Source organism: Trachemys scripta, chromosome 9 (genome assembly GCF_013100865.1).
Source record: "Trachemys scripta elegans isolate TJP31775 chromosome 9, CAS_Tse_1.0, whole genome shotgun sequence".
Lineage (NCBI taxonomy): Eukaryota > Metazoa > Chordata > Testudines > Emydidae > Trachemys > Trachemys scripta.
This window is the reverse complement of record NC_048306.1, coordinates 100,922,012-101,065,581: the sequence shown is the minus strand read 5'-3', so window position 1 is coordinate 101,065,581 and position 143,570 is coordinate 100,922,012. Positions and strand designations below refer to the sequence as shown.

The 143,570-nt window shown below is 47.6% G+C and overlaps 3 protein-coding genes across 7 annotated transcripts in view; 1 reads left to right on the top strand and 2 right to left on the bottom strand.

Annotated features, from left to right (window-relative positions):
- Positions 1–37,600: 37,600 nt before the first annotated feature.
- IL1RAP (interleukin 1 receptor accessory protein) lies at positions 37,601–101,808 on the bottom strand. 5 transcript variants are annotated; one of them, XM_034781815.1, is made up of 11 exons: positions 101,691–101,808; positions 79,847–79,914; positions 68,420–68,705; positions 67,465–67,657; positions 63,951–64,116; positions 62,570–62,641; positions 60,193–60,322; positions 58,141–58,289; positions 54,080–54,229; positions 53,296–53,439; positions 37,601–38,647 (listed from the first exon to the last, which is right to left on the bottom strand). In XM_034781815.1, the coding sequence occupies exons 2-11, from the start codon at positions 79,911–79,913 to the stop codon at positions 37,965–37,967; spliced, it is 2,040 nt and encodes a 679-aa protein (XP_034637706.1). In that variant the 5' UTR covers position 79,914; positions 101,691–101,808; the 3' UTR covers positions 37,601–37,964. The 5 variants fall into 5 exon arrangements, with proteins under 5 accessions (XP_034637706.1, XP_034637702.1, XP_034637703.1 ...); XM_034781811.1 differs by lacking the exon at positions 37,601–38,647 and adding an exon at positions 45,090–46,928; XM_034781812.1 differs by lacking the exons at positions 37,601–38,647; positions 101,691–101,808 and adding exons at positions 45,090–46,928; positions 82,686–82,834.
- Positions 101,809–126,705: 24,897 nt separating this feature from the next.
- On the top strand, positions 126,706–132,610 carry TMEM207 (transmembrane protein 207). The gene is made up of 5 exons (XM_034782121.1): positions 126,706–126,824; positions 128,695–128,732; positions 129,207–129,251; positions 130,212–130,354; positions 131,162–132,610. Exons 1-5 carry the CDS (start codon positions 126,750–126,752, stop codon positions 131,308–131,310), a joined length of 450 nt encoding a protein of 149 aa, XP_034638012.1. The 5' UTR covers positions 126,706–126,749; the 3' UTR covers positions 131,311–132,610.
- Positions 132,611–137,226: 4,616 nt separating this feature from the next.
- Positions 137,227–143,570, bottom strand: part of CLDN16 (claudin 16) — an 11,208-nt gene continuing 4,864 nt past the window's right edge. Inside the window, exons 2-5 of the mRNA XM_034782016.1 lie at positions 142,251–142,353; positions 140,809–140,973; positions 139,622–139,813; positions 137,227–138,859 (exon numbers count right to left, since the gene is read on the bottom strand). Coding sequence (XP_034637907.1) covers positions 138,720–138,859; positions 139,622–139,813; positions 140,809–140,973; positions 142,251–142,353 — 600 coding nt within the window. The 3' untranslated portion in view covers positions 137,227–138,719. The remainder of the gene's footprint in view (positions 138,860–139,621; positions 139,814–140,808; positions 140,974–142,250; positions 142,354–143,570) is intronic.

The following is a 143,570-nucleotide window of genomic DNA, read 5'->3' as shown; positions in this document are numbered from 1 at the left end:
ATTAAAGATGCAATAGCAAGTTCCATAAAAGTAAGAGTTTGTCCCAGTGTCCTTGACCAAACATTTCCACTTGCTCATGTGCATACCGTGTTGCCTTCTTGCTGCGTTTCAGTGTCGCTGCATGCATACCGTTTGTGAAGAACTGTGATTCTTTGGAAGGAAAGGCACTATTACTTTATTAAATATTAATTATTATTATTATTATTACTAATAATAATAGCATGGAGCTCTCTGATCCCTCTGTTGACAAGAAGAGGAAAAGAGAGCTGTGCTCAGGTTTGTTTCCATGGTATTTACCCATAATTCCAGCTGTCATGTTAGTTGGTTTGGGTTGGATTTTGTTTATGTTTTAAGTGTAAAATGTAATAATAAATAATTATCCAGATGGTGCTCAAGAAAGGGCATCGTATTTGTGTCAAATATAGTCTGGGCAAGAGGTCACCCTAAGTGAGCAAGAACTGGAGTTTGGTTGGGTGGGGAAGCTGGGGCTCTGAGAAAGAAGAGAAGTGGTTTCCTCGGCGGGAGGGAGGATGTTGATTCCAAACAAGGACTGTGTTCAATGCTTCTTTGTGGTGTTTAGCGCCCGAGCTGAAGCTTCTGCAGCTTGAGGAAGGAATCTACATGAATGGACCAGTGGCACGCAGGAGACTTCACTGAGAGCCGCCCAGTAGAGGTGAGTGATCCCATAATGCCCTTGGCTATCACTGACTAACTGGACAGGTGAGTGGGGTTTATGTTGAGACAGATTCCGGATCTCCAGCAGCTGGACACTTGCCGAGACTTGTGTGCATGTGTGTGGATGTGGATGTCCAAACTCCCGGTATGTTGAAAAATCATCTGGGCAGGTGACCCAGGGAAGTTTTAGTTTATTTCCCAGAGCCTGACTTAGGAGTATGGGTCCAGGAGGGGGCGTGAGCCAGTGTTTGGTTTATTTTTTCAAGGACTCCTAGACATTTTGAACCTGCCCTCGGTGCTGCCGCTGACACCTGGCAGAAGAGTTATTCTTGTATGTTTATGGGACGAGGATGATTCATCGGCTTTTTGAAAGCCACAAGGGACCATTATGATCAGCTAGCCTGACCTCCTTTAATCATGTCAGGACCCCGTTGTGCTAGGGTGTACAGACGTATAGTAAACGACAGCCCCTGCTCCGGGGCACTTAGTTTAAAAGACATCATAAGTGAATAAGACAAAGAAATGACCCAGGGGAGGAGAGGCAAGAGGACAGGAGTGACAAAGGAGATGTCTTTGTGTCTTTCATTTATGTATAGTAGTGTCCAGACCCAGAAGCCCCAATCAGGACCAAAGCCCCTTTGTGCCAGGTACTGTACATGCACAAAGCAAAGGACCCTCCCGCCCCAGAGTTTATAATCTAGTTTGAGACAAGGTGCAGCTCATGATGGTGGTGGGGCTGCGGTGGAGAGGGGAAGTGATGCTGTCAGTAAGAGGGGCCCATGAGGCATAGAATAACCTTTCAGAAACGACTCTTGTTTTATTCATTGCCTTACATTTAGGCCAGGCTATTTTTATCTCCAGCTTTGTGGGTGTCTGTCTCAGTGCATGGCAGCCCACTTGGTAATTTTTAACTTCTGGCTCTAATTGAGCTCTTATTGAAGCTGATAAATTAGGACTGGAATCAGCCCAAGACAATGCAATTGTCATGTACTCTCTGCCCTCTCCAATGAGTCACAGCTCTCCAACTGCTAACAAACTCTGCAGCTGGATGGGCTCTCCCACTGCTGGCCAGTTCCCAGTTACTTGATTCCATTGGAATGTGCCGCCCCTCGGATTTATACACATATCCCATCCCCTAGTATAGGAACTGCCAGATTGGATCAGAGGTCCATCTAGCCAAATGTCCTGCCTCTGACAGTGGCCAGCACTAGATACTTCAGAGAAAGGTGAAAAAAGCCCACAATAGCAGTTGTGGGGCAATCTGACCCCCACATTAGGTCTGCCCTCTGCTCTCTAATATTTAGAGATCAGCTTAAGCTATAAAGCATGAGGTTTAGTATCCCTGATTTTTTTGTTATCATTAGTTATGGGCTCAAGGGCTTCCTGTGGCAGTGAGTTCCACAGTCTAATCACACATGGTGTGGAAAAGTGTTTCCTTGTATTGCTTTTGAATTTGCAACCTTTTAATGTCATTGAATGCCCTTTGTTCTTGTGGTGTTATCCTCTGCTTCCTTCCCCTGAGGAAGCGGACAATGTGCAGAAAGGATAGCAAATATGGCAGCCGACCAGCTTGGCTTAACAGTGAAGTCTTCGGTGAGCTTAAACTCAAAAAGGAAACTTACAAGAAGTAGAAATTTGGACAGATGACTAGGGAGGAGTATAAAAATATTGCTCAAGCATGCAGGGATGTAATCAGGAAGGCCAAGGCACAATTGGAGTTGCAGCTAGCAAGGGATGTGAAGGATAACAAGAAGGGTTTCTACAGGTATGTTAGCAACAAGGTGGTCAGGGAAAGTATGGGACCCTTACTGAATGGGGGAGGCAACCTAGTGACAGGGGATGTGGAAAAAGCTGAAGTACTCAATGCTTTTTTTGCCTCAGTCTTCATGCACAAGGTCAGCTCCCAGACTGCTCAGGGCCAGCTCCAGGCACCAGCTTACCAAGCAGGTGCTTGGGGCAGTCATTTCGGAGAGGGGCGGCACGTCCAGCTGTTCAGCGGCAATTCGGCGGACGGTCCCTCACTCCTGCTCGGAGCGAAGGACCTTCCGCCAAATTGCCGCCACAGATTGTGATCGCAGCTTTTTCATTTTGTTTTGTTTTGTTTTGTTTTTTATTTTTTGTTTGGCTGCTTGGGGCGGCACTGGGCAGCACAGTATGGGCAGGAGGTGAGCAGCCCTCAGTGGGGAAAGAACAGGTTAAGGACTATTGAGAAAAGCTGGACATGCACAAGTCCACGGGGCTGGATCTAATGCATCCAAGGGTGCTGAGGGAGTTGGCTGATGTGATTGCAGAGCCATTGGCCATTATCTTTGAAAATTCGTGGCGATCGGGGGAAGTCCCGGGCGATTGGAAAAAGGCAAATATAGTGCCCATCTTTAAAAAAGGGAAGAAAGAGAACCCAGGGAACTACAGACCAGTCAGCCTCACTTCAATCCCCTGCAAAATCATGGAGCAGGCCCTCAAGGAAACCATTTTGAAGCACTTGGAGGAGAGGAAGGTGATCAGGAACAGTCAACATGGAGTCACCAAGGGCAAGTCATGCCTGACCAACATGATTGCCTTCGATGATGAGATAACTGGCTCTGTGGATATGGGGAAAGTGGTGGATGTGATATATCTTGACTTTAGTAAAGCTTTTGATATGGTCTCCCACAGTATTCTTGACAGCAACTTAAAGAAGTATGGATTGGATGAATGGACTGTAAGGTGGATAGAAAGCTGGCTAGATTGTTGGGCTCAACGGGTAGTGATCAATGGCTCCATGTCTAGTTGGCAGCCGGTATCAAGCAGAGTGCCCCAGGGGTCAGTCCTGGGGCTAGTTTTGTTCAACATCTTTATTAATGATCGGGATGATGGGATGAATTGCTCCCTCAGCAAGTTTGCAGATGACACTAAGCTGGGGAGAGAGGTAGATACGCTGGAGGGTAGGGATAGGGTCCAAAGTGACCTAGACAAATTAGAGGATAGGGCCAAAAGAAATCTGATGAGGTTCAACAAGGACAAGTGCAGAGTCCTGCACGTAGGACGGAAGAATCCCATGCACCGCTAAGGCCCAGATCAGTCAGAAATGTAAGGCTGTGACACTGTTCTGGGTTAAAAGACACTCGAGTAGCTCGGATGTAGCTACAGAAATGCTCTCTGCAACTTTCAAGAAAGCCACATCTCCTCCATGCTCAAAGCAGGGCTTCAGTGGGACTTGAGGGGTGCTTAGCCCTTGTGTAGGCTCTCCACACGGGGTGAATTTCCCCCAGTCTGAAAAAGGCTGGCAGAATTGGGCCCTCTTCAATCCTCACCCAAGCCAAACTCCATTTGTTCAGGTTATCACGATTTGGCCGGGGGGGGGGGGGGGGGGGGGGGGAGGGAAGGGGTCCGCCTAAGCTTTACTCACTGCGCTCCGCAGAGGTGGGGGCATTCTCCAATTCCTGAAGCTTTAGAAGTGGGCCAGCAAAAACCATCAAAAATGAACTTAGCTTAGCACAAGGTTGAAGACCCTGGGTCTGTCTACACAGCATTTTGGAGTGAGTCTCCCAGCGTGGGTTGCAGACTTGGGTTAGAGGAGCTCATGCTAGGGCGCTAATGTCTGCTGCGTGGGTGGTGTGGCTTGGGCTGTGAAGCCTAGGGAGGGGATGGACTTCGGCATCCAAACCTGCGACTTTAAAGCTCTGTCTACACAGTTGGTGCAAGCCCCACTCACCCAAGTCTGTCAAGCCAAGCTGGGGGCTCACTCCAAAATGCTGCGTAGACAGACCCCAAGCGTCCAAACCTTCTGATCAATTCCTTTATTTCAGGTACCTCTGAGAAGCGGAATGAGCAGAGCACAGACCCAAAGAGCATCTCTGTGGCCCGACTGAAGTCGTTCGCTTAGCGATCGAGAGCTGGTGATTAGCAACTGCAAAGCTTTGGACAAATACATGACTGAAGTTACTTCAGCCTTTAACTGTGCAAATGCTGCTTAATTGTCTCCAATGAGTGGGGCCCCAGGCTGGCATTTGCTCAGCTTGTGCATTATTTTCAAAAGTAGGCCTAAAGCACTTAACGAATCGGAGCGAAACACAAACAGGAGTGGGTCGATAGCTATTGACAATAGACTTAGTGTTCTCTTGTATATGATAGCTCTGTTTATCCAAAAGAATACATGTATTACAATGGCAACTCACCTATCCGTAGGCAGATTCATCAGCACGGTAACGAGTTTGGCAGGCATAGGCACCTGCGACTAAACAAAGAGAAACGAGAAAAACAAAATTACCAAGGAAGTTCAGTCCTGCCCATTTATTTGAGCTGCTCCACTCCTCGCTGCACTGCAGACTTCCTCAGCAAACAAGAGACACAAAAGCCACGCTGGGTCAGCCATCCTCCCTTGAGGCAGTAAGACTAGTTTCGGTTGCACAGGTCAGAACTGAGACTTGGGCTACACTACCCACTGCTGTCGGTGTAACTACATCACTCAGGTGTGGAGAATCCACATGCCTGAGCCCCGCAGTTATCCCGGCCTAGCTCCTGATGGAGACAGCGCTATGGGATGGAAGGGCTTCTCCCGTTGCTGCCTCTCAGGGAAGCGGAGTATCTATGCCAATAGGAGAAGCTCTCCCGTCAGCGTAGGTAGCAGCTTCGCTAAGCACCACCACAGCACTTGAAGTGTACACAAGCCCTCAGCTTGCTGGCCTGCCTTTGCCAGGGCCGCGAGGGGTTATTCCTGCTTTGGCAACCGGGCTGGAATCCAGAGCTGTAAAACTCAGCGGACTGATCGCTGAACTGCAAGGCTGAGGGACATTTTTTAAGTGACCCTGATTCTTCTCTGACTGACACCAGTGTAACGGCCGTGGAGGGATTCCGGCTGGCACTGGAGCAAGAGAGAGGAAACTCAGGCCACAAACTGGCAACAGCATCTCTCTCGCTCCCTCTCACCTGGCCCCCCTCAGTAGTATGGGAGAGTCTCACAGGCAGTGATGTATTTATCCTCCCACGCCCCAGGCCTTAGTGGGAATCCTGGGAGGTGGGCGGGCGCAAGCCCACCCATGTCTAAAGACCCCTCCTCCAGCCTTGCGGGAGGGACCGCTGGACCCAGGAACCAACCGAATATGGGGGACAACTAATGAATAACAGGGTCAGGAGTGAAGGCCACAGGTTCAAAACTAGGGATCCAGCGGGGGACACCGAGCAGAGAACCCCGGACAGCACCCACTGCTCCTCAAAGCTGCCTAGGGAGCCAGCGCACGCCGCCCAGAGGAACTCTGCCTGGCACCGTGAGCCCAGGGTGCCAGAGGAACNAGCGCACGCCGCCCAGAGGAACTCTGCCTGGCACCGTGAGCCCAGGGTGCCAGAGGAACTCTGCCTGGCACCGTGAGCCCAGGGTGCCAGAGGAACTCTGCCTGGCGCCGTGAGCCCAGGGTGGAGTGGAGATAGGCCCCAGAGTCACAGAGCACCCCCTCGTCCAGCATCCTCCTCCTGGGGTTGAAGATGGCCACTTGCCAGGGCCAGGAGGAGGTTGACGAGGAGGTGTCGTGACTTCATGGGGCCCCAGGGCAGAAAGGCAGCGCTGTTATCCCCAGCTCACAGACACCGCTCTGAGGAATGGAGAGACTAAGGGTGCGACTCCCGCCTTGCTCTCTGATGGAGCACCCCACACACAGCCAGAAAGGGCCATTAGCCCCGTGGCCGGCTGCACCTGGAAGAATCAGGGTTGATGACTTCTAATGAATGAGGAAGCTCAGTTGGGCAGGGGCAGGCTGAGCTGAGACAAAACCAGGAAGGGGTGAGCAAGAAGGGGCTGCCGGAAGGAAGACCGCAGTCACTCCCGAGAGAGGAGGGGAGCCGGTGAGAGGCGAGGAGGCAGGAGTATACCCTGGGATCCTGCCTGGGAATAGGGACTCTGGCAAGAATCCAAGAGGGTGAAGTAGCCACAGGGAACAGAGGAGGTTCCGGTGGTCACTCGCCCAGGGATGGACCAGAAGGGAGAGAAAGGGAAGTAGGAAAGAGCCCAGGGAAACAGCGACTGGGCATTGCTTAGATTGTAGTGGCTGGACGTAGGGTCCCTGGGCTGGAACCTGGAGTGGATGGCAGGCCCAGGTTGCGCTACTAGCCACTGGGGAAGTGGCGGAATCTGGGCAGAGCCTGAGAGACGTCATCCCGTGGGACTTTAATACCCCAGATGGGGAAAACTACAGTGGCCTGGCCAGAGGGCCAAGCCATGAAGAGGGAGCACCTGAGTTATGAAGAAGGGACAACCTGACTCCAACGCGAGAGAAAGACCAACCAACTGAAGGAGCAGGCATCAGGCTGGTCAGGAACTGGCCCAGGCACGGCCACAAGGAAGTGCCCCAACGGTGAGTAGAATACCCTGTGACAGGGCACTACAGAAAACTTGAAAATAGCTGGAGCCTGGAGCAGATTTCAAATGGTAACATGGTAGGGTCATGAAGGGCTGGATCCTGGCTGCATTGAAGTCAGTAGATGCTTTGCCTTTGGCATTTTTAGGACCAATGTGTGAGCCACATTCAAGTCAGTGACCTGGAGATCACTCACTGAGGATCCACATTGCAACTATACTGGGGATGCTGCTTTCATGCTAAACTCTCTTTGGTTCATTGCACCTTCCAAAGCCTTACCTCCTTTGGTCAGTTTTGTCCACCTTCTGCAACCTGGCTGATGTGTAGATGTGAGCGCGCTGGGGCAGGGACGGTCTTCATAACTAGTTTGTACAGCGCCTAGCACATGGGGGCACTGATCTTTGATTGGGATTACTGGGTGCTATCATTCATCAGCAGTGTCGGGCAAGTTGAACATGACTGACCAGTCTTTATTTTTCCTATGCTTAGCCACGTGGTGGTGATTAACATTCTTTTGGAAGAAGGTAACTCAGACTGTGGCATATGTCCTTTTGACCCAGCCATGTGTGTTATACCCGCGGTGTGACATTGCACTCCATAATGTTTTATGGAAATATGCTTATAAGTGTAAATATGATATAACTGGAATATGCTTTATGCAAAAGGTCTCTTGTAAGATATCATTACAAAGCTTATGATCTACTGAGTGTGTTCATCCCATTTGTTTGCATGTATTATTTCTATGTCTGGAGTTAGGAGAATAAGATATAAACTTGTATTACTGATGTCAACATATTAAATGGAAGCCATTAAGGGTGCTTCAGAATCAATTAACTGCGAATGGGTTTGTTTACTTGCAAGCCCTCCTGTGTGCATGTAGACCAGCCCATGGGAAATGAAGAATGGAGACAGGACATGTGACCATGTCACCTGATACTGGAATCCATCTTAAATCTGGTACTTTTCCATTTAGAAGGGGGGGGGACCCAGAGAGACAAAGGATTCCCGCCTTGTACCAAAGCTATAAAAGGGGGTGGAGCAGGACAAAGAGGGTTCCAGTCATGAGAAAGCCCCTGCTTTTCACCTAAGATGCTTGCTGGAACTAACAAAGACTGTACCAGGGGAAAGGATTGGGCCCAGACTAGGAAGGAGTCTAGTCTGTGAAAGAAGCTTATTGGAACATCTCTGAGGGTGAGATTTACCTGTATTCAGTTTCTTAATTAATTAGGCTTAGACTTGTGTGTTGTTTTTTATTTTGCTTGGATGACAGTTCCAAGGGGGTCTCTGTGACCAAACCCATCACATGGGGTTCTCAACCTTTTTCTCTCCAAGGCCCCCCCAACATGCTATAAAAACACCACGGCCCACCTGTGCCACAACAACTGTTTATCTGCATATCAAACCCAGGGCCAGCATTAGGAAGTAGCAAGTAGGGCAATTGCTCTGGACCCCACCCCACAGAGGCCCCCGTGAAGCTAAATTGCTCAGGCTTTGGCTTCAGCCCCATATGATGGGGCTTCTGCTTTCTGCCCAGGGCCCCAGTGAGTCTAATGCCAGCCCTGCATGGTGGGCCCTTTGAAATCTGCTTGCGGTCCCCTAGGGGGCCTCAGACCCCTGGTTAAGAACCGCCGTTTTATACCATATAAAGCTGGTTTCTACACAACGCTGCTCCGGGGACGAGGGGATGACAACTTACTTTAAAAATATTTTGGAACTGGAAAAAAATAATTGCCACGGTTGGGTAACGGAGCATGAATTTTCCGATGTTTGCTTTTTCTGTGCTAGAAATCATTCCAACAGAGTGAAGGGTTTGTTTGCAAGTTCATCCCACCTGTTGTGATAATGCTGTTTCGCTCTCATGCTGCTTTATGAACTGGCTTGTTTGCCAAGTATAGAATTTATCAGGTCCCATTTTTTCCTCTTAGATGTAGCAGGATATGGATGGACAGGGGCAGGAGCGCTGGAACAGTGGGGGCCATGGCCCCACCACTTTTAAAAGTGAGAGAGCTCTGCCCTCCCACTTTTTACTAGCCGTAAGGGCAAGCAATGGGGGAGGAGGCCAGTGGGGGCAGGGCCTTGGGGGAAGAGGCAGCATGGGGGAGGGGCCTTGGGGGAAGAGGTGGTGCGAGGGCGGAGCCTCGGGGGGATGGGCGGGGCAGGGCCTCGGAGAGAGGGGCATCGCGGGGAGGGCAGGGCCACAGTTCGGGCACCAGTGCCCCCTCAATTTTTAGGAAGCTTCTGCCACTCCTGCCCATGCGGCTCTTAGACCAACCCAGCTCCGGCTCCTGGCCTGGCCGGGGGGCAGGGCCTTGGAGCCGCAGGCTGGCCATGGTCAGAGCCACCCAGGCAGCTGTTGGGAGCCATGGACCCTCCACCTGGCCTGAGTGGGGGACCTGGGGACACAGGCTGGGGGTTGCTCTCAGGACCCCGTACCCCAGGCAGGTGGAGGGTCCATGGCTTCCCACAGCTGCCCGGGCTCCCTGGCTGGGCTCCAGCTGTCGACCTGGCTGGGAGGTAGGGCCTTGGGTTGAAGAGGAGGGGCAGGGGGCTGGACCTGTGGTGAAAATTGGACAGACCAGACTTGGCTACTTTCAAAAAGTGGGAGGGCCATGCCCCGTGGCTCCCCTGTTCTGGGCACCCCTGCACACAGGCAGCTATAGGGAGCTGCAGAACCTCTACCTGACCTGGGCAGGGGGTCCCGGGGGCAGGGACATGGGCTGAGAGCAGATCCTGGCCCCCTCCCACCCCGGGCAGGTGGAGGGGCCTGGGTTCCCCAACCTGGTTCCAGCTTCTGGCTTGGCTGGGGGGGTGGGGGGGTTTCGGAGGGGAAGAGGAGGGGCAGAGCCATCGGGCGGGGCAGGGCCCCCTGGTCCCCCACTTTTGGGAAGGCTTCATTGCCCCAGCAATGCATCTAACCCTGCTCAGAGCATGATGCCGCAGTTGAAATGCCCAAGGCCTGTCTACGCGCGCAGCTTCCCCACCGAGTCTGCTGGTGGGCACTGGCGTATGTGAGTCCCAAATTTAACTCTGCATTTGCAGCCAAGATGGGGACTCCGTACAGATTGCACAGACACAAGTAAGCTCCCTGCTGGGAGCCAACAGAACGCTATCATCTAAGTCTTCTGTGTGCTTTTCTGTGTCTTAAAATAACACACTGAAGGGTTTAGGACTTACTCATGATTTGGATAAGAAAAGAACCCATTAAAAGGTGTCAGTGCGCCTTTGTCTGCCTGATCTGGGCTGTCATCAGAACAGCTGATGGTTATCTGCTCTCAAATGCATCCACACCTTTGAAGCGATAATAAAGCTTTGTTTCCTGCCAGACACTCTGGAATGCCTCTACCAGCTGGGGCAGAGAGGGGAATTTATGCCTGGGGTGTCCCAGTTCTTCCCTTTGCAGTGAGCTGTGGTAGCTCTACTGCCCCGAGGCTGAGCTTTGGAGGCCTAGGACTTGTCTACACTTACATTTTATAGCACTCAACCTTGCTGTGCTCAGGGGGGTGAAGCTCGGAGCCTGTCCACACTAGCGCTTTAAAGCGCTCAAACTTGCTGCGCTCGGGGAGGTGGGTGTGATTTTTCACCCCCCCTGAGCCAGCAAGGTAGAGCGCTATAAAATGTAAGTGTAGACCAGGGGTAGGCAACCTATGGCACGCGTGCCGAATGCGGCACACGAGTGGATTTTCAGTGACACTTACAGTGCCCGGGTCCTGGCCACTGGTCCGGGGGGCTCTGCATTTTAATTTAATTTTAAATGAAGCTTCTTAAACATTTTAAAAACCTTATTTATTTTACATACAACAGTAATTCAGTTATAGATTATAGACTTATAGAAAGTGACCTTCTAAAAACGTTAAAATGTATGACTGGCACACGAAACCTTAAATCAGAGTGAATAAATGAAGACTCGGCACACCACTTCTGAAAGGTTGCCGACCCCTGGTGTAGACAAACCCCTACTCTTGCATCTCTACTATTATTATTTATAATTAGGGGGCCCAGCTGAGACTGGGGTTCTGTCTACATAATATCAAACAGTCCCTGCCCCCAAAGAGCTTGAAATCGAAATTGGCATGAAAGACAGGGTGGAAGGATGGAAGGATTAGTAATAGCCACTGTGCCACAGATGGCAATTTCCTGCAATAACTTTGGAAAGTCGTATTGAATTAAGTTTAAGTAACTCTGGATCCCATTGTCTTAAATACATAAGAACATAAGAACGGCCATACTGGGTCAGACCAAAGGTCCATCAAGCCCATTATCCTGTCCTCCAACAGTGGCCAATGCCGGGTGCCCAGAGGGAATGAACAGACAGGTTATCATCAAGTGATCCAGCCCCTGTCACCCAGTCCCAGCTTCTCGCAAACAGAGGCTAGGGACACCATTCCTGCCCATCCCAGCTAATAGCCATTGATGGACCCATCCTCCGTGAATTTATCTAGCTCCCTTTTGAACCCCGTTATAGTATTGGCCTTCACAACACCCTCTGGCAAGGAGTTCCACAGGTTGACAGTGCATTGTGTGAAAAAATACTTTCTTGTGTTTGTTTTTAACCTGCCACCTATTAATTTCATTTGGTGGCCCCTTGTTCTTGTATTATGAGAAGGAGGAAACGACACTTCCTTATTTACTTTCTCTATACCACTCATGATTTTATAGATCTCTATCATATCCCCCCTTAGTTGCCTCTTTTCCAAGCTGAAAAGTCCCAGCCTTATTAACCTCTCCTCACATTGAAGCCATTCTGCACGCAGTATTCAAGATGTGGGCGTACCATGGATTTATATAAAAGCAATATGATATTTTCTGTCTTCTTATCTATCCCTTTCTTAATGATTCACAACATTCTGTTCACTTTTTTGACTGCCGCTGCACATTGAATGGATGTTTTCAGAGAACTTTCCACAATGACTCCAAGATCTCTTTCTTGAGTGGTAACAGCTAATTTAGACCCCATCATTTTATATGTATAGTTGGGATTATGTTTTCCAATGTGCATTACTTGACATTTATCAACATTGAATTTCATCTGCCATTTTGTTGCCCAGTCACTCAGTTTTGAGAGATCCCTTGTAGCTCTTCGCAGTCTGCCTGGGACTTAACTATCTTGAGTAGTTTTGTGTCATCTGCAAATTTTGCCACCTCACTGTTTACCCCTTTTTCCAGATCATTTATGAATATGTTAAATAGGACTGGGACCAGTACAGACCCCTGGGGGACACCACTATTTACCTCTCTCCATTCTGGGAAAACTGACCATTTATTCCTACTCTTTGTTTCCTATCTTTTAACCAATTACTGATCCATGAGAGAACCTTCCCTCTTATCCCATGACAGCTTACTTTGCTTAAGAGCCTTTGGTGAGGGACCTTGTCAATGACTTTCTGAAAATCTAAGTACACTATATCCACTGGATCCACCTTGTTCACATGCTTGTTGACCCCCTCAAAGAATTCTAGTAAATTGGTGAGGCATGATTTCCTTTTACAAAAACCATGTTGACACTTCCCCAACAAATTATGTTCATCTATGTGTCTGACAATTTTGTTCTTTACTATAGTTTCAATCAGTTTGCCCTGCACTGAAATCAAGCTTACCGGCCTGTAATTGCTGGGATCACCTGTGGAGACGTTTTTAAAAATTGGCATTACATTAGCTATCCTCCAGTCATTTGGTACAGAAGCTGATTTAAATGATCGGTTACAGACTACAGTTAGTATTTCTGCAATTTCACATTTGAGTTCCTTCAGAACTCGTGGGTGAATACCATCTGGTCCTGGTGACTGTTTAGTTTATCAATTTGTTCCAAAGCCTCCTCTAATGACACCTCAATCTGGGACAGTTCCTCAGATTTGTCACCTAAAAAGAATGGCTCAGGTTTGGGAATCTCCCTCACATCCTTAACCATGAAGACTGATGCAAAGAATTAATTTAGTTTCTCTGCAATGGCCTTATCGTCCTTGAGTGCTCCTTTAGCATCTCGATTGTCCAGTGGCCCCACTGGTTGTTTAGCAGGCTTCCTGCTTCCAATGTACTTAAAACAATTTTTTGCTATTACTTTTTTGAGTCTTTGGCTAGCTGTTCTTCAAATTCTTTTTTGGCCTTCTTAATTATATTTTTACACTTCATTTGCTAGCGTTTATGCACCTTTCTTTTTTCCTCACTAGTATTTAACTTCCACTTTTTGAAGGATGCCTTTTTGTCTCTCACTGGTTCTTGTGGAACTATGTCAAAAGCCTTGCTGAAGTCCAGGTATATTATGTCCATCACATTCCCCTGTTCACCAAATCAGTTACCCTGTCAAAGAAGGAGATCAAGCTGGTTTGGCATGATTTGTTCTTAGTAAATCTATGCTGGCTGCTAGTGATCACCCCTTCATCCTCCCGGTATTTGCAAACTGAATGTTTCATACATTGCTCTTGCAGCTTCCCAGGTACTGAGCTCAGGCTGACTGGTCTATAGGTCCCTGATTCCTCCTTTTTTCCCGTTTTACAGATGGGCACTAAGTTAGCCCTTCTCCAGTCTTCCCAAGCAAGAATAAATGTGTTTACTTGGAAAGGGCTGTGCACAGAGGCGGATTATGGTTTTGTGGGGCCCTGGGCCAGAGCAAACGGGGCCTCCTCCCCAGCCCTAACACCTGCAGCCCCCCCCACACACACACATACTCCTACCAGGGAAATGGGATTGAGGCGCGGGGGCTTGCCCTGCTCTGCCCCCCATGGCGCTCCTACTGGAGAGCAGGGTTGGGATACAGGGGCTTGCCCTGCTCCACTGCTGGGCAGATGGAGCAGGGCAAAGCCCCGAACCCCTACCCCACTCCCCAGCAGGAGCTCCTGGTGGGCAGAGCGGGATGGGGCATGGGGCGCCCATTTTTATGAGACCCTCCAATTGGCAAGGGCCCCTGGGCATGGGCCCAGGGGCTAATCCGCCACTGGCTGTGCAGTAATTTATAACTGCTGGCAATGACACTGTTCCTAACTTTTGAAGAGAAAGCAAAGCACAGACCTGTTTAGGTAGTCTGCCTTGCTGGAAAAACGCTGGTGGTGAAGGCCACTCTTGCTGAGTGATTATATGAACATAACAGCCATACTGGGAAAGATCAATGGACCATCTAGCCCAGTATTCTGTCTTTCAACAGCGGCCGGTGCCAGATGTTTCAGAGAATATGAACAGAACATGGCATTTTTGAGTGATCCATCCCCTGTAAGCCAGTCCCAGCCTTTGGCAGTAAGAGGTTTAGGGACACCCAGAACATGAAGTTGCTCCCCTGACCATCTTGGCTAATAGCCATTGATGGACCTAGCCTCCATGAACTTATCTCATTCTTTTTTGAACCCTGTTATAGTCTTGGCCTTCACAACATCCCCTGGCAAGGAGTTCCACAGATTGACTGTGCATTATGTGAAGTAGTACTTCCTTATGTTTGTTTTAAACTGGCTGCCTATTAATTTCATTGGGTGACCCCCAAGTTTTTGTGTTATGTGAAGGGATAAATAACACTTCCTCGTTCACTTTCTCAACCCCATTCCGGATTTTCTAGACCTCGGTCATATCCCCCATCTCAGCCATCTCTTTTCTAAGCTGGAAGTCTTTCCATTAGCTGCAGTATGTATCAGACCCTAAATGCCACAGTCTGGTCCAACAACCCTATGTAGGTTGTGGGGAAATAATACCCCCATGTAACCACAACAATGAAAAAGATCATAACGGGACATGGCATGAATCAAAAATCCTGCAGAGAAGATCACTGTGGAACCTTGCAGCCAGATTGACACAATTCTTCCCACTGACTATTTTTCTTTTACTCAAACGAAATGGCCCATTGCAGTTACCACCCCAAGGGGGCCTTGTTCCTCCCACATGTGGACACTGTTCCTCCTACATCACCTGCGCCCCATGTCTCCTCTCCCGGTCTTCTTTTCTTTCCCACCCTAAGGAAACAGTCTCAGTTGATTTTACTTGATTAATTTGTCACCAGCGCTAGTAACTTAAAGCAAAGCGATGTAGATTTAGGCTAAGGTTTGGGGTCACTGCACACAGATTTGGCATCCCTGGTGTAATGGTAAAGAACACTTAATCCTCCTTTTGACATTTCAGGCTCAGTCATCTTGCACCTTGTGTGTCGCCGTAAAGCGATAATTACTGTACCTGAGGCAGATCTGACAAGTGAAGGAGAGGATTTAATTACAGTAACCTGGCATGGCTGTGGGAGGCGAGGGGCGTAGGCGGCGTTGAACAGATATGCGGGTCTGCATTCGCGTGTTGTTCAGCTGGTTGCCAGGCCACGGGTTAAATGAAGACGAAAGCTCCCCTGTCATGGGAAGTGATGGAATGCCTTGTGCTGAATTACACCTCTGAGGGGACGCTGGGTCACCAACTCCATGTGCTGTCACGGCGAGGGGCTCAGAGGGTATACTGTCCACTGAAAAAGGTGACATTGGAAAGAAGAGAACTACAGCGTGGCTGGAACACAGCGACAATGGCCTGGTTTGGTAACTCAGCAGTTTACTGACAGCAGAGAAGAGAAAACAGGCCTTGCGCTTTTAGAAGCCTTTGTGGCGCTCTGCAATCAAATGCGGGGACAAAAATCTCCAATGACCAAGAGCTGGAACAGATCCTTGTATTTAGCACAAAAGGCTTCATGTGACTGTGCTATAGTGTGGCCTAGTGGCTAGTATGATGGATTAGGACTCAGAAAACCTCAATTTAATTCCTGACTCTGCTGCTGGGTGACCTTAGGCAGGTCATGTCACTGCTCTGTGCCTCAATTTTCCCCATCTGTAAAATGGGGCTGATGATACTGACCTCCTTTGTAAAGTATTTTGAGATTAACTCATGAAAAGAGCTAGGCATTATTCTAATGTCATCTAGGGCAATTAGAGCCTGATCCTACTGTTAGTGAGATGACTCGTTTGATTGCAATGTGAGCTTCAAAGGAAGGTCTGAAAGCTAGAAGCCTCTGGTAATTGGCTGAGCCTTAATCAGTGGGCGGGGCATTCACACAGGCCAGGGCTTTATAAAGCAGCGCACAAGCGACCAGGGAGCTTTTGCGACCAGGGGCTGCTAACTGAGAGTTTCGCAAGGGAGTTGGGAAGGGAGCGGGGGTCCCTTTATTCCCCTTAAAACCTATAAACCAAACTACATTCAAAACCTCTTGCTTAAACAACCCTTTCATTAACGAGGAGACAATGCAGGCAGAAGCCCAGCTGCAGAGTGGGGGCTATCCAGTTTATTGCACTGAGTGCAGCATGTATGATTACCTGCCCTGTGGGCGGGTGGCGTATGTGTGCATTCGGTGCAAGGAGCTCCTGACCCTCAGAGACCACGTACGGACTTTGGAGGCCAGGGTGGCGGAACTGGAGGAGCTAAGGGAGGCAGAGAGGTATGTTGATGAGGCTTTCTGGGACACAGTAGAATTGTCCCACCTCCGGTCAGACAGCTCCTGCGCTGTTGAGGAGGATGAAAGGCCCAGGGAAGCAGAGCAGTCAACGGGAGCAGAGGGAAACCTTCCCATAGTTGGGACCCTCCTTCCAGACGGTGCTGGGGTTGCCTCTCGCACTGAGGTTACCTCTCCGGGGGAGGGAACTCCAGTTGCTAGGAAAAGGCAGGTGTTAGTAATGGGAGATTCGATCATTAGAAACGTAGATAGCTGGGTTTGTGATGACCGGGAGAAACTCATGGTGACTTGCCTGCCTGATGTGAAGGTTGCGGATCTCTGGAGGCATCTAGACAGACTTATGTGTAGTGCTGGGGAGGAGCCGGTGGTTGTGGTACATGTAGGTACCAATGACATAGGGAAGGGTAGGAGAGATGTCCTGGAGGCCAAATTTAGGCTGCTAGGGAAGAGACTGAAATCCAGGACCTCTATGGCGGCATTCTAGGAAATGCTCCCAGTTCCACGCGCAGGGCCAGGTAGGCAGGCAGAGCTTCAGAGTCTCAATGCGTGGATGAGACGATGGTGTAGAGAGGAGGGGTTTAGATTCATTAGGAACTGGGGAAACTTTTGGGATGGGGGGAGCCTATACAGGAGAGATGGGCTCCACCTAAACCAGAGTGGAACCAGACTGCTGGCACTAAACATTAAAAAGGTTGTAGAGCAGTTTTTAAACTAGGAGATGGGAGAAAGCCGACTGCTGCAGAGGAGCATGTGGCTCGGACAGAGACGTCTCTTAGGGGAGAGTCTAATGATAGAGAATCTCCAGGTTCTAGTCAGGAGCAGAGGATGGAGGAGGATAATGTAAGGGCCAGATCAGATGAGAAACATTCACATAAAAAAGAATCTGACACATAGAAAAGGGCAGACAAATAAACAGTGACAAGTTTTTAAAGTGCTTGTACACAAATGCTAGAAGTCTAAATAATAAGATGGGTGAACTAGAGTGCCTTGTGATAAAGGAGGATATTGATATAATAGGCATCACAGAAACCTGGTGGACTGAGAGCAAACAATGGGACACAATCATTCCGGGGTACACAATATATCGGAAGGACAGAACAGGTCGTGCGAGGGGGGAGGGAGTGGCACTATATGTGAAAGAAAATGTACAATCAAATGAAGTAAAAATCTTAAGTGAATCCACATGTTCCATAGAATCTCTATGGATAGAAATTTCATGCTCTAATAAGGATATAACATTAGGAATCTATTATAGACCACCTGACCAGGACAGTGATAGTGATGATGAAATGCTAAGGGAAATATGAGAGGCTATCCAAATTAAGAATCCAATAATAGTGGAGGATTTCAATTATCCCCATATTGACTGGGAACATTTCACTTCAGGACGAAATGCAGAGATAAAATTTCTCGATACTTTAAATGACTGCTTCATGGAGCAGCTGGTAGGGGAACCCACAAGGGGAGAGGCAACTCTAGATTTAGTCCTGAGTGGAGCGCAGGAGCTGGTCCAAGAGGTAACTATAACAGGACCGCTTGGAAATAGTGACCATAATACAATAGCATTCAACATCCCTGTGGTGGGAAGAACATCTCAACAGCCCAACACTGTGGCATTTAATTTCAAAAGGAGGAACTATGCAAAACTGAGGGGGTTAGTTAAACAGAAGTTAAAAAGTACAGTGACTAAAGTGAAATCCCTGCAAGCTGCATGGGCGCTTTTTAAAGACACCATAATAGAGGCCCAACTTCAATGTATACCCCAAATTAAGAAACACAGTAAAAAAACTAAAAAAGAGCCACCGTGGCTTAACAACCATGTAAAAGAAGCAATGAGAGATAAAAAGACTTCCTTTAAAAAGTGGAAGTCAAATCCTAGTGAGACAAACAGAAAGGAGCATAAACGCTGCCAAATTAAGTGCAAGAATGTAATAAGAAAAGCCAAAGAGGAGTTTGAAGAACGGCTAGCCAAAAACTCCAAAGGTAATAACAAAATGTTTTTTAAGTACATCAGAAGCAGGAAGCCTGCTAAACAACCAGTGGGGCCCCTTGATGATCGAGATACAAAAGGAGCGCTTAAAGATGATAAAGTCATTGCCGAGAAACTAAATGGATTCTTTGCTTCAGTCTTCACGACTGAGGATGTTAGGGAGATTCTCAAACCTGAGCTGGCTTTTGTAGGTGACAAATCTGAGGAACTGTCACGGATTGAAGTGTCACGAGAGGAGGTTTTGGAATTAATTGATAAACTTAACATTAACAAGTCACCGGGACCAGATGGCATTCACCCAAGAGTTCTGAAAGAACTCAAATGTGAAGTTGCAGAACTATTAGCTAAGGTTTGTAACCTGTCCTTTAAATCGGCTTCTGTACCCAATGACTGGAAGTTAGCTAATGTAACACCAATATTTAAAAAGGGCTCTAGAGGTGATCCCGGCAATTACAGACCGGTAAGTCTAACGTCGGTATCAGGCAAATTAGTCGAAACAATAGTTAAGAATAAAATTGTCAGACACATAGAAAAACATAAACTGTTAAGCAATAGTCAACATGGTTTCTGTAAAGGGAAATCATGTCTTACTAATCTATTAGAGTTCTTTGAAAGGGTCAACAAACATGTGAACAAGGGGGATCCAGTGGACATAGTCTACTTAGATTTCCAGAAAGCCTTTGACAAGGTCCCTCACCAAAGGCTCTTATGTAAATTAAGCTGTCATAGGATAAAAGGGAAGGTCCTTTCATGGATTGAGAACTGGTTAAAAGACCGGGAACAAAGGGTAGGAATTAATGGTAAATTCTCAGAATGGAGAAGGGTAACTAGTGGTGTTCCACAAGGGTCAGTCCTCGGACCGATCCTATTCAACTTATTTATAAATGATCTGGAGAAAGGGGTAAACAGTGAGGTGGCAAAGTTTGCAGATGATACTAAACTGCTCAAGATAGTTAAGACCAAAGCAGACTGTGACAAACTTCAAAAAGATCTCACAAAACTAAGTGATTGGGCAACAAAATGGCAAATGAAATTTAATGTGGATAAATGTAAAGTAATGCACATTGGAAAAAATAACCCCAACTATACATACAATATGAAAGGGGTTAATATAGCTACAACAAGTCAGGAAAAAGATCTTGGAGTCATCATGGATAGTTCTCTGAAGATGTCCATGAAGTGTGCAGAGGCGGTCAAAAGGCAAACAGGATGTTAGGGATCATTAAAAAGGGGATAGAGAATATCTCATAGAGCTAGAAGGGACCCTGAAAGGTCATTCAGTCCAGCCCCCTGCCTTCACTAGCAGGACCAGGTACTGATTTTGCCCCAGATCCCTAAGTGGCCCCCTCAAGGATTAAGCCACAACCCTGGGTTTAGCATGCGAATGCTCAAACCATTGAGCTATCCCTCCCTACCTAAATCAGTCTTGCTCAGATCTGCAAGCTCTCAGGAACCTGGGTCCAAGGACCCTGCGAATGGGGTGGGTCAGAGCCCAAGTCGCACCGAGACTGAGGTCCAAGCCCTGTCATTTTGCAGTGCGGACGCAGGTTAAGCAGCAGAGCTGAATCAGAAGGTCTGTGTAGCAGTATGGATGCGTTAGCACAGCTGTGAGACATGCAATGGTAAACCTAGGTTTACAAAGCAGTGTGGACCAACCCACTGGCTGTTGGGACCTCAACTTTCATCAGCCTTAACTCCACTTAAGAAGTTTATTTAAGAAACTTCCCCCGCTATTTAATCAGGGGAAGGAACTCTGGCTCCTTTTGCTAATCTCACTTGACCTTAGAAAAGACGTTTTTTTAAACCAGTAATTAAGTGGATGGTAAGATCAGTTCCTGCACGCATTTATCCTAAATGTACAAGACACCGTGAAGAATAGAGATCTGTGTCTTGGCAAAGCATGCCATCCAGCACCTTCCTTCTCCCTCAGCTGAAGTAGGAAATACTTAGCTCGTGCCCAACGAGAACAATCTCCCTCGGCAATAAATCACGGAAGCTGGTTTGTCCACATTTCTTTCTTTTCTTTTGACTGCTTGGCTAAATCTCCCACGGAGAAAGTTACGCCATGCAGGGGATTCAGCAAAATGAATGAAAATGTACACAGGTCACCCACAAACTCCTCACCTCTGGCCCCGTTCCAGTTGTGGCTCTAATGCAAGACAATGCCTTTTCACTTTCCCTCCCTGAACCTTATAATTGCAGCTGTTTAAACATTTATCATTGAATGTTTCAAAAAGAGGGAGTTCATTGTACGATGCTATCTGATCCTTCAGACCTGCCGAGGGTTTGTTCCTGGGACCAATGGAACCTGTGTAGGGTCAGGTGGCGTCCGTTCATGCTGCCCACCATGGGCTTAATTTCCAGACATTAAAAAGCTCTCTAAGATTCTCCTGATTTGCTACAAATGGGTTCAATGAACTCAGTGTTGGAGAAAGGATTCAGCATGATGGGGAAAGAACTCTGCAGCGTATGCACAGAACAGGTGGCGCATGAACAGGGATGGTACAAGCTGGTTCTCCCATGCCACACAGCTAACGTGCTTCAACTCTGTTCTGGAAGTTGAGCTGTTATGTCCATTTGGTCCTTAGTGTATCTCATGAGACTGGTAGCAAAGGGAACAGTTAGTGTCCTCTGTGATGTGCATAGCTGGCCACTAGGAAGGGGCTCTTGAGATCATAGCAGGCCACTGAACACATGATCGCAACTGTCCGTCAACTAACGTCTCACGCTAGATCTAGAAGTGAGAGTCTCTGCATACAATTTACCAATAGCCAAAGGTGTCCAGGCCTCTAGGGCTGCTTCATTACCTTGTAAACTAATCCGTGTTTGGAAAGCAAGGCTTAAAAAAAAGGTTACTTGTCATCTCCTGACATTCCCATTGGGCTTAATGGCTGCTCAGTGCTTCTGAAAATCAGCATATGGATTGTGGTGCTTAATTTTAAACAAACAAACCTAAACATTGCAGCCAGAGTTCTTTATCCTGCTCCCAATTAAATCCAAGGCAAATGCGGTAAGTTCTCCCACTGCCATTAATGGGGGCAGGTTAATTCCCGTTGAAATGCACAAGAAGAGGATCAGTCCCCAAGTTCTCCACAACTTTGCTTATTGACCGCTTGTTTCCCTCAGCTCCGGCTGTCCGTGCATTTCCAAGGCGATTTAACGAGGTGGAGGCAGGAGGGAGACTGAGACATTGCGAGTTCCCAGTGCCGAGCAGCAGCCGTTCGTAAAGACCTGCCAGTCACAAACCATTCACCTCGTTCTCCCGAAGCCTTGCAAAGCCACCCTCCCTTTCACTCTCAGTCACCAGGCGATTTGCTGGCCTGTTTCTGCAGGTCAGTGAGGGGGAAGCTCACGTTAAGTTGTATCATTTTTCAGTTCCTTGCTCCCCAGACGTCCTGTGGGACGAGTCACGTAGGCCCCGATCCTTCAAGGCCTTTCAGTGCCTGACGTCCATTGATTTCCTGCCCGGATCAGGGCCTTAGCCTCTTTGAGGTACTGGGCCTCAGTCACCCCTTGGTCTAATGCCCCGCCTCACAGGGGGGCTGTGCGGATAAATTAGGGTGACCAGATGTCCCGATTTTATAGGGACAGTCCCAATTTTTGGGTCTTTTTCTTATATAGGCTCCTATTACCCCCTACCCCCGTCCCGATTTTTCACACTTGCTGTCTGGTCACCCTAGGATAAATACACTAACGGGTGTGAGGGGCTCAGGGTGTGGGGCAGGGGGCCAGATAAATACCGAAGGTGGAGAGAAACTGGCTGAAGTCTTAACTATGAGGCGCCCCCTGCCTCTCCGTAATACAGTAATTGGGGGGGAGCCTCAGCTGGTGTCAGTCAGCGTAGTGTAATCCAGGCCTGCGTGGTGTGGCGCTGGGCCCCCCTCTAGTGGCACCTAGCCCTGCTAGAGATCGATGAGACTACTACAGCCGTGGCTAAGCGCCAGGTGGCTTTTAGCTCATGCAGTAGAAGCTCCTGCACTAAACTTCAGAGGTCCCAGGTTCAATCCTGGCCACTGACAATTGGGGGTCTGTGGGTGTTGTTACAGCTCCACTGATTTCAGTGTCCTGGCCCTTCTGCTACGCCAATGAACACCAGCTGAGGATCTGACCCTGCCTGTTGTCTGCACCACATTCGTTACGCGGTCCGGTGTGGCCGTAAGCAGGATAACGAATGTCTCCACTAGATGGATTTGTACAGAGCAGTTACACAACCTCAGGAACCATAACAGTTCCTTGGGAGCAGGGCCATGCACGGGCAGTATTGACTTTGGCTCCGGCTCACCTGTGCAAGGGACTGACCTTCGGAGGGTGCCATTTCTGGGCTGACTGTCCGTTTCAGGGATAGAGCCCTTGTGTCTGCAGGGTCCTTGCTGGGCAGAAGAATACCAGCTGACGCTCCTGAAAGGCAGATGCTGCAAGCCCCCCTCTCCTCCTTGGCTCGGCTGCTCTTGGCACCCAAGTGTTCCAGCCAACTCTCTGTTTGCACTTCTCCTGCCACGGGCTGATACCAGGTGATTTCCACTCCAAGTGTTTGCAAGCTGAAGGGAGCTGAGTGTGGAGTGCTGGGAACTGTGTCAACCCCTGGTACTTAATACGCAGTAGGAGAGCTGGCTGCGAGACAGATCTCCAAGTCCACGGAAGAATGTTGAATTTGGGGAAATTAAGCATTGGTGCTGGTGCTGGGGGTGTTGCCGTACTCCCTGGTTTAATAACCCACATACATGGTTTCTTCCTTGTATATAAGGCAGAAACCTTATACCCCCGCTATAAAAATTGTTCCCACACCACTGAAATTAAATCCCCAAATTCAGCATTTTTCGTGGACCTGGAAATCGGCCATATTTTGTTTTGAAAACCCCCGCGGCAAGAATGTTTCCAAACCAAAATAAGCTTCCTGGGCTGTCAAGTTCCCCTGGGAGCCTGAACTCCCGGGGAGCCCTGGCTGTATGGCAGCCCACCTAGCAAGCTGCCCGGGAGCTTGGGATCTGGGGCTCCCAGGGTTGAGGAGTCAGGAGCCAGAAAGCTCTGGGAGCCGGGGCTTGCACACCAGGCCATATTGTAGTGCTCATTGAAGTGAGGAGCAGCTTAATTCTTACTAAAGAAGTGTCTTGTGGTGCAGATTCACAAGGGGGCAGAGTTAAGGTTGCACGGGCACCCTTTACTTGGCCATTTTCTGGCTTCTCAGTGCTTAGCTGTGGTTTCTTGTACGGCACTGATATTTTGTAGGAACAGCATGTACAGAAAGGAGTTTCTTTTCACTCCCAGGGACACCGTGCGTCTGCGATTCACTCCTCCAGGGCAGGTAAAGTTTAACACCGCCTTGGCCTCGTTGGCTTCAGTGGAGCTACTCCTGACTTATGCTGTAAGAGGAGAAACAGGACCCAAGACGGCATGGTGACACTGTGCCCCAGAAACAGGAAACATTGGACAATGGCTGCCTCTGGGTGAAATTCAAACTCCTCCAGAAAAAGTAAACCTAGGTAATCCTCTGGGTGCTATTGTGCATCTGCCAACCGCGCTGCTATTATCCAGCAAGCCCCACTCAGCAGCCAGACCTGCTTCATCCTGCAGGATACTGCAGAAAAGGCTCCAGCTAAGAGCCTTGTGACCCAAGGACAGCAGGCCTCTTGGGTGAGCTACCTCCTGGCTATACAATCATCATACAGCGACCTGCTTTGCCCTCTTGTGGTCATTAAACAGAAGACAGGGAAATTCTGAGCAATCTGCTCTGGTCAATAATAAAAAAAAAAATTAGCTATTTGCTATATCAGGCTGAAAGTCCTGAAGCAGCCAGTCTGTTCTGATCTTTTTTTGGCCCATCTCTGGATAAGTGTCTCCCTATGCACATAGGTCATTAGTTCTGCGCAGGAGGGATGTGGTAGTTAGTGGGGGAGAGCGATGCTATTCTGAAAAGTTTAGAACAGACACCCTTAATGGGGAAAGGAATCTCTGGGTGCACTGGAAAGGAAAATTCCCTCTATTTCTAGCCTGCACGTGTGCCGGAACTGTGATGGGACTATTTTGAGGGCAAGGAATGGATGAAAAATGGAAGCAAAAATAGCCTCACCACATTCCTTTCCAAAAACATGTTGCCCTGGAACCTTCTTGAATCAATTGTCAATTCATCAGAATATGAGCTCAATGGATGGTCTGTCGGAAACCATTGGAGGAGCCTTGGGCAGGAAAAAATAACAGTGCTGAGCAAAGAGCCGTGGCAGAGAAGGAGGGGGGATTAGCGGCAATTCGATAGTGGTAAAAACCAGGACGTGTTTTCCATGAAACATTTCTAAAGAACAGGATATTTTGTTTTTATTTTTAAAAAAATTGTGCACACATTTATTTCAGCTTTTGTTACACTTGCAGGAAAACTTTCTGGGTTTTGATAGATGTTGGTTTTAATTGAAAAAAAAAACAGAAAATGTCAATAGAAACACACGTTTTCTCAGACTCTCCCAACTCACCGGGTTTCAGAGCAGCCTAAGTGGGAATATCTACACTGCTATTTGGAGCCTCGGAGCTCGAGCCCGAGTCAGTTGACCCAGGATCTGAGACTCACTGGCACTGGAGTTTTGTTTGGGGTTTTTGGGGGGTAGATGTACCCTTAGCCTCCTCTAATTTGCTTCCTGCAAATATTCCCTTCAAATCATAAAAATGTTCCTTTTTTGCCAGAAGTTAGGAATGGGCGACAGGGGATGGATCACTTGATGATTCCCTGTTCTGTTCATTCCCTCTGGGGCACCTGGCACTGGTCACTGTCAGCAGACAGGATACTGGGCTAGATGGACCTTTGGTCTGACCCAATATGGCCATTCTTATGTAAAGACAGTGTCTTGAATAGGAGCTGGTCAGAAAACAGGGGCTTTCTCCATGGAAAAAATCAACAAAAATGGGGAGAAATTTTTTTTTTTTTTTGTAGAAAAGTTCAATGGAAAATTTCTGGGTTTTTTTCCCCCCCCTCAGAAAACCAAAAACCTCAAAACCAAAATATTTTAGACAAAAATTATCTAAGACCTGGATCTCAACAGCTATGAACTTGGAGGGAGGTTGGTGCTTGAAATCCAAACCTAGATACAGAGAAGGAATTTGGAAATAGTTGTAGTATGAGCTGAATCCCCTTGGACTGAACTCCTGAATCTACACCTCCTGGCATCAGGGTGTTTGTGACCCCATCTCAGTTCTGGGGCTAGCGAGGAGAGTGGGTGCTCACACTGTGAGGTTACCACCATACTGTAGGACAGCCCTGAGTTTTCAGAGGTTCTCACACATGACTTGGAAGTTAAATCTGAGGAACATTAGACAAATGAATCCTGAACTGAATTTGTGTTGGGGAGACCTGCTTTGCCTATATCCTGACTCCATGATAGGACAATGTCATGCCATGGAGTTATGGGTCAGTATTTTCTACACCTGTCTGACAACACTTTGAGGAGACAGAACCCAACCCTTAACTCTGTCACTCCTGTTTGATGGCCTGTAATGGTCAAAGGGTCCAGGCTACGGATTGCTGGCCATTTCGGTCCACGGTCACCAGGGTCACTGAGGAAATGAATGGTCATGCCGAAGCCCATTGCTTAGTTCTTCGGACAAGGACGTCTTTGTGCAGTGTGGAGTGGTGGCTTCCCTACAGCTGATTAGGAACAAGCTATAAATACTTTCTGGGCAAATATATTTAACAAATAGTTTCCACTCTCTTGAGATGCACTGGTCAGGTTTGAAGTGTGTGTGTGGGGGATGAGCAGGGGGGCTTGGACAGCATGCCTGCCCTGCGTGTAGAGGGAATATCATGAGACTCCCAGCATGAATGTTAACGTAACGGAAAGGGGCCACGGCCCAGAAAACGTGTCCAAAACAAATGAACCCTTTAAGAAGTGTGGCTTTAGCAGGATAACAAGGTGTGTTGTTTTCTTTTAGAAACTGAGCGTGAGGCTGGTGCTGCTGAATGGGTGGGGCAAGGAGAAATGGTCGGCAAGGAGATATTGCATGGCGGGACCTGTGAAAGCCTCTGCCCTTACGACTGAGCTCCGCCAATGCCCCCATGGTGTCCCCTGCTGGCCAGGCATGGACACCTCTCCGGGGGAAACTGCTACATGTTTGATGAGAAACAAGACTTTCACCGCTACTGGCATTTTCACTGAGGGTGACCTCTTCTTGCCGGTTAATACAGGGACACTGTCTAATCTCAGGCCATGTGTACGCTACAGAGCCTATCCCAGCATAACCCCCTCGTATAGATACAGCATACGCAGACAGAAGGAGTTCTTCAGCCGAGATGGTACCACCACCAACCTGAACGTTCGCTACGCCAACGAAAGCCCTCTTCTCTGAACACAGCTGTGTCTATGCTGGGAGTTCTGCTGGCTATGTCGCCGGGGGGGGGGGGGGTGGATTTTTTCACACCCGTACCAGACACAACTGTGCTGGCTGAACTTTGTAGTGTCGAACTGGTCTCATATTAGTAGATATCTGCAGCATTCAACACTGTAGATCACAGTCAATCATTGTCCCACCTGGAAGACTCAGCGATTCCCAGGCCAGAAGGGATCCCTGTGATCATCTAGTCTGATCTCCTGCATAGACCTTCCGCAAAATAATTCCTAGAGCAGGTCTTTTCGAAAAATATCCCATCCTGATTTTAAAACTGTCGGCGATGGAGTATCCACCACAACCCTGGGTAAGTTGTTCTAATGGTTAATTACCTTCACGGTTAAAAATGTACGGCTTGTTTCCAGTCTGAATTTGTCTAGTTTCTAAATGTAGCAAAGGTTAATGGGAAAGCAGAGGTTTGGCTGAAATCCTTCCTTCTGGGCTGCATTGAGAGTGAGCAGGGACATGCAACTTCGCCTCTGCCACTAGCCTTCTCACCTGTGGAGTCCCAAGGCTCTAATCCAGGGGTCGGCAACGTTTCAGAAGTGGTGTGCCGAGTCTTCATTTAGTCACTCTGATTTAAAGTTTCGCGTGCCAGTCATACATTTTAACCTTTTTAGAAGGTCTCTTTCTATAAGTCTATAATATAGAACTAAACTATTGTTGTATGTAAAGTAAATAAGGCTTTTAAAATGGTTAAGAAGCTTCATTTAAAATTAAATTAAAATACAGAGCCCCCCCAGACCGGTGGCCAGGACCCAGGCAGTGTGAGTGTCACTGAAAATCAGCTCGCGTGCTGCCTTTGGCACGCGTGCCATAGGTTGCCTCCCCCTGCTCTAGTCTATCCCCCATCTGGATGAAGCTAGTGGAGGACACCATGAGACGTCACTAACTGTAACGCTAACAATACATGGATGACACTCCGCTTTATACCACATGCAGCTCCATCACCCACTGATCTCAGAGCTTGGCCACGGTCAGCAACTGGATGAAAGGCTGGAAACCAAACTTGAGCAAGCCGGAGGGGTGGTTGTTGGGAAGAGGACACCATTCTGGAGAGCTAGCCACCACCTTAGCATCACCCAGCACTGAGGGGCGTCTGACTCCAAACAGTAAGTCTGGGAGTTTTAGAGTCTGGTCTTAAGACACCTGAGTAGCTACAGCTGCCAGAAACGCTGTCTGCCATCTGCATCTGGCAAGAAGGATGCAGCCCTTACTGCCAGACCACGAGCTCACAACGATCCTGGCCTTTGTGCTTCTGGGCATGACTTCGGCAGGTCCCTGGACTAGGGGATGGGTGTGCCAACTGGTCCCACAACATCCTGCCTTCTAATCACCACCACCAAGAGCAGCCTCAGAAAGCCCCTGAGTTGTAGATGTCACAGATCTCAGGGACACAACTGGGCTGCTGTGTCCAGTGGGCCTGAAATCGAGACTTGTATCCTGGCTCCCTTGCCCACCACTGAAGTTCAGCTCTGGCTGTGAACTCCCCAGCTCCGGCCTCTCTCTGTAATGGGCTAACCTAGAAAAAGCCAGCGTGAGCCACTCTGTGCTTTGCCGAAGTGTTGCTGCAGAGCTAATTGTGGAGATGAACTCTGTGAATCAGCCCCATCTGCAGATAAATCTAGGACTGTACATACCAGAAACATCCGGCTCTTTGTACAGATGGGAAGAATGGTCCATCAGTTGAAAGGAATGGAAAGCATGAACATCCGTGCTGGCACATAATGGGTACAGCTGATGGAATAGCAGGAAAAACGTATTAATGGACAATCTTATATGGCAAATTTCACGGGTATTCAAACAATATAGATTCTCTGAATAATATTGTGCCAGCTCTGATAAGACACTTGATGCCAGATAATGAGTCATTTCCCTGCTTTGCTACAGACTTCCTGGGTAACCCAGGGCATGTCACTTAGGGCCAATTTTTTAAAGTGACTTAGGCATCTATCTGCCAATGGGAATTAAGTGCCTAAATACCTTTACAAATGTGGCCCTTAGTATCTCCCCAGGCCTCAGTTTGCCATCTGTAAAATGGAGAGAGCAGCACTGCCTTACCTCACAGGGGTATTGGGAGGGTACATACACTTAAGATCATGAGGCCCTCAGATACTACAGTGATGTGGAATAAAGAGTCCACCAGCAGCGTAACTGCTGCATATCCTTGTAAAAGCACATATTACTCTGCATGTGCCATGACGTTATCTCTGGACCTGTTCTGTGGTTACAATCTGATCCACTTCCCAGGGGAAAACCATCTTCAATTACCTTCATTTTCTCCTTCCACTTCCCAAGGGAAGAATGCACTTTGTAGTGTAACCGGCTCATTAGGACTGGGTTGTGGTAGATGGGAACCTAATCCCCTAAAGCATTGGTGAGCCCAGTTGGCTTGAGGGTGTTTGGTTACTTTTCAGATGGGCTGCACTGGGGGGTTGCAGCTGATTTGATTAGTGTAAATTGATTGACGAGCTAACTAATTGGGTAGAGTATAAAGAGACTCACCTGAGGCTGTGAGGTCAGAAGGGGGAGGGGGTTATGCTGGGTTCTCAAGCAGTTGCTTTTCACTTTAGTAGTAAGATCACTTCATGGGCGTGTCTCACTTACTCATAGTTCACTGGGAAGTCAGTAGGGCTCTCTGGGTGTGGGTCTAATTACAGGGCTGGGGTCTAAAGCGGGGTAACTGAGAAAGGACAATATAGGGAGGAATATGATAGACCAGGGGAAAGGAGAAGTGCCTGGGGGAGGCCTGATTTACTAATAGCTCATAATGGAGCATAAGCCTTTCTCTTGGACACTGTTTATCTCTGGAAAGGAAGAAAAATGTTCATTTAACTCCATTTGGAAATACTAATTCCTGCCAATGCTATTTTTAAAGCTAGTTATTAAAAGCTTCAAAATGCTGATTCACTCCTTGAAATGCTAGTCCTGCAACATTCAGAGGTATCTGATCTGGGAGTTATCTAGACCCGTTATAAGTGGGGCCATTCCCAAATGCAGATCCTGTTTTGGATTCCAACACTGTTTGAGTTTAGGGGTATTACCATCTGCGGTATTGGTGTGGATTGCTCTTTATTGGTTTTACTTCACAAAATTGCTTCTACTCAAAGGTGCGTCCTTACTGTTTCCCCACAGCAGTGGTTCTCAGCCTTTCCAGAGAACTGTACCCCTTTCAGGAGTCCGATTTGTCTTGCGTGCCCCCAAGTTTCACCTCTCTTAAAAACTGCTTGCTTACAAAACCAGACATAAAAATACAAAAGGGTCCCGGCACACTGTTACTGACAAATTGCTGACCTTCTCATTTTTACCATATAATTATAAAATAAATTAATTGGAATATCCATATTGTACTTACATTTCAGTGTCTATAGAGCCATACAAACAAGTCATTGTATGGAACTTTAGTTTTTACTGACTTTGCTAGTGCTTTTTCTGTAGCCTGTTGTAGAACTAGGCAAATGTCTAGATGAGTTGATGCACCCCCTAGAAGAGCTCTGTGAGAAATGAGAACCACTGCTCTATGGCTCCCAGGTTTCCATCTACAGCAGGAGTGATCTGCACATAGCTGCTGCAATATGAAATCTACCACCAAGCTGGGGCAGACAATGGGATTGGATTGAAGGCAGTATCCCACTGTCACATGCTTGTGCTGCAGGACTTGGCAATGCATTGCCACAAGGCCTTTAAAACCTCGATCCTCACATCTATTGAATTGCTCTCATAGAAGTGATGACTGCTCACCAGCCCTGTGGCAGGTAGCTCACACATCCGGGGTTTAGTGGTTTCAGGACGGGGCAGCCCCCACGTCGTTGTCATTTGAGTACACTCCCTGCACAAAGCTCTCCTCCTTGCCCAGTGCGTTAAAGTCAGCACGCCAGGCTTTTTCCTCTCCAAATGTCCCTAGGATATCGGTCAAATACTGGAACGTTTGATGAGCTGAAACCCCAGATGCTGCTTTACCAGTGCATTGTCAGAGTCTATTTAAAGAGGAAGCCCAAACACCAGACTCAGAGGAGGAGAATTGAAAGGGATCAATGAGGTTATTACCAGCAAGGTTAGATACAGAGACAGTTGTATCCCTGGGACACCAAGGCAGGCTGCATTAGCAGTATATTCGAGCAGCTACAGCAACTACTCTAGGAAACAGAAATTCCAGGTGCTAGTCCCAGCTCTGCCCTTGACCTGCCATGTGTCCTTGGGTGAGTCACTTCTACTCTTTGTGCCTCAGTTTCCCCATCCATGAAATGGGGATAATGATATTTGCCTTCCTTTGTAAAGTGTGGGGATCTGTAGATGACAAAGCATATAGAGGTGCCAAGGGTGATTTATTGTCCATGCCAGTCATAAGCTGACAGGAAGGATGGCCTTGTGGTTCAAGCTCAGGAATGGAAGTCAGGAGGCGTGGGGTCTAGTCCTGGCTCTGCTGTGACCTTGGACAATTCACTGCCATTCTCTGTGCCTCGTAAAATGGAGATATCGGTGTTTCCTACACCACAAGGGTGTTGTGGGGCTGAAGGCATTAACCCCTATAAAATGTTCGGAGATCCTTGCATAAAAACTGCTACAGAAGGGGCTATGCTGTTTAGAAAACACCGTAAACGTCCAAGCACTATACAAAGGGTTGGCCCCAAAGAGTTTACAGCCAAAGAGACCTGGATCAGTAATTGAGGAAAGGGGCAGTACAGGGAGACTGCTGGGGAGGATCAGGAGGGAGGCAGTGTTCCTGGAAGGTGTGGGTTTGAAGGAAGAGGGAGCCAAACTGGACCCTGTAACGCATTAGTATTCAAGCCTGGCACAGAGAGTCACGTCTCCAGCCCAGAATGGACCAGGGCTGTCTGCCTGCCAGCTGCTGTACTCCAGAAACGTGGCGACTCAGAGACATGAAAATAACAGGGACTTTCCAAAGCGAGTCCATTTATTAACTGATGAAAGGTGAAATGAGCTGTCAGCAGAGCAACGCTCCCATGCAGGCTTCTGCTAAATGATGAAGCTGCTGCTGAAGGGTGTTGACCCCTCCAGTGACTGCAAAAGAAAGGCAGGGAGAGAACAGAGCGATGTTAGCCCAGCACACCGTCAGCATGACATCCACAGCCAACCACTGACTATCCCGGTGGCTGGGATCTCACTGACTAATCATGGAGATTCTTACAGCAGGGACTGTCTCTCACCACATGTTTGTACATTGCCTGGCACATGCTTCCCTACCTCCTCGGGGTGTTGAGAGGACAAAGACATTAAAGGCTGTGAGATGCTCAGATACTATGTGAGTGGGAGCCAAAGAAGTACCATAGGTAAGAGCCGGCATTTCACTGACGGGTAAATGTGAGAGATAAGAAGTGATGGGGCCAAAGCAAATCTCCAGATTTTTTGTGTATGTCTCGGTCACATCCCAAATCTGTCTCCAGTCTATACGTACAGCGTTTTGCCACCAGTGTGTAGAGTGCTTGGGGATATCTGCACACAGGAGATGGTCATGATAGCCCCCTCTGGCCTGACAGTGTACGAATGGGTGGCAGGGATGCTCAAGACTTCTGAAGGTCAGTCCCTGGAGTCCCTTCTCAATTTGCCCCCAAGTTCATTAAGAGAAATCCCATGTCTTTGTGACGACAGCATCTTAGTTGATACTGGGATTGAACAGGTGACCTCCAGAGCTAAAAGTGTGAGTCCCTAGAGCTTGAATTTAGGGGACAGGCTCTACAGGTGGAACGGTAACAGACACTCGCTCCACAGACACAAAAGCGGAGGATGCCTCACACACGTGTCCCAGGGGGTTTTATAGATTTTAAGGCTAGATCATCTAGTCTGACCTCTGGTATAATACAGGCCAGAGGGACTTCCCTGAATTCATTCCTGCTTCAAGTCCAGGATCTTTTCAAAAATCCTCCACAATCCTTGGTAAACTGATCCAATAGCTAATTATCCTCACTGTTTAAAATGTGCATCTTATTTATAGAATCATAGAACTGGAAGGGACCTCGAGAGGTCATCTAGCCCAGTCCCCTGCACTCAGGCAGGACTAAGTATTATCTAGCCCATCCCTGACAGGTGTTTGTCCAACCTGCTCTTAAAAGTCTCCAATGATGGAGATTCCACAACCTCCCCAGGCAATTTATTCCAGTGCTCAACCATCCTGGCAGTTAGGAAGTTTTTCCTGATGTCCAACCTAACCCTCCTTTGCTGCAATTTAAGCCCATTGCTTCTTGTCCTATCCTCAGAGGTTAAGAAGAACAATTCTTCTCCTTCCTCCTTGTAACAACCTTTTAGGTACTTGAAAACTGTTATCATGTCCCCTCTCAGTCTTCTCTTTTCCAGACTAAACAAACCCAATTTTTTAAATCTTCCCTCATAGGTCATGTTTTCTAGACCGTTTTTGTTGCTCTTTTCTGGACTTTCTCCAATTTGTCCACATCTTTCCTGAAATGTGGCGCCCAGAACTGGACACAATACTCCAGTTGAGGCGTATCAGTGTGGAGTAGAGCAGAAGAATTATTTCTTGTCTTGCTTACAACACTTCTAGCGTGTATTTGTCTCACTTCAGCTTCCAGCCATTAACTCTTTGTCTGCTAGATTGAAGAACCCTCTGTTAACAAATGTCTGTTCCCCATGCAGATATTTATAGCCTGTAATCCAGCCTCAATCTCCTCTTTGATAACCTAACTGGAGTGTCCTCCTTGAAGCTTTCCCTATAAAACACAATTGTGAGATTTGGGAACTTGAGGATTAAAATGGCTGAAGTGTAGTTCAGGCACTGACAACACCCAGCTTGTGTTCCAGACAGGAACAAGGGCCCCAAAGTCTTTGCCTTGGCCCGCCGATGGTCTCTGTATCCTGCTGCACATGAGAAGTCTCTTCCCCCTCTGCAGTTGGAGGAGCAGAGTGAAACTGAAAGGAGACTGCAGAGCTTCAATTAGTTCAGCAGATCTCTAGGGAGGAAGAGAATAAAAAGCAGGGGTGGGCCAACCCAACCTCCACCTTCACTGACCCGCCTAGAAACATGCTCTGTTTGGAATCCTCATGCTTCAATACATCATCTGACCAGCAGCTGGGGCCGGAGCGCTCTGTATAAATATTGTACTAAAGGCTCTGTGCATTATGACTTTAAGGTTTCCTCTGAAGCATGAGCAGCTGCTCCTTGCCAGAGGCAGGAGATATTGGTCTAGATCAGTGGTTCCCAAACTGGGGTTCACAAAATGTTACAGGGGGTTCTTGGGAAAAAATTCCCTAATGGCGGACAGAGCTGTCCCTAGGGACCCTGGACAGCACGGGGCCAGCAGCCCGGAGCCCCTGGACTTCCAAGAGCTAAGCAGATCAAAGCAAGCACATCTATCACACTGAGGAGATTTAAACTTCAAGACTCCTTATAAGAAATGGAAAGGGAGGTGGATATTTTTTGCTGTTTTTAAAATGAAATAGGCAGCTAGTATTGTTTTTAAAATTATGATGAAGAACAAGTTTAAGCTTTGTTGTAATGTCCGTTGTTTGCCTGCTTGTGTAGGAGGAACTCTGAGTTGGCTTCTTAAATCCCTTCCTGCTGTTTCACATCTGATACTCCTTGATGAAACATAGGAGCCTTGTCTTATAACAGGCTTATTCAAAGAGATACGAGCTACAAAAGTGAGATCTTGGAAGAGTGTTGCCGTTTTCATAATGTAATAATACTGTAATGATAAATAAATAATAAATGTGTAATAAGCATGTCATAAAAACAAATCGTGTATTTCCAAGATCACTGCTTTTATCATTTATACTCAGGTAAAGGAGAAAATCCCTGGATATATTCATTTTTAGGAGGGGGTTCGCGAGACTTGACATTTTTGTGAAAGGGGTTCACAGGTTGTTAAAGTTTGGGAACCACTGGTCTAGATGAAACTAACAAACAATCTATTCCAGTATAGTAAACACTTATTAGCTTTTCAATCCAGCAATCTCAGTACAGGGGAAAACTCCATGGAGTCTGAATGTTTTACTGTACCAGGAGATTCTGTACACAGATCCCAAGTTGAGGAGGGAGATCTACTCACTGTGGCTGATCGTGGTAACTGGACAGCTCTGTGTGTGTGTGTGTGTGTGTGTGTGTGTGTGTGTGTGTGTGTGTGTGTGTTACCACATACTACAGTAGGCCCAACGTGACAACAACATTGTGCCGAGACTGAAGCGTTTCTATAAAATGTCAGTTTTAATGTTAATACCAGAAATGTGTCAAAAAAGGATGGCTCTGAAAGTGCCTTTTCTACCCCCATCACCGCGCTAAAGGTCTATGTATATCTCTGCATTTTTACCAAGAGGAGCGCAATGACTGGATTGTTAGGTCTGCACCTGCCAATAGCAGATGGAGTGTGAAATGGTTTAACTGTTATTCTCATGGGGTAGAATCCACCCCTGTGCAAAGGGCCCATCCAAGTCCTTATGCAATTCATAGCCCTGGTGCAGACCCTTAAAATTCATGTGATTTTTAAAAAGAAACGTGGGGCTCATTTAGTTGCCTTCTGCTTTTGGAGCTGTTAAGCATTATGTTTTTACATTTTTCTACACAAGCATGAGGGCTAGAGACCTAATTTTCTTTAAAATGAAAGCCGAGATTCCCACAGAAATCACAGGACTCCGGGAGCTGGGATCCTTCTGTGCTGAAGTGATTTCCCCCCAAAAGGATTAAGATGAGGGACACACAATCGGGAATGAACCTAATGGTATTCTAAGGTTCAGTCACTGGAGCTCTGCAGCTACACTGGATAGAGGCAACTATCCCAGTCATATTAGCACGAGCTGCCACAGAGCGTTGCCAATTTTCAACAAATGAACGTCCACATTCTTGTGACATATCAAAACTCGGCTTCTCCTCCCAGTCGTTATAATAGCAAATAATCAATGATTAGGCCAGCTCTTTGGCTGGAATAAACTGGCACACTTTTGCTGAAATCAGTGGAGCTACACTCCCATTTCACCCATCTGAGGTTTTGGCCCTTAGCATTTTACCTTCTCCCTGCCTGGCGGGATGGGAGTTTGTCCCAGCAAGGGCTGAATTTGCCATTTTTACAGCCCTTCACAATTTTACCACCCTCTCCAACACATTTGACCGGCAGCTCTGTCCTTAACATAACTCACCACTTTACAACATGGTCACCCAAGGACAGAGCTCTCTGGTAAAACCTGATCTGTGCCTCCAATTAATAACCCAACCGGGCGATGATTGATCGTCAACTGGCTCCTGGCGATGATTGATTACAAAATATTTGGATTTCTTCGCTTGTATTTTCAGGTCTGTGAGACTCCCCCACAGTGAGGTGACTCATCCAGCTGCTCATGACGGGGGAGGCTAGTGTGTTTTCTTCCCTTTTAACGAAGCTCTATGCCGTTTACTAGCTCTCCTGCCACACACAACCTCACTCCTCCTCCTCTACTTAATCACTCAAGGTTGATGTGACTTTATATGAACCTGGCTTGAGTCATGTAAAACTTGGCGTCATGCAGTAGTGGAGAAAGACGGACAGAAACAGTTCTGCTGTGGGTGGAATGATGGGCGAGACCTTGAGGATATTCGAATTTTCACACTAGACAGGGCTGCTCATTTCAGACTCAAGTTTCATTTGGAATTCCTCCACAACCATGTTTTTCTTTCTCCATTTCCTCCTAATGTTTGCCTCAGCTGTGCGCTACGTATTTTAGTTCCTCATGAATCGTAATGGGAAAGCCCCGGGGGTTATGTTCAATGACAGAGAAAAGGGTAGAAGATTTGGCACAGGAGAGAGGCTGTGAAATGAATGCCACCTGTCTGACTTTCAGAGATGACGGGAGGGTCGGCACTATTAATCGGAGGCAGATGTAGGCCAGACCCTCAGCACTGACTCAATGATGTCAATGCAGCTGCGTCCATTGACCCCAACCGAGCCTCTGGGCTGGTAGCCACACGCTTCCTACAGTGGATTCCCAACGCATACCCCCACACAGAAGAAAAATTAATAACAGCCACACTTAACTTACAGACAAGCAATCAGACCGATTAAAGAGCTGGGGGAGGGATTAATTCCCAGGGAAAGGCCTCCAGAACTCAATGTGTGACACCAAATGACAGCTGAGGGGGTGAAGGTGGTAGTATTTGCAAACCCCCTGGAGGGAGGGGAATGGGTGTCGAGATGAAGCCAAGCACAGGAAAAGGGAATTCAGGATGCACAGCAGGAAACACTGCTGCCGGACCCGAGGGAGGTGATCAAGGACCCCTTTCGTGAATCACTTAACGAGACACAGTCCATTTGAAATCTAGGACGTTTCAACAGTGGGGTTTTTAAGTGTGTTTCAGGCCTTATCTCGCCTCTTTTGGGGCTTGCCACCCCATGTCTCTAAATGTTAGTGGCTGTGTGAAAGGCCCATCCCAACCAACGGGGGAACTGGCCTGACAGGGCCACCACTGAAACGGCCTGTGCACAAAGGGGAAGACTCTCGAAAGCGCAATGAGTGGTGGGCACCTCACACTCTCTGTGCCTCTGAAAATCTACCCCCCGAGTGTTGTCTGGAGAACACTATTTTTCACTCTTTCAGCTCCAATGACCTTAACGGTGACTTCAACCAGTGGCACGCTAAAAGGCCTACAGAGTCGCTGGGGTTATTTTTTAAAGCGGTGACCATGTCCCTTTAAACCAGGATATGACAAAGCACCACAGGAAACACTGAAAAGGACCAATCCGGCCTCGGCAGGAGTTGGGGCTGGATCCTGCCCACAAGGAAATCAGTAATGAAGCTTTAATTGACTCAAAGGTGGAGGGTCAAGCCTGAGGTTAAGCCTGAGATCACATCACACTTTTGTACCTCTTCATAAGGAGATTGTTTAGTCAACACCTCCCCTCCGATTCACCTCACAGGGACTCTTCCCTCTCCCATCTCCCTGGGCCGACTACAGCAATTGCTGTTGGGGGAAAGCAACATAAGGGAAAGACTGAATGTCTTTTTATATCTATTTAGCAACCCAACCACAAATGCCCTGTGAGGCCCCTGAGGTCCCTAGATCAGTTTGAGACTAGATGGTCTTTCCCATCTCAAATGCCAATGAGTGGAACATTTGGTAACATCACTCCGGCCCTCCTGCATGGCCGTCATTTGGCTGGAAAATAATGAGGACATGTGGAAGGAAGTGGAGCCAGTCCGGGAAATCCCGAAAACCCTCGTCATTGCTCCATTCGCTTCGCATCCCCAGCGGCTCTGCTGTGGTCTGGGAACTCAGCTACAGAAGGCAGACGTCGTTGTTGCTGGACACATCGGTGTACTGGCAGAGCTGTGCGGCCGGGGGCTCCAGTCTGTTTCTGCCCGAGACCGGCTTGCAGAGGTGAGTCTCCCATTTGGACTTGGGCACGGCTGGGCTCTTCTGCCTGAGTGTATCGCCACGGTCACAGTACGTCACGCACCACTGACATGGCATGAACCGCTTGGCTCGGTGCTTGGTCTTTGGCCTGGGGTCTGGGGCCGCCCCGTTCGGAGCAGCAGCGCCTGTTCTGGAGCTCGGCAGTTCCCTCTGGCCTTTCAACCTGCTCCTCCTCCTCTGGACGGGATCCAGGCTGAGGTCTGACTGGGAGGAGCAGCTCTCGTTCCAACCCGTGCCAGAGCTCAGGCTCCTTAGGGGCAGGGCGAGGCGTAAGGCCTTCCAGAACTTGGAGCCAGATGGCTTGGATTTATCCCCGGCCCATGTCACAAAGGAGACGGACTCCTTCAGCTGGAGAATGCCAGGATGGGTGATCGGCAGCGGCCTGTACTCCACCACAACGAGCTTGGTGGAGAGGGCGTTCTGGCACACGAGGCCCAGCTTGAACTCCAACACGCTGATGCTCTTCTCCGTCAGGTAATCGGGGCTCAGCACCACGATCATCCTCCGGCTTCGCTGAATGAAGTCGAAAACTGCCTCGGTGGTATCTAGAGAGGCAAGGGCGGGAGAGGGAGAGGAGAACAAAGCCAAATGAGGCTATTTCACTGGACACATGCATTGCCCTTCCCAGCTGGAGAAGAGAGAAATTGGTTAGTACAGCCCAGCAAACTTTTACTTGCCCATGGTCCCGGCCCACAACAAATCTCAATCGCTGATTTTTCAGCATCCCCATCATGGTGAGGGTTGGCAGGCAGATTCTGTGTCTGTCTGGTACGTTTTCTTTACACGGCTGCTAGTGAATTTAGGAGCAAACCATACTAAGTCAGATCAGTGTTTGATCTGGGCCAGCATTCTGTCCCCAGCACTGCCAGGGGCACCTACTTCACAGGAAGGAGCAAAAGTCTCCCCAAGGGATAGGTAGGGAATTACCCGCCTGTTGGGTTTACAGCTGTTTTGCATCACTAGAGCAATGCAAATGTCTTTTAGAAGATATCTTGGAATTAGTGTGGGGGCAGGTCTCTGGCCTGTGCTCTGCAGGAGGTCAGACTAGATGATCAAAAATGGTCCCTTCTGCCTTGGAATCTAGGAAAGCAAACCGTTCACCTGGCTCCGAGAGCCTGTTTTTCAGAAGGCTACACCTGTAATGGACATCATTGGGGGCTTCTTGCCAACTCCAGAAAGCCACCTCTTCTTGTCTCACATTGGACATCCAAAAATTGAAGCATCCCAAATTAGAGACCTTTGAAAATGTTGGCCCTTGACTCCTCTGTGTCTCAGTTCACCTTTCTCTAAAATGGGGATAATAAAAGTCCTGCCTTGCAGAGGGCTTCATTAAAGTTTGTAGAGTAAGGCGAGCTCCTTAGATGGAAAGGTGGAAGACAAGCCCCGTGTATTTACTATTATTAATCGTACTGAAATGAAACTGAACCAAGGAACAGCCTTAGCCTTTCTGGCTACAGCTCAGATGATGTAGGTTATACAAAGTGTATTAGTGGCTGATAAATGCAACAGTTGTGACTAATGGCTTCACAGTGAACAGGATGGGGATTAATAGGGCTGTGCCACTTAACAAATTCACTCACCCTAATTGACATCATTGGGTTTTCATGGTAATAAACACAGAAGGTTGGCCACACACTCTGAGTGATGGCATCTGGCACAGGGTAGCTGGGACTTGCTAGTGTTTGACCGGGGCAGAGCGTGCTGGAGAGAAAACTTTAATAAACAGAAGAAGAAAAATCCCCTATAAAGAGCTTCCTTTGCACAGGAGAACAAACCCAGCAACTTCCGTCGCCCTTGTTCAGATCCCTGACGTCTAGGAGCTGCCACACGGGAAGGTTACGTTGCTGCATCATTCAGCAGTTTTAACAAGCTTGTCTGGTCTCAGCTGTGCAATGCAGAACCAGACTGGGGGGAGGACAGAGATTGGCTTTTCCAGCAGGAAATGTTACTCGCTAGTGATTTCATTGTGAAGGTCTCTGGTCTGGTGCCTGCACATTTAGATAGCATCTGTGTGCACCGCAGAGCACCCCAAAGTTATGTGCAAAAGGAATCTAAAAGTGACGCATTTCTATTAGCCTTTTAGAGGCTGTAAAGTTAGAGTATGTCTAGTGACCTAAGCATTCATTTGGCTAGCAGACTGGAAAGACTAGTTTGTGCATCAACAACCTGCTAGTATGTAGATAGGAAAGAAGTAAGCCTGAGCAGAATGAGAAGCCTTCCCAGACAAACGGATGATGGGAGAATAAGCGCCTAAGGGAGAGGTTGACTTTGATTAAGGATGAATTCCTAGCTCTGACACAGACTTCCCGTGTGACCTTGGGCATGTCACTTACTCACTCCGTGCCTCAGTTTCCCCATCTGTACAATGGGGGTAATAGCCATGCCATCTCCCTTTTGTCTTTTTGGACTGAAAGCTCTTCAGGGCAGGAACTTTCTGTGTGTGTGTGTGTGTGCGTGCGCGCAGCCCCTACAACAAGGGGGCCCCTGATTGGGGCCTTTGGGTGCTATTTATAACATGAATAGGTACCACTATTTGGATGGCATACATGTGACTGAGGTGGTACCTAGGCCTCATGATGCTGGGTCTCTGCCCAGGGGTGACTTCCACCCGCTAGGGTTCTATTTACAGTAGATGTGGCCACCAGGACAGAACATTTTGCCTTGGCTACACATATTTGCTGAGGAAGAAATGGACTAAAATAAAACTCAGGAGAACCGTGCAAAGACTGAAATACAAAAGTGAAAATAAACATTTTATTTAAAAGTAAAAGATATATATATAACCGAACAACACTGATACGTCACAAAAGTGAGAAAACGTAGAATGGAAAAAGGCCTTAAAACAGCAAATGAAATGGAAAGCAAAGTCCATTCCAATGTGTGCAAAGCCAGTTGAAGGGTTAAAATCCATGTGCATTTTATGTAACCACCTGGTATATGGATTGTGCCAGCTCTTTTTCAGACCCAAAGTCCAGAGTTTGGTCTGGAGACCAGAGGCCTAGCAAATAGTGATTAGCTAAGAGAAAGCTGGGGTAAACAAGACAACATTGCCTTTGCTAAGATGTGCTTGGTCAGTAGAAATGCCAGATGTTGAAGCAATAACTGAATAATTATGTTTCATCCAATGTTTCAAATTGAACAAAGGATCCCTGTTCCTATTGTGTTTCTCCTGTAGGAAAACAGTGCCCTGCCTTAAGACATAAAGGAGACAATCTGTACGGTCATGTACTTTCACTGTTTCTTTGCTTTAACCCCTAGGAATGTACCTGTTGGACAATCAAAGGAGTTGCTCCATTCCTATGGACCCCAAATCAGAATTCAACACATATATTTTATACTAATAACATTTTATCAAAGTACTAATTAAATGTTAACTTGCTAACTTGAGACCATCGGCGGAGACATTATGTAACCTTTTAACCATTGGCTAATGTGCTATCTTGTCTTGCTCCAAAACCTATCCCGGGGTGTGGAACTGCCTACCCCGTCACTTTCCCCCGCCCATGGAAAATATATATATTCCATTGTAATCAATTGATTGACAGTGTCTCTGCGCCTAATAAGCCAGGTGACACTCCGCCAGCGCTGTGTGTAATAAACCCCTATGCTTGACCTCTACACGGTGTGGATTTATGTTCTTCACCGGTCCTCCTGCGCAGTGAGATAATATGAAGGACTTTACATTTAGCTATCTATTGACTAATGTAACGTTACAGCACGGAGTCAGATGAACGCACCAAATTAAAGGTACGAGCTGTGCTAAAATCCTGCACTGGGAACCAAATGCCATTCATAAATAAGTGGCTAGGCTTATTTGGGACGGGCCGCAGCATCTGCCCTACGCATGGGACATTCAAAAGGCCAAACGCTGGCATAACAGCTCTCATTGCAGTCAATGGTAACTTGCATGCTTTTATTCTTCATTGAATTGATGGAGATCGCCTGCCTCTTGGTAATCCTGTCGGGGAATGGGCACAAGCATCTTGAATCATTGATGTTGATGGAGTTACGCTGACTTACACCAGAGGAGGATCTAGTCCATTATTTTTTTTTAACTTTTTAAATCAGACAAGTAAAATTAAACACAGGGATTTCTTTCCTAAGATAAATCTCTACCACCCTATTAACAAAGGATCTCCTGGTACCTAAGCCAGCGGTGAGATGCAAGATGCTAAAGTCTGGGAGATGTGGGGACATTCAGATTTCATGCATGCAGGCTGCTTTTTAAATCAACTTAGAATACAACAAAAAGTGTTTGGAGTGTGATGTGGGGCCTCCCATCCTGCATGCAGATGTCAGAGCTGCTTGAAGATAACTCTGCCTACGTTTATAGCAAGGAGTTGCTTAACGTTTCCAAAGCCCCAACAGGAAAAAATGGGACAAAACGATGCACATTACAGGTAGGACCGGCTCCAGGGTTTTTGCCGCCCCAAGCGGCGAGAAAAAAAAAAAGCCGTAATTGCGATTGGCGGCACTCCGGCGCCAGCTCCACCGCGCCGCTTTCTTCTTTGGCGGTAATTCGGCGGCAGGTGCTTCCCTCCAAAAGGGACCTGCCTCCGAATTGCCGCCGAACAGCCCGACGTGCCGCCCTTCCCCTTGGCCGCCCCAAGCACCTGCTTGCTGGGCTGGTGCCTGGAGCCGGCCCTGATTACAGGTTAATCCTGGCTTTACAAAGTTTTATAAACTGTGAGGTGCTGGTTATATCACAAGTGAAAACATGGAGACGGAGTTTACGACAGCAGGAAACCACACTGCCTCCTGCAAAGGCAGCGGTGGATAAGGCCCCAGCACAGCAAAATACCTGCTTTATCCTAAGCAAATGAGCAGTTCTGTTGACTTCCAGGAAGCCACTTGGGACTTGGAGTCACCAGGACTATTCATTTGCTTAAAACTAAGTATGTGCATAAAGGCTTTGCGGGAATGGGACCTTGGCTGTATCTCCAGCACAGCACAACTATTCCTGTCCAGTTGGATGGACAGTGCACAGATTCCAGCTGTTTCTTTTTAACAATGGCTCCACAATGTGCATCCCGGTCTCACCAATGGGCATCACAGGGCTGTGATGCTGGCAGTCCCGGTGCCAGCTCATGCCAAGGCCCCTAGGTCCCAACTGAACGCTGATGAATGCAGAGTTGGAAACCCGTCTGGCTCAGCTGTGGGGTAGGATTATTTAAATAGGTATTAAACTTATAAAAATGTGTTAACACTTTATGAAATATTTATAGAATGCTGCATGTATTAATCTCGCTTAACATCTGTAGCTCATGTTATAAGGTCACATTAAGTGTTGGCGTTGTAAACCTCTAGCTGTGTAAGTCATCAAACAGGAAAGGAGCTTTAACTCATGTAAAATGCTGGCTTCCTGCAGAAAGGGTTAGGCCCTGCCCTGCTCTGCAAGAAGGCCCATTAAAACCAAATGAGCCATTGTGAAACATCAAAGCCAAAGAACAAAGCCATTAATTGCATTCGCTCCTTTTCCCCGCCCTCCCAGCAGAGGAGACCTGCGTGTAAACTCATCCCATCAATTTGAACTCAGGGAGGAAGGGAATAAAAATCCCCAGCTCTGTGCTGCCTGAACTCTTAGGGGCAAAGATTTCTAAGCCAAATCAAGAGTTCCCCAGGGCTTGGCCGGGGTTAGTCCTAAAGGACATAGAACTTGCATATTACAGCAACTTCTATTACCCCTTCGGAACCTAAGACGGAACCCATTTGTGTGTGTATGTTACCTGCTTTAACCTTGGAAATCGCCCTCATTTCTTTTCTTACTTAATACATCTTGTTTGTTTCTTATAGGATTGGCTACAAGTGTTGGCTTTGGTGAGCTATAAAAGGATGCAACTGGCCTGGGGTCAGTGACTGGACGTTTGGGACTGGGAGTAACCTGAATATTGTTGTGATTTTGGGGGGTAAGGGACCATGTATCACAAGGACAAGCTTACCTAGGTGGCATGCTAGATCGGATTGCCCACGGGGACTGTCTGTGACTCCATGTTAAGGCTGTCCCAGTGCTTGAGTTCACACTAGATAGATGGTTAGTGAAATCTAGGTTTAGGACTCACAACCAGTTTGGGGTTTGTGCCATTTCTTCACAGTCTGCCCTGAGGCTGGTATTCAAGCTTGTGAGCAGCTCCAGATAGCCTGACGCTACTCGGGTGACAGGTCAACCAAGAGTTACAATCTTAGCCACAATGTACATGCATTTGCCAGGAGTAACGTTCAATTCCAGAATAAAGCAAAAATGCCCCCATGTACCAAGACATCTAGGTGCCTCAAGGGAGGCAGAGAATTTTAGGACACTAGTAAATGATTAACAAATCTACAGACACATGGAAAAACCAATCCTCCTTCCCTAGGAAAGCAGGGCAGAGCTGACCTGCCCTGAGAACTGATTGCCCTCGAATATTAAACATTTCGATCACAGCAGAGTCTCAAAGCGCCAGCCAGAGCCAGGCCCCACGATGCTGGGCTCTGTAATAAGACAGACGTTTGCCCCAGCGAGCTGACAAGGGGACAGGGTTACACTCCAGCACAGTGGCTTAGCATGCCAAGCCCTTGCCTATTCCATCCAGAGCCGCTGCCTCCTGTCTAATCCAGGGTAAAGCAGCCCCGAGTGGAATTTTCAAAAGCTCCTGGCTTAACCCTGTTGCCACTGATGACAGGGGGGCTTTACCACTGACGGCACCGGGGGGAGCTGAGTGAGAGCATGAAGGAACAGCTGGAAGGCAGGCAGGACTGGTGCACTGGGGCCCAGCACCGACGGGCACTATTAAGACCAGGAAAGACACTTGTCAGGACCGGTCAGACGTGTGCCCGTGGCCCAGACCCGCTCCCCTGGTGCGTCGCACTGCTTCTTGCACATCCAGCCCTGCTAGTGTCCTTGGTGCGTCTCACTTCAGAGAGTGGGAATTCAGAAACAAAACATAGGCTGGCAAATACACTTCCATGTTTTAAAAAGGGTGGATCTACAAAACCAAAAATCAGGACAAGTAAGAGACTAAATAAAAATGCTTTATTGCTTCATACTCCTTAAAAATCTGTGCAGGGGGCGGGGCGTTTAGCCTTCCCTGAAAATCTGGAAAGTATGTGCAGACTAGGGTGACCAGACAGCAAGTGTGAATAATCGGGACGGGGGTGGAGGGTAATAGTCTTCTATATAAGAAAACCCCCCAAATATCGGGACTGTCCCTATAAAATCGGGACATCTGGTCGCCCGAGTGCAGAGTCAGTCCCTGGTGTCTCAACAAGAGCTGCTGAGGTCTGCCTGTTATATACGGTGAAATACAAGCAATGTTGTTGCTGTTGCACTTCTGAGCTCGGAGAGCAGTAAGTGCAGACATCCCAGTGGAATGTGAACTCTCTGAAGTGTCACCCCAAGCATGCCTGGCAGCAACGGATGTGCTGGTTGACTCACGTACCAAGGGCATGTAGATGTGGGCAGAACTTGGAGCAAGATGGTTTGGGTTTTGGTTTTGAAACAAAATGTCTCCTTTAACTCCTTCCCCAGTGTTTTCCAATGCCCAGCAGCATAGGTTGAACAGGGACGCTGCTCTTCAGCAGTAAAACGGAGCCGTCTGCAACCCTTGGGAAGTCCCTGAGCTTGTTCTACGAATAAGGGTCGCGTGCATGTGAAGGCAGGATCTGTGGCACTGTATTAACGGAGAAACTCCCCTCGATTCCAAGGATTGAGCACCACAGGGGCTTGGAAACTCAGAAGACTGCCATGAGTTTCTGAGCTGGGCCAGCTTTTGCCAGAAGGTATTTCTGTAAAACAAATACCACAAGAGTACCTTCAAAACAAAACATAAGTACATTTCTGTGACGATCGCTTCACATTTGTAAAGTCCCTGAAGGGAGTCGTTCCCATGGGAACACGTCCAGGAACGGTACGGGCCAGCCGAGTGCTAGGTGTGAACATGTATTGTAGTGTACGTCCCATCCTGAAGCAGAAATCAGGAGTGTCTGAATGAGCAACGTGGACACTCCCGTCTCCAAGGATCCTTACTGAAAGCATAACAGCCAGTCTGGTGACTTTGTTCAAACTGGCCCGGTGCTTCTATGAGGAGTGGCTACCGCCACGAGCCACTAATCAGAAGGGACGAAAGGCCATAAGGAGAGAAAGGGGGATCGAGGTCCCAGAATAGAGGGGCAGGGCTCAGGTCAGATCCCAAGAGTGAGAACGCTGACCCATGCAAACGCCTCCCTTCCCCCAAAGGTGCTTGCACCCTCCTGGATGGCAAATATTTAGCCCCTGAGAGTGGATGTAATGCTGACCGGTCTTATCCAGCTAAATAAAAGGCGGCACGTTTGAAACAGGGGCCAGTGAGCTCTTCTCTGACCAGGGCAGTTTGAAACGCCGTAGGGAGGTGCCGTTCTGAAATGCTCGAGACGGAATCCTTCATTGTAAACCCTCAGAGCCCATGTTCTTGTCCCCTCCCCAGCCTCGCTATCCCCTCCTCTATCAAACATCTCGCAGGGAAGAATTGGAAAGCTCCTGCTCGCTGATGGTAGCGCGCCTGGTCGTCTTCTTCAGTGGCAACTCCACCTGCAGCTGCTTCCAGAACCTGCCCCGTGGGTACTTGGACTTCTCGCCTTTCCACTTAATGACAGTGAGCGCAGTCTTGGCCCGCTTCAGCTCCTTCACCTTGCTCTTCTTGATAGCTTTGTACTGGACCAGGATGACTCGGATGCTGCCCTGGGAGACCATGTTCTCCAGACCGGCTTTGAGCTCCAGAAGGGCTTGTGTGCCCTGAAGGACGTAGTTGGGGCTCAGCACGACGAGCAGGCGGCGGCTTTTCTGGATGAAGCTCAGAGTTTCGTCTGTGACAACTGGGAGAGAAAGACACCGAGCTGGTTAGTGACGGCGGCAAACGCGCTGCTGAGCGACTGCGGCAAAGCAGACCCTCCTGAGAGGTCGAGCCCCCCTGTGAGACTGCATGGGATATCCCAACCACTTCAGGCAGGCCTCCGCTCCAGCAGCCAGCACCCCCCTCCTGCCCAGCAGCTGGGCCTTCTCTGATCCACAACGGATCTGCTACCCACTCCCAACCCCTTCTCTCCAAGCCACATGGCCGGGCTCCCCACGGGCAGAGCGTGGCTGCGGTCGCTCAGAGCCAGTGCCACGTAAACGCCATTGTGCCACGTTGCAGTGATAGTCTCGATCGCTGGGGGACGGCCGCGTGCGGAGAGCGAGGCTGCTTTGGGCCGGCCTGGATTTATCCCAGTTATAAATGGGACACAAAAGGAGACCACGCAATCTAATGGAGCAAAGCACGGCTGTCACGGGGTGTCATCCACCTGGTCAATGCTGTCACCTCAGCTAGAGGGAGATGCGATCTAAGAGAAGCTGGGACCATCTGCGTTTTAATCCTGCTGTCACACAGACAGGCCTGTGGGTAAATCATTTCACTCCCCTGCCTCAGTTTCCCCCTCTGTGAGACGGGGAGAGTAATTATCCACCCTCAGGGGTGTTCTGAGGGTTAATTTAATGTTGAATTGCTGAGTTCTAACTACTCTCCTGGACCAATTATTAAGCTACTGCTCCTGGCTCCCACATCACCGCACCGAGGGCACCTCCACGGTGTTCCCAGACGCAGGGACCTCAGCCGCACCGGGCTTTTTAATGTGGGGTCTCTAAAGCGACACCGTGAGAGTCAGTGACACGGTAGCGGATGCCTTTGATTTCCAGCAGCAGCGAGCAGATTTGCCTTAGCCACCTTCACAAAACTAATGCAAAGTCCTTCTGAAAGTGCATCTCCCAGCGGCTGCTTCCGTAGTTCACGGGCAGAAAATAGAATGGAAAAGAAAATAACGGCACTGAGCCGCCAACGGTGTCTGATTTGCTCCTGCCAGCAGACCTGGAGGGATAATCCATCTCCCTCTGCTTCGTCATCAAGGACAGCATAATCCTCTCCCTATCACACAGGTGCACACTCTGGGGCAGGTACCAGCTGCCCAAAGCTATCTCAGGGCCCGCCATGTTTCCCTAAGATGTAGATGAGTTGAAGCCCAGCAGTGTGTGATGGGGGAGCAGCAGCAATGCTGTATGTGGCACGGCAACTGAACATGACCTCGCCGCTGTCCAGGTGGGCTGGGACGGGCACTTGGGGGACCTAACCAGAAGCTGCTGAGCATTGCTGTGAGCCTGCGTCACACGGATGGGTATGGAAGCGCCGCTGGTTGGGCTTGAAGGCGAGGGGTGCCTAGATCGGGTTGGAAAGGAGAGACAGCAAAGAGATATGGGCAGGCAGGAGAGAAGCAGAGATGTGAGCGTGCAGAGCAAGAGAAAGAGAGGTACGCTTGCAGGCACTGCATGGCAGGCAGATTCCGGTGACCCACTTTCTTTGGGAATTCGCTGGGGCCTGTCAGGAGTTAGTGGATTCTCATTCTAGGAAGTCATGGTTAGCAAATCTGGCTCCCCTGGTCACCCCAAGAGACGGGCTGCGCCCATGCCAGCCACTCCACTGTCCATGCTGGAGACAGCGAGAGGCAGATGTGTGGCGGAGACTAGAGCTCACACATGGAGCGTCACTACCTCTCGGGCACATTCTCTTGTTTCGGCACAGGAGGTGGCCGGTGCATTTTGCAAGGGAGCATGAGGGTGAGGAGAGCCCTTTTCTGCACTCCTTGTTCCACACATCCCCATGGCACTCTCATGGTCTTTGCTTCCGGAGCACGGCACAGGAGGTTGGAGCCACATCGTAGAGGCCGGTGCAGCTCGGGGCCACGCTTGTTTGACCCGAGCACCAGATTCGTTTCTTCCGACAGGGCAGAGGAGTGGCCAGAGTCGCCTGGTGATGGGTGTCGTCAGACGCACGGTGGCAGACATCACCATGCCCCACGGGGGATTTAAACAAGGAGCTTTTCTTTTTGTGCAAGGACACGCAGCAGAAGAGCCCAGCCGCTCAGACACAAAGCGACGGCTACTCTGCCAATTACCCACATTACGGCTGAGCTCGACTGAAAGCTCTGCCCCCCCAGTGCACAGCTGAGCGGTAGTGCTGGACTTGGCTGATTTATTTCCTTTAGCTCTTTATTTTTTTTAATCAGATCCCTGCTGCTGCTCTCTCTCTGTAGAGAATTTAGAAAGAGGATCAGGCTTGCCCTGAGGGCAGGATACCGCTGTCTGCCTGCAGACCTGCCACCTTCAGATATGATCCTGCCAGATCTTACAAGGCAAGGAGAGGAAGGCTGTATCAACTCTTCGCTGGAAGAGTGCCACGGATTGGCTAGGGGCTGCAGGGAGTGGTGCTGGCCAGTCAGCAGATGCTGGTTAGAGCTGGCTGAATAGCAGTAAAAAACATTCACCAAATAATTTGAATCATGTACCGAAATGTGTGAATAACTTTTGGCCAGCTCAAGACATGACTGTCCCACTGAGTCACGCTGAACTGAAGTTCTGGTAGGGCGCGAGGGCACCATGCTGCTGGAAATCCCACCTTCACACACTCACCACCAGCAGCCTTTGAAATTCCCATGGCCCTTTTCATTGTAGGCAAATCATATGGACAAGATATTCCTCATGTCCTGTGCTAAACAACCCCTGGGTTCCACACACAAGGCGGATGAAGCAATCCCTGTGCACGCTGGTTGGAAAGCGCTTTGGGACCCTTTGAGAGGAAAGATGCTCTGTTGTTTTGAACTGGACCAGTCCCCGAGGAAGCAGAGTGGGTGATATCGCACATGGAGAGAAAGCGGGGTGAGAACACCAGAGCGAAAGGCAGAGAACGATTTATAGTTAGTTCCCAAGGAAAATGTGCATTTGCTGGGTTATGAGAGAATCACAGCAGACAGCACACTTTGAGAGCCAGGCAAGAACAGAACAGAACAGTGGAGCTGTAGGTCAGATGCAGAGCTGTCCTTCCTGCTGATATAAAATAGCTGTGGAACATAACGAGCAGAGACGTGAACCATAACAAGGCAGGGAAGAGAGTAGTCAATTAATGGGCATCTGGGACCAACACCAGAAGGAAAGGAAACAGGTTAAGCACTTCCTAAAGCAACCAGCCAATCTGCTCTTGAAACATTCAGCCCCATGCGTGCTTGGCTTCATTACAGTAATGTAGGACTGGACAGGGCTTGGAGAGGTTGTGTAGTCCAACTCTCTGCACTGAGGCAGGACTAAGTATTATCTAGACCATCCCTGACAGGTGTTTGTCTAATCTTAAGAACCCCCAATGACAGAGATTCCACAACCTCCCTAGACAATTTATTCCAGTGCTTAACCACCCTGACAGGAAGTTTTTTCCTAATTTCTAACCTAAATCTCCCTTGCTGCAATTTAAGCCGATTGCTTCTTGTCATATCCTCAGCGGTTAAGGAGAACAATTTATCACCCTCCTCTTTATAACAATCTTTTATGTATTTGTTGAAGTCTGTTATCATGTCCCCCTCAGTCTTTTCTTCTCCAGGCTAAACAAACCCAATTTTTTCAGTCCTCCCTCAGTGGTCAGGTTTTCTAGACCTTTAATCATTTTTGTTACTCTCCTCTGGACGTTCTCCAATTTGTCCACATCTTTCCTGAAGTGTGGTGCCCAGAACTGGACACAATACTCCAGCTGAGGTCTTATCAGCGCCAAATAGAGCAGAAGAATTACTTCTCGTGTTTTGCTTGCAACACTCCTGCTAATACCTCCCAGAATGATGTTCACCTTTTTGGCAACAGTGTTACATTGTTAACTCATATTTAGTCAGTGATCCTCTATAACCCCCAGATTCTTTTCTGCAATACTCCTTCCTAGGCAGTCGTTTCCCATTTTGTATTTATGCAGTTGATTATTCCTTCCTAAGTGAAGTACTTTCGTTTTCTGTTACCGTCTTTCCTTCCTCATTGAGTGAGGATCCTCCCATTCATGTTCTAACAACACAGGCCTACCCTGTTTCTGCCATCATTGTTCCTACTCTGGGGCCATGGAATCTTAGTCCTGGCTTTGTGCCACATCTCACCCTTAATGACCTGCTCTACCTGGAGCTTACTGCAAAAATGACATTGGGGGTTCCAAGTGTATCGCCTCTCAGGGACTCCAACTTATCTGCCCGCAAATATGTTTTATGTCTAACTGCCAGCCCTGCAAACCCTACCTGCGATCGGAGAGCCAAGTTGGATTCTTTCCTTTTGTACATCACCACCAGCAATAAAGAGACGGTAGGCTAAACTATGCCTTCCAGTGACACCTGTGCCAACACACGACTGGAACTTCATGAATCAATCCTGCTGATGCACAAGAAGGGACAGAACCTCTCTCTCTCCCAGAGCAGCATCAGCTCTGCAAGGTGAACTGGAGCAGAAAACCATACAAATATCAACTTGCTGATCTGACTGCTAACAGACACCGGGAGCAGATCTGCTGCGGAAGGAGATACCAAGTTTACGGAGTCTCTTCTCAGCACAGAACTGCACTTTTTAGCCCACGGCTGCCTCAAAATTGTGTTAAGAAGTAGAATAAACCCTGAAGATTTAGCCTAGAAAAAAACAAAACAACTTAAATCATCAGTGTTCACCAAACCCTCCTTCTGCTGTCTGGTGCTTTGCAGGGGCTGAACTAACCTGCTATTTTCACTTTGAATCGGTGCCCAAAGCCCCCAGTCAGGACTGGAGCCTGCTGTAAAACTGTAAGTTTTTGTAAAGGGCCAGATGATGCTGTCAAGTGACACCCGTGCAAACACCTGGTGGGAACTGCTCTGTGGCTCCAGGGTTTGGTGACATAAAAATGGTTCTTTTGAGCCTCCTCCCACCTGGGATTGTCAGTGGGTGGAAGGAAGGAGGAGCCACGGTCCTTCCCCTTTCTCTCAGCATTCACACCCTGTGGGATGCAAGGCCTCCGTCTACTGACCACTGGCCTTAGCTAGGCAGACGGGAACAACATAGAGTGAACAGCTGCTGAACTGAACTATCCAGGGCTGGCTGCAGGAGCCTGGACTTTCCGAGCATCTGCCAGAGCCTGACCATTGGCGAAAACAAACAAGCTGGCGTACGGCTCGCCTCTTCGAGCAGCCTTTGCATTGACCAACCACCCAGGGGCTTTAGCTGGTCACCCACCTGGTGATTCATCTTTGCTTACTTATCTGTCAAAGGGGTGGCGCCCAAGCACCTTGTCAACGGACTCTGCATGGGACTAGGAGAGCAAAAGGACCCAGGGTCTGATTCTGATCTCTTGCAGCTGCTCAGACCAGTGTATGACTCCAGGGGAGTCACTCCTGGTTTGGGGTAACTGAGTGCACAAGCCGCTACTTTGGAACAACCGAGCTAGTGATTTTTACCAGCACACGTTCTGACACAACCAGGCCCTCACTCAAAGTCCACTGAAGTCAAGAGCAGTCTTTCCATTGACTTCAGAGGCGGTGGCCCTTATCTAGCCTCCTACTGGGATTCTGGCATCTCTGTGCCCTGTAGCCATGTAGGGTTCCCCAGGAGATGGGGCATTTGGAGCACGGGCTGTTCTTGCATCTTTGCTTCTGCAACCCCAGGTTTGTACAACTGATCCAAGGAGGGTCCTGGATTTGGCCACTCCCGGGTGTGGAGCCCCTTGGCCCTGTCCATCATTAATGGGTGGGCCCCCCAAAAATACAAATGTCGTATTTGCTACTCAGGGTTATGAATATGCTGATATTTACTAAGGATAGACATGCTCCAGGGTATGAGCTACTCTCTAACTAATGGGGATTAGTAGGAAACTTTCCCTGAGGACTGGTCATCCCATCACTGCTATAGCAGGGTTTACTGCACCTTCCTTTGACGCAGCGGGTGCTAGCCAGGGTCAGTGACGTGGTAATGCACTGGATGGATTACGGATCTGGGCTAGTACAATAAATCCCCTATTCCTCAGTCCACCCCCCCAACTTTATCCTCTCCTCCTCAGGCCAGTTCAGAAGTTTTATTTAAGGATAGGGGTCTGGTTGCCTTGCGGTGCTTTTAGAGCGCAGTTCAACACTCCTCCTGGAAAGAGCATTGAAAAATACCCACTGTCATTTGACCATGGCAGCGCCCCGCACGCTGGCTCCAAGTGTTTGCAACATCCCGTGAAGCAAGATGCCGGAATCTGCTCCGAGGGATGTTTAATGGCGTGGGGGATACTGCTTTGAAATAAAGTGTAACATGAAAGGCCAGGTTGTTCTCACCCTCCTCTCAATAACCACGGCCTCCCACCTACTAAAGGGGAAGGGCATGAACGGCGGGCATCCCCCGGGACATACTCACTTCCCCCGGGGAGGCTGTCTCTGTCGAAGATACACAGCTTGTATCCGAACTCATTCTCCAGGACTCCACGCAGGGTCAGCAGCACAAACTCCTCTTCCTCGGCATTCCGGGCATAGGACACGTAAATGTCATACTCCTTCCCGTCTGAGAGAGAGACTTCGGTTACTGGCTACGGCCCGTGCCTTCCTCCGCCATTCAGCCCCCGCCTCCCCGCTGCCTCTCGAGTCTTACAGATGCCGGGCACCTGTACCTATGAGCCATCTCGCCAGACAAGGCTCTGCGCTTCTCCAGCCTCGGCCGGACTCAAAGCGCCTGGCACACATTCACGGGATCAGCAGCAAACCCGCCATTCCAGCCAGGGACCTACTATCATCCCAGTTCTCCATAGGAAGAAATAGCGGTGCGGCGTGCCTGGGGGATGAGCTCAGAGTGACATAAGAAGCCTGATTCTGTGCTCGAGACAGAAGACCATTCTTTCCACACCCTTAGCAGAGAGGCCAGAGACCGGACAACGGTCCCTCGAGACGGTCCCATGAAGCAATGTGTGGAGAGCTTACACTATCATGGCCATGCCGCACCTACTGCAAGGATACCCTCCTAGACCCTGCCTCTGGCTCTTCTCGCAAGCACTCCGTTCACCCCAAAAAGGGAAAACAGTTAAGGACATTTAGGGTCAGTGATACCCTGCTTCTGGAGGGGTAGAAATGGCCTGACACGAAGTTATCTCCAGAACCAAAGGGACTGGCAGCAAGAAGCAGGCCCTGTAACTCTGTGAAACCCTTACCTAGGATGGCTTCGTCCGTTCCAAAGTGAGCCCGGTAGAAGAGAACCATTTCGAGCCAATAAACGTGGTAGACGACAATCAGGATCACCACCAGCAAGACGGTGGATCCTAGTCCGCAGGCCAGTTCCACGGTGTACCTTGGAGCTAGAACTGGGGTTAAAAACAGACAGGTCTTTTTTCATGGAATACGCTGGTCTTCCATTTTAATGGGCACATGGCTGGATCACAGGCAGCCGAAGGGCATAATACAATGTGAGCCCATCTGCAAATGGAGGTTTCTGTAGAACATCAAAGGCTAATGCCTAAATAAACACACACACACGCGCGCGAGCCCTGGGCAGTTTTTGGAGGCTGGGCGGTTGCAACATGAAGGAGGCAATTGAAAGGGAGACAAAATGACTGAAGGGCCAGTTCTGCTCCCCATACAGACACTGAAGATGGGTCACTCCCCACATCTTCCCGGAGCAAGACAGAGGCCAGGGAGGAATCTCTGAGCTACAGTTCCCTTCTGCCGCAGGATGGCCCTCACTCTGGGCTGGGCCCAAAGGTTCGAGCTGGCCCCAGAGGGTACGATTGTGAAAGCCGCCTTTTCCGGAACAATCCTAGCCTTGGAAACAGCATGTAGCAAGTGCAGTGGGTGTGATCGGCGCATGGATACGGGGAAAGCCAGGCCGTAACCAACAGCCCCAGCCTGGAGCGGAATAACTCATGGCCACCATCTTATGCTCCTCTCATGCCTTGTCCCAAAGAGATAACAAGTATGTAAGTAGCATCCCCCGACTGTTTCTAGTCACGAACCAGAAGGAAGGCTCTGAGAAAACACTGGAAAGACTGAAATGTTTGCAAAGAGGTAAGATGACTTGTCCTAAGCAAGACAGACTCTCTCATGAAGCCAGCATTTGCTAACAGTAGTATCTGAGATGCCCGTTTTTCCCCCATACTTAGAACAGGAATTAACGAGGTAACTGTGTGGCATCACTAGGCAAATACTGCTCTTTGAATGGGCACAGCCGAACTAAGTGACGTGTGCAGCGGCAGTTGGGATAGAGAGCCATCAGCAGTAAGTAGAAGCATCACAAAACTCGTGAATATAACTGAGCTTTATTAGCGAACAAACCAAACCACCAGAAAGAGAATATACAAACTGAAAGAATCCACCAAATCTCCATGGGTAGCAAACAGTACAAGAGATACACGGAACCGTGAAAGAGACAATCCCAAGAAGAATAAAACCAGGAGCCAGTGGCAGGGAGAGGGGGGAATTTTTTCATAGCCAACATAAAAGAAATACAAGCCCACTTGCTAACATTTATAAGGCAAATGGTACTGAGAGGTTAGGTCCTGGCCACGAGTGACATGATGTGATGGTCTGCAGCTAGTTGACTTTAGCCTGCTGTGGTCCAGGCTGGTTCTTGCACTCTGCTGTGGAATGGAGCAGAAAGCAAAAAAGAGGACATAAGTAACTTGTCTACAGAAAGAGAAGCTTCCAGTCAACTCTCCTGGGGTCTGACAAAGTGGACAGGAGGGAAAGAGAGACAGTTGCAGACAGTCAAGCATCAGTCAGCCAAGAAACAGTGTTCTGTGAGGTCCTGGATGGCTGTGTTTTCTAATCAAAGGGTCAACTTGCCAGGCATCTCCATTTTCCTATCCAGAGACAAGAAGTAAGTGCATAGACACTACAGGGATGACTGCTCGAGAAAAGCCTAAGGTAGGCAGATAGATAGATGGCTCTAACCCAACTCTGGCCTTGATTAATTGCATGCTCTGTCTGGGGCGCCTGTCTGAAGAGACACACAAAGATTGTCGCAAGTGGACAATTCGATAAAGAAAAGGGGGTGAGAATAGCCGCAAAGCGGTCGTTAGTGAGGAAAGCCTTCCTTCGAGTCAATCATGTCTAAACTCCCAGCAACCCTGGCGGCAGCAGAGTGGAACATGAGGAGCCAAAAGGCTATTTTTTGGCATCTTGCATTTGAAATAAGTTAAACAGGGCAGACTCCACTCTGGTGGAGCTTCTTAGAAACAGCAATCTTTCCTGATGTGCCGCCGGGCAGTCTCTGTACAGTGCTGTCACCCACTTGAGGTTAGTGAGGTAACAGAAATGTCCGCCTAGCTAAGGAAACCTGGTGCGGACATGCCTGAAGAAAGGGTTTTGGCTGCTGTGACATGGGTGTGTGAAACAGGAAAAATACCTCTCAGGTTAAGAGAGAAACAGCTCTAGAAAAAGTCGGCTTGCGAAGTCAATGTCTCTGAATTACACTTTTTATCTGGTATCAGAGGGGTAGCCGTGTTAGTCTGAATCTGTAAAAAGCAACAGAGGGTCCTGTGGCACCTTTGAGACTAACAGAAGTACTGGGAGCATAAGCTTTAGTGGGTAAGAACCTCACTTCTTCTTGCATCTGAAGAAGTGAGGTTCTTACCCACGAAAGCTTATGCTCCCAATACTTCTGTTAGTCTCAAAGGTGCCACAGGACCCTCTGTTACTTTTTATCTGGAATTTGCCCCCAGTCCTGGCAGTTCTAGATCACCCTCCCACAGTGACCGAGGCAGGAACCAAAACCAGAGCACAGTGCGGAGTGTTTCATACTCCAAGGGCTGTTTAGTCTCCCTCTGGGCATCTCAAAGGAACGTGACCTAGAAGGGTTTCAAGCACCAGCAACGTCCAAAAGGCATTTCCTGTCTGTCCGGTCACACTGGCGGGGAAGCAGTAAGGTGGTGACCTGCCTCAGGGACACTCTGCCAGGAAACCCATCAGGAGAGACCACGAACGTCTTTTCTCTTCAAAGAGGCCCCAGGGTCAGAGAGGATGCTCTGATTAGCATTTCCCAGTGAAGGGCAGTTATCTGACTCACGGGCCTGTTCTACTGATGCACAGGCCCTGGGTCACCCCACACTAAAAATACTGGGTTTAACAGGGGTGAACAGCTTCGGTGGGAAGAACCTGTGTGCTCGTGCCTTGGTGAGTTTCCACTGACCCTCTTGCAAAGCGGTGGCATGTTTAAAGCCGGGGAAAGAGCCTGAGCAGCACCTGGGACAGTGAGCATTGCTAGGCTACAAAGGGAGGTCAGCGCATCGCTCTACCGGCAAGTCTAATCAGCCCATGTTTTTTTCAATTTCCTGGTGCACAGTCCAGAAATGCCAGGCCTCAGCAAAAGCTCCCCCAGCCTGTGCTGACAGCACCCACTGCATGTACCGCTTGGCATGGGGTTGGAGGAAAATATTCTTCCATCATTTAGGGCAGAATGGTTTCTGTAGTTCTGTGATCGGGATCCTGAGCTTTAAAAGAAGAGACAGAGTACAAAAAAGGCTGCAGCTTCCCACACAACCCAGCTTGGTCAGCAGAAATGAACGGAGAAAAGCCATCAGATCTGGCGGCTGCAGGATGTATCTTCTCCTCCCGCGATACAGAGATAAATGGGAACCGTGTCCATGCACCACGGAGATAACAGATGTCTAAAGAACAACTGGATGGCACCTCCGAGAGGGGTCTGACCGCTGACGTAGTGTAACAACCTGGTGCCGGTCCCTGAACTGGAAAACACCTCGGGGCAGAACACCATGAGCCCCTGCTCCCCGAGGGCTAGATCGAGCCTTTAGGCTCAGCCCAAGGAAGGGCAACAAGTCCCTGCGCCACCCCAGAAGCGGCACCAACAAGGAACCGTGACTCAGACAGAATTCTCCCTTGCTTTGAGGGAGAGTTCGTCCTTTCCTTCTTTTCAGGGTGCAACTTACTAGCCTCTTTGGCCCTGCTCCTCTTGGTGCCTAGAGGGACTAGAACCATGGTTTCACGCCCCATCTTTCTCCACACCCACCTGAGCGCAGTGGGGAATATCAGGCATGCAGCCTCCACTCTCGTCCCTATAGCCGGAAGTGCCATCTGGGTAGCAATAAGAAGGCTACACAGGAGCAGAGGGAGCAGGAAATATTTACTCCCTCTATTCCCTTGTATGACCGCGTTCAGCCAAGGCCCATCTTGCCCCAAGAAATTTCTTCCATATTCGACCATGCGTCTAAGATTTTTGCCTTGCTGCATCCGTTAAGCCGCGGTTGAGCAAATCCATTACCTTTCATTCTCACCAGGGCCGCATGGTGAACCTCCCCTCTGGTGTTTCTGGCATGACAGGTGTAGTTACGCTTCAAGTCCTTGGCTGTGACCTTGGGAATGGTCAGAGTCTTTGTGACCTGCTTGTGTCCAAGGTCGTCAGTAACGACGCTGGAACAGAAAAGTTAAAGGATTGCACACGCTAACGCTGGCTGCACTGTTTGTGATTTTTATATACATACACACATACATATATACACACATACACACACACACAATTCAGCCTTTTCTTTTTTGCAAAATCACACCCATATTTAGGAATTGCTTCATTTTTCACAGGAACATTTACAGCAGAACGGTTTGACCTTTTGGTTGCTCTGTGAACTGGTTTCGTTTAATTTTCTTGGCATTACTTTTGCTTATTGCCAGCGTGCGAAATATGATTGTTTAACTGGTGTCCTGGGGCATTTTAGAGAGGAAGGGTGGGCTTGCCATAAGGCACTGGACAAAGACTCATGAGATCTGGGTTCAGTATCCACCTTCATCACAAACTCTCTATGGGACCCCGGGCAAGTCATTTAGTCTCTCTGTGCCTCAGTTAGCCATCTCTAAAATGGGGATAATAAGATTTCCTTTCTTCTCCACTTCGTTTTGTCTGTCTAGTCTGTAAACTCTTTTTGAAACAGGGACCGTCCTTCAATATGTGTCTGTACAACAACCAGCACACTGGACCCCCAATCTTGGTTGGAACCTCTATGTGCTACTGTAACACCTAGTCATAGATTCACAAATTCCAGAGCCAGGAGGGAGAGTTGTGGTCACTGAGTCTGACCTCTTGTATAGTGCAGGTCAGACAACTTGCCCCAAATCATTTATAGAGCAGATCTTCTAGACTGACACCCCATCTTGATTTTAAAATTGTCATTGACGGAGAATTCACCACAGCCCTGTTCCAATGGTTAATAACTCTTGCTGTTAAAACATTACGCCTTATTTCCAGTCTGAATTTGTCTAGCTTCAACTTCCAACCATTGGATCATGTTCTACCTTTTTCTGCTAGACTGAAGAGCCCATTGTTAAATATTTGTCTCTCATGTAGGTACTTTTACAGACTGTCATCAAGTCACCCCTTAACCTTCTCTTTGTTAAACTCAATAGATAGAGCTCTTTGAGTCTACCGCTGTAAAGCAGGTTTTCTACTCCTTTAATCATTCTCGTGGCTCTTCTCTGACCCCTCTGCAATTTATCAACATCCTTCTTGAATTGTGGGCACCAGAACTGGACACACTATTCCAGCAGTGGCTGCACATTACTGCAACAAATAGATGTAAAATAATCGCTCTGCTACTTTATATCCCCCTGCCCTCCATCCCAGGATCACATTAGCTTTTTTGGTCACAGCATCACACTGGGAGCTCAAGTTCAGCTGATTATCCACCATGACCCCCAAATCTTTTTCAGAGTCACTGCTTCCCAGGATAGAGTGCCCCATCCTGTAAGCAAGGCCTGCATTCTTATGTACATGGCATTCTAATGATGATAATGCTCATCTTCAAATGAATTCTGTTTCATCCTCAAGCTAATTATGGATTGGTTCTACTACCCATCATATTTATTAATATTCTTATGAACAAAATGATGACTGTCTGACCCAGTACGGCCGTTCTTATGTTCTTATGTTCCTTAGGGGGCAGTGGCACACCCTAGCCAGTTTGTGATGCTAATCCCAATGATGAGCTCTCGTTAGCTTATGGAGTCTCTTAATGATGTCTCTTTTGAAAGAAAACTTGGTGACAAACAATGAGCAGATCGTGGTTAAGTATCATAACTACGCACGGGTGCTGCACTGCACCCTGAAGGGATTTGATCTGACTAACACTAAGAAACGAGTGATCCTTGGCTCCTAAAGTTTGAGACTTGCCAATAACCTGAACAGGCTTTTTCCATTGGGAGCTCCAGGTGTTGCCAAAAGGGGCAGTGCTGTTGAATACCCCAGGCCTCTCTCTGTGGGATCCTGTGTGCGGCTAGCGGAGAGGGCTGAAAAAGCTATGCAATGAACGTTACGAAACGTTACCTTTCGGAGACTTTTATTTTCAGGTCCGTGATATCGTCTGTATTTTTTCCATCAACCGTCCACCAAAGCTCCGTTCGGGAGTCCTTCAGAAAGGTGAAGTAAACTTCGCAGGGCAGAACAAGCTCGGCACCTAGGAGCAGAGGATTAGGGTGAAGTGGACATAGCAGCAGCAGCCTTGCATCGCTTCTACTGTCCAAGGCCTTTCATAGCCCGAGTGTAAATAGAAATGAAAAGGAACAGTCACAAGAGTGAAATGCCTGCAAGCTGCATGGAAGCTTTTTCAAAACACCATAATAGAGGCTCAAATTAAATGTATACTGCAAATAAAAAATACAGGAAGAGGACCAAAAAAATGCCACCACGGCTAAACAACAGAGTGAAAGAGACGGGTAGAGATAAAAAGACATCCTTTAAAAACTGGAAGGCAAATCCTACTGAGGGAAATAGAAAGGAGCATAAACTCAGACAAGTCAAGTGTAAAAGTATAATCAGGCAGGTCAAAAAAAGATTCTGAAGAGCAACTAGCAAAAGACACAAAAACTACCAGGAATGTGGCCAAAATACATTTTCAAATGTCTGATAACCGTGCAATAGTGGGAATATTTCACTTTTGTTTTACAAATGAACAGTAAACAAACAAACAAACAAACAACTCTCTCCCTAACCAGGTACTTAAGTGGTTCCTACCACCACATTGTGAGCGCCTGTGGTGCGGTGTTCACCCCATACTTGCCCGGAAGGGGTTAATGTAGGCTAAGGAGCAGGCCAATCAACCAGCCAGGCCACAGCTGAGGGCAATAGGAGGTTTAAGTAATCCCCTGACTGACTGAGGAAGCCCAGAGGAGGAATGGGCTGGGTTTATAAAGGCAGGAAGCTGATAACAGAGGGGGCCGCGGGAAACAGCCTGCAGTTACTGCCAGGGAAAAGGGAGGTGTGTTTGGGGCTACCGAGGCAAGTAGCCTACGGTTACTCCCTGGGAGCAGGGAGCTGTGAGGCTGGCAAACCCAGAGAAGTGGGGAGAGCTGGAAGGTAAGGAAGGGCTCAGGGAAAAGGCAGCAAAGTCCAGGGTGGAACAGCCCGTGGCTGCAGAGTGGAGGGTCCCTGAGCCGGAACCCAGAGTAGAGGGTGGGCCCGGGTTCCCCTACCTGCCACTGGGGAAGTGGCACCAGTTAGGCAGTGACTGGGAAGATGGCTTTGAAGAGACTGTGATACCCCCTAAGCGCGCACAGCGACCTGGCCAGAGGGCCAAGTGTCACAGAGAGTGCAGCAGTAGGATGTGCAGCAAGCAGCAGAAGGGGGGCCCTGGCCCTGGACGGTGCTGGTCCCAGAGCGGCCAGGAGGAGGCACCCCCAGCTGTCAGTGAACCCCATGAGAGTGGGGTCCCCCCCACACACAATAATTGGTTTATTCTCAACACCCCTGGGAGGCCAGACGGGGCTGTTGTCTCCATTTTACAGATGGGGAACTGAGGCAGAGAGAGAGTAAATGACTTGCCCAAGGTCCCACAGGAAGTCTGTGGCAGAGCAGGGACTGATCCCAGATCTCCTGAGCCCAAATCCAGTGCCTTCAGGACAAGATCTTCCTCCTTGTTATGAATCATGTTTATTATTTATTTATTATTTGTAATACTGCAGCTCCCGGAAGCTGTCCGTGCCTAACGATCAACGAAGAATGTGCTAGGAGCTGTGCAAACCCAGAGTATCAGACGGTCCCTGCCCCGAAGAGCTAACAATTTAAAGAGACCAGACAGGCAGAGGGCCGGGGAAGCGGGAAAACACACCAGCAGAGTGAACTATGTGAGGGTGGGCATAATTTTAGGAGGAGATCGGCTAAATAGAAAGAAAGGGGTGGGAGAGAGGGCAGGAGAGAAGACAGGCAGGTGTGGAGTGAAGATAAGCTAAGGAGACTGTGGGAGGGGAGGGTTAGCACAACCAGACAATCAGCACGGGGCAGAGAAAGTCCAGTTAAACCTGTAGAAAGTTCTCTGAATGTCTGCAGATCCCTGTCTTGGCCACTTCTGAGGAACGGACGCCCCCAGCTGCACCCCATTTTACCCCCTTCTCTGCTTCTGAAGCTGCTCCTACCAGCTGGAGCCTGATTTCCACGTTTATTATTTCAGTAAGTCTGTCTGCTCAAAGAACTGCCTTAAGCTGTGTTCTCGTGTCCCATAATTGGGCTTCGGCAATTTGGAAGCGACAGAAAAGAGAGAGGATCCCATGCTGCTTGCAAAGCAATCCTGGCCCCGCATATGCTTCATGTAAAGACGCGAAGGAGAGCCGTGGGAAAGCAGGCAACCGAAATGAACCCCTGTGCTTGTTAATTACATGGCTTAAGATAATCTTCCCCATCACTGTGGGCAGCTACCGCTGTGATTTACCTGCTTCGAGTTCGTAGATTATTTTCGCATTTGGAGAGAGAATCTGCGGTGGCATTGCCTTGTTTGGAGACCCTGCAGAACAGAAAACAGAATCCCCCCCCCCGGGGTCCCAGTTGAAAACACAATCAGTCTTCGTTAGGATATTGAATGATTTCAGACTATTTTATAGTAACTAGCCATTTGCATATACCCTACCCTCTGTGACCGCACACTAGGGTCACTCACCCCCTGCTTCCCTGAGCCCCCAGATGTGTGTACCCATCTCCCGCTGGAGTTGCTAAGAATTGTGCATATGTCCCAAAGAGCAGAAGCTGATCTAAGTAGAGAGTGGTCCCAGTCACAAAACTTGGTGCCCAATCCAGATTTTGAAAACCCCCAAGTATAGGGCTGTCTGGACAGATGATCTGGGCCCAGTTGCAGTCCGGAGGAATCACACCTCCATCTAGGCACTTCGGCCTTTACCTACAGTTCAGCCTATCCCACAGATTTTTCTACTGCTGCTCTTTAAAAACAACAACAAAAAAAACTGGTTTTTCCTGCCAGCAGTATTCGCTCCTCCTACCATGCATTCCGTGAGCAGCTGTTACCACGTGACACAAGCACGTTCTAGTGTCTACCAGGGCTTTACATTCTGCATTGCGTTTGCTGCCACTTAGACCTTGGCTACAGTTGCGGATTCACAGTGCTGCCACGGCAGCGAGCTGAGAGCTCGCTCACAGCGCTGCAAGTACGCCACCTCTCCGAGGGGAATAGCGTGCCGCGCTGCGAGCGAGCACTGCAGGCGTTGATTACACTGGCGCTTCACAGCGCTGCACTCGCTGCGCTCACGGGGGGTGTTTTTTCACACCCCTGAGCGCCACAAGTGCAGCGCTGTGAATTGCCAGTGTAGCCAAGGCCTTAGACTGAGCGTTCTTTGTTACTTGCATAGCACCACATGTAGGCAGCTCTGAAGAGACAGCCTCTGCCCTGAAGATCCTACCGTCTGAACAGATGAGCCTGCTAGTTTTAAAATACAGCCTGAGAGATGGTAGGAAACATACAACAGCCACTGGAAAAATGAGACGCTGTTTCTAATCGTGAGTTGAGATCACCATGGACAGACCGTAACGAGGCGATGCCAGCAAAGGCCAGCCTAGATCATCTCATCCTCACTCGCACTACTCACCCAGCCGGAGATGTGTCCTGGGCATTCACACGCCGGGGGAGGCTGACCCCAGCAAACCGAAATACACACCTGGTGGTGGCAGATTAATTAATTAATTTATGCCAAGGAGTCAGAGATGGGACCAATAGTCAGTCACTGACTGAGCCCGCAAGAGCCTTCTCCAGATCTTTTCATCTCTGCCGCTACAATTCTGCACGGTTTTTTTATCCTCCTTACCTACTACCTTCATCCTTATGCTTCTGGTGAGGTTGTAGGTCCTTCCGTTCTCCGTGTAGCTCACAATGCAGGTGTAGTTGCCTTGGTACGCACCGCGGACAATGCCAATGATGAGTGTTGAGTCTCTGGGATATCGGTCGTGGAAGCCATTCACCAACACACAGTTCTAGAAGCAGGCAGCAAAACACTTACATTGTTGGAACAAAAATTCAGAAACTTGTTTTCAATCCCTCTATAAAAATCTAAAGCTCTGCTTGGAATAAGCCTAGCAGGCAGTATTTGGATTTTGATTCAATTCAGGCTAAGGTCTAAGTTCTACAGCATCAAAATCTCATGAGTCCAATAAGGTGAGGGAGACATTTGTCCACCCTTTGCCTCGGTTTCCCCAGATGGAGCAAGTTACTTTTCAGGAAAGATTAAGGCTGGGATAGTCCAAGGAACTGGAAGGAATCAGGCACCCAGCTCCCGTTGAACTATATGCCTAATTCCTCTTCGCCTCTCTTCCAAGCGGTATGAGTTGCTGGGGCTCTTCAGGTCAGTTTCCCATTGATGGAGAGATCACTGATGTGGAGTTTGGGTACTGCCTTTGTTTAACTTCTTTTTTCACACTATAGGCACCTGTGCCGGAACAGAGGATGCTACAAACAGCCTGCAGGCAAATCCCCTCTTTCAGAAATATCAGCCAATGCCTGGTTCCCAGGGAGCAACTCTGCCTCAAGAATTAGAGAGATTGAGACAGACAGCAAACTCCCTTACTGTTTATAACAGCTCCCCCAAAGATTCCACATCACAAAACTAACCATACAGCATGTCTTCGGACTGTACGCTGCTCGCACTGTAAGAAAGCGAACAGGTGAGACTGTAACAGCACCTGCTAGTGTCTCCTGCCATAACATCCCTTAAACTCCTGGGCCATTAGGCTCTTTTAGGCTGTGATTTTCAAAGCACCCACCAAAGCCAACTGGATCTGCGGGTCTCAGCCCCTCTGGAAACCAGCCCATAAATGCACACAGTTTAGCTAAGCAGTGAACAAAGGGGAGACGTAACTACCACCTACAGGTTATTTAGAGGCTACAAACACCAAGAAAGGAGAAGAATTATTTAGCTCAGTACCAAGGGGTATAATGGGATGAAATTAAAAAGGAAAACCTGTGGCTGGAGATTAGGGGAAAAGTCCCAGAACAAGAGCTATGGGGCTGTGGAAAGGTTTACAAGAGAAGTGATGGAACACGCTGGCAAGTAAAACCTTAACCACCTTTGCACTTCCAATGCTTTTAATTAGGACTAAAACAGCATTTAAAAGAGAACTGGATAAATTCATGGAGGTTAAGTCCATTAATGGCTATTAGCCACAATGGGTAAGGAATGGTGTCCCTAGACTCTGTTTGTCAGAGGGTGGAGATGGATGGCAGGAGAGAGATCACTTGATCATTACCTGTTAGGTTCACTCCCTCTGGGGCACCTGGCATTGGCCACTGTCGGTAGACAGGATATTGGGCTAGATGGACCTTTGGTCTAACCCAGTACGGCCGTTCTTATGTTCTTATGTTCTTAATCACTGGAGTATCCAGGCACCAACAAAACTGCCTCAATAAAATTTTGTCTCCACTGCTCCCCTTCGTGTGTTGGGTTTTTCTTCTTTCTCTCTACGACAGCGAGCGCAGGTACTGCAAGGAATAATCTTGAATAGGCAAGGCGAAGGAGTAGATGACTCTAGTAGGTTTATTCCATCTCTGACTTATCAGGTTCTATAAGAAAAAGAGCTCTTAGCGATGCTGAGATGCTGGAAGGGTGAGGGGCCCAGAAGAAAGAAAGATACGGAAGTAAAAAAAAGGACAAGAACTAAACTTAACTCTATTCACAAACTGACACCAAGTTGCACGGACACGTCTGCAGCTGGCATAGCACTTTTGCTCTCAATGAGACTACGCTGATGGATGTCAGCTGAGGATTTGACCCAAAATGAGCAACTGACCAAAAGAAATCCACAGGACAGGAACCTTAATAAGCCTTCCTCTTTGTCAGAAAAAGCAGGGAACCTGTCCCAAGTTCCAAGTTACAGGCCCCTTTTCAGAAAGGTTTATATCCTCTAAATATGCTGATGATAACTTGACTGTCATAAAAGCCAAAGATTTGTACGTTTTCCAAGTGATTATTTCTGAATGGTGCGTTTCCAACTCAGATTTATCTTAATGTGACAGTTGAAGACAGAGGTAATATACCATTGTTAATGGCTTTTACTAGGCCAAATGACTTTTACGGCTTGCTGTCTGCAAAATGATTTAAGTGGGGCTCTTTGTTTCATTCTGCTAATTGATTGTCAATATTTGAACATCAATAGATGATACAAATTAGTCATGTAAACCACCAAAATGAAGCTATTCCTCTTGGACACTGCAATGCCTGTCGCTAGCCACGGCAAGCGGAATCTCAAAAACCTCAAAGGAGACATCAAGATTTTAAAAAGTGAGGAGCACCCAACTGCAGACACCGGAGAGGGGCCTAATTTTCAGGCGGTGCCTCCAGTTGGGCCCCCAAAAATCACTCGTCACTTTCCAACCTCTTCACCTAATAGTAATAATTGGGACGTAGATGTCCAGGTGCTTTACAAAGGAGGTCAGTATGGCTAGCCCTATTTTATAGATGGGGAAACCTTGAGGCACAGAATGGGCATGTGACCTGCCCAAGGTCATTCAACAGCCCAGGAACTGAACCAAGATTTCCTGAGTCCTGGTCTACTGCCCTCTCCAGAAGGCCACCCTGCGGCTAAACTCTTCCTTGTTAGAACATAAGAACGGTCATACTGGGTCAGACTAAAAGGCCATCTAGCCCAGTGTCCTGTCTTCTGACAGTGGCCAATGCCAGGTGCCCCAGAGGGAATGAACAGAACAGGTAATCATCAAGTGATCCATCCCCTGTTGCCCATTTCCAAACAGAGGCTAGGGACACCATCCTTGCCCATCCTGGCTAATAGCCATTGATGGACCTGTCCTCTATGAATTTATCTAGTTCTTTCTTGAACTGTGTTATAGTCTTGGCTTTCACAACATGGAATTCCACAGGTTGACTGTCCATTGTGTGAAGAAATACTTCCTTTTGTTTGTTTTAAACCTGCTGCCTGTTAATTTAATTTGGTGACTACTAGTTCTTGTGTTATGAGAAGGAGTAAATAACGCTTCCTTCTTTACTTTCTCCACACCAGTCATGATTTTATAGACCTCTATCATATCCCCCCTTAGTCATCTCTTTTCCAAGCTGAAAAGTCCCAGTCTGATTAATCTAGGCCCCAATCCTGCGTCAGTGCCAGCAAGGGACGTTTTACTGCTGACTTCAAAGGGAGCGAGATTGTGGCAGCAGCTCCAGTAATGTCAGTGGAGCTGCATCAGGGAGTTTGGGGTAGAATTTGGCTTCCTGGTTCGTCTATGGCAAGGATCGCACAGCTGTCTCTTTCAGGTGAGAAGCACTGCACCCCGCTGCCTGGCCCAGGCTACAGTCCCACTACTCCCTTTCTTACCCTGTACCAGTGGACAGTTGGTTTTATGCTGGGAGGATAAAAGCCATCAATATCCGGACAAATGATCTTCTCGTTAGTATGCTCCAAATAGAACAGCTCTTCGGTGGGTTTTATTGATTGGCTGACACAAGAATCTTGCTCTTTCTGAACAACCTCCAGAGGAAACGCGACCTTGCTGCAGTAGGTTGTGTTTCTAAGCACAGAGGAGGGAAACGCGATTAGGGTGGTCTAGTTTATACATGTGGCATTATGAATGAAATAAAGTTAAAAGTCACAGTTTGAGTCAGAGAAATGACGACTCTGATGAGATAGATACAGCTTGAATTGTCGTATTTGCATGTAGGAAAACTCCAGACAGACACTGAGACAGACACAGCAGCCGCACAATGCATTAGAAAAACCTGAAGACTGTTTTCCCCCTGCAAATACAACTCATGTACTGCACCATCCTTTACCAACGTCATGAAAACAACGGGGCTAAGACGTGAAAAAGGAAGACAGACTGAGAGCTCCTCTGTTGCTTTGGGGATGCTACATTCATTTTCTCCTGCACCCGGAGCTGTTTTTAATTCCCTGGAACTCTTTTGGGGTGTCAGGAAACTTTGGCAAATTAGCATCCAGTTGACATATTACCCTGCCTCTGAAGCTATCTCCACTTCTATATAGAGATTGCGCCTTACTGGAGAGGGCGTGTGGATTTTGCCAGTATTCTCTCCATGGACACTCTCAGTTAGCACAGAGAGGTATGTGCATTAATGTCTGCAAGGTGCTAAGCATTATTATAATATAAATTGGCTTGGCACTGAGAATTCTTGTAACTGCCACATTCTTTCACCATTAATTCTTATGTAAGTGGCCATCACCCGACAGCAAGATATTAAGCTAGCAACACAATTTTCTTGTTATATAAAAGGCATTTCATGCCCTAAAGTCTGATGCCTACTGCGCTGCTTACCTGAGCATGCAGGTATAATTCCCAGTGTCATTGAGAAGGGCAGGCCGGAACCAAAGGGTGTCTTTTTCCTTACTGATCCGATTGTCTGGGAGACGGAAGTTGATTGGCTCCTCTAGGTCCCGGTCCTGCCCAATCCGGTACCAGATCAGGGTTAAGCCAGCCGAATGGGCTGTACTGTAGTTGTATTTTAAGAAGGCCTCGAAGAGCGGACATTTGATCCTAGCTGGTTCCCCGTCGTAGACCTGGATTTGTTTCATGGTGTCCACTCCCCAGTCATCGCAGCGTTCTAGGGCCAGAAGGAAGAGATGTCTTAGCTTTCACGTGGGCAGAAAAGAACTGCTGCGTGTGCTCCAGCTCCCACTGAAATCAACATGTCTAGTGGCGTCACTGGAGACAGAGCTGGGGATGTTACCTTCAGAATACTGGGCACCTGGAACCTGCCTTCTTCTTGGTGTTCTTCCTACAATTCCCCAAGATATGCGTCCCTGCCAGGGCAACCTCACAGGACTCGCGTGGGTAGAGCCAGGCTTCCCGGACAGCAGGGAGAGAAATCTTACCTGAAAATGCCTCCTTGATGAACTTTATGCCACCGCTGTGTGTGCGTTTGTGTGGGGCAGCAGGGGCCAGGACCGTAGGGTATTTCCTGGTGGCAGAATCGGTTAACGTTGCCGCAGGACTTAGGGGCTGTTGCTGCAGAATTCAGTGGCACTGTGCCACCAACTACACAGGGACCTGTTTCTATGATAGTGTAGGCAAGGAAACATGGGGGCTGGGCAAGGTTGCTGGTGGTACAGCGGGAGGCCCTGGCATGGGAGGGGGCACAGCGTACTTCTCTGGGGAGGGTGCTCCAGCATGGGAAAAGGCACAGAGCCCTGAGATGCATTCCCATGGCCCCACACGTCGGAAAGCAGGATCAAGGGGGGCTCACTGCAGGGTCTGACAGAGGGCAGATGCTGGGCTGGGAGGAGGAAAGCTGCAGAGCAAACCCACATTCATCTCCGTCCATAACAAAGGAATAAAGACAAAGCGCAGGCAAAAGGTCAATTGTTCTTGAACAGGCATCTCTGTTCCCCGTGTTTGCCTCCGCATGGAAGCTCCTCAGTAAAATGGACACGGAATGCAAGTGAATCGCAAAGCCACCGCGCTGGCTAAGCGCTGTGTTTCCTAATTCTCCTCTGCGAGCCGAGAGAGGCTAGTGGTGTGACAACGCATCCTGCCTCAGCGGGCAGGCCCTGCACACACACGGGAAACAGGGCTGTCTGGTGGGAGTGCAAGGCCTCCTACTTGTGCTAACCCAGAAAAACCAGAGTGAGTCACACCGAGAACTGAGTCAGCTGCAGCAGTGCCCTCAGATACCGTGACAGTGCACATGGAAGGGGATTTACCACAGCCTCTCATGTGTGCAGAGATCGGGGGAGCTTTGCTAGACAGAAAACCAGAGTCCTCGGACCAATCCTGCTGTCTCCCATTGCCTTCCAGGGATCAGGCCCTTTTGGCACATCCTTCTCCTCCTCAAAGGGACAGTGGGAAGTATTTTGGCCCCAAATTGCCATTTAAAAACAAACAAAGTGAAGAGCGGGGCTAACACAACCGAACGGGACAGACTTCACAATCCTTGCTCTGAGCAACACTAGCCTGCATAACGAAGCGCTCCTTAAATGTAAGAATTGCAGAATCTGGCCCAATCTGAATAGAAATGTTTGTCCTGTGAGTCTAAAAATGTCAATGAAAACTGAACGTGTATTCCCTGGGAACGTGAGAAACCCAAACTAGCAGGAGAAACCTAGTGAAATGGACTGTCAACAGGAAGCCAAGCTGAGCGGTGTCATGTCATTCTTCAGAGAGCGGATAGCAAACGGCATAAAGAGTGAAAAGTGAAACTATATTTTTAAAAATTATTTCCCTTTAAACTCTCTGGCTGGTGTTTTCAGCATTGGCCTAACTCTGCTCCTAGTGAAGCCAGTGGTAAAACCCCTATGGGACTCCTCTGGAAACAGAGTCAAGCCAATGCTGAGTTCTACTGAAAATCTCATCCTGTAAGTCTAAAACATTGGCTAACCAGCATCACGGTCAAAGCCCAATGGGACACATACATCATGGACAAGGCCAACTGTGACCAATACATTGCTAAGCTACTTAGAAGCAGGAGGTCCAAGCTACTTGATTTATACAAGGTCGGGACTTCAGAGTTGTTAACAAAGCAGACTGCTCAGTCAGTGACTGCCTGCTAAATGCATGATGAAGCTTTACTGCTATCTGCTTTAGGGGTATTTATTTTCACAAAGAAAGCCTACAGCCTCATCCCTTCCTCTGCTTCCCATTAAGGGAAGGGAGTGCTGTCCTTCCTCTGTGAACAGGGAGTGATGTCTTGGGATTAGACCAGGGGACCGTACATGAGAGCTCCCTGGGGTTCGTTCTCACCTGCGCTCCATGTGCCACTGACTTCGCTATGTCCCCTTGGGCTGGGTAAGTGTCAGTCGGCTTTATTTCTTCAAATGGCAGGGCCAGAGGGGAAAAGAAACCTACGTCAAAATGGCAATACTGAAGTTCTGGGCTCAAGGCCAGTGAACTCCGCAATCCTGAACAATCCTTTGTACTTTGGAAGAGCTCCCAAGTCAGCACTGCCCATGGTGTGGTGGGGGGTTGGTGTTGGTCGATGGCCACCTAAAAGAGAATTGTGGTTTTCCGTGATTGTCAATCACTCTGGTAACCGGTGGGCAAGGAGAGGTGTTATCTGGGCTGGGTAAATTTTCCTGACCGTTTAGTAAGGCTGTCACGAAAGGAATGGCCAACAACTCCTGAGTCCATTGCACGGATTCAGGAGTCAAGACGTGCTGAGGAATCCCAACTTGGAGAAGGTGGCGGGCTGCAAACCTCAGTGAACGAACTCGAAATGCAGCAGGCGGCCATGCTGATAAAGAACGGCTACACCATTCACCACAAAGCAGGGGTCTGGCTTTAGAGAGGTTGACTGCTCCCCAGCCCTCTTGGCTCCATAAATCTTGATAAACACCCTAAGACCGCAGGAAGGAAAGCCAAGGACCGTCAATCTCAACTTGGACAGCAGAAACAAGTGTTGCATCTGACATATAAACCTTTCAGGGCATGAGACAGGCTCCCCTCTACCCCCTCCTACCTGGCTGAGGCTGCTGTGAAAGGATGCAGCCAGGCGGCCATACCCACAGGCTGATTTTGATTTACCATAGTGGGTGCCTTGTGCCTGAGAGGTTGGGTTTTGTCTAGGAGGACAAGTGACGTGATCTCTCACACACACAAAAGCCATTTCTTCCTCTTCAGCCGTTCAGTGGCTCTTTTCCCAATGCTGATAATGCCCTTTGCTGCTGTGACTAGCCCGCTGCTGTCGCAGAACAATGCAGAACCTGCTGGGTTTGTCAGGCTTGGAGAGAGCTGGTTGTATCATTTGCCCAGGATGTGGGGGATTTAATCTGTGCTGGAAACTGATCTTGATCGGTTTGCATTCAGCAGTGTTTTGTGTGCCAGCTCCCTGCTGCACCCCTCCCCCTCCCCAATCTGTTAGGCTTCATTAGAAGTTCAGAAACGTATTTACTGCCGATGCCAGCAAGCCCATAACACTTCAGTTGGCGATGTCGGTCTCAACAGGTGACAAGGGCATTTCGTCCTTCTCTGGACATTTCAAGCCCCGCGAATATCCTTCCACAACACAAAGGATTTCATTCTAAATACTGACGGGATAGCTCAGCTCCCGCCATACTACAAAGTAGAACGACACCAAGGAGGGCTTCGGGGATCAGTGCAAGAGAACCGTCCAGAACTCAGGGTGCAATCCTCAGCTGGCATAGCCACGTGGGCTTACACTACCTTGGGCTCTGGCTTTCACAATCCAGGCCCAGGCAGTTTCCTGTCTCTGAAACGTTCCCTGCACAAATTAGACCTGTCGGAGGTAAGCTAGGTGGAATTAGCATTCGCTCTGTGGCTTGAGGGACTTGTGTAGACTTCTGGGCTTGGGCTGGAGGCCGGGCTGCGGGACCTTGCAGCTCAGGGAGTCTACACAGCAATGAAACAGCCCTGCAACCCGAGCCCTGCGAGCCCAACTGGGCTGGCATGGGCCAGCCACGAGTTATTCTTTGTTGTGTAGACAGACCCTCAGATACTGTAGCAAAGGGCACATTAAAGCTGCCTAACAGAGAGAGCTGATGAAACTCCGTTACAGTCCATGGATACTCACCCTGGAGATGCCAATACAATTTAATTTTAAAATTATGCATGCAAGTGTCACTATTATTAGCATTAATTTGTACTGCTGCAGTCTCGAGACTGAAGCCCCATTGAGCCTGGTGCTGTACAAACACACAGGAAGAGACAGTCCCGGTCCTGAAGAGTTAAAATCTGAATTGACAAAGGGTTGATGAGCTACGTGTTGTTATACCCATTATACAGCTGGTGGAACCCAGGTCCCGAGAGACTGCGCGACTTGCCAAAGGTCACGCAGCGCGTTCATGATAGAGACTGGAATTAGACCCAGCTCTCCTGAGTCCCAGTCCAACACCCTAAACCATCAACCTATCTCAGTGTGTCAGCAAGAGGAACAATGCATGCCAAAGGGGAAAGGAGAAGTGGGATGGGACAGGTCGTGGAAAGCCAGCATCAGTAAATACCAGTGTGTTCAGCGGCTGAAGGCCCCAGGGAAGAGGCTGGTTTACAACCCTGCCAGGGAAAGGGACGGGGAGCAAGCGAGGTGCAGGGAGGTGGGCAAACTTGTTCCAGCCGGTGTGTCAGGAGCCAACGATCCACCTCCAACCCAGGAGGCCGGAGAGCAGAGACAAAGGTCATTCTAAGGCCACTGCCCATGTTCAATGTTCCTTGAGAACAGGATGAGAAGGGAGGACTCCCTCCTTCTACAGTTCTTCTCTGATGCACGGGGAAAAGCAGCTCAGATGGGGGAGAGGAGTTAACTTTGAATGGCCCGGGGCTGTGGGTGTTACAACACCAACCTCGCACGCAGGCAGATTTCTTTATTATCATCTTTGCTCTCTTGCTTTAAAAACCTGTCACCTTGCTCAGCCTGGCTGTATGACGGGTGAGGAGGCTTAGCAGGGAGCCGGGACCCTGCTCAGAAGCTGAGCAAAGCTGGGGGTTCCTCTCTGCACAAAGGAAAGTGCTGGGGAAGGAGGGAAAATAACGGTGTCGCTCGACCTTCGGAAAGTAGAAAATAAACATTCTGGAACATTGCAGCTTTGTTCACAATGCTCCCCACTCCCCCATTAGGAACGCCCCCTATGGACACACAGACCATCTCCTCCACACACACGCGCACAACACACCAACAGAAGCGCCCATGCACACACAGATATACACACACACAATACGAGCTAGGGCACTGAGACTCTGGGGACCTGGGTTCTATTCATGGCTCTGCAACTGGCCGGCTGGGTGACCCTGGGCAAATCACTTCCTCAATCAGTGCCTCAGTTTCCCCATTTGTAAAATGGGGATAATAATGCTGACCTCCTTTATAAAGCGCTCAGAGCTATAATAGATGTGATTATTAAGTGGGTACATTCTTTTGTAAATTGCTGTAAGGGGAAGGACTTTAAAGCAGGTTAAGTTACAGATATGCCAAATCCAGAACCCTCTATCCCAACTTCCTCAAACTTTCATGGTTCAAAAGAAGTAGGACCCAGCTCTAAGCCCTTGCCAGTTCCTTTCCGTTTTTTGTTTTTCAAAACTCCTGACCAATGAAATTCTGCCATACCAACCCCACCCCCAGTTTTGTCCATCACTAGTTAAAATCTTGGAGATGGCATTACAAAGCGCTGCTTATGCGACAAGCCATCTACCCTGCTGGCATCTGCTACTACACCATTGCCAAATAGAAGCATCCTTTTTAATTGTCTTGAATCCTTGGAAAGCTGCCCTCCCTGCAAAGTGTTTGATTGCGCGCTAACAGCAGGCGGCGAGCCAGCGATGGGGGTTGTTTCTTAGTGGATACGGAGACAAGGGCCTGATGCTTTGCTCTAGCAAACACCAGAGCGAGCTTCAGCCGATCTTATCTGCGCTTTCCTCCAGCACACCCATCTCAGAAGCAACAGCGAGCAATACCCCATCCCGGTGGTTTTCAATCCGTGGTCCACAGACTATGGCTAAGATTTCCAAAGGGGTCTGCACCGTCATTTTGTAGGGGTCTGCACGTGAAAAGAGGTTGAAAACCACTGGTCTACTATCATCTTAGCAGCTTCCTGCCGTCTTTAGGTGCCGCGGCCTTACCATCTTAAGCAGAACTGATTTGACTGAGCAATACCCTGAGCTGGGAGGAGGGAGCCAGGCTCACATTCAGCTCGCTAAAGAATCAGCATCAGTGAGACGAGAAAAGTAGAAGGTAGTAATGACCGAAAAATCCCCCACCTTCCGCTCCAAGCCAAGATTGCAGGGGCTGGGGTCACGATTCCGGAGGAAGAGAAGAAGGCAGACTGAATACAGTAGTCCGCGCCAGCAGCCAAAGGTGGGTACGTTCACCCAGACAGCGGGAGCTGGGCAATTACCTGTTCCCTTCATACCGACGGTGTCTTATGCGTCTACCTTCGTACACACTTTCCAGCCCAAGACCGTTCCACTGCCGTGCCTGCTACATACTGGTAAATGGCACAGGGGAGATGCTCCCCAGCAAACCTCCACACCACACCCTCACGTGGTCTCTCGATTCGTGCAGCTGCACAACAGCAGAGTAATTGGGGGAGGGGGAAGAGCAGAGCAAACGTGACTACCATCCAGGATACCGTTTCCCTGCGCAGGACGAGCAATGGGTTGATCCAAAGCCCAGGGGGCTCTTTGGTGATCTCAGGTTCCTCATTTTCCCACAGCTTCTCTGTAAGCTCCCGTCTCACACCGCCCAGTGCCCGTGACACCAGGCAGGAGCATTGGCTGCTCCTTGCAGCATGCTGGGGTTTCCATGGACGTCTCATGCAAGCGCAGCCCTGCTTAGCTTATACCTTTTGACAAGGCTACTGCAACTACTGCCCCTGGCCGCCAAAATCCAGTTACGCCTCGATGGGCCCTCAAACTGCGTCTCACAGGTTTTTAATCAACGGCTGAGTCGAACAGAAACAAAACACCCAAAAGCGATGTGAGACATGGACGTTGCTGGCTGGTCTCAAAGCGTAACCCCGGCCACTCTGGCTTATAACTTTGGTTTATTACACAAAACTAAACCGGGGGGAAAAGATTAGGTGACTCAGATAATATGATATGGAGCTTGAATCAAAGAGGTCACCAGTTCAAATCTGATTCACCTGAGGAGAGACTGAAAGTGACCAACTAACCTCAGATCAGTGACCTAAGTGAAATGGGCTCCTCTCTTCTGAGAGCTGCGGCCTGCTTGGACATAGAGACTGAACTCGGCTCTTGTCTGCAGAAGGAATCCCGGCAGCTCGGGGTTAATGCCTGTAGGTAAGTACAACATGGGGGTAGCTAACTGCTCTACCTGCTTTGCAGCTAGACCTCCCGGTTCCCCCCACGGCTGCGAATCTGGCATCTTTCCCCAGCATCACTTCACTTTAAAAGTTGGGTGGGGAACAACCTAACCTCAAAGCATCAAAAATAAACCTTGGAGATGAAAGCAGCTCCAGAACTGGGCTTAACAATGGGATAGCAGGTCATAAAAACATACCTGAGCTGGCCAGCAACTGGAACAGCCAGGGGAATGGAGGAGGAGGGGCGAGGCAGGAAATATTAAAAGACGGGGTGGGAGGGTGGTTGTTCATTTTAAAAAAAAAAGCAGACATTTCCATCTACTTTTCTTGTCACTTTACACCCTAAAATACGCAAGCTCTGGGCTTCTGGGGCTGTCACCACTCCTAGGAGAAATAAAGTCACTGGAACTCCATCATTCGAATAACAGCTGTGTAGCAATACTTCCCGAGAACGGATACAAGGCTTTGCCTCTCCAAAGTGTTTCACAGACAGTAATTTATGAATCCTCAAATCATCCTTGGCCATAAGTAACTACACACCCATCCAACCGAGACAGGCTAAATCAGTGGTGGGCAACTTGCAGCCCGTGCCGCTTCCCGGAGCTCCCATTGCCCGGGAACGGCGAACCGCAGCCACTCAGAACTGCGGGCAGCCGTGCAAATGTAAACAAACTATCTGACGGCCCGCCAGCAGATTACCCTGATGGGCCGCATGCAGCCTGTGGGCCGAAGGTTGCCCACCATTAGGCTAAATTGATCCCTGGTAGGAGGTTACACCAGGGATGAATTTGACCCGCAGGGCCTACTTCTGGTCTCTGTTCCACTGAGGGTAGATGAGTTACGGTGGCTTTACACCAGTATATTGAAAGCCTCAATTCCGCACCATTGAAGTCAACTGGAGTTTTGCAACTGATTTCAGGGGAAGCCGGGTCAGGCCCTGAGAGCAGAATCTGGCATAGAATCATAGAATATCAGGGTTGGAAGGGACCTCAGGAGGTCACCTAGTCCAACCCCCTGCTCAAAGCAGGACCAATCCCCAACTAAATCATCCCAGCCAGGGCTTTGTCAAGCCTGACCTTAAAAACCTCTAAGGATGGAGGGTAGGAATTAATGGTAAATTCTCAGAATGGAGAGGGGTAACTAGTGGTGTTCCCCAAGGGTCAGTCCTCGGACCAATCCTATTCAACTTATTTATAAATGTTCTGGAGAAAGGGGTAAACAGAGAGGTGGCAAAGTTTGCAGATGATACTAAACTGCTCAAGATAGTTAATACCAAAGCAGACTGTGATGAACTTCAAAAAGATCTCACAAAACTAAGTGATTGGGCAACAAAATGGCAAATGAAATTTAATGTGGATAAATGTAATGTACACTGGAAAAAATAACCCCAAGTATACATACAATATGATGGGGGCTAATTTAGCTACAACAAGTCAGGAAAAAGATCTTGGAGTCATCGTGGATAGTTCTCTGAAGATGTCCGAGCAAAGTGCAGAGGCGGTCAAAAAAGCAAACAGGATGTTAGGGATCATTAAAAAGGGGATAGAGAATAAGACTGAGAAGATATTATTGCCCTTGTATAAATCCATGGTACACCCACATCTCGAATACTGCGTACAGATGTGGTCACCTCATCTAAAAAAAGATATACTGGCACTAGAAAAGGTTCAGAAAAGGGGAACTAAAATGATTAGGGGTTTGGAACGGGTCCCATATGAAGAGAGATTAAAGAGGCTAGGACTCTTCAGCTTGGAAAAGAGGAGACTAAGGGGGGATATAATAAAGAGGTCTATAAAACATCCATCATAACCCATTCTCCACTGTAAAATACTGGCTATTATCTGGCCAGATTCTGATCTCACTTAAACCAGTGTCAACCTGAGTAACTCCACTGGCCTCAAACAAGTTACTCTGGATTGACACCAATGAACTGAGACCAGAATCTGGCCCACAGTATATCGTGCTTCCATCCATGGATACCAAAGTGCATCCCTTCCTGATAACAGTTAACTCCTTTTTAAGGCGGAGCCCAGGGGAGCTATGGATTCTCAACCCCTTTTCACAGTAGGCCTGGGGTCCCAAGGAGGGCACCCAACAGCTGAAACACTAAAATTAGTGGACACTTCTTTGAAAATGTGAACTTAAGTGTCCTGCCTAAGGATACAGAGCAAGTCAGGGGCAGAGCTGGCCACAGAACCCAGCAGTCCTGGCTCCCAGTCCCATAGTCTAATCAGGTTTCAGAGGGGTAGCCATGTTAGTCTGTATCAGCCAAATGACCGAGGAGTCCTTGTGGCACCTCAGTCTAATCAATAGACAGGGCCTGTGCTACCATTTAGGCAAACTAGGCGGTTGCCTAGGGCGCCAAGATTTGGGGGCGCCAAAAAGCAGTGCCCCCAATTTTTTTTTTACATCGTTCCTACGCCCTCTCCCCGAGCGCGCGGTCGCTGCTCCACTTCTCCTGCCTCCCAGGCTTGCAGCACCAATCAGCTGTTTGGCGCCGCAAGCCTGGGAGGGGAGGAGAATTAGAGTGGGGGCGGCGTGCTTGGGGAGGAGGCGGAGCAGAGGTGAGCTGGGGTGGGGAGCTGCCGCACGGCTCTCTGGGGGGAGGGGAGCTGCCACGGGGCGGGCGCCTCAGGGCGGGGGGGGGGGGGAAGGGCCCCGGGGGGGGGGCCCCGGGGGGGGGGGGGAGCTGCTGCAGGGCTGGAGGGGGGGCGGGGCGCAAGGTGGAAGTTTCGTCTAGGGCGCGAAACTTCCTTGCACCGGCCCTGTCAGTAGATCATATTACCCTAACTCATAGCACCCGCTTCTGATGTCCTCATTTTAGCACAAGCCCGAACGAATCCAGCAACACCTGCAGAGGCAACAGGCCAGGAGCTACAAACCACGGCACTGCGGGGAACTGGATTTTGCTCACTGGCTGGGGCTTCCCAGATTTGTCACCGCAGCGAGCGGCGGCGTGAAATGCTCCGGTAACGCTTTCTGGTGCACTGCCAGGGAGCAGCACCCTACCCGAAATGGAAAGGGAGATTGTCTACATTGTAGACAGGGCAGTTTTGATGCCACGGGAGAAATGCACAGAAAGGTGAATCCGACCCGCTTTCGCACCCACCGGGGGCTTGGGGCTCTCGGGACCCAGCAGAGCCAGGACAGCTCCAACGGGCAAGGGATGGGGTCCCACTTAGGGATTCCGGGGAGGGGTTATCCAAGCGCAGGCTCGGTAAATGGTGCAACAAGGCCGATGCCCATGAGGGACATACCGAACCTCCACTGGCCGCCTGGAATGTTCAGTCTTTAATGGGTTTTCCCTAATAAAGTTAGAGCTTGTTCCCCCCTCCCCGCCCCTTTCCGTTTTCCTTCTGTAAATCAATCACGACATCTCTCCTTTGCCCCAGATAGGAAGCCTGGGGCCGATACCGATACAATCCCCCTCTTCATGAGCAGCCCAGCTGAATGCGAGCCAGACAGCCCGTGAGGATTACAACATATTTCCTGCTAGGAACGTGACTCAATGAGGCTGGCATGCGAGCTTGGCCCATTCAAGAAGTTCCATTCTCCGCAGCCATGACTGAGACGTGAGTCAGACTTCAAGGGCCAGAATCTCGTGTTCCGGATCCAAACAGGAAGGAAAGATTCTCAGGTTCAATTCCCGGCCCTGCCTGACTCACTAAGTGACCTTGGGCAAGTCATTCTCCCCCCAGCCCCCCATACCGAGTCTCTGTTTTACCAGCTGTAAAATGGGATAATGTTAGTGACCAGAGTGTTGTGAAGCTTGCGTTTGCAGAACTCTTTCAGATGCCCATTGCATCCGATGCCATTGCATCCAGGAATATAAAAACAACAACTATTTTAAAGCAATAAATCCATCCCTGCTGAGTTCAAAGGCCCAGAGATGAGGCTGTGCTTCCTGTCCTGAGTGGGAAGAGTGGAACCTAAGACACTGCCTGCCATTTCCTAAAACAAAATCTGACCGCTCACTTACCTGAGCTGCTGCTGAGGGTGGCCATGCACAGCCATAAAGTCACCAGCAGGAGGCAGCACAGCTTCATCCTGTCAATACAAACACACACAAAGAAGTTCCAGTTATTTCAAAACTCTTTTCTCACCGACGGGAAGTTTTGTCCTCGGCAGTTTTGTGCTGGCACCTTCCAGCACCTCTGCGTTTGATTTTAAGGCTTTTTAACAAGTTTGCATAGAGACACCATGGGAGCATGAGGCTCCCCTAAGCCCAAAAGCATAGTTAGAAAGTGGAAGTCAGGTCTCAAGTTCAACCATTTCAGCTCAGTGTAACATTCAGAGGCAGCGTCTACGCACAGATACCATGGGCATCTGCCAACTGCAAGCATACAGCACGGGAAGCAAGAGAACTCGTGAGCTTTGGCTCCAAAGCCACAGTACTGGACCTAGTGTGACCAGATGTCCCAATATTATAGGGACAGTCCCGATTTTGGGGTCTTTTTCTTATGTAGGCTCCTATTACCTGCAGACGGACGGTATCACTCGGCAATTGTCACAGTGCGCACCCTGCAGCCTAAGCACTGATGCAATACGTTTGCATAAAGCATTAATCTAATGATTCTGAGTAATGAACGCATTTTACAATCTGACCGTTGCAAAGTCTGTTTGCCGATAACTTGCAAAGGACGAAAGGCTACATTTGACAAACAACTTGTTGAATGCGAATAGTTCACCCAGATCTAGCGGGCAGGTCGCCTAGGAATGAGGCTTAGGTTGTGATTGCAACAGCTTTCAGTCAACTCCAGATTTGAACCGGTGACCTATAAATAATTAAAGGCTCCAGATCCCAGTACCGAACCCCTCAGTCCAGTCACTCCAGGAGATGTTTTAAAATCAGCCCATCTCCACAACGAGGTCTAGAACCTGGGTTTCTTGATTCCCAGTCCTGTGCTCTATCTGGTGCAATTCATTACAGCTTCAGGGCACAGGAATGTGAGCCGACACATACGTCTGACATTTGGCATTCTGCTCTCACAAATCCTCTTGGTCATTGAAAAGCAAAGTTCCCTGCAGCTCCAGGCCTTCCCAGCATGCCGAACAGAAGCTGCAGGTTATGAAAGCTGACATTTAGTAGATGCTCTAATTAGTGGGACTGAAGCCTTCATTCGACATTCCCAGGTGCCAGGAGATCGGGAAGGCAGGCAGACAATGGAAGTGGCGAAGGCAAAGCTGATTAGCTGTGTGTGTCAGTGGGGGCAATCTCTAGGAGCACAGAGCCCCGAAGGCAGCAAAAGTTCAGTCACCAGTGGGAGCTGTGTGCGCTTAACAACTCTGCAAACCAGGCCATGGGTTTAAGGCAGGGGTCGCCAACACGGTGCCTGTGAGCACCATGGTGCCCGCCAGGGTGTCTAAGTGCGCCCGTGTACTGGCCGGCGGACGAGCATCCGCCGAAATGCTGCTGAGAAGCAGCATCGTCCAGAGGCGTCCCCGCCGAAATGCTGCCGATTCGCCTATTGACGTTGCCGCTTCTCGGCGGCATTTCGGCGGACTCTCGTCCACCACCACGGTCCTCCGTGGCTCGTCTGGCACCCGCCAGACGAAAAAGGTTGGGGACCACTGGTTTAAGGGTCCAACTTCCAGCACCTGCACTTAAGATTGTCATGATGCTTCCCCCTGCTGGGCCAGCCTCTCCTAGCAGCAAAGGGAAATAGGCAGGAATCCTGCGCTTCTCTGCTGTCCCAAGCAAAGGGCAGCATTCAGCCAGGATGGTACTGGCAAAGAGCACGGCTCCACTGGCTAATAACGGAGACCAAAGCGATGCAATCGCACAGGTGTTCGCTGCCTTCTATACAGCGCTTAACGAACAACCGCAGGAGCCTACAGGGACCCTCGTCTAAACAATGAGCCCTGATGCAGCCACTTTCATGTGTGTTAAGGTCGGGGCTCCTGGAGGGATGAGTCCCCGCCTATCCCTTCTCCCACCAAGCGCCCTCATCTGCCCCAGGAACGCTCCCTCCTTCTTCCCAGCAAGCTTCCACAAAGCACCCTGCTTCCCAGCCTGCTGCTTCTCCCAAACCTCGCCTGACTTTGGATTAAGTGGAGGGAGGTTGGTGGGCGCCAGTCACACCAGGAAGCGGGCTAGCAAGGAATAGGCAGGATGATGGGGCAAGGAGTGTAAGGTTGTTGCCTCCCTGGGAGAGGGGCCATCTTCCGGGTCTCAGGAGGTGGAGTTGGGAAGGTGGGATCGGATGCATTTTGCCCACAGAAGGGATGAGGAGGGAGATGAGGAAGAAAGGTTATCCATCTCCGGCCCCTCAGAAAATCTAGCTGCCCTCCTGTAGAACACAAGCCAGAGAATTTCACCCAGTAATTTCTGCATCTAGCCCATATCTTGGTGGTTGAGTTAGAGCATGATTATTTTAGAAAAAAACATTAAATCTTCAGTTAAAGACTCCAAGTGATGGAGACTCCACCACATCCCTAAGTAGATTGTCCCAAGAGCTAATTACCCTCACTGTTAAAAAAACATGCATCTTATCTCGAGCCTGAAATTATCTAGCTCCAACTTCCAGCCACTGGATTTTGTTCTGCCTTCATCCGCTAGAGAGCCTTCTACTCTCAGAAGACTCCCCATGTAACACTAAGATCACTCACCTCTTCACCTTCTCTTATTAAACAGACTGAGCTTCTCAAACCTTTCACTATAGGGCAGGTTTGCGTTGAATGTGCTTGGCTCTAGAGTTACAGAGCACGAAGGTCCCACTGATGGTCCATTGCGAGGACTCATGACAAATGAGGTCCTACTCTCACCTCTCGTTGGCTGTCTCTAAACATGCAGGGAGCCAATTCCTGCTGGTACGTACCAGGATTGTTCCCAGAGTCTGAGCACTAAAGATCAGTAGAGACCTGACAATCCAGACATTTGTGTTTGTTTTTCATGAGCTGTTTTCTTCCTCTGGGAGCCAATTACCAGCCCTCAATAAAAATGAAGAGACCTGGTCTTCTGGCGGCATTTCTGTCATCCAAAGTGAAATGCCATCAGATAGCCTAATCCTGCATTACTGCTGCCCCGTAAATACCTGCCTGAGTCATTCAGAACAGTTCCAGGGCTAAAAAAGAAACACCAGCTCTGCTACCTGCCAGCCTCCCTCACGGACAACAAAACAACTCTTTATTTGTTTTCTTTCAGGCCGGTCAGACGGAGGAAAGAGAGAGGTCGCGACTGCTCAGTGGGGAACAGAGAGCTGACAGCACAGAGGGCTGGAGCTGGGAAAGGCGATACATTTAATCAGAAGTGGGGGCAAAGTTCTCGCACCGCCTGGCTGTTGTCAGATCTGACGATGACAAACATCACAGCGTCTTGTGTGTTCTCTTGCGTGTGCAGCAAAGTCTTCCCTGTTTCCTCATCAAAATAAGTCCACAAATGAGCCCTCTTCCTACTTTTCATGGAACCCACTCCCTCCCCATTTACGCAAAACAGGACAAAGTCAGCCTTGGTGGAAGAGGCTTTAGGGGAGCTTCTCCCGCTTACCCCAGGGCTGAGTTTGGCCCACTGCCATCAGCTGGGCTGCTATACCCTCGCCCATTGTGACATGAATTCAGCCTTAATCTCAGTGGGCTCTTTTTTGCATCCTTTAGCTGTGCAGATGAGGACTGGCTCCCCCAAACAATCCTATTAAAGCCAATGGGTCTCTACTTCCAAGAGCAAGGTGATCCCCTAAGGGCTCCACAAACTGGCCCAAATTTTTTTTTTTTGTTTTTTTTTTTAGTATGAAATCAAGTGTTTCTGCAACTTCCTCCCAGTTGCATTATCCGGAGCAGCGCAACAGTTTGATTAATTTTTGGTTCATTCCAGGCTCTCCGGAGATCTTATCATTGGAGACAGACACAGAGCGTGTCAGATTACAGCAACTTCTCCATTCCTGGTCTGGCACTCATCGGCTGCTCTGCCATTGAACAAGTACAATGGCATGCACAGGGTGACGGAGGGGAGCCTTTCTTTGCAGGACACGCTCAGAATTAAGAGCTGGACCCCTAGGAACAATGGCACAGGCCCCTAATGCCCAGTCTAAGCCGACACTGCTGAAGCTTGCTCCACTAAAGGTAATCGGAGTTCTGCAAATTCGCTACTCCGCTCTCTGTACACGCATCGTTACCTGGAGTTCTCATACACCACCCAGAATCGCTCACTGCTTTACAACGTATCCAACACCAGGGCAAAAAATACCATCAGAAGTAACGACAGCTTTTTCTGTCCAAAGATCCTGCGCCCATTCTAAAGGACAACGACGCTGTATTTTCCACTACACTGCCTCTGTCCTTGAGCCCCTCTAAAGCCCTGACAGGTTTTTACTTTTCGCGGAGAAGCCACGTTACTGCACATGGAACCAAAGCTCCCCTCAAAGACTTCCCACTAAGTGCTCCGGCTGAGAGGGCCGATAAAGTTAATGGGACACTTCAGGGGGGGAAATAACAGGCTCCAAATGGCAGGAGCGGGGTCTGCCCTGCTTTCTCCCTGCAGTTCTCTCCAGGATCAATCCTGCAAGGCGCTGAGTAGCTCTGAGCACTCTCAGCTCCCACTGCCTTTGCTGGGAGGTTAATACGCTCAGCCCAAGAGGAGGGCTGCAGATGTGGGAAAGCTAGCAAGGCGGATTGAGTCGGCGTGCCAAGTTTGGTGAGCAATTGGTTCCATCCCTTTATCGGCTTTCATTTCTCCCCTTTGAATTCGGTCCTTGGGGAAAGCAGCCCTGGAGGAAGACAATGGGCAGCACGGCACAAGCTTCTGGGATGCACCTATCTCGCTATCCGGCTCCCCGTCACCGTGGGATCTGAGAACCTCGTACGTTCATCCTCGTGGCACCCCTGGGAGGTGGAGCAAATGAGGCACAGAAAGACAAGGCACACAGGGAGGCGAGAGCAGAGCAGGGAACTAAACCCGGGTCTCCCACGCCCCCGGCTATCCCTCCCCACTAGTGCACCTCAAGCCAGGCCAGCAAGGAGCTGACCTCTTGGGGTGAGAGGCTGGTTCAGTCTCTGGCCTCCCTGCTGAGACTGACAACCAGGAGGACAGCTCGCTCTGTCCTGCACTGCCTGGATGTACCTGGAAGGGCTCCAGGGAGGCACTGGGCTGGAGGATCCAGCTAAATGGGTGATAGATGCAGGCTAGGCGCTCTCACAGCTCCACCCTGTGCTCCAATCGTTTGCCCATAGGACAAAACGACCCTTTCTCCCTTGGGTTCTCAGGTCTCCCATAGAAATTGGCTCACTGCAGGGGGACCAGAATTCTGGAGGGGTGCACACAGGGGTGTATGTCATGTGCTCGCCACGGCTCCCTGCAATGGGGCAGCAGGGCCAGAGACCCATCACTTCATAGATTCCTTCCCCGATGGATGGCTTCTAGTGCCCAGCACAGCCCCTGCACAGTGCTGTGCGGGAGAAGGAAAGGATTCCTTTCTTCTCCTCATCAGAGGAGGTTTCTCGGATCATTCACAGATAACACACCCAGTCAGAGCTCAGCTCCTCTGGAGAACCTGGCCCACACCTTGCACAGGACAAGGGTTGAAGACTGACAAGAAGCAATGGGCCTAGATGGCAAGGATGGCCTAGATTGGACACTAGGAAAAACTTTCTAACTGTCAGGGTGGTTAAGCACTGGAATAAATTGCCTGGGGAGGTGGTGGAATCTCCATCATTGGGGATTTTTAAGAGCAGGTTGGACAAACACCTGTCAGGGATGGTCTAGATAATACTTAGTCCTGCCATGAGGGCAGGGGACTGGACTAGATGACCTCTCGAGGTCCCTTCCAGTCCTACGATTCTATGGCTGGTTGCTCAGTTAGGATTTTTTTATCCTGGCATTCAAGGGATACAAGAAAAAATATAATTAAAGCAAAGAAACTAAGAGAACCAACGAGGGGGGGAAAGGGACAGTCAACAAAAGCAGCTGCAAAGAAAAAGATAAATGCACTAATGGAAGCTGGGAAAAGGCCCTTCAGCCCTTAAGGACATATTCTTGCTTTTCAATGTCTGCAGAAGTAAATCGAACAATGAAGAGAATAACTGTAGCATAAACCATCTGGGCTCCATTTAGCTGGGACTTACTGTGGTTTTTTTCGGACCAGATCACTCTTCCGGAGGCGATTTTGGCATTGAATGACACTGCCGTTTGTTCGAGTTTCTCAGGGTTTCCGCACACATCTCCCAGGAAGCAAACCATTAGTGTGGTGAGTTTGCACGTTCCATGGAGAGCTCTTCCGAGCAGCCTAACGTCACACGGGACTGTGCCGAGAGCATGAGCAATAGCAGACGCTGTGGGTTTTCAGACCCCAACGTTCCCTCTCTGGGAAGCGGTGTGCTCATTAAAGTCTCCCTTCGCAGGAAGCTTTTAAGAATGCAATAGGGGGAATTGCCACAACAATCCAATACTGAATACACTGGCCAGTCCACTACACACAGAGTACCCTAATCTCAGAGGCAGTCCGGCCGGCCAACGAGGTAGGCTGAATTCTGCCCTTAGAAAAACACATGCATCTCGCCTGAAGGTCAAATCCACCCCGGCTGTGACTATACTACAGCCAGTGGAGTTACATCCGGCACAAATTAAGCCCAGAATCTGGCCCCATGTCACCAGTGACACAGAAGACGCAGTGAGACGGAATGATCTAGCGACACGTTAAGAATAAAAGCCCCTGATTAAGGCCCAAAACAATTGCCTATCGCCACTGAAAGGATGGTACAGTGCTTAGGGAACTAGTATAGGATTTGGAAGACATGAGTTCATTTCCCTGCTTTGCCACAGACTTCCTGTGTGACCCCAGGTGAGTCACTTAACCTCTGTGCCTCAGTTTCCCTCTGTACAATGGGGATAATAGCACTGCTACACAGGGCCGATGGGAGGATAAATACTAGAGGTGGCCAGGAATTTTTGTCTCGAAAATTCTTTCATTTTACATTCTATTTTATTTTAAATGTCAAAATCAGAGTGAAACATTTCGATTGCATTGAACATGGGGGAATTTCATTTCAAGTTTGAAATTTTTGCTTTTGTTTCAGAACAGAAAAATATTTTGAACTTGTCCTATTTCCCTATAAGAGATACATCACAGACTGTGAGGCACTCAGATTCTATGGAAATAGGGCCATAGAAGCACCGACAATAGGCAGAGAAATTGACTCCCTTTTCCCCACCCAAGAAATTAAAATTCGGATCCCACATACGCCAGCGAGAGTCAGGAATAACTCCACTGATGTCAATGGAGCTACACCGGTAGGAAACCGGCACAAGACAGAGTAGATCTAAACCCTCCTCTTAAGCCAATCGCTCACTACTGGGAGTTAGAAAGAAATCTGCCTTGGGCCAGGTAACACCATCGCTGCTTCTGCAGGGGACACTGTGTCAGACACTACTTTCATTTATACCAGGCCTTTCAGCTCTTTCCAGTAGGCCAGTAGCTTTAGTCCTCTGGCTAGTAGGTGCTTGGTAAATGTTTTCCAAACCCTGTGTTATATATTCATTATAAACCCTATACAAATAAGATACACGTTGCATTGGCTCAAGAGGGGCCCATAAGCCTTCCAGAAGTACTCTACTTTGGCCCGGGTGATTGACAACAGACAGGAAGGCAAATTGGAGCTCCGCATTCTTGCAGCGCTGCCTGCATCAGGGATGTCAGAGCAGAAGGAGGGTTGTTTCTTCTTCTTCCCATAACCTTAAAGCTCCGCAGTTCTGAAAAGTGTTAATCCTTCGCTATGAAGCCCGATGTGAATAGCAGGTAGGGAAACAATGTTTTGCTGTTCTTTGGGGAAGGGAACCCTTCCTGACACCAGTAGCAGCATTCAAAGCAATCCAACACTTTGGGAGAAGTGGGAGGTGGGGGGAGTGAAGGAGGGCACATGTCACAAAACTTGGGGGAGCGGTACATAATGCAAAGGACAGGTCACTGATTCGGAGGGATGTGAATTGCTTAGTAAGCGGGACACAAGCAAAGTGCATGTGTTTTCATGCAGCTAAATGATACATCTAGGAACAAAGAATACATTCTTTGTCATGCTTGCAGGATGGGGGACTCTATCCAGGGAACTCTGAAAAAGATTTGGAGGTTGTGGTGGATAATCAGCTAAATATGAGCTCCCGGTGTGACAGTGGCCAAAATAGTTAATGTGATCCTGGGATGTCTAGGATGACTCGTGAGTAGGAATAGAGAGGTTATTTTAACTGGAGTACTGTGTCCAGTACTGGCATCACAACTCAAGAAGGACGTTGATAAATTGGAGAGGGTTTAGAGAAGAGCCCAAAGAATGATTAAAAGATTAGAAAACTTGCCTTATGGTGATAGACTCAGGAACTCAATCAATTTCACTTAAAGAAAAGGTTAAGGGATGATTTGATCACAGTCTACAAGTATCTACATAGAATTAGAAGGGACCCCAGGAGGTTATCTAGTCCAACCCCCTGCTCAAAGTAGGACCAATCCCCAGACAGATTTTTACCCCAGTTCCCTAAATGGCCCCCTTGAGGACTGAACTCACAACCCTGGGTTTAAGCAGGCTAATTCTCAAACTACTGAGCTATCCCCCCCATACAAAGGGAATAAATATTTAATAATGGGCTCTTCAATCTAGCAGAGAACAGTATAAAATGAACCAAGGGTTGGAAGTTGAAGCTAAACAAATTCAAACTGCAAATAAGGCGTATATTTTTAACGGTGATAGTAATTAACCATTGAAACAATTTGCCAAGGGTCGTGGTGGATTCTCTATCACAGATCAATTTCAAGATTGGATGTTTTTCTAAAAGCTCGGCCCTAGGAATTATTTTGGGAACATTCTCTGGACTGTGTTCTACAGAAAGTCAGACTGTGTTCTACAGAAAGTCAGATCACAACGGTCCCTCCTGGCCTTGGAATCTGTGAAAAAAGGAGGATTCCCAGCTGCATGGCTTTGACTGGCCCGGGCATACGAACAGAAACAGACCACGCAGGAGATCACAACAGCAACCCACATCTTCAAGGCGACAAGGCAGCACTCCAATGGACAGAGTGCTTGTATCTGGAGCTCGGCTGGTGCACAGGAGATGTTCGCTGAGGAAAGCTCCTGGCTGGATCCCGTGACTAGTGGTTTACAGCATGAGGAAGTTGCCATGGCTGGGTGATGACATTTAAATCCCACCTGCTGGAGATCTCTGCAATCAGCAGATTTGAAATAGGAAGTGGCTTTTTTCAGACAAAAGGAGATCATCAGCAGAACCAATCTGTGCCCTGTCCAGTGGAGGGGAGGAATGGGAGGAGCCTACTGGGGGGGTGAAGATGTCTGAAAAATGTCACTGTCTAGGCTCCCCTTTCAACAAAACTTTTTTCTCCCCACCAAAAATATCGATTTATCAAAACCAGAACTGTCTGTAGGAAAGAGCTAATTTTGAGGAATTTGCCAACTCAATACAGTTGGAAAAAAAAGTGTTTTAGAATTGTCATAACAGAACATTTTGATATTTTTCCAAATGAAAAGTTTTGGTTTTCTGGTTCAAAATGACTTTTCGTTGCAAAATTTCACTTAATATTAAAAACAGAAAAAAAACAGATCAAAATCCATGGACATGGAGGACAGGTCCATCAATGGCTATTAGCCAACGTGGTCAGGGATGAACCCCATGCTCTGTGTCCCTAAGCCTCTGACTGCCAGATACTGGAACTGGACGACAGGGGATGGATCACTCGATAATTGCCCTGTTCAGTTCGCTCCTTCGGAAGCACCTGGCACCAGCCACTGTCGGATGACAGGACACTGGGCTAGATGGACCATTGATCCGACCCAGTACGGCCATTCTTATGTTCTTATAAATTGAAATGAAACATTTTGGAATTATCAGAACAAAACATTTTGATTGACATGAACTGACATTTTTTTCAGTTTGTCAGTTCATGAAAATTTAGCATAAAAATCAATAATTCATTTTTTCTTCCTGATTTGGGAGAGGAATTCTTTTTTTAAAATCTCAAACATTCTGGTGGGACAGAAACCTGTCTCCTGCCTACCCCTTACGTTGACACTTCACAAATCTCTCCAATTCTCTGCCTGCCTTTGACCCAGCAAGTCACTCATCCAGACATTGGCGAAGAAAAGTTCCCCAGTGTCTCAAAGTCCCATTTCAAGAACCATGAAGTGTTATTTTTTCCCCATCCTCTGCTGTGCAATCACCACCAAACCCCACACGTTGCTACATCTCCAGCTCCGCAACCAGGCGTTTTCAATAGCTCAGGCGTCTTCGCCATTGGGATGGGAGCCAACAGTGGAGCTACCCCAGTATCAACCCCTAGCAAAGACACAGTTTACACTCATGCAGCATGATTTCCATTACTTCAGCGCACCCTGATGAAAGCTGCATTGGTAAAAACCATCCAGGCATTTGCAGCACCAGCAGCATAGCTGCCTCACTGGCTAAAATCCCTGTGTAGACAAAACCCAAGTGTTTGAGACCTTAGCTGAGAAGCAAGGCTGACTTTTTTTTTTTTAAACCATGTATCCATCTTTCTTTGGAGTGTGTCTATAATGTCCTTATTTTATAGCAGACACAAGACAGCAATAGCTATTGTTAAAGCTGCGTCTGTTACAATCCTTTGTTTCACACATTCCTCCTTTTAGGACTGAGCTTTTGCAAACTTGGGGTCTGTTCCAACTCCCACTGAAGATTCCCATTGGCTCGGGTGGGTTTTGGATCGGGCCCTGTGTCTCTGCTAGAAGGCAGATCTGATGTCATTTATATCTTGATTTTTCTTAAAATCCCTATAGCCATTTGCAATTCAGCCAGAGTGAAAATAAATAGCGAAAAAAGACCCATTCACCTCTTGGGAGCCAATTCAAATCCAGCCTAGGGCAGGGCTGAGGAGCACTTGGGACAGTGACATGCTGGTAATATTTTAACAAGGGGTCCCTGCAAAGCCTCTGTCGAAGCCCATGCAAGGGGGCAGGGCCAAGCAAATTGCTGAGGGACCCAAGTATGGGACAGGGCAATCTTTTCATTCCCCTCCCTCCCCCCATTTAAACAAAACCACCTGCTCGTAATCGTAACAAGGGAAAGAGGAGACACCAGTGGGGAAACAAACTCATCCGAGGGTGGGATTTTTGCTGACCAGGTTTATACTTTATTCCTGAAAAAACACACTGAGTGCACTGAGCAATGTTAATGGGAAGCGGTGAGTGAAGGAGAGACCTGATACGTGATGCAATCTAATGCACTAAGGAGGGCCGAATGGTTAGGACGCTGATCTGCGTTCGATTTTCTCCAGCACAGACTTCCTGTGGGACCTTGAGTAAGTCACTTAGCCTCTCGGGGCGCCAGTTCCCCATCTGCAGAATGGGGATAATAGCACTGTGCTACCTTAGACTGGTGTTGGGAGGTCAAACACCACACAGATTGTGAGGCTCTCAGATACCATGCTGATGGTGGCCTGGTAAGTCTGCTGGATGGATGGATTATGATGGCAAAACAAATCTGCTCGTGAGAAATATTTTTAAGAGCCCTGAAGACAGATGATCGCTGGCGGGAGGGGGTGAGGGGTGAGCTCCCTAAATTGGCTGGGAGGATTTTAACAAGGGGGATTCCAGATGGCCCCTAGGTATCCCCAGCACACCACTAAGCATGGGAAACTTGTCCCAGCCGTGCCTGTGCTTACCTGCCCAGAGGACACAACTAGGCACCCTTCACCAGCAGTATTAAATGTACTTTGAAACAAAGGGACCCTAAAATACCATGGAAAGCATCTAGAGAGCAGCCTTCTAGGAGAACCTGTGTCTCATGCACCTACAAGCAGGGAGGGCTGGAACGGAACTCAAAGTAGCAGCGGAATGCTGTGATGATCATCAATATTTATTATTCAGGGAGAATATGATTGATTTCAGGAGGTCAATGAATTTATCCCCCAAGCTGAAGGACAAACAAAAGGTAATGTATGCAGTGCTGACATTTCCAGAGGCTGCGAGGCGCAGGCACAAGGCAGACAAACCACTTCAGGCTAAAACCTCCACAGTTCCAAGTGTCTCATTTCTGGGGTTTTCAAGTCCCAGCTGCCAGGAAGTGGGTGCTTTATTACTGTAAAATCTGCACCACCCACAACCAAACCCCGCCGCCTCCTTACTGCTCAGCCACGGCATTCCTTTAGAAAGCTCTATGCACACACACAAAAAATACAGTCAGAATTTCCCCTTTCGCCCCTTGACGCTGCTTATCAGCAAATACCCGTTTGGTGCACCCAGTGGATATGGACAGGGCTCCTTTGAATTTCACTGCCTTACGCTGTTATGGCCCTGAGCTAAGCGGCGGGGCTGAAAAACCACGGCCCATTGCACAGCATGATTCGCTGGTGCTGAGCTGTATCCCTCGCAGTACGGAGCGAGAGAGGAGGAGGACGGCGGCCCCGGAGCAACAGGCTCACCCCCTTTGGCAACCACCACTTAGACTCTCTGTAACGTAGGGAGCCCGGTAGGGACGGACGCACTCTGTTTGCCAGGTGGCAGGAACGCTGCATTCGGTGAGCTAGGAATTCCCAGCCCCTCTGGGTGGATTCCGTCTCCCGTCCCATACTCATACTCTGTCCTGGGTGCTGCACACTCCCACAAAAAAACAGTCCCTGCCCCAGACACTGACAGTCCCATAGCCTGGCCCAGCCCAGGTCTGCCTGGCCCTGTCGGCAGCATGTGGTTACTGAATCCCACAGGGACTCGGGCTCCAGCTGACGCGGGAGGAGAGCTGCAGGCTGCTCCTCTGACACAGAGCTCCAGGAAGGGGGAGAGGTTCTCCCTGGGGGACAGGGAAAGATGAATATGGCTGGGCTGAGCTCCTACCCTCCCCAGAACAGGCCTCGGGGTCCCCAGTCACACTCGAAGGGCTCCCCATTGGCGCTGTTCTCCCCACACCCACACCTTGGCTACCCCTCCCAGCCACCCGGACTAGCTGCCCACACCCTGGCCTCTCTCACTAAGGCGGTGCTCACCCCCGCCCGGCATGCTCTGCGGCTTCTCCCACACAGCGTAGAGGACTCCAGCAGTGACGTTGTGGCTGGCGGGGCGGGTGAGGAGGCAGGCTGCACACCTCTCTGAAGACACCTGCCCGGAATCGGGTGGGGGGCGCAGCGAGTCTGCTTTGCCAGCCCACCCCCAACAATGCAGGTGGGTGGGCAGGAAAGGGCTAGGTGGGCATTTTCTGGGAACCAGCAGGGGAGAACGGGACCAGCAACGTGCAAGGGACCAGCTCAGACCATCAATGTCCCCTTCAGACATTGGGTAAAGGTCCCGGGCTCAGCGCAGCCCATCATTCTGGCAGGAGGATGTTATTTGTCTGAAGGCGTCTGAGTGTCAGACCCCCAAGGTATTCCCCACACCCCTGTTCCGCCCCACCTGCCGGCGCCTGCCTCTAGCAGAACTTTAACAAGCAAGGGTGGCTAAAGTCAAGTGTTTCGAGAGCCAAGAGGCAGTCCTTGTGCAAGAGCGTGTGCTTATTCAGCGTACACCAACCTCCACATCTTTGCCAGCCTGACCGAGTTGTGCAACAGTGTAGAGATTTTCCTGCCTTATCGCAATCATTTGTAAATAAGGGCGGGATCATTCGGAAGAAAATAAATAATTTATCTGTATTTACCATTTGCTTGCAAAGCCCTAGACTTAGGGGTAAAGGATTTCTACGCAGCTCAGGGCATTTTATCCGCAATCACTGACAAATCTAAGTGGGCTGAGGCGGGATTCTTTTTGTTTGGTTGGGGTTTTGTTTGGTTTTGCACTGTGCCTACCTTTTGCAGTGTGGTACTAATTAGAGCAAGGGACTAGGAGTTAGGGTTCTGCTCCCAGCTCTGCACATGATTTGCTGTGCCCTTGACTATGTCCCTTAGGAAAAGTTTTCTAAAGTGACCCCTAACTTAGGGTTCCTCCAGTTTTGGTTGACCAACGTGAGACATCTAAGCCCTGACTTTCAGAGGTACAGACAGGGCCGGCTCCAGGCACTAGCCGACCAAGCACGTGCTTGGTGCAGCACCTTGTAAGGGGGGGCGCTCGGGTTTTTTTTTATTTTTTGTTTGTTTTGTTTCGGCGGGGCGGCGCAAGGGGGGTTTTTTGGTTGGTTTTTTTTTGGTCAGCTGGGCGGCGCTCAAGGTTTTTGTTTGTTTTTGTTTCGGCGGCGCAGCACTCGGGGGGGGTGTTTTGGTGGGGTGGGGCAGCATGGTGCTTGGGGGGGGGGTTTCGGCGGCGCAGCGCTCGGGGGGGGGGTGGGGGGGGGGGTGTTTCGGTGGCGCAGCGCTCGGGGGGAGTTGTTACGGAGGGGCGGCACTCTTTTTTTTCGCTTGGGGTGGCAAAAAACATAGAGCCGGCCCTGGGTACAGAGCACCCACGGTAGTCAGCCCTTCTGACAATCAGGACCTTGGTGACTCAAACTGGGCAATGGGAGTCAGGTGTCTACATACCTTTGACGATCTCGGCCCCCAAAACTGAGATGCCCTAAATTAGTGGAAGCTCATGAGAATTTGGGCCATAAGCTTTTCATGCTACACTTTCCCCACCTACCTAAGGAGCACAATACCTTCCTACCTCACAGGGGAAGTGTGAATCTTAATCAATGTTTTTAATGTGCTTAGAGATGTGAGGCTATCAAATACCCTGCAGGTGCAAAATATTCAATTAATTCCCTTAGTTCTGTAGGCCGTGGCGGGGTCATGGAGGAATGCACCGGTTACCCACCACTGAAAACACGGGTTTAAATCCTGATTAAATAACAACAGTTATTTAGCAACTCTCCTTAGAACAAACTGTCTCTGGCTGGTTTGCTGGGCACATGGGAAGCCCCAGCAGATGGGCGCAAAAGAAACGCAATTTATTGCTGTGAAAAAATAGACGTCTTTCAGTAAAACCTTTGCCAGAATAAGGGCTCGTTCCTGTTCTCATAGAAGTCAGGAGCTAAACAACGACTGACTTCAGCCTGAGCAAGATTGAGCTGCTAGGTTTTATTAAAAAGGATGTTGAGCATATGCCCAAATGCATTTTGTAAATCTAACTACATTCCTCTTGGTTTCTTAAATGATTAAAAAAGCCAGATTAAATATCACCAGGAGAATCTTAAATCAAGCACCAGAACATTTGGCCTCGTTCCAAGTCACAATGTAACACCTTAAACCACTAGTGTTAACCTAACAGATAGAAATGATTTCTACCCGTTCAAAAATCTGATTCCCCGATGGTGGAATTAACAGCAATTAGGTCATTATTCAGACCTAGGAGCAAAGGTAAAACAATCAAGAAGAAAGAAAGAACTACAAGTGTAAACAGAAAGAAAAAGGCAAAACAAACGTAAAATCTCTCTGAGGAAAAATGTAGCGTGCTTCTTACTAACCCTGATATAAATATAGAGCTAGATAAGGTTATGTGCATCATGCTGACCAATACTGTCTCATTGTTTCCTGGTACTCTCGCCTCAGTCTATATCCATCTGTTGTCTCTTGTCTTAGACAGTAAACTGTTTGGGGCAAGTAGTGTCTTTTTGTTCTGGGTTTGTATAGCACCTAGCACAATGGGCCATGTCTAGGGCCCCTGGGCACTATGGTAAAACAAATAAATAATAATAATAATATTAGGGCTGTTGATTAGTTGCAGTTAACTCACGCGATTAACTCAAACAAATGAATCGCGATTAATCGCACTGTTAAACAATAGAATACTAATTGAAATGTATTAAATATTTTTGGATGTTTTTCTACATTTTCAAATATATTGATTTCTATTACACCACAAAGTGTACAGTGCTCACTTTATATTATTATTTTTATTATAAATATTTGCACGGTAAAAATAATAAACAAAATAAATAGTATTTTTCAGTTAACCTCATACAAGTACTGTAGTGCAATCGCTTTATTGTGAAAGTGTACCTTACAAATGTAGATTGTTTTTGTTACATAACAGCACTCAAAAACAAAACAATGTAAAACTTTAGTGCCTACAAGTCCACTCAGTCCTACTGCTTGTTCAGCCAATCGCTAAGACAAACAAGTTTGTTTACATTTACAGGAGATAATGCTGCCCACTTCTTATTTACAATGTCACCTGAAAGTGAGAACAGGTGTTCGCATGGCAACTTTTGTAGCCAGTGTTGCAAGGTATTTACATGCCAGATATACTAAACATTCCTATGCCCCTTCATGCTTCGGCCACCATTCCAGAGGAAATGCTTCCATGCTAATGATGCTCATTAAAAAAATAGTGCGTTAACTAAATTTGTGACTGAACTCCTTGGGAGAGAATTGTATGTGTCCTGTTCTGTTTTACCCACATTCTGCCAGTCTCGGATGATGACCCAGCACACGTTTTTTTTAAGAACACTTTCACAGCAGATTTGACAAAACGCAAAGAAGGTACCAATGTGAGATTTCTAAGAATAGCTACAGCACTCAACCCTAGGTTTAAGAATCTGAAGTGCCTTCCAAAATCTGAGAGGGACGAGGTGTGGAGCATGCTTTTAGAAGTCTTAAAGGAGCAACACTCCAATGCGGAAACTACAGAACCCAAACCACCAAAAAAAAAAGAAAATCAACCTTCTGCTGGTGGCATCTGACTCAGATGATGAAAATGAACATACGTTGGTCTGCTTTGGATTGTATTGAGCAAAACCCATCATCAGAATGGACGCATGTCCTCTGGAATGGTGGTTGAAGCATGAAGGGACATATGAATATTTAGCGCATCTGGCATGTAAATATCTTGTGACGCTGGCTACAACAGTGCCATGCGAATGCCTGTTCTCACTTTCAGGTGACATTGTAAACAAGAAGCGGGCAGCATTATCTCCTGCAAATTGTAACCAAACTTGTCTGAGCGATTGGCTGACGTAGGACTGAGTGGACTTGTAGGCGCTAAAGTTTTACATTGTTTTATTTTTTGAATGCAGTTTTTTGTGTGCATAATTCTACATTTGTACGTTCAACTTTCACGATGAAGAGATTGCACTACAGTACTTGTATTAGATAAATTGACAAATACTGTTTATTTTGTTTTTTACTGGGAAAATATTTGTAATCAAAAATAAATATAAAGTGAGCACTGTACACTTTGTATTCTGTGTTGTAATTGAAATCAATACATTTGAAAAAATAGAAAACATCCAAAAATATTTAAATAAATGGTATTCTACTATTGTTTAAGAGTGCGATTAATCACATGATTAATCACGATTAATTTTTTAATCGCTTGACAGCCCTAATAATAATAATTAATAATAATGTGACATTCAGTTAGCTCTAAGCATGAAGGCCAGTGTCGTGCCGTCACTCATGCACATGAGTAAATTATAAACAAGCATGGTCCCATTGAACTATTCACATGCATCAAGTTACTCACGTGCATAAATGCCGGCAGAATCAAGGACTATGACAAAATTGTCTGTCTTGCTTTTTGATTTGTCTAATACAAGGAATCTAGAAAGTTTAAGAAAACACTGTGCATCTAAATTAAAGAGACGGTAACAGATTAAACATTTCTTTTTTAACAAACTGTCCTTGCAGTCCTGACAACACCTTAGATTACTACAACTGAAGACTCTTCGAAAAGCCAATTTGCTTTTTCATTATTTTTCCTGTACTTCTGCCTTTCTCGGTCACACAACAAAAACTGACACTTCAATTTCGTGTCTCTCCAGTTTCAAGTTTTGTCCCGCCTGTGAATGCTGCAATGTTATGGGCTTTTTTCAGAGAAACATTAAATTAGCCTTATGTTTTGGGGAAAAAAATCCTAAATTCAGGCCCAAATTAAGAGGATATTTGGTGTCAATCTAGCAGAAGCCTAATTTCAGGATGCTACATTCAGCTGATGGCAGCTTGTAGAGAAGTTAGGGTGACCAGATGTCCCGATTTTATAGGGACAGTCCCGATTTTGGGGTCTTTTTCTTAAATAGGTTTCTATTAGCCCTCCCACCCCATCCCGATTTTTCACATTTCCTGTCTGGTCACCCTAAGAGAAGTGGGCTGGGGTTACAGGCCAGGCAGCTCCGCAGTTGGAAAAGGATTCGCGTGAGCTCTGCCTCCAAGTAATTTCCAGATTCCCAGGAGGCCTGGAACTGGCAGGGACAGAGAAGTCAGTTTACGCGTGGCAAACATGACAACTCTCTATTCTTTCCTTCTGCCACTGCATCTGGTCTACCTTGCTGAGACAGCACTGCTGGAAGGAACACCGGCTGTGAGCCCCAGGGTGCTACCAACTCAGCTAAATAAGCAGGACTGTCCAAGGATGCAGTTCTCCGCTCTGCTTTCAGTGTCGGTGAAAACCACCAGCTGAGCTGGGAGAAAGACACCCCGAGGAGGTCTTGAACTCAGATCTTCAACACTGCAAGTGTCTCAGCTCATTGCTAACATGGAGCCACTTGTATTTTTAGGCGAATGTATTTTTATTTTCTAAAGCACTTCACTTCACCTTGACCGTAAGAGTCAATGAAAGACCAGCACAGCATGGCTGAAGCAGTTGGCTGGCATATTTTACACACATCCACACACAGGTTGCAGCTTCTCTAACTACCAGCCCTGAAAACTCAGCTTGGGCTCTACGAGACAAGCTGGGTTCTTTCCTTCTCACACGTCATCAGCTGTAATAAGCGTTCTGCAGGGCAAATTCTGCCTGTGCCACCCCAGACTCCTGTCAAAAGGAGAGAGGGTTTGACAGCCGGCAGCGTCCTCTGCTTGTCAAGGACTGAAATAAAATTCAAGGGGATGATAAGAGATGGGAGGGAATAGGAGGCAGCGCTGGGGCCTCCTATGGACTTCAGCAGAAGCTGACTGCATGGCTCCTAGTTGGAGGCCCACAGCGCCTCGCAAGGTCAGCCCTGAGGAGTGCAGTTCAGACAAAAATCTCTCTCTCTCTTCTCCACCTTCTAGGGTGTGCGCTTCAGAAAGAGACAATCCCGGCCTGCTGAGCCTTCCCTGGTCCTACAGCTCACCTGGGCACCCCTTGGCCTCAGTGTCTCTCCCAGCCCCCTAGGTTCCTCTTTATCCCCAGGCCCCCGCTAGGCCTCTAAGTGGCCTATCACCTCCTTGCCTCCCCTCTTCGCCCTTAGGCAAGCCCCCAGAGTCCCCTCACTTCTATGCTCTCCATTCACCCTCATGCATCCAGTCCTACCTACCTCCTCACCTCATGCACCTTCCAGCCTGGAGCCCACCCATCCTCTCACCCTTATGCACCCCAGCTACCCGTCACTGCCCGCTCCTCCAATTCAAACCTTTATCCCAATGTTCCCCAAACCCCTCTCATCCCTAGGCTGCCCCTCAGTTTGTCCTAGCCACCAAGGTCTATCTTTCCCCCGCCAACACGCTCCCCCAGCCCCTTGTTTCTGCCTCAACACCATGTTCTCCACATCCCACCCAGCCTCCTACGTCCGATTCTCACTCCTCCCCATCTCTGCCTACTGCTCCCCAGTGCCCCGTGCCCAGCCCCTCTCCCATGTTATGCCAGAGCAAAATCACTTACCCAAGTGGGGCATAGAAAACAGACAAATCCGGTAGATAAGTCCATATCAGAGAGGAACTCTGTGGGTATTTCCACATGAGCAGCCTATACAACACTCAGCCACTGTATCTTTCACTGCTCACCAGAGCTACATACGCTGTGGGAACAGGAAAGCAGGGTGCCTGTGACAGCACCTTACAACATAATCACGAAGCTGCTTGGACAAGGTGATGCCCTGGCTCCCAGCTCCATCCATACACATGCTAGATATGTTTTCTGCCAGGTGCATGACAATAAAATACGCAAATACCCTGGGGCTGCCAAGAGCAGCCTGTTATAAATAGCTCTTTATACTGTCTATAGTACAGTTAATAAATGATATTGGACCTCAGGTTGCAAGCCTTCTCTGGGTGTAAATCTACGTTCAGGAACTTCTGCCCAGGGACCAGCCGGGGACCACAAAGAAGGCAGCAGAGTTAAAAACAGACTGTCAGGAAAATTAACGGCTTTAATTACATCTGATCAGGTGCGTGCTGGGATCTCAGAAATAAAAGAAGCAGTTGGTGCAATGACAAAATAAATGAAAATAAAGCCAATTATTTAAAATAGAAAAGGACGTTTAAAACATTTTGCCAGCGCATCATCACTAGCTGAACCACGAAAGAGTGGCCAGCAGGAAGACCACAGAGGTGTGTATGTGTGTGTTTTGTATTACAGTAGCACCTACAGGCCTCAAAATCAGGGACCCATTCTTCCAGACACAGTACAAACACATAGTGAGAGACAGTCCCTGGTGGTGTTTATTAATCAACTCATGTGAAACCCACGTAGGTCACAGAACTGCAGGGCTTACAAGATGTAGTCCCCATGCTCTGCCTTTCTCCCTGCTCCAACACAACAAGCCAGACTTCATCAGTTTCTCTGTAAATACTGCTATAGAATGCTTTCTGTTTGCAAGCAGCTGACCTCCACAAGCACACATGGCGAAAAGGGTCCGGCTGCTGCCAGCGTCTAATCAGGTTCAGATTGTTCTCTGTATTGCAACGCTGCATGCTTGGATATGTCCTTTTCAGTCTATTTTCATGTTGTATCTTCAGTATGACCCACCCTCACCCCCTTCTTCTCCCCATGTACAGCACAAGAGTGCCGTTGTTGAAGGCTCTTCTGCTTGAAGTGCAGATGAAAATTAAAGTTACACCCCGTGCCACTGGACGCGTGGCAAGGAATCAACATGTCCAATTTCCCTGCACACACCCCAGTCCAAAGGAGAGAATTAAAGCAAATCCGTTTGCATTTCTGGGAATACAGAGAATACTGGAGGTGCTGTGGAAGCAGCTGAGGTGTGCATTTGTGGCCCTTTTCGCTATGATCATTTTAATACTGGGTGCGTCCTCTATCAAATCTATCTTGCACGGTTTAGTGCATCTTTCCTTTCCACCTAATCTCTACTATTCTAAGTGACCTTGGGGATCTGAAAAGCTGGTGTATGTAAATTTATTGAGCCAAAGCAATTAAATTAAATTAAATTACAAAGCTCATTATTTACCTGGCTCTCCATTTCATGCTAACAGTGATGACTTACAATGCCTTTCATCTCAAGATCTCAAAACACATTATAAACATCAATGAATTCAGCCTTTTAACCTTTCTGCTTCCTCCTCCTGCTCACATATTTGTGATTTACTTTGTCCCTTTTTTCACCAAGTCAAATTAATTTCCCCATGTTATGGACGGGGAAACTGAGGCACGAGGCGCGGGGTTGGGCGGGGGGATTAAGTGATTTAACTAGGGCTACATCTGTGGCAGAGCTAGAACACAAAGAAAAAGAAACTGTGCAGGATTTTTAAAAAATAAAAAACTGTTAAGATTTAACAAACAACAACAAAAACCCAACCCCCACACATTTCGTGTTTGCAAAGTTTTCTGCAGAGGGCTGAAAGTTCGCGAAATCGCGTGGGACACAGGCCTGCCATCCCTTAGCGCACCGGAGCGACTGCCCATGGCCGGGCAGCCGCGCTCAGGGTCCGTTTACACGCCAGGGACCAGCCCAGGGCGAGAAGGAACCCAGCCCGCCTTCCCCGGAGCTCGCAGCCGGGGTGTCACGGGCGGGGGCTCCCCGACACCAGCCCCGGAGAGGATCGGGAGGGGAAACGAGCCCCCCAGCTCCCCGCGATGCCCCGCTGAGCAAGGGGGAGTCGATCCGGAGCCCGGGCCCGGACCCACAGCTGCGCTTCCACATCTGGCGCTATAGGACCCCACATCTGGCTCTGCACCACATCTGGCGCTGCGGGACCTCACATCTGGGACCCCATATCTGGCGCTGCAGGACCTCACATCTGGGACCCCATATCTGGCGCTGCAGGACCCCACATCTGCCCCAGCGCCAATCCACGACCCGGCTCACTCACCTGCCCCGGGGCGCCAGGGGCCACGCAGCCGGAGGGTCCCGCACGCAGCGCAGCCCGAGTGCCGCGACTTCTTCCCTTTTCCTTACGGCACCTTCCCCGCCGCCCAGCGCCCCGCCCAGACTCCGCCCTCCGCGGGGTTGATTGGCCCGGCCTCCCCCAGTGACGTCTTATTATGCAAACGAAGGAGGGTTTCCTTCCCCTCGGCGGGGTGGGCGGAGCTTTCCCGGCAGCAGGGACGAGCCCTCCAGCTGTGCGCGGGGAGGGAGGGGCGGGAATCTGCCCTGCCAGATGTGCCGGGAAAGGGGAGGAGGGGTGCGGGGAATGGTTCCCTTCTGGAACAGCCCGAGAAGGGAAATTCTGCCCTGTGCAAAGGGGAGAGGGGTCAGGGGGATCATTCCCTTCCAGATGTGCAGCGCCAGAGGCGTCGTTCAGCCCTTCCAGATGTGACAGATGTGCAGCAGAAGAAGGGAGGTTCTGTCCTTACAGATGGGCCAGCGTGGGGGAGGCGAGGGGATTCTTTCTTTCCCGATGTTCCAAAAAATAATAAAAGAGGGAGACTTTTTCCGCTTCCAGATGCTCCAGCTGTTCCGCAGCAGGGAGGGGATTCTGCCCCTCCAGATGGTCTTGCATTCACACAGCTAGAGAATGGGAAGAACACTGCTGAGGCATCAAGGATGGAGGGGCGAAAGGGGGGGGGACTGCTGTGTTCTCTGGCCCTTCATCCCTAGCCCCCTGCCTGTCTCATACACACCCCTTCAACCATCTGGAGTGACAGAGCTGGAGAAGTCAGGCTGGAACTATGTGTAAGTATCTTGTTGAAAACACCCTGCAAAAAATCCGTCCCCACAATTCTTTTAAACTGCCTTCAAATGAATGCAAATAAGGAAGGCTTCACAGATCTGCCAGGCATCTCAAGCTGGTTCCCCTGACCCGGGTGGGTTGAGGGACAGCCGTGCCTGCTGGAGGCACAAGAGCACCTTGAGGGGACAAAGGACAGACACGCTGCTAGGGGGACTCAGTCTCCCACTGCAGCAACAGAGCCGGAGGGGGAAGGGAAGCCAGGATCATGGTGACTTCTCCCAGAGCTGACGCTTGAAGAAAAGGTCAGGATTATAATAAAGACCTAGGCAAGTTAGTTACTTGCTTTTGCCATTTCGTGGATTCCAAGGCCAGGAGGGCGCATTGTGATCATCTAGTCTGACCTCCTGTAGAACGCAGACCAGAGAACTTCCCCAACATAATTCCTCCAGAGTGCATGTTGTCCTCTGCAGCCCTGCCAGTAGCAGATGAGCAGAAATATTGACATGTGGGCAGTGGAGGTCACTGCTTCATCCACCACTGGGCCACCCGTCCCATAAAAACAGAGCCATCCCTAACCACCCCATCTCGTCGTCAGCTTCGCTCACAGCAGCCCATGGATTAATAAATGGCAAGTATGGAAATACCTGAGCAATATGAGCACACCTGGCCTTTTACACATGGTTCACGGGCACGCTCAGAAGTCATGCACCCTTTTTATCATTACTAGTTTGCCATTGCAAACTGCTGGGCCCATGTAACTAAACACAAGGGGAACACTAATTCCCCAAAGTTGGGAAAATCTTGCAGTATTGCCCCAATGGGGGTTGAGGGGTGTCATGCCTTCAGGCGGTGTGCTCACATTCCTTACATTAGGGTGGATGCATCCCCCTAGGAGAAAAGGAGACGTGGGGGTTAGCTTCTGGGATGAATTCACCCACCATGCTCTGCGAGAGGCTTCTTTATGCAGCAAAGAAGTATCACATGCACACTGCAGACTACAGTAGTCCCAATAGCCCTGCTGGGGTAGATGGCCTCTTTGTTGAGACTCTGTGATTCAGAGATCTCCATCGCAGGTCTCTCAGCTGTGGTTGGAAGCAGTTCTTCAAAGGGAACATGCCGCAGACAGACATAAAGGACAGGCTTTCTTCCTACTCCTGAATTGAGGGGACCCTCTGGTTTGAGGGTCCTGTGTAGAAGATGATGGGTTTGCACATGACATCAGGACCAGGGCGCCCTCTACTGTCTGAATTTATTTTCCTAACTGTAACTGTTGCAGTGAACCAAGTATCAGAGGGGTAGCCCTGTATCAACAAAAACAAGGAGGAGTCCAGTGGCACTTTAAAGATTTATTTATATAAGCTTAGGCCCAAATAAATCTGTTAGTCTTTAAGGGGCCACTGGACTCCTCGTTGTTTTTGTTGCAGTGAAGTGACCCTACAGTAGAAAGCGGGTCTAAAATCTGAGCCAGGAAAAACGCCGGGCTTCCACTTGACAGGCATTCATGTGAACAGTTTCTTTGGGATCTGATTCATGCACATATAAAGAATGTATATAAATAACATACATAGTTTGAGGTTATCCCTCTCTCTCCTCCATTGTCTCTGTGTCATCTGTCCTGAGGTCATGGGGGTAAATGGAACTAAAGAGCCAAGGTCCAATGATCACCCTGAACACTTAGTTTTTATGTTGTATCCCACTCATCTTCCCATTGTCTGCTTAGCTTGCAAGGTTCTCGAGGCAGGGACTGTCTTTTACTTTGGTTTGTACAGGGCCTAGTCATTCATCTGCGGTAATAATAACATTTGCGTGCTCTCTCTCTCTCTCCCTCACTCACACACACACACACACACACACACACCCCTGAGGTTCAAACAACTCCGAAATCTTAAGGCTAGAACTCCATCAAAACTACTTGGGCCTTAGCAGCAACATGAAGAATTTCCCCCGATCTCGATGCAATTCAGCATCAGGCTCACTTGAAAGGCTCATGAACGTTAGCAAACCTTTCCGGGAATATGATCCAAAGTTAAAGCCGGTTCGGATTGAAATCCCAAACCCGGCCGGTCTGTTTTGGTTTGACAGCAAACATTTCATACGGCTGCTGTCTGTAGATTAAAAATGCTACCAACTAATGACATGGGGCTAATATTGCTCACCTAGACTCATGAGGATTAATGAATATTGCCGTTCATCTTCACTCCCTGCCCTATGCTGTTGGGTAGTGTTGCGCTATTAAACACCTGTGGGGTTACACTCCAAAGGTGACTGCACTTCAGTATGAAGAGCAGTTCATTGCATACGTAGTTTGAAATGACTGGGAAGAAAGGAACTGTATAAAAGATGTTAATTACTATTAATTATTATTATTATTATTATTCACTCAGGCTGAAGTGCGGCAGCTGTTTAGCTGCAAACAGCAAGAACACTGTGCAACAGTGAGGAATGATGGGGTGAAGAATATCATAGCCAAATGAAACCACAGAGGGAATTTAAATAGGCAGAAAAAAGGCACTGGAATTAATCCAAGACACTGTGGTTAGTTCTGCAACTGTTGGGAGAAGTTCCATGAAACTTTAAGGATCCAAACCTTGGTTTTGTGTTTCCTGTCCTGTCCTGTCCTGTGGCTATCCTTTAAGATTCCTGCACATGGTTTTCGCATTCTTTTTGTATCCAATCATTCTGACACAGTGAGTCCAAGGCTGTTTTATAATCCTCAGAAGACATGTTCTTGCTTGTTACTGTCCTCGTACCCACCTAATCCATTATTCCTCCCTCCTGATCCAGGAAGCAAATGCTAGCTATATGAAATTATAGTCTATGGAATTATAAATGAAGGTGTTGGATACATTATTGCCCAAGGTGTTGTAACTAGGGGCAGGCAGATGAGGCCATGTTCCAGTTAGGATCAGTCTGAGGCTGGGTTATCGGAAGACTCAGGGCTCAGATTCATGTTACAATGTGCCATTGTGTTGTTAGATTTTCCCCTGCCCCAAAGTCATCTGATTTTGGACAACTTCTGCCATCATGGGCCACATTCAAACCAGATCTGGAATCAGGCCACTTCTGGGTTTCACTCTGACTCCAACTCGAGACATAACATGAGACCCTAGAAAATTGAGGGTGAGAAGGATCAGATCTGTGGTTCCATTTGGGTCCATATTTGTCCTCAAGGAGCAAGAGGAGAGTTGCTGTAAATCTCCATGGTCTAAGTAGTCATTGGCTCTCCGCTCCCTGGCCAGTTGTGAATGGTAGGTTTGATTATGTGGATACCTCCCAAGAAGGAATTGGACTCCACCCTCCAGGCTGCTCTGTCATATCACCTAACTGCCCACATATTATACAAATCCATTCATACCAATCTGGATCACATTCAAATTTGAGATCTAAAGGATCAAATCTTCACAGTCCACCTATAATTTTGACCACCAATACTCACATTTTCAATGGTTTCAGAGTAACAGCCGTGTTAGTCTGTATCCGCAAAAAGAAGAACAGGAGTACTTGTGGCACCTTAGAGACTAATGAAATCCATCAATATAAGCATTTTTAATTCCATTTTTCTGCCAAAATAACACATGGAAAACTGATCCCCACTCTGTTTCCAGCCAGACCAGAAATTAAAATGTACCAGATGTTGTAAATGTTGTCTGATCTGGACTTTTCAATTAAACCCATCTTAAGAACATAAGAACGGCAATATTGGATCAGACCCAAGGTCCATCTAGCCCAGTGTCTTGTCTTCCAACAGTGGCCAATGCCAGGTGCCCCAGAGGGAATGAACAGAACAGGGAATCATCAAGTGATCCATCCCCTGTCGCCCATTCCCAGCTTCTGGTAAACAGAGGCTAGGGACACTTCAGAGCATGGTTTTCCATCCCTGCCCATGCTGGCTAATAGCCATTGGTGGACCTATCCCCCAGGACCTATCCCCCATTAGTCATCTCTTTTCCAAGATGAAAACTACCAGTCTTCTTAATGTATCCTCGTACGGAAGCCATTCCATACCCCTAATCATTTTGATGCCATTTTCTGAACCTTTTTTAATTCCAATATATGTATTTTTGAGACGGGGCAACCAGATCTGCATGCAGTATTTAAGATGTGAGCATATCATGGATTTATCTAGAGGCAATATGATATTTTCTGTCTTATTTATCGCTTTCCTAACGATTCCCAACATTCTCTTAGCTTTTTTGTCTGCCACTGCACATTGAGTGGTTGTTATCAGAGAACTAGCCACAATGAGCCAAGCTCTCTTTCCTGAATGGAAACAGCTAATTTAGACCCCCATCAAATTGGGATTATGTTTTCCAATGTGCATTACTTTGCATTTATCAACATTGAATTTCATCTGCCATTTTGTTGCCCAGTCACCCAGTTTTGAGCGATCCCTTTGTAACTCTTTGCAGTCTGCTTTGGACTTAACTATCTTGAGTAGTTTTGTATCATCTGCAAATTTTGCCACCTCACTGTTTACGCCTTTTTCCAGATTATTTATGAATATGTTGAACAGCACTGGTCCCAGTACAGATCCCTGTGGGACACCACTATTTACCTCTCTCCATTCTCAAAAGTGACCATTTATTCCTACCCTTTGTTTCCTGTCTTTTAACCAGTTACTGATCCATGAGAGGACCAGTCTTCCTCAGTCTTATCCTATGACAGCTTATTTTGCTTAAAAGTCTTTGGTGAGGGACTTTGTCAAAGACTTTCTGAAAATTTAAGTACACTATATCCACTGGAGCCCTCTTGTCCACATGCTTGTTGATCCCCCTCAAAGAATTCTAGTAGATTGGTGAGGCATGATTTCTTTTTACAAAAGCCATTTGGACTCTTCCCCAACCAATCGTGTTCATCTATGTGTCTGATAATTCTGTTCTTTACTATAATTTCAACCAGTTTGCCTAGTATTGAAGTTAGACTTGTCAGCCTGTAATTGCTGGGATCGCCTCTGGAGCCTTTTTAAAAAATTGGCATCACCTTAGCTATCCTCCGGTCAGCTGCCCTGATGTCGCACCAGAGTGTAGACCTGCCCAAAGTTAGAACATGTAAAAGCCTCCTCCGTGATGTTGGTAGGTCTCCTACTGTGAGATTCTAGTCCATAGGGTAGAAAACTTCGATTGTTGCTTGAAGGCCTCCACAAATCACCTTGCTGTGACTAGGTCACAGTTTTTAGCTACCCATTATAGGGAGGGAAAGCAGTTAGCAATGCTGACAGCCTACACCACCTAAATAGAATGGCACCATTTAAAGGACACTGACATGGCTAGTAGACACAAAACATAACGTACCACTTCTTTTCTCTTATTTGATTGTAAAGCTCATGCATTTCTTTGTGTATTTTTTTTTTTTTTTTAGAATAAGTGTTTTCATACTCTTTTTTCTAAAAAAAAAACTACTGGGGGCCCAGATCTTAGAAGCAACCGTCCTGCACAATAACAATACAGAAACAACAACAAATAACAAACGAGTGTGGTCATGCAATGGAGGAAACAGATATGCTGTACATTTAATAGAGGAACAAATTTCTATTTGCAGATTGCCGAGGTTTATTATAATCAGTAGCAGTTCATTGTTTTCCCTAAAAAAATGAAAGAAAAATCCTTTTGACAATGGACTTTTAAGTCTTTGATTTCCCTTCAGCAGTAATAAGGAATTGTTAACCTTTAGACGCACCATTTGTGTGTAAGTGAGTTAAGGATTGCTTTCGGAAAACGCTTAAAAGGTTACACAGCTAAAGAAACAAACTCACAGGCTGCAGAAAACCTTACCCACTATTTGTGTAAGGCAGCCTGGGTTTAGCAGGGCTCTGATATTAATATCACAGTTTTATTACAACTGAAAATCTAGAACCCTGTGGTTATATGTCAGCACATTTTCAATAAGCAACTAGATCCACCACTGGGGTAAATCAGTAGCGCCACTGAAATCAATAGGCCAGATCTTCAGCTAGTGTAAACCGGTGTAACGCCATTGGAGCTACCCCAGTAGTTCACACTAGCATTAAATGTTTGGCTGGGCAGAACTCCTCTCTCCACAAAGGCACAGCTGTCATACAGGTCAGAGAGCAGTGTATTTCCAGACAGAGTATTGTTATTTACTTGGAGTACAGGCCCACAGTAAGAGACAGTCCCAGCCCTGAACAGCTTACAGCCTAAACAGATAAGACAGGCCGAAGAGGAGGGAAAGTACTGGCATTCTACAGAAGGAGAACTGCAGCACAAAGAGATTTAATTTATTTTCCCACGGTCACACAGGGAGCCTGTGGCGGAGTCAGAAACTGAAGCCAGCTCTCTTGAGGCCTAGTCTAGAGCTTTAACCACAAGACCAGCCTTTCTCTCAGGAATGGCCGACCATCACCACAAAAAAGGGCCCATCAGACAAAGGCGACTAGCCAGCTTCATTCTGCTATAACACCACTGACCTCAGCGGATTTACATTAGGAAAGACTTTGGTCTAACAAGTCACCCGTGCCAAGTTAGCCCCAGTATTCCCTAACCTAAACACCCAGGCTTCCCAAGGACTTTAATGGTGGTTGGATCAAACCCCAAATTTGTTGACCCATCATTACCATCCTGATAACGAAGAGGCAAAAAAAACCCAGACTATTTGCTTTGCCTGTTAAGGAAAAAGGAGGAAGCAAACATTTGCAAAGCTGCACTAACATCATCAGCCTCTCAGGGACAAAAGCCTTTGAAACTTTGGGAGAAAATTGAAAAAACTTGGACTAATTGAGGTGGGATTCAGCAAACAGCAGTAAAAGTCACTGGAGGAGGTATTGAATTTATATGAAGAACAATCAAAGAACTCTCCACGCATGGCTAGATTAAACAATCACTTTCTCCAAGTACTGCAAGGGAGGGCCTTTGAGGGAAGTTTGCTCAGGATGGTGGCCCAAGGGGGTATAACTTGATGTACTAGACCAATATTAAGTGGAGGGAAATTGGCTGGAATTGCTGGCAGCCTCACTGCTCAGAACCCTCTATAGGAAACTCTCCTGTACTTGCAAGTGGATCTCCAGATGCAGGGGAACTGGAACAATGTTTATAGTGGGGGTGCTGAGAGACTTTTATAGTTTTTGCAGTTAACTTAATTTAATTTCTCTGGATCGGGTGCTGTTGAAAGATCCTGAATTAACAGCCCTAAAAGCCGAAGTCCTCTGCTTATCCACAGAGCAGATGCAGCACAAGGGGCGTCAGGGAAAGATTCCCCAACACCACCCTCCTAACATGGCTTTAACAGTGATCTTGAGGAGTCGTCCCCAGAGTCATGAGGAAGTGCTCCTTCTCCATGGACCAGAAAATCACTGGTCTCTCTCCGGGATGAGGGTGCATGCAAGGCTGCTAGCTAGCACCAGGGGCGATGGTGGGTTTTGTGATGTGGACACTTGGGCTGACACTGCTGGCTACAGTTTTCATTTCAGCTTTCAGAGTGGGATGCATGGTCCATAAGAACTGTCAGTGGTACAAGCTGAAGACTAACCAGATCCCTTGAGCTATATGTCGCTGTAGGCCATACATCATTTCTTTAGCATTGGCATTGATGGATCCCTTCCCTTCCCTTCCTGTCCTAACCTCTAGTTCTGTATTGCTGTGTGCTGTTGAACTAGTTACTGTGTTTCACTCAGAGATGGTTGCATTTCAGTGGTGAGCAAATTAATGTGCTTATGTGCAGTGAACTTTTTACAGAAGCCCACGCTGACTAGGCAACCTCCTGTCTTAAAAGACCACCCCAACGTATAATAAAAAAACATTGCCTATTCCCCTTTTCTTAGACGACTACTTCCCGCAAGCAACGACCATTTGCTGGTCCACTGGATGGCCACATAAGATAGATTTCACTACACGTTGTTTGTACCATCAATTAATATATAGACACCATATACAGCACATTGAAAGATTGCGCTCACGTAGCCCTATGATCCTGGCATGTTCGCTCTGTGCTGAGCCCAAGTAGAGCAAAGTCTCCATTCTCATAGAACGGCTGTTGTCCACAGAGCAGCAGATACCTGAATACCCAGATCAGCTCCCGACCCTGCGGATGAGTGGATTGTGCTAGTCCCTGTTGTTTCGTGTACCGTGTTCTGGGCAATAGCATGAAAGGACTCCATGTTTCTAAAACTAAACCCACTCTTTATTTACAACTATTTACAGAGGTGCTGCAACCGCAGCTAGCATTCTAGCCACGTACATCCAGATTGCCTTTCTGGGCTTGCTTCCAAACTCTTCTGTCCTGCAACCTGTGTTTCTCCCTCCAGGTTCCATGCAGGTTGCTACATCTGTGAGGGAACCGCAGAAATATTTTGCTTGCATTTAAGTGAGTTTAAAAATATTAAACTTAGCAACAGAAATGTCTATACACAAGTTCTGCTCTGCATTGTGCAAGTGACAGTAAATCAGGGTGAGATAAAATTAATGTCATCTAGTAACCTTTAAGTCTATTAAACAGTTAGATGTCTGTGTTTGGGAGTGGGGGAAATCTGCAAATATTCACCTCATAAATGACAAGAATCCCCTGTGCTATTGAAGAAGAAAGCCTCTTTCTGGAGCTTTTTACTCTGTTAAACTACCTAGTCCATTATTTTCAGCCGTGGGATTTTTCCACTAACACATCTTTGTTAATGGCACTACAGGGTTATTTCTCATACAAACCAAAATAGTCTCTGATTAAAAATGTTCCTCCACCTGACTCCTAGCCTAGTAAATGGCATAATGGATTCACATTCGCTAGCATGAGAAACAAACTCCAAAATAGAACTAGACAATTACCAAACAAATGTTCTGTAATTATCTTTTCTTTCCTGGCCAACTGACTGATGAAGACAGCAGGCAACGTGTGCAGCTTATGATTAGAGCTGGTCGAATAGGCAAAAAGCCTAATTCAAGAATATTTTCATGAATCAAAAGTACTATGAGGGGTGAGCTGAAATTTATGGAGCTGAGACTGTGAGGGGCACTTAATTGTGAAAAGCACGTAAGTCCAATAGGACTTAAAGTTAAGCGCATGCTTTAGTGCTTTCCTTAATATGGATGGTCTTAAACACGTTTAAGTACTTAACGAATTTAAAGTGTTCAGTAAAGCCCCACGTGTTTATGAAAATATTTTTGCATCATGGAGTGTCGCACGAATTACAACTCTGGGCAGATCTTGCTGTTCTCTGTAATCTCTGTGCTGTGCTTATGGTCTACAGCGCTTGTCACTGTAGAAATGTTGATCGAGAGAGGTCTAGCTGTGTGGTACTTATTATTCATTTTTATTTATTATTCATTCAAAGATTTCAGTTGTCCAGTTAAGGAGCAGAAACAATACCCTGTGTTTTGATACGAAACACAGAACACCAGTTGACGTGAACAACCTGCAGTCTGAAAATGATTCGTCCAAAACATTTAGTGGCTACTTCTAAATGGTGAGGATTTTCAAAGAAACGGGATCATCCTGAATTTCTCTTTCATTCCTTTGGTCCTAGTTGCAATCTCTTGGGGTCCTACTTGCTCTTTTCACTGAGAAGAACCTACATTTCCAAATCGGTGTGTGTGGGGGGAGGGGGGAGAACAGCTGCATGACACCCCATTGGGAATTATGCAGCTCAAACCCTAGTTGTGTTGTTAAAATACTACCTCTCAGGAGTTTTAGTCCACCGGTCTGAAAAAAGGGCCATGCTTTTAGCATCAAATTAATATACTGAGCCAAATTAATCCATTGATTTTAATGGGATGAATCAGTTTTTAGCCCATAATTTCTGTTCTCAGATGGTTCTATATATTTTAAGATAATTGTGCAGAAATATTCCTGAGTCTCCCATGTATCCATGAATATAACAGATTTTTCATACTGGACTAAAGTAGGGTTTTCTCTCACTGTTAATTTCAGCACCAGTGAATTATGTTGATAGTGTATCATGTATATCCCAGTGTCCCCTTTCTTCTTGCTCTTCTCATGCCTGTAGATCAGAAAGAATAACACTATCGGGGCTTGATATGATGCTGTATCGTACTCTCTTCCAAAGAAATCAGTTTCCAAGCAAACGTATGCCTTGGGTATTTCCAGATTTGTGGAACCAAGCCTTTACCCCCACGAGGCACCACATGCTGCATTTGATACAGAAAGCCATTTTCCCCAGCAGATGAAATCTTATGGCAATGTCTGCTCTATTATCTAGCTTCCTTGGCTGTTTCTCTATGTGGGGATTAATAGGGATGGTGTAATTTAGACTCTGTAACAAGCTACCTATGGTATACAGATGGATTGACTGAGTTATCAGTCTAGCCACACACCTGCAACTTCGCTTTAATTCAATGTCGTGCCGGTGACTGGGGAAAGTTGGGAAACTGAAGAGTTGTCTTTCGTTGTCTACCCAAAAAACAGACACAGCTTAGGCTGCACCTAAGCGAGCTCGGCTACAAAGTCCAATGCAAGAGCGCCCCAAGCAAGACCTGAAAGGACCAACCTCTGGGTAGGTCAGTCTCCGTGATCATTTGGGCCCAGATCCTCAATAAGGGAAGTTAGGAGCCTAAATACCTTTGAGGCTCTGGGCCTCACTCCTGCTTGCTATCATAGAATCATAGAAGATCAGGGTTGGAAGGGACCTCAGGAGGTCATCTAGTCCCACCCCCTGCTCAAAGCAGGACCAATTCCCAACTAAATCATCCCAGCCAGGGCTTTGTCAAGCCGGACCTTAAAAACCTCTAAGGAAGGAGATTCCACCACCTCCCTAGGTAACCCATTCCAATGCTTCACCACCCTCCTAGTGAAAATGTTTTTCCTAATATCCAACCTAAACCTCCCCCATTGCAACTTGAGACCATTGCTCCTTGTTCTGTCATCTGCTATCACTGAGAACAGTCTAGATCCATCCTCTTTGGAACCCCCTTTCAGGTAGTTGAAAGCAGCTATCAAATCCACCCTCATTCTTCTCTTCTGCAGACTAAACAATCCCAGTTCCCTCAGCCTCTCCTCATAAGTCATGTGCTCCAGCCCCCTAATCATTTTTGTTGCCCTCCCCTGGACTCTTTCTAATTTTTCCACATCCTTCTTGTAGTGGAGTCCCAAAACTGGACACAGTACTCCAGATGAGGCCTCACCAATGTCGAATAGAGGGGAACGATCACGTCCCTCAATCTGCTGGCAATGCCCCTACTTATCCTAATGGTCCCAGGGTGGTCTTGTAACACGGACAGCCATCTTCCAGGAAATGACCTGTGTCCACTAAGTCACTTCACACGGGGCCCCAAAGAGGTGTCAGATGGTACCAACCTATGGTCACTGCAACCCCGGGTGGCCGGGAAGTGATGACCTAGGGTCTAAAAGGTTCATCCTCCCATAGGTCAGACATCTGAACCTCGCACAGGTGTAGCAGGAGCGCCAATGACTTAACGGCATTATTCAAAGTCTAGTTATGCTCTCCAGATTTCCCCATGCATTAGCTGAAGATTTGTGACTATTACCATGTGCCATTTCAAGCTTCATTTGAATAAGTGTTGCATGTAATAGACTTTTATGGCTTAATTTCTGTGAATTCTAAATTAGCGCAACTAATTAAAATGCTCCAAAGTTTTATGTAAATAACTAATTACCAGTGGAGACAGAATAGTAAATTCGAAGATGCTCACACTCTGTTCCAGTAGAGGCCTGGGGCCCGAGCCTGTTCCTGGTGTTGTCAGTGACAGAAGTGCCCATTGACTTCAGTGGGTGCCAGATCAGGCTCTGACCTCCTGCCCTGGTATGCGCCCAGGCCAGAACAAAATAATTAGGCTCTGACTCTGAAAAATACCGAGTGCCCTCTGTTCTCCTTCTCTTCAATGGGAACTCAGCATTGCAGGATTGGGCCCCTATTAGCTATGTTTGACATCAGGGCTTACTTGAATAAGGAACAAATTAGAACTCAGATCGGAGCCTTTAGAAATACCAAGTGGTGTGTGTGTGTGTAGGTGTGCGTTGGGGGGGGGTTGGGTGTGTGTGTGGGGGTGTGTGTGCGTGGGTGTGTGTGTGGGTGTGTGTGGGGGTGGGTGTGTATGAGCTAAGCTTTCCAGCAGTTACAGTTTTTAATGACTCTGTCATTTCCAGGCCCCAGAGATTCTCATCTATGAAGTTTTCCTTCACAAGGCAGCATGTGCTAGTGGTTAGGGTAGAGACTGGGCATCAGGACTTCTGGGTTTTAATTCCATCTCTGCCACCGAGGGTACGTCTACACTGCAATAAAAAAACCACACACAGCAGCGAGTCTCAGAACCGGGGTCAACTGGTTTGGGCTCATAAGAACAGCCATACGGGTCAGACCAAAAGTCCATCTAGCCCAGTATCCTGTCTACCGACAGTGGCCAATGCCAGGTGCCCCAGAGGGACTGAACAGAACAGGGAATCATCAAGTGATCCATCCCCTGTTGCCCATTCCCAGCTTCTGGCAAACACTACGGGGTTACAAATAGCAGTGTGGACATTCGGGTTTGGGCTGGAGCCTGGGCTCTGGGACCCTCCACCCTTGGCTGGTTTCAGAGCCCCAGCTCCAGCTCCAAGCTCAAATGTCTAGACTGTTGTTTTTAGCCCTGTAGCACAAGCCAGAGTCAGTTGACCCGAGCTCTGAGACTCACTGCTGTGGGTTTTTCATTGCAGTGTAGACATACGCGGAGCCACTTCAGACAAGTCACTTAACCTCTGTGTTTCAGTTTCCCACCTCATACAGTGACCACACTCATACTTACCCACCTCAGAGGCCCGGGGGTGGGGAGGAGAGGAGGGGTGCCTGTAACACACTTTGGGAGCCTCAAAGGAAGGTGTTACAAGATAGCAAAGGAGTCTCACAGGAATAAGGTGAGTTAGGATCTGGGAGGTGGATGAATGACTAGTGTGGGGATAGAAAGGGAGACATGCTGCTCTCAGTAACAAGGATGCATGGCAGTACATGTGTGCATCACAGCTAAGTACATAGCGGGGTGATAAAGAGCCACCGCTCATAAATTCCAATGGGCTGAAAAATGAATTGTTCTTCCCTGGAAGCAGCTTTTCCTACCTCATCTGCGAGCCAGATGTGGGCTGTAACAGACTTGTACTCCTTGTGGGTCCGGCCCAGAGCGGGACGGAGAACACATCCGGGCCAGTGAGTTACGTGCGCTCCCTCACATTGATTCTGTTTACCCTTCATGCCCCTCCAGTAGACTTCAAAATATGTTTTTTTCTTTCTCTTCCCCTAGCTCTCTATCTACAGGCCTCTCCCCATGGTTGTAGTGTATAGGAACAGGGTACTATCCCTTTAAATAGTTTGTGGCCTTCTACTGGTGCTTACTGTGTTCCGTGTTTTAGAAGCCACCAGTACCCACCCAGAGCAGTAGCAGTGCATATGTAACATTGACAGACCCTGGTCGTTGGTGGGCAGGATTGAACCTGGGACCTCTGGAGCTCAATGCATGAGCTAAAAGCCATGTGGTTGTAGAGCAGACTCATTAATCTCTCGCTAAGTGGTCTCGGTGCCACTTGATGGGACAGGCACCACACCCAGGAGGTGTGTGGGTTACACATATATGCTGTGAATGTCCCATCAACACAGTTATCTGGACCACACGGTGCCCCCGTGATTTCTTCATCTTGCCAGTGTTGCCATATATCGGGACTGTCCCTATAAAATCAGGACATCTGGTCACCCTACCTGTAACCCAAGGAAATCCTTTGTCTTCCCCACTTGAATCCCATCAATGGCTATTAGCCAGAATGGGCAGAAATGGTGTCCCGAGCCTCTGTTTGCCAGAAGCTGGGAATGAGCGACAGGGGCTGGATCACTTGGTGGGAGGGATAGCTCGGTGGTTTGAGCATTGGCCTGCTAAACCCAGCGTTGTGAGCTCAATCCTTGAGGGGGCCACTTAGGGATCTGGGGCAAAATCCATACTTGGTCCTGGTAGTGAAGGCAGGGGGCTGGACTCAATGACCTTTCAAGGTCCCTTCCAGTTCTAGGAGATAGGACATCTCATTTAATATATTACCTGTTTTGTTCATTCCTTCTGGGGCACCTGGCATTGGCCACTGTCGGAAGACAGGCTACTCGGCTGGATGGACCTTTGGTCTGACCTAGTATGGCTGTTCTTATGTTCTGATGAAATCTTTTATTTTAAAAAATATGTTTAATTGTGTTTTCAGAAGCCATAAACTTGGAGGCTCGAATCCCAGCTTGTGCCGGGCTGCCCTGCCAGTTAGACCACGTTCAGGGCTGAGGCAGCTGCAAATTGGGTCAGCAAGGGGCGGTTTTTCGAGCAGAAGCCAGGTGTCTGGAAGCAAAGCTCCCTTTCTTTTAAGGTGTCGGTCCTCAATGCTCTCAACTGCTCCTAAAGAGCTGTCAGATGCGGCTGCCTCTGCATCCTGGCTGGGAAATTAACCTCTGAAAAGCCCAGGCCGAATTTAGTAGGCTTCCTCCTCATTTCAGGATGCAGGGAAGGTGCAGCAGGGTTTAGTTTCTGGTTCCTACAGGGGGCGCCAAAAGACCGGCAGCTCCATTGCAGTGTGATTGTGGGACTTGTGATACACTGTGCCTGTGTGAGCTGACAACGGGCCCTCAGACGGGAGATGTTGCGGCGTTCACTGCTAAATGATTCTGCCCAAGAAATGGACTTGAAAAGGCATTTCAGGCTGTGCCATTTCACTCTAATGCCTCAGTCCAAAACTCCCGTGCGGTGTCCAATATGTTACCAGTAACTCGAAACCAGGGGAGGAAATGCAAGTGATTTATTCTCCTCTTGTCTTTTTTCCATCCAGCAGCTCTGGGAATTACAGAGGATTAAAATACAAAAGTGGTTTAAGTTTTTAACTGGAAATCTCAGCTCTTTGCAACACAGTAAAAGAAGGGCAATCAGGGGAAAGATACAAATACCAGTGCAACTTAAAATGATTAAAAATAAAAGACCCTGTTTGAGCATAAATAGATGGTTTTAGGCTTCAGACCTTTAGCACCTGTTAGCTGCAATTTCACTTTAAAAACCTCAAGGGGACAAATTCTCTCCATTGATTAATGGACTGTATTTCTGGCCCACTCCTCAGTGTTCACCTTCGTTCAATCTGCCTTTATTTCCATGAGCTTTAGGTCTAATTCTTTGCATTACTGTAATGCCAAGAGGTCCAGTATTGGGCTAAATCCTATGGAGACACATACTGAGAGACAGTCCCTGCCTTGAGAATGTATCTTTTAAACAGAGTGGGAGAAAGGAAGGGTTCTTATTCCCACTTTACCGTGGGGGAGGTGCGCCACAGAGAGACCAGCTGATTTGTCCAAGATCAGATAGGAAGTCACTGGCATAGCTGAGAACTGAACTCAGCTCTCCTGAGTCTCCATCCAATACCCTAGCCAGAAATAAACTGCAAGTTTACTGTTGCATGCCTCAGTCATTGATGGGCCTATCCTCCTTTAGTCTCTTAGCATCACCCTGTCACAACCCAGCTCACATGCAAAACTGTAAAGCCAAAGAATCTCTATCTCCTGCAAAAGTGGAGTGCAGAGTCTATACTAAACTCCCAAACACATGCCATAGACGGTTACTGGAAAGACGCTTGTGTAACAGCGGTATTCCCCTATGAACTATTCAGTAAGAAGGATCTCATGCCAATCGATCTATGTTTAGGGCCTCCGTCACTGTAGCATCTGTTTGTCAGATGTTTCTCTGCAAACTGGTATTTTGGACAATTCATTACAAACTCTCACGGGAGACTTTTGGAGGTACTAAAATGTTACACATCCCGTTAGTGTGCCATTACAGATTCCAGCTTTCCATAGCTGGCTATTTGTTGAAAGTAGCTGTCTTGTTAGTTCTAAGCACTTGTGGGGTATAAACAAAGTGTACAAGGGAGAAATCCACCTTACACATAGCTAATTGAGCAGGGGGTTGGACTAGATGACCTCTTGAGGTCCCTTCCAACTCTGATATTCTATGATTCTATGATTCTATGAATGTTGCCTGATGTACAGAATTCCTTGGGCTTTCCTCTGAACCAGACATAAGGCTTGAATGATTCACCCCTGCATTCTGCCAGTTTTACCGCCACTGGCGTGGAGCACGAGCAAACAAATGGGGCTGCCCAAGGGACATGGAGGGCAAAATCGGAGAACAATGGAATTGTCCAAGTGTAATACAGGGCCTCGTGTGAGCTCAAAATCTTCATAATGGTGATGATGCATGAGAACCTCTTTAGTGCTTTCTTCACGATATGGAAGAATTGTTTACCCTCCTCTAGTGGGTGATGCACTGGAATCTTTGACTTCCTGGTCACCTCCTGGCAGCCACTGATGAGAATCCTTAGCAAAGTGGACAGACTGTAACGAATGCCGTGCTAGGAGGTTGCATGCACACTTCATTGCTCATGTAGGCCCAGGGCTGTGTTATCCAATTTTGTCACCACAAATGGTTTAGGGGCCATCTGAGATGGTCTCCAGGGGGCAGATGCTTGGCTTGGCTACCCCAGGCACTGAGAATGGAGCTGTGGAAGCTGAGGTTGGAAGAGAGGTAACAGAGAAATCAGGGTGGGAGGGGAAAACTCCAGGGAGATGTGGATGGGAGTAAAACTGACTGTGATGCTGCTCTGAAAATGTTCAGATAGAAGAACACACAAACTTCATAACTCCGGTAGGCTCCGCACATTGGAGGCACTGGGGGCTCCCTGTACTCCTCTAACCCCCCCCCCCCAGCTCCTGTGTCCCAGCCTCCCATGCCCCTCTATTTCAGGGACTCGCTGCACCCCCACAACTCCTCCATCAACCCAGGGGCTCTGTGTTCCCCTTCCCCCCTTTCCCATGCCAGAATCCCCCATTCTCCCCCCTGCCTGTGTTTCAGTGTGCCCCCTCATTCCCCCTTCCCCCATGCATCCCATGTCAGGGTCCCTCACTTCCCCACCCCCACTAGAGGCTCTGCATGTGCCCCCATTCCACACTTCCCCCCATTGCTCTGTTCTGTTCTTTCTGGCTGGCAGAGAAGTGTTTCAAGGGGTCACAATTTTAAATTGCTTTGGGAGATGGGGCAGAGCTTCCATGTGGGGCTGTTGTTACCCTGGAAGAGGTTAATGGCGGTCATCAACAATTACAGAGGTAGTTGAAGCTGCTGGGTCTGCTATCCAGATACCCGGGGCTCCGGGTGTCCCCCATTTGCCTCGTTTGGATTTTCCAATTTTCACCAAAATCAGGGGGTTATAGAATCAGAGGCGTGTAGGACTGGAAGGGACCTTGAGAGGTCATCTAGTCCATTCCCCTGCACTCAAGTCAGGACTAAGTATTATCTAGACCAGCCCTGACAGGTGTTTGTCTAACCTGCTCTTAAAAATCTCCAGAGATGGAGATTCCACCACCTCCCCAGGCAATTTATTCCAGTGTTTAACCACCCTGACAGTTGAGAAGTTTTTCCTAATGTCCAACCTAAATCTCCCTTGCTGCAATTTAAGCCCCTTGCTTCTTGTCCTATCCTCAGATTTAAGGAGACCAATTTTTCTCCCTCCTCCTTGTAACAACCTTTTATGCCTAGAAGTGTTGGGATTGACCAGATGCAGTGCTGAGAAGTTATTCCATTACACCCAGAGCGAGAAATGCCATCCAGTTGAATGTACGGCCTCGCTTTGCTCAACCAATAAATGGCTTTGCCTGAAGATATTGACTATGCCCAAAGTTCAGAGAACTAGCTGGACTCTGGTCTGTCTTAACATGAGGCCAGGTCTACATCAGGAGCACTTTACCAGTACACCAATGTACTCTACCATCAAAGAACGGTGAACACAGCGATAGTATGTTGGTCACAAATCACAGCTCATCACACTGACTGACCTATCTCTGCTGGCAGAAGTCCATAGCGTAGCCCTGGCCTGAACTGCAGCAGTAGGCACACCCCGTGGCAAGTAGCTGCCAACCAACAAGAGTGAGCGAGATCAGGGCTTTGTGCATAAATCTGAGGCACGGGCCTAGATGCAGAGATGTGTCGAAGGCTGATTTGGGGCTGAAGTCTAGGACTGGGTCACAGTGCAAGTCCCACAGTTATTTATAGTCCTTCTGGAAGAAGATCCGGGATAAACAAGACACCGTCGTAGGTTGTATTTTGACTGTTGTACGCAAGGAATCAACAAGATTGACCCGGACTCTTTATTCAAGCAAACTCACATTAGCTTAACAGCTCCACCATCTTGTTCTCCGGCAGACTCCTTTGCTTCTCTCTACTGTTCCGAAGTGTGCATCGCACTTACTCCTGTTCTAATCAATGATCATGAACTATCATGCAACATCATTTTTTTTTTAAAATGGAGGAATCCATCTTAACCATCAAGCACCACTGGTGAGGAGATAAATGGTATGAGATGAAAGAAGGCTTCCATGGACTTCTGGAAAAAAGAATCCATTTGTCATTATGATTTTATTCTGAGGGTTATTGTAATAGGACCCCATTGGGCTATATTCTGTATATATGCCTTGTAAGAGACAGGTCCCTTCCTCTAGTCAGCCTCTTGGATACTTGAAGTTGTTCAGAGGCGAGTAGAACCCCCTATCCTCACCCCTGTCCAACTTACGTTTCATAAGTTTTAGGGCAAGTCAAAATTGGGCTACCAATTGCTTTCTGACTTCTCTCTTAGCCAGATATAAGAAGTTCATGAAGGTATGGTGGAAAACCAATTTAATTATATGTACTAATAACAAAATCTAAGGCAGGAGGGAAAATGCATGCCTGTCTGTAGGGAATAACACCAGGACATTTTTTAGAGATAAAATAGTATTAAATAAAGGAAAAGGCAAAGTTTTTCCCTAACACTAACTAAATAACTTAGGGAATAAATGTCTTCCTTACTTGTGGCACCTTAAATGTTTCTGTCCGTCCACCCATCTCACAGACCTCCCTTCCTGGTCCTATATGTCAGGCAAACGTCCCTCATGAGGGTCTGCCCCAGGCAGGAGAGATGGATGTAAAAACTCCCTCCTCCCCGCCCAAGAAGCTGTGTCAGTGAATTCCAGGTTTGCAGATCTTCCTCCCGTTGTGAAGACCAGGCCCTTTAAGAAAAGGGATAATGGATGGCCGCAGACTGCTGGGTGTTGCAGTATTTCTTGCTGCCCGGTAGGTGGTGCCCTTGTCACCTACCAACAACTTTCCGTGCCTAGGAAAAAGTGGGTTGTCGTTTTGATGGAAGTGAACTGATGTCATTCAGAAAAGGCCTCTTTCTAACAATAGGCTGCAGCCCATCGAAGGCAGCCTTCAGAGTCCAAGTGCAGAGAGGAAAACAAAACCTGGTCATCAGTAAAAGCCCGTGGAGCTGAAGGTTTATTGGGCAGACATTGTGCTTTTGGAGGGAAAGAGGAGAGAGATTCCATGAGAAACCCTAGGACAAGAAAACACTGGACACTCAAGGGTTTAGGCTCCCAATGCTGCAAAATACTGACTGCAATGGGGTTGCTCATGGTAGGAAGACCGCTACCAGGAATATTTGCAGGATTGGGCCCTTATGCTGGAAATCTTACTGCCCATTTTCAAGTGATCTCTCTGGAACAAGGCTTGCCTTGATTTTTTGTTTCAGGCCCTAGATCCCTTACTACTGGTACAGGGACCGTTGCTTAGATTCACAGGTTTCAATTGATCCACAAATGGAGGTCAGGAAGCAATTTTCTGTAGAACAGCAGTTCTTTAGCTTTTCAGTGTCTGGACCTCTCTGTAAGCAAAAAAGAGAGATTTTCATGGGCCCACCTCACCTTCCCACCTCTCAGTCCATGGTGGCTTAAGGATTGAGATGTGCCCCATGTTGCAGAAGCACCAGGAAGGGATCCACAGACTGACAACACAAGCCAGAGTTTGAGAACCACTTTACTAGGATGTCCTGGCAGGGAACTTCATCTAGAGAAGTGAGTGGGGATCATCCATTGGGATTAGATGGATGTATCCATGCGGTCAGTTTCCTATGACTGAAGGAAGGTGGGCATTGGTGGAGATCAACCCAGAAAAACGTTCTTTTACTTTTCAATAAGGGATCTTGAGACCTGGCAGGGATGATAAATTGAGCAGCTCTTAATTGAAGCAATTCTGTGTGTTCTGCACTGGAGTTCTTGATAATGGTATCTTACTGAAGTGCAGGCAGGGAATTTCAGGGAAATAATTGCAAGAGGAAGAAATCTGAAATTAGTTCAGTGATGGACGATTCCTTTGAAGGTCGAAATTGTACAAGTAACAAGGTTTTCCTACCAAGGCCGAGGACACATTTTTATGCAGTTAGATTTATTTTTTTAGAGAAAAGCTCAGGAATGGATATGACAATTAAGTCAGTTAACAAAGCTGAACAGAAACAGTTGAGCAAATAGCACTGGTTTATTCAGCCTTTTCTAGGGCATGATACATATGTCCCCTCCTCCAATGTCTGAGAGATACTGCTGTTCAGAGCACATTGCTACGAAGATGGCAGAGATACCACTTCAGCATCCCCACCCCACAAGTCCCCAGAGGGAACTCTGGTTCAATCAGGAAGAATTCCTCCCCAGGACTCCATCCACAACCTGGCTCCTCTACATCCCAGCCTGAGAGTGCCGGGGCAGAAGTTTGCCCTTAAGTAGAGATGGGCTCAGATCAGATCCAAACAGCCCAAACTTTGAGGAAGCCGAATCCGTATCAGGCCCCTATGAATCTTTAATAATAATTAACAAAACTGGATTGATTTTGCATGCCCAATGTTATTGAAACCGCACACCTGTTCAGCTGAAAAAACCTGACTATTACCGTAGCTTTGTCAATCGTTACAGCGCATGATGGCATCACTGCCTAATGTTTAACTTTAAATTATCGCAAAACTCATTCCCAGCAACACCCTTTGTGTTAAATCTGCAAGGCCCAAAATTAATGGTGCATTTCAGCCGTGGGCTGTAAGCCGCGGTGACAATCTAGTAATGAATGTCGAACAAACCAGAGCTGGCTGTTTTGTTACAAACAAAGTTAAAGTGCAAAGAGTTTTCCAGTTATGCTTTAACAATAACAATTCTATGCATCTATCCTTGGTATCTGAGCAACATTTACCTATCGAGAGCAAAGCCATATGGATCTTTGGTTTCCAGATACCTTTTGCTCACATTATTGTTACATTATTGCGGAAAGGGATCTGGGGGTCATAGTGGATCACAAGCTAAATATGAGTCAACAGTGTAACGCTGTTGCAAAAAAAGCAAACATCATTCTGGGCTGTATTAGCAGGAGTGTTGTAAGACACGAGACACGAGAAGTAATTCTTCTGCTCTATTCTGTGTTAATTAGGCCTCAACTGGAGTATTGTGTCCAGTTCTGTATGCCACATTTCAGGAAAGATCTGGACAAATTGGAGAAAGTCCAGAGAAGAGCAACAAAAATGATGAAAGGTCTAGAAAACATGACTTATGAGGAAAGATTGAAAAAATTGGGTTTGTTTAGTCTGGAGAAGTCTGAGAGGGGACATGATAACAGTTTTCAAGTACATAAAAGGTTATTGCAAGGAGGAGGGAGAAAAATTGTTCTTCTTAACCTCTGAGGATAGGACAAGAAGCAATGGGATTACATTGCAGCAAGGGAGGTTTAGGTTGGACATTAGGAACATTTTTCTAACTGTCAGGGTGGTTAAGCACTGGAATAAATTGCCCAGGGAGGTTGTGGAATTTCCATCATTGGAGATTTTTAAGAGCAGGTTGGACAAACCCCTGTCAGGGATGGTCTAGATAATACTTAGTCCTGCCATGAGTGCAGGGGACTGGACTAGATACCCCTCGAAGTCCCTTCCAGTCCTATGATACTATGAATTTACGTGCTACACATTAATTGAAAAATTGGTGCCATTCATCCACACAGCTTTACATGCACAATATGCTATGCTCAATTTTATTATTCTACTGTAGCGCCAAGGAGCCCTAGTTTGAGTATAAGGCAAGAGACGACAGATGGCTACAGACAGATGGAGGAGCACAAGGAAACAATGAACTAATATTGGTCGGCATGATCAGCTCTGGTCTCAGTACACCAGTGGTCTAACTATTATCAAGTTTTTTGTGGGCATCATGGCAAAAGCGAGTTTTAGGGAGGGTTTTGAAAGAGGACAAGTAGGTAGCTTTGTGGATGTTTATGGGGGGCTCCTCCCAAGCATGAGGGATAGCATGGGAGAAAGCATGAAGTTGATTGTTTGAAAATTGAACCAGAAGGGGAAGGAGGCTGGGATCATGGGCTGGCCGCAGGTGAGAGTCAACCTCTCGATACTGAATGAGAGATAATGGGTAGGATGGGGCTAGGCCATGAAGGGCCTCAAAAGTGAAGACAAGCAGCTCATGTTTGATGCGATAGAGAAGGGGGAGAAAGTGGAGGGATGCAAAGAGAGGGGTGACATGGGCAAAGAGACAGGCAAAGAAAATGATATTTGCAGCAGCATTCTGAATGGATACCAGCAGGGCAAGACTGCATTTGTCAAGGCCAGAGAAGGACACCTGAGAACATGGGTCTAAAGGGACTTGCAAACTTCAGGCATTTACTGTCCCAGGACTTTCCCCTGGGCATAAATTGTGGTTCTTCGGTGTGCATTTACCTTCTGCAGTGGTCAGATCAGCAGCCCCATCAGAATGGCTAATAGATCCTGCTACACCGGAAGGGAGAATGTGCCACTGGGCTGTGTCATCCGAAGATAGCAGCCACCTGCACTGGGTAGGAACAGGCTGAAGGAGACTCAACCATCTTAACATTCCATATGTATTAGGTACACTGAAGTGAGTCTTATGTCTTCCTCTGAAGTAGCTAGCATCGGCCACTGTCAGCTACTGACACTGACTAGACTGGACCCTGTCCTGTCCTGGTATGGAGGAACAATGAGTTTATGGTTAAGGCATTGGCCTGCGAGTCAGCTGATGGGGGCTTGATTCTGAGCTTTGCTAGACTCCCTGTGACTTTGAGTTAGTTACTTAGTGTCTCTCTCTTTCTCTCTGCCTCAGTTCCCTATCAGTAAAATGGGCATACTTTGACTGCCCCCTCTGTCTAGGTTGTAAGCAGATGGTGTCTCTAGCTATGTGTACACACAGCAACTGGCTCAGTGTACCCCTCACCGGGGGGAGGTTTATTGTAATAATAATAAGGAGGCAATTCTTACATTGCCTGAATTCACCAAACCTCTATGATCTGGAAAAGAGGGTTTGAAATCTCACAAAAAAAAATGGTTTTCTCATGATATCTGTAGGGCGTTTCCCACTTCAGCTCTGCCTGGAGACAGTGCAGAAATATCCTTTCTCCAGCTATTTAATTTGGCACTGCCATGTTCAAACCAGATCAGGATGATACCAGTCACATGATAACGAAGAACATTCCACCAAACATTTGACTCTCAAGATTCGGTTTTGTCTTGAGGGATGGGCACAGATTTGGGTTGCTTTAGACTTTTATCCAAATTGGATCACCTATTCCTACTTGGAATTATGCCAGAGTCCACCCTGAGAAAGGGGATGACAACCCCAGAGGCTCAAGAAATAGTTCTCAGTGCTTCTTTCACTGTTAGAAATTAAAGATCAATGGCACAGTCCAAAGCCCTTCAGAGTCAATGGACATCTTTCAGTTTACTTCAGTGAACTTTATCTCCAGCCCTAAAGGAAATGCTTTCCCTCTAACTCACAGCTGAAATACAGCTTAGTAAATATCATACAGCCAATAAATGCATGCTCCTTCTGAGATCATGTGTGATAAAATAATGGAACAAGGATAAAGCCCCCAAAGCATACAAACAAAAGAAGAATATGTATCCAAAAATAAGCCCTCCATGCCATACCCTACTCACTCTATTATGCTTATGCACTGAAGCTGATGGAATTATTTGCGTAAGTCAGGCAAGCATGATTTTCCCCTGTTGATGTAAGCCAGACATCCTTACTCTCTCTCTCTCTCTCTCTCATTGAAGTCAACGGCATCACTTGCATAAGGACTCTTCCTGCAACTTAGGCCTACGGGATTAGTCCTGTATTTACAATAGGTCCAGGTAAATGTACAATGTTATGTTAATATGGAACCAGGTGTTAGCAACACGAGTTTTCGAAAGCTACAAAAGGATCGGAATATTTGCAAGGTGCTGACCTCAAACTAATATTCATTTAGAACCCCTGGCTATTTGAGTGTGTTCATGCAAAGCGGCATTCATTCCCCGGCTATTATTCCGGAGTCACAAGGAGCCATTGGATAATGAATTCCATGGCTCAAAAGACAATTTATAGGGATGTGTAAAAGTCCCAGATCATATGTGATCCTATAGCTGAAGGTATAAACCAGAGCCTTACAAGGGTTTCTGTTGTTAACAATGCGGAGACCTAAAGCTCAGTGTCTCACCTGGCTGATCTCAGAAATTGGAGGCCTGTGTTTGACATTATTCCAGGTAACAAAATCTTTTACTGGGGTCAGACTTTGATCGATTTGAGGGCTCTGTTGAGCATGTTTTTATTCTTGGGATAGCTTGGCAATAACAACATCCGAAAAATATTTGTAAAGACCTGCCAAGTTGTTGGGATTTTATATTCACAACCAATTCCATCTAATGTACTGATATTTTTCTTCTAGTATAGGAATCCTTTTATTCAATATATGGCTGTTGAAATTAGAAAGTGCATGTCTCCAGCTGAATTAGTAGGATTTCATTGAAGACAGTTTATCTATCTATCTACAGTGTTATTCAGGTATTTATGTGTATCAGTAACATAAGGAGTGATGGCTTCACACTGAGACGTTTAAAGAATGTGAAAGATAAGTCACATGGGTTCATTCAGCCATAAAAAGCACTCACAGCCACACATGAGCCTGTCTTAGTTTTTTTCACCTGCTCTCCTCATAATTGGCAGAAGTGAGGCAAACAATTAAAAAATGATGCCCCACCATGTGTGTGAGACTTGGCAGATGAGCGCAATTTGAAAAGGGCACGTCTGGAAAAGTTCATTTTGAATTCTCAGTCTCTTTCTGTTTCCCATTTCATTTTAAATCATCCATGAAATTTCATAGATAATGTTTTATCTGAAGGATTCGTTACACAGAGAGCCTTTTGTTATACCTGGGGACTGATTCGGCTCCCATCGAGGTTAATGGCAATGTCGACAGGATTGGGCCCGTTATATAGCCTTGTAAGATGATTTATTGCTGTTTGGGGTTTTGCTGGTGTTGTACAACATCGCTCTTACATTGATCCCTGCTAATTAGAAATGTGATATGCGATCTGTCCAAATAGAAATCAGTCTTATATGCAATAGAGATTTTTGGTTTTGACTCAAAGGAGGACACAAATTTATATGCCTGTCAGACACATGTCAAAAGAAATACGAAGTATAGTAATTATCTGCAAATTATACATAATTTTTATCTAGGACCTGAATCTAATTTGTCACATTTTATTTATACTGTACCATTATTTTACTGCAATTTGATATTTGATTTAAAATTTTCTGCAACAGAGCTGGGAAAATATGTCCAAAAATTTCCACTGATATTCATTTGAGATTTTTAATGGATTTGATTCATCTTGTGCTTATCGACTGTTTTGTTCACTTGCCAAAGATAAGCTGGAAAATGCAGTTAGTGGCAGGAATATTTGCCAGATTGAAATGAATGTTATAAAATATTCCCCCAAAGCAACTTTCAGATTCATAGTTGCAAAGATTCACGCCAAAGACCTGATTCTAAGAGTTGCACATTCCTCCAGTCATGGAACAGAAACATTCCAAAACGACTCAAATTACAAATATTGAACAGTCAAAGTGAACGTCTTGCAAAGGAGCTGCACACCCACAATTATTCACAGACACTGTTCAGCAACCAATGTTGAATAACAAATCAATGCCAGTGTTGTAAACATTTCTGTTTATGCTTGTTTGTATCTCTTTGCTCTTGGACTTTGGCATGTCACTTAGCAAAAACATACTTCACCCGTTAACACTAAACATCTTAACAGGATGTCTTTCTCCCAGCTTTTATTAGAAAACTAAGGATCTGATCAAACTAGATGGCAGACTTTCTGCTGACTTCCACAGGAGCTGGATCGGGCCATTAACAGAAAAAACTATGGGCCCAATCCAAGAAACTTTATCAAGGCCGTTAGTCTTCCTTAGTTAGGCTCACAAGCTCAGTGGGACTGCTCACACAAGTAACAGTCACAAGATCAGGCCCTGAATTTGTCTGTAGGTGCTTTTCAGTTCAAATATAAAAGGATTCTATTAATAAGCTACTGTATTTGCCCTGACTGGTTTACATGTGTGTTTCAGTTAGCAGAGTCCGATCCGAAATGTGAACCTGATGAACTGTAAGTACTCACTCTCCACATTCTCACTGGTTTTTATTTTGTATTTGGAATTTTACAGGCAATGCAAAGTAAGGAAAACACAAAATAATCGAGATGCTCTAAACAAGAGTACCATGTTCATACCATTAATATAAAAAGGGATAGCAAGCATGCTAACAATGGCCATTTGAGGTTAATTTTTCTTCTGAAAGAGAGAAATACAAAGGGGAGATACCCAGCTGGTTCTTATGATAATGTATAATTTTGTTGTTTTGTTAACATAGAAAGAACGATTGTGATGTACAATATATTTGAAGGAAAACAGTTATACACATTTGCATTTAAACACATCCCATTAATTAAATGTTGTACTACTATAAATTCGTTAATGGTGCTGGTTCTTCCACCACTCAACTTAAGGACGGCACTTCAACTGATTTCATGTCACTGGGCTCAGCGCTGTCCCAACATGTTGTCTGTTTCTTTAATTGCTAGATGTTTTAATTACAATGAGGAGAGCCTCAGTGCCTGGTATGTCTGGTAAGTACTGATCCATTCTAAAGACAGAATTGGCAAAAAAGTCTGTACTGATATATAGACAGGAAAGCTGAGTGAATAATTGACCAAACCAAGAAATTCAAAATAATTTAATCTGGGTAGAACCAAAATTAAAATGTTTTTGGTTTTGCGAGGTTTGGGTTTTGTTTTGTTTTTATGTTTTTGGGTGTTTTCGCCCTTAAAAAAAAAAACAATTCTAGCTAAATTTCTAAATAAAACGCCATTTTGAAACAAAAAGTTACCTAGTTTCCTTTTGAATATGTGGAAATGTACTGTTTTGATTTTTTCTAATTTTTTTTCAGTTTTTATTTGACTGACAATATTTGCCAAATTCGACCTGAAACTGCATTTTTCAGCAAATAAACTATTTGACTGAAAATTTTCACCCAGCTCTAATAGATACGGAGAGAGCAGTTGATAGCAAGGAACATTTCTCCTCATATTTCACCGGAATTTTCTGTGCTTAAACCCATTATTTTGTGTTCTGCCCTGACTGGATCATTTCTCCTTATCTCCTTCACTGTTTGCGGACGGCAGAGATGATCAGCTCAACATTTTTAATGGAAAAACATCAAAATTCTTCATGAAAAGTGTTTTTGCAGAAATTCTGAATTTTCAGAAAAAGCCAGCCAGCTGGGAGGGCCTGATCCAAGGCACAGAAGCAACCGATAGGACTTTGGCCATTGGCTGCAACAATCTGTGCAACTCTGGTCAAAAAACTGCCACCTCTCCTACCTCACCCTCCCCCCAAAAAAAGTTTTGCCAAAAATGTTTTGAAGTTTTTTGTGCAAGAGAATTTCAATAATTAGACCAACTTTGCCCTTCTCCTAGTTAGCAGCTCTCTTCTCACTCCCCCCAAACCTGCCCTCCTGCCTCTCACTTCTGAAACCTTTGCAGGTGCCACCTGCTGTTGATTGTTCCATGTCTATGTCTCTGTCTCAGGTTGCTGATTTTGTTCTTTCTGGCCATGATCCTGTCCTGTGGGATTCTCTTCTGCTTGCAGTGCTGGCTGAAACGACGGAGCAGCTTCCCCTCCCGGCGCACGCTCGCCGTCTTTGCGCTCAGTGACTCCGATTCTCTTGGTGGTTAGTTTCCATCTCGATCTTTGCGGGGCTAAACCTGCTCCGGTACGGTCCAACCCAAACTCAGTGGCAGGGCCATAGTTCACTGACTCGGTAGGTAAAGTGATGCTGCGTTCAATTCAGTGATCTGGCCTCCCACCCCGATGGGAGTTACTGCCCTGGGCTTCCTTCCTGGAGAGCTGTCCATCTCATGGGGCATTTAAAACAATCACTAGGCCTCATATTCATTGGAATGTTGTCACAATGGAACATAGGCACTGGGTTAATTGGGCCCAGCCCCTCCCACAACGCACCCAGGGCTGGTCTCTTAGAGTATCTCGGAGTATCTCCACTAGCTTCAGTAGGCATTGGATCAGATCTTAAATGAGTGCCCCTCAGAAGAAACCCCAAGGATGTCCCATCAGACCGAGTGCGTGAGCCCTGATACTCCAAGAGGAAAGCCTGGTAGCTTTCTGGGTCAGGGGGTAGGAGCAAACACTAGGCTCTCTGGGGAAATCACACCAAAGCAAACTCCTGACTCCTCTAGTGTTGGCAGATTGAATTCACAGCTTCCCAGCCCACATGTACAGTTAGCTGGTCCCAGAGCCCTGAGATGCAGCTGCTGCACGTACATGGCAGATTTCTCTTGTAATTTTCTTTCAAGTGACTGGAACCACATGATACTTCAATATCTCAAGCTAATATAGCTCTCACGTCATCATCATCGTCCCTTCTCCCCCACACCCACACAGTCCCCGCGGTCCCCCATGTGTGGTTTCCCTCAAGGCTGGCGTATGGTTACCAAGAAAAGCTCCATTTTTCTCTTCCCAGTAAGCGAAGCTTCTCCCTATGCCTTTTCCGGAGTGCACGCCCACTCTCCAAACTCAGCGCTGTGCCCTTCTCCCGTCCTGCACGTCGGCACCAGGGGGACGGGATCGCCTCCTTCCTACGAGGAGATTATGAAGGCAGGCAAATACTAGGGGCCTGATTCAGACCTCCCCGTGTTACTCCAGCGTGAGAACAGAAGGAGCCATGAGGCTGAAGAGGAGGCAGAGGAAATATTTTATTTTTAAATTAAAAGGGGAAACAAAATGCAAATCGAATAATGCCCACCTTGCCGCTAGACTCCAAAGGCCTACGCTGCAGAGAGTAAGTTTTCACCTTCCCCACAGGCTCCAGATCTGGATCTGAATTTCAGGCTCCTCCAAAGTTTAGGTCTGTCTGTACCCAACATTTTTGGTTCAACCTGAACATTTAGCCTATTAAATACCCTAATTCCGCCCATGTGCTTACAGCTCACTGCCTCTAAGGAGCCAAGGCTAAGAAATGACTGGGCAGCGGCTTCTCAAGTTGGAAATAGGTGGGTTTGCTTCAGTCATTTGGCACCAAGCCAGCCTGGCACCACGTAGCGTTAGAGTTACCCTGTTATACTGTGCAGTGTGATGTAAATATGCCCCATGTAAGTGACAGACCGTTTGCCTCCCGTGAAATGCGCAGAACGGTTTAAAAGATACAGACAGTGCAAAATGCCGCAGCTTGAAAGGCGGCAGGGGGAAAGCACGACCCATGGACTGTTCAACCGGAACCACATTAAAATGTTGCGTTGGTTATTTTCAGTTGACGTAAATACTCTTGATTTCCGTATTAATATTGTGACTGTCTCCACGTCAGTATCTGTCCGAACCAGAAAGGAATGGCGCTCAGCACGGCAGCTCTGTGTGCCGGCCCAGCCCCAAAGGCCAGGAAGCTCTGAGACCACTGCCTGCTTTCCCATTGCCACGTTCCAGGCCTGTTGACGTCCTAAACTCACCAGTGCTGAGATCCAAGATTCTGGTTTGGGCTTAGAAATAACAATAGTTTATAAGTAATCGAACACGGCGAACTCCATAGGTGGTCTGTATTTTATTCTGCATAAAGCTGTATCGACTTATTATTATTTACTTGGTTCTAAATATGTTGCTGCTTTTCATTTCATTGAATGTCACCTTCTAGTCATATTACGGGAGAGGCTAACAAGCCAAGAGGGTCCAGTTTTTCATTATACACCCTCCTCTGAATACCTTATTCACAAGATTCAGTAATCCACGTTCATTTCACCGATTGTGACTCTTCTCTCCAACGTCCAGCAGAGGGCGATACAGACTATCAACAGTGATTAAGGGGCTTTTTGGTTACATCAAAATTGAGCTTGCCACACAGAACAGGTTACGGTTGCTGTGTTATTGCGGGGGTTTAAAATTTGATTTGTTTCACATTTTGGTGCTTTTGTTATTCAAAAAATAAAATGGTTTAATCCAGTTGTGTTCAGAGGCATGCTTGATCTGCAGTAATAACCCCCACAATGCTATGGGGTAAAGACAATGAGACAAAGGGAATCTCATGATTGTGAGATGACATATGTGACCACAATACCTCCAGGCAGCCTGCTTTAACACTATGGGGGTGCCAGGAGCAGCTTGTGGGGGAAGGTCCATCCGCTAAAGGGATCAATGAGAATGTTTGGGGTGAGAAGGCCTTGGGCCATGGTATCTTGCTGCCCTTGCCTGGCTCACTGATGTGAAATTCCCAGCCCACAAGAGACAGGTATGCTTGACACTGGTCTCTACTTCACTGGATTATCTACAGCGGGAAGGTCATCAGAGGCAAATACCCGATGGATACTGGTGACATCTGGGAAGTGAACCGGGAAACTTGCATTTTGCTCTGAGGCTGGGAGTTCTTCTCCCACATCTGCAGAAGAGCTCTGTGTTGCTTGAAACGTGTCTCTCTCGCCAACAGAAGTTGGTCCAATAAAAAAATATATATTCCCTCCCCCACCTTGCCTCTCTAAGGAAATTCAATGCAGTAACGTCATTTTTGACACACTACCCTGCCTGGTCTGGGTATATAACTTCTCATACGCACAGACACACATCTGCTCATACTGGCAACCTACAAACTTTAAGCCAGATCAGGATGCACTCCAGGATGAGCTCAATTCCCACCAGGGTATTGAAGCATGGGGAAAGTGGCCATTGTCACTCGCCATGCTGTACATGTACCATGCAGAAATGGAAGACCTTCCTCTCCAGAGCTGTCAATCTATCCCCTTCCACCAGCGTAACATTGCGGGAGGGCTGAGCATTTGTCCCCGTGAAAAGTACACCAGGGCNCACCAGCGTAATATTGCGGGAGGGCTGAGCATTTGTCCCCGTGAAAAGTACACCAGGGCATGGATCCAAGAGGGTTTGAGCAGTAAGGAATTTTCCTCCTCATCGGTGAGCTTGGTGTGGAACAGCTACACCGCTTATGACCAGTGGTTTGTCGTAATAGCTGGAATCTCTACGTGCCCCATAAGAAGCAGTGTGGGGTAAAGGGTAAGGCACTGGGCTCAGAGCTGGCATGCCTGGATCTATTCCTCATTCTGCCACAGCAATGATGTGTTACCTTGGTCATGTCACTGTCCTGTGCCTAAGTTTCCCCATCTGTAAAATGGGGATAATGACAGTTTTGCTTTCTTTTAAGAATGACTGTTACTCTTACTTACTTACATGGAGGCATTTAGGTTTGTGGATCCACCCAGTAGCAGCTCCACTGGTGCACTCCTTCGCTCAGGCCTAGGCCCCTCCGAGCTGTCCCAGAGCAGCATGGGTGGATTGAGTTCCCTAGGTGGTCTCTCCAGAGAACAGTCGCTTTGCTTTGTGCCTTATGTTCCCATGCAGCACTCAGCCCCCAAGGAAGAGATTTCATTTTCCCTGAGCTATGTTTCCAAGAGTTCTCAGCTGAAAAATCCCTGTCTTTCTGATGAAATAGGGCTGAGAAATAATGCTGGCACTCCATAACTGCCTTCCAACTAACATAACTGCCGCTGCACATTAACAATGCAATGAAATGGAAATCATGTGAAAAAATCATGGAAGGCAATAAGGGGGTGAATATGTTGACTTTGGGGTCCGCTGTCGCTAAGTCTTGATGGTGGATAAATAATGAACCGTAGAAGGATTAATTGCCTGGGGTCCAGTAGGACGCAAATGAAGGATTGGCATGAGGAAGGCGGCATAGTGAGGCTTTCACTTCATCACTCCATTCAAGGATTGAATAATAAAGTCATAAATAAAGTAAATTGGATGGAAAAGCCACCATGGCCTTTTGGATCTAATGCAAAATGGAGCAAAATCGAATACAGACTGGACACGTTGGGGGGATGTTTCCAAAGAGAAAATAAGAACATAAGAACAGCCAGACTGGGTCAGACCAATGGTCCATCTAGCCCAGTGTCCTGTCTTCCGACAGTGGCCAATGCCAGGTGCCCCAGAGGGAATGAACAGAACAGGGAATCACCAAGTGATCCATCCCCAGTCACCCATTCCCAGCTTCTGGCAAACAGAGGCTTGGTACACCCTCCCTGCCCATCCTGGCTAATAGCCATTGATGGACCTATCCTCCATGAACTTAGCTAGTTCTTTTTTTAACCCTGTTATAGTCTTGGCCTTCACAACATCCTCTGGCAAGGAGTTCCACAGGTTGATTGTGTGTTGTGTGAAAAAATACTTCCTTTTGTTTGTTTTAAATCTGCTGCCTATTAATTTCATTTGGTGACCCCTAGTTCTTGTGTTATGAGAAGGAGTAAATAACGCTTCCTTCTTTACTTTCTCCACACCAGTGATGATTTTATAGATCTCTATCATATCCCCCCCTTAGTCATCTCTTTTCCAAGCTGAAGAGTCCCAGTCTGATTAATCTAGGCCCCAATCCTGCGTCAGTGCCAGCAAGGGACGTTTTACTGCTGACGTCAAAGGGAGCGAGATTGTGGCAGCAGCTCCAGTAATGTCAGTGGAGCTGCATCAGGGAGTTTGGGGTAGAATTTGGCCTCCTGGTTCGTCTATGGCAAGGGTTGCACAGCAAGCTCTTTCAGGTGAGAAGCACCGCACCCCGCTGCCCTTATTATTATTCTTATTAATCTCTCCTCATATGGAAGCCGTTCCATACCCCTAATCATTTTTGTTGCCCTTTTCTGAACCTTTTCCCATTCCAATATATCTTTTTGGAGATGAGGTGACCACATCTGCACACACTATTCAAGCTGTGGGCGTACCATGGGTTTATCTAGAGGCAATATGATATTTTCTGTCCTATTGTCTATCCCTTTCTTAATGATTCCCAACATTCTGTTTGCTTTTTTGACTGCCGCTGCACACTGAGTGGATGTTTTCAGAGAACTTTCCACAATGACTCCAAGATCTCTTTCTTGAGTGGTAACAGCTAATTTAGACCCCATCATTTTATATGTATAGTTGGGATTATGTTTTCCAGTGTGCATTACTTTGCATTTACTTTGCAAATCAATCAAGAATGACAAGCAACATGTAAAAAACCCAGGAAATAACAGAAATGCTCATTGATCTGTTTTCCAGCTCAATCCGAAGACTCGGTATGATAGTCTATAATGATTTGTTTGATGGTGTCTTTTGGGTAGAGGGAGAGGATGGGGAATCAATTTTGCGGGACAGACGTAGGTGGCTGTTCTTCTCTGGGCCATTAGATGTCAGGATTTCCAGCTTTTGCGCAACATGAACTGAAGACGCTAATCCAAGTACTGTACAGGCTCAACCTTGTAAGTGCGTATCGGCTACCCTTGGAAAAGTGCCCTCAGCTCCCATTGACAGGGCTGAGCACCGGAGGATCTAGCCCTACGGGAGGTCTGTTGAGCTGCAAGCTGCAAAGAAGCCAAGACAGATTTTTCTTTGGTTCCTTTCTGTCGAAACTAAGGCCGTGATTCTGCCGTGAGCCCCCTGCTACCAGATACTTGTACCACCCAAAGGGAGCTCCATTGAAGTCAGCTGGCTCCACACAGCACAGGGGCTCAAGTATCTCTTAATAGTGCTTTGAATCTACAAAAGGGCGGTGTTGTCTACTGATGGGCACATAAAACAGAGCCAGGAGCACCCGGGATCTATCTTCAGTTCTGCCACTGATTATTTTCTGTAGCCTTGGACTAGTCACTTAACCCACCTGCCTCAGCTTTCCCCTCTGTAAAATGGGGACAACAGAACTCACCTGCCAGTTAAGAGGTTGAATTTCCTAATACTTGTGAAGCTTTGAAGACAAAATCACTCCCAGTGCTAAGCGGTATTATTGATTATTATATATTTGTTCACTATTATTAAATGCTGTCAACATCTGCAGGAAGAACTCAATATCCTGGCGATCTTAACAGGTAAAAAGCCTTTTGGTTTCTCCTTTAAAGAAGTGGGGCACCCCGGGCCTGTTGTTTAGTCATTGTGTTATACAAACTAATCTCATTTATACTTCTGCACATTCTTGGGACTCATCGATGCAGAAAGCAGCCTGTAGGAATGCTCCTTCGGTATGGATTTTCTTTTCAGAAGCATTTGCCATTTGGAAACAATAAGAACAGGTTAAAAAACATGGATGCATCTAAAGCTCCCAGCAAAGGCTCCTAGATCTTGAAAAGCAAGTGACGGTGATATGCAGTGGGACCCAGTGTTAGCGATCAGAGATCAAATCTCTTCCTAAAGTCTCTGTCTATTTGCGCTGCTGCCTTTTGCCCCTCATTTCCAGGAGGGACGTCATCTATATCACACAGATCATGATCTAGCTGGACTATCCCCTGAGCACCTCCCCTCCCTCCCACCACCATGGGAGAATCCTGCAGGATTGGAAATGACATGCATTTCGCAGCGTGCGTTTTATTACAGTTCTAAAATGTTTAAGTAAAACTGTGCTCTCTGGATCCACATCCTCATTCTAATAAAATCACCAGAGCCCGGTGCCAATAACTCATGAAAATAGGGGGGGAGGGAAACACTATATTTAAAAATATATACATACCTCTGCATCAACAAATTGTTTAATCGTAAGATGTCACGACAAAGTATATGATTTACATAGTTAACTGAGGCTGCGGAAAGTAACAAGAGGGTGAAATATTGCAGACAAACATGGGTAATACAGATTTAATTGTTTTATTATAAGACCATTTTACTGGGTGTGCTGCAATCGGAAATCCGTATCTATTTACAGGGAAGGAAATAAACTAATCAGAGAGGTTATTTACAAACAATGTATATTGTTCCATAAAGCACCTGCATTTATACACCTAAAGGACACTCAGCATGTCCCTTGAATCCAAGACAGCCATTCCAATAGTAACAGGAAGTGCCTAGCACCTTGTCTAGATGGGGATAAAAACGCATTGTTGCCACAATAGCTAACATATGCCAACTAATGTGTTCTAAAACTCGTCTAGACAAGGAGTGTAGACTTAACACATGCTAAACTGGGTGCGTTAACTTGACACTCCCACCCACGGTCTGCGGCTACCAGAAAACGTGTTGAAAATTGCCCTGTCTACACTGGGGTTTTAACTTGTGTTAGCTAATTTGTCAAAAACACGATTTTTTTTCCTACTGAGGAAAAGGCCTACATTCTAGCCTACCCACGATCTACATAAGGGCTGCAGATTTCATGCCCAGTAAAATAGCTCTGAATTGGATAAGAAAGTGTTTTGATTTAAAGGGGGTTCAGGTCAAAGGGATTTTACAGTCGGTTATATCAGCTCCTAGTTAATCCATTCATCATGAGACAAGGCCAATTCTGCATCCTCACCCAATTTGTCCTTGTCTGACTCAGGAAGGGAATTGTTAAGTACTGAATTAGGATTTCCAGAGCTGGGCAATAGAGAATCCCAAATGGTCTGATCAGCTACTCAATGTTTGGTGAAGAGGTTTGCATTTTGCAGGGCAGAATGCATCTGGGCGTACGGCGTTTTCTCCAGCTGGTGATTTGTGGGCGAGCCTAAGGCACAGACAGCAGGGGAGGGTGCAGGTTAGGACAGCCCGTTCCCATCTGTACTGATCTGTTGTTGCTCTCAAGGAGAGGACACGCCTACGTCCTGACTTCATGGATTCCAGATGTTGACCTGGCGGCTCAGCCGTCTCTCAGCAGAGGTCCATATGTGTGGTCCCCCTGGTCTGTCAGCACCTTATCACACCCGGATTAGCTCTGTGATTTCCCGCCCACTCTTATTGTTTTGGTTTCTTTATACAACATGTAGGTGCCCACTCCTGCAAAGAGCTGATTTCTTCCAACTCACAGTGAAGTCAATGGGCCAAATTCTCACTGAGGCTGAACAGCAAGATTAATGGAATTCAGCTGGTGTTTAGCACCTCTCCGAATGCAACCCAGTGGGAGCCCTGCCTTCCTGACCCTTCCTGGCCGCTGCTTTCTTGCTGAAGATGATGATTTTATTTCAAGCCCCCGATACAGGCCATTCTACACGTATCTGTGAGGCGCGACTTAGCATCCCGCTCACAGACGCTGGAGGCCAGGCCTCTGGATAAGCAGTTCAAAATAAAAGCAGCACTCTAGTCTCCTCATTTCCTGATCCTCACACTCTGGTGTCCATCGCGTACATTTTGGCAGTCGCTGTCTGAGACGATGGATAGTATGTGTTTGCCACAGTCGTTCCAGCTGGGGAATACATCTTCCTCAAGGAATTAGGGGAATAGAACCTCCCAGAGCCAACATCTGTGTTGCAAAAGGAAAGAAAGAGGGAAAGCTGATTAGCAATGACCCAGCCATTTCCCATCAGCAAAGTGGCCTCCGAATACAGTGCGATGAGGGTTCCTATTTGTTAATAAGGTAAATAATAACAGTGCATTTTTCACTTAGACCTCATCTTCCATCTGAGGAGCTCAAAGCCCTTCACAAAGATGAGTAAAGTATTACTATGCCCATTTTACAGGCAAAACACTGCTGCACACGTAACCATCACCCAGGATGATGCTGGATAGGAGATGAAGCTTTTTATATAGGCTCTGTGATATTGGGGACTGGGCCTTTAAGGACTGAGCTTCCCAGACGGAGCACCTGGGCAGGGTGCTGGGAAGCTCTTGTTGTTTGGCGCAGCCAGTTGGACGGAACCAGACACAGAACACAGCAGATCTCCTGCGAGTACATGAAGTTCTGAGTGATCTCTGAATGCCACATTCTCCAATGCAGTCAGATCAGGAGTGATCCTAGGGTAATAGCCTCTGATAGGCCGCTGGAGAGCGATAGGAAATGTGTGAAGAATCTTGGTCCTGTTCTAAGCGTCTTAGGATCCACAACCCAGCAGTCAAACCCACACTGGTATTCTCCGCTGTGAATTCAAGGGTCTAATGGACACACAGACTTGAGCTCTCCTCTCTGCCCCAGAGATGCCCCCTAAGCAACGTTCTATCGCTCTGGGCTCCCATGAGATTATTACCCTCATCTTGACTGTGTTTAGTTGATGCCGTTGGGTCTTACCTCGGAAGAGATACATGCAGCAGGTGAGCACAGCCCCAGATAAGAAGCAGCCCAGGGACCCAGCCATTCCGAGCCAACAAGACCAGCCAAACTTATACTGGATGCCCAGAAACACATTGTGAAAAACCAGGGAGGAGCGCTCCACGTACACCCCGAGGGCGTACCAGACTGAGCCAATAAGGCCTGGGAAGCCTGCAGGGCGGGAGAGAAGAGCACCGGAGAGATCTGTCAGACAGGTTACGGTGATTACCGGGACTATACGATTCCTGGAGTATACTCTGCCATCTCCTAACCCGCCCGTTAGCTCCTGCTGACTTCATCTGGCGGGTCCCATGTGTACTCAAGGGCAGTTTCTACTCGATGGGTTTGCTTGCTCAAACGTGTGATGGACACTCTAGCTGGTTGACATCTTTCAAATTTTGAAACCTCTACTTAAAAGTGTGGTGGGGGGGGGGAGGGGAAATTATATATCTATGCAATTCCCCCCTGCCCCACCATCCCTTGTTTATCCACTTGTAGCTGATCAGGAGTTTTTGAATTTCAAGGTTTTTCAGGCATATTTTGAATTTGGATACACATCCGGAGGAAATTGCCAACAAAATGTTCACAAAGTGCTTTTCGATTAGCTCTAATATGCACCGGGCCATATAGAAGCGGAGCTCTGAGAACATTATAAGCACACGTATTCATAAGCCTCCCAGTAATTGGCATTAGAGTCTTTATATCTGTGAGGGAAGTGAAATTGGGAGAGCTTTTTTAATATTGGTGCAAATCCAAATAAATAAAGTTACTTTGTCCATAGTGAGCCAATGCTATAACTTGGCACCTATTTATCCTAGTTACTTCTCTGGCCCCCATCACGCTAGTGTCTAAGAATCTCACACTCTAATGTTGTTAGCCTCAGAATACCCCGGTTGTGAGGCTAAGGCAGGGCAGTGCTCTTATCCCCATTTTACAGATGGGAAACTGAGGCACAGAGAGGCTAAGTAACTTGCCAGGGTCACAAAGGAAGTCAGTGGTGTAGTAGAGAATTGAATTTGATTCTCTGGCTAGCAGCCTAACCATTGGACCGTGCTTCCTCTCACAGAGCGTGTGTCTCAGCCCACTAAACTACTCACACTCCTTTGCACTAATTATTTATTTTTAATCGGGCCATCCATGATCATGTGACCATACTGAACAAATACCTGCTATGAGCAACGTAACTCCAGACACGAGACAGATGCGCAGTTTGATGGTGGGCTCGTCCATGAGGAATTTGACACAGTCAAGTCCCAGGAGCAGGAAAGCGAATCCAAACCCTGCCAGGATGTCTGCTGTGATCATCATGGCTCTGGTCAGCACCAGCTTCACTGCAGGACAGGGTAGGGGATTGTGGTGCAGCAAAGAGATACAGCCAGGATCCTAAAAGCTAAAGAACTAGGGGCAGGTCTACACTACCGTGTGAGTCGAGGTAACTTACGGCACTCAGGGGTGTGAAAAAGACACCCCCCCAAGTGACACAAGTGACAGCGACCTAAGCGCTGTCCACACCGGTGACATAGCTTCCGCCTCTCGCAGAAGTGGAGTAATTACGCTGATGGGAGAGCGCGCTCCCATTATCACAGAGCATCTTCTCCAGACATGCCCATTGAAATCAAAGCACCCGGGGTGGCAGAATCTCTCCAGAAAGGGGTATTGCATGAAACCTTAGGCCTGGTGATCAGCTGACATCTGCCACTTCCCAGCCACATTTAATCCCCAAAAGAGAGTGGCTGCTATGCAGTGCTCTAAAATGATTAAGTCCCCCACATAAAAATCATAGACTAGAATATCAGGGTGGGAAGGGACCTCAGGAGGTCATCTAGTCCAACCTCCTGCTTGAAGCAGGCCCAATCCCTAGACAGCTTTTTTTTTTTTTTTTGTGCCCCAGATCCCTAAATGGCCCCCCTCAAGGATTGAACTCCTAACCCTGGGTTTAGCAGGCCAATGCGCAAACCACTGAGCTATCCCTCCCCCCATAGGGACAGCCCTTGCGTTATAACTCATTCACTTTGCAGTGAAGACAAGCCCTAAGCCTTCAGGTTTCTAAGAGTATCAAATCAGCTTTACATCTTGCAATATGATAAAAATCTCCTGTGGAGCCTACCATAAAAAATCTGTCCTTGGAAAGGGGAATGTTTGAAGCTCCTTCACCAGAGGTTTTCTAAAGGAGGCTGGATAGCCACCTGTAACAAATGCTGCATCTTGGCAGGGGGCTAGACTAGATCAGGGGTTCTCAAACATTTTTTGCTGGGATCCCCTTTGAAAATATTTCAGGCTTTGACAATCTCCACTCCCACAAAAAGTGACGATCCCCCGCATACCATGCCTTACTTCTGCGCTGCTGCTGGGGGCCGTGCTGCCTTCAGAGCTGGGGCCTGGCCGGCAGCCGCTGCTCTCCAGCCACCCAGCTCTGAAGGGCTTGGGCTGACAGCACGAACCCCCTGCATGCGTTGGGGGCTGATAGCTCGCAAACCCCCTCCTTAATAAGCTTACGACCCCCAGTTTGAGAACCCCTGGATTAGATGACCCTTGTGAACCCTTCTAACCCTATGGTTCTATGTTCTCTACCTGCACAGTTTGTGATTGAAATCTGAAGCATACGTACAGGGGTGCTCGGCAAATATAGAGTCATACTCGTCACAGGTTTGAATCCCATCGAACACGTTGGTGACGCATTCCCACCACAGGCCACGGCACTTTGTGCTCACCTAGAAGTAAAAAAGCAGCGAGTGAGCACACCCCAATGCAATAGCAGGAGCCAGAGGAGAGAGCGCGAGGGACATTTTAGCCCAGCGAAGTCAAAGGCAAAACTCCCATTGACTTCCACATGGGCTGGTCTTCGTGACTGGACAATTGCTCAAGCGAAAGTGTTCAGTGTACTGAAACCACTCCCTATCATGCCGACCCGTATTGTCTCATCGTTTTCTTGTGCTCCCCTGTCTGCAGCCCCCTGTGGTCTCTTCTCTTACGCTTAGATTGTAAGATCTTTGGGGCAGGGACTGTTTGTACAGCACCTAGCACAATGGGGTCCTGGTCTGGGCCTGGGACGCCTAGGTCCGACAGCAATACAAATAGTTAATGACAATAAGAGTTTTGCCATTTCCAGAATCAGGCCCCACGCTGGTGGTTACCAACATGCCTGGCACTCAGGTCACTCGGAACTGAAAAGTCACTGTATAACTTGGTTCTGTGGGAACATTGTTTTAAATTAAGACGATTCTGCCCCGTATAATTTTACCTCTAGCCACCAGGAATTTGGTAGGGGAAAAAAATCCCATGGCTTATGCTTTGGGGTTTCCTGTTTCAAAGTGAACTTAGTGGGAGTGACAGCTGCTGAACTGACATCCCCAGGGACTCAGGTCCTCTCCTGAGTGTGTGGACAAGGTGGCCAGCTGCCATGACGACTCCCCCCAGGCTGCCTTTTTGCCCTGGGACCATAACTCGGGTTGAGGTCATTCACCATTCATGCCCCCTTGCCCAGATTCCCACCCAACCCCCCAGAAGTCAATCTAACACGGAAGGTATTTTTGTTAGCACTGTAAATATGCCAATGGGAATTAAGCACCTCTTGTGTATTCTTGGCATTGCTCATACATATAGCAGGGAGCAGGGCTAACGTGTGTGCTACCTTGGACTCAAGTCTGCATTGCGGCTGCTAGAGAAATCCCAGCCTAGTTTAACAAAAGAGTAACCCCTGTAGGAAAGAGGAACAGTTCCTCTTGTTTGGATGATGAGACAAATCTACTTTTTTGGATGGCAGAACGCACCAAATATCAGCCTTAAATGTAGTAATAATCACAGGTACCAACCCAGTTAATAGGACATGTTACACAACTTGTAATCTCTTGAGCTAGGGGAAATGATATCACTCTATACTGAAAGAGAATACTCTGTACATCTATGACTGGGTATATAAGCTATCCCT

Excerpts from the sequence above, each read along its gene's own strand:
- TMEM207 (XM_034782121.1), top strand. The coding sequence starts at position 126,750 with ATGCGGAGACCTAAAGCTCAGTGTCTCACCTGGCTGATCTCAGAAATT. Across the intron at positions 126,825-128,694 it reads TGTGTTTGACATTATTCCAG|TTAGCAGAGTCCGATCCGAA; the intron begins GTAACAAAATCT and ends TGTGTGTTTCAG. Across the intron at positions 130,355-131,161 it reads TGACTCCGATTCTCTTGGTG|TAAGCGAAGCTTCTCCCTAT; the intron begins GTTAGTTTCCAT and ends TTCTCTTCCCAG.
- IL1RAP (XM_034781815.1), bottom strand. The coding sequence starts at position 79,913 with ATGAAGCTGTGCTGCCTCCTGCTGGTGACTTTATGGCTGTGCATGGCC. Across the intron at positions 58,290-60,192 it reads AAAATAAAAGTCTCCGAAAG|CGTCGTTACTGACGACCTTG; the intron begins GTAACGTTTCGT and ends TTTCTGTTCCAG. Across the intron at positions 53,440-54,079 it reads AACGGACGAAGCCATCCTAG|ACGGGAAGGAGTATGACATT; the intron begins GTAAGGGTTTCA and ends TCTCTCTCTCAG.